General features: G+C 40.3%; 2 protein-coding genes and 2 long non-coding RNA genes across 5 annotated transcripts; 1 reads left to right on the top strand and 3 right to left on the bottom strand.

The window, feature by feature from the left end:
* Positions 1–17,054: 17,054 nt before the first annotated feature.
* Positions 17,055–53,235, bottom strand: aldh1a2 (aldehyde dehydrogenase 1 family, member A2). Its single transcript, XM_077518538.1, has 13 exons — positions 52,952–53,235; positions 34,952–35,056; positions 34,695–34,835; positions 34,175–34,304; positions 31,061–31,122; positions 28,745–28,873; positions 26,873–26,986; positions 23,692–23,794; positions 22,883–23,067; positions 22,625–22,789; positions 21,087–21,244; positions 19,994–20,068; positions 17,055–17,869 (listed from the first exon to the last, which is right to left on the bottom strand). Exons 1-13 carry the CDS (start codon positions 53,066–53,068, stop codon positions 17,797–17,799), a joined length of 1,557 nt encoding a protein of 518 aa, XP_077374664.1. The 5' UTR covers positions 53,069–53,235; the 3' UTR covers positions 17,055–17,796.
* A 4,072-nt stretch (positions 53,236–57,307) lies between these two features.
* On the top strand, positions 57,308–79,853 carry aqp9b (aquaporin 9b). The gene is made up of 6 exons (XM_077518539.1): positions 57,308–57,558; positions 58,045–58,171; positions 63,209–63,346; positions 63,880–63,998; positions 64,534–64,751; positions 77,900–79,853. The coding sequence occupies exons 1-6, from the start codon at positions 57,457–57,459 to the stop codon at positions 78,060–78,062; spliced, it is 867 nt and encodes a 288-aa protein (XP_077374665.1). The 5' UTR covers positions 57,308–57,456; the 3' UTR covers positions 78,063–79,853.
* On the bottom strand, positions 65,629–70,929 carry LOC144017215 (uncharacterized). 2 transcript variants are annotated; one of them, XR_013283136.1, is made up of 3 exons: positions 70,157–70,929; positions 69,849–70,055; positions 65,629–65,962 (listed from the first exon to the last, which is right to left on the bottom strand). It is a non-coding gene; the product is annotated as an uncharacterized LOC144017215 (long non-coding RNA). The 2 variants fall into 2 exon arrangements; XR_013283137.1 differs by having other exon boundaries at positions 65,629–65,959.
* LOC144017216 (uncharacterized) lies at positions 74,244–77,000 on the bottom strand. Its single transcript, XR_013283138.1, has 3 exons — positions 76,315–77,000; positions 74,909–75,084; positions 74,244–74,821 (listed from the first exon to the last, which is right to left on the bottom strand). It is a non-coding gene; the product is annotated as an uncharacterized LOC144017216 (long non-coding RNA).
* Positions 79,854–116,376: the final 36,523 nt, after the last annotated feature.

Here is a 116,376-nt window from a genome sequence, read left to right as displayed (position 1 = left end):
CCAGCTGATATAGCAAAACCCTTGTGAAATTATATTCATTGCATCAAAGTTCCGCCATGTACTACACACAATGTTGAGCAGTACGCGAGTGCTAGCCCAGCATAAGAGGTGTCCTGCCTGGTCCCAAGACAACTCTCAATCCTGGGTTACCATGGCAATGGCAGAGATGCCATTGTCCTTTTTAATGCAGTGTAGCAGCAACAGGATTTGAAGCTGTTAGTTTAAGACAAAATGAAAACACATTGTCTCTTAAATGGATTATTCACTGTTAGAGCAATAAACATGAAAGGGGAGTTTAACAAAGTTTAAGCCATTGTTATAAATCTGTATTATGGATTCATGCACGCTCTCAGTTAAAGGTGACATACGCTTTGATCTTGATGTTGCTGTCACTTCATGTTGAAACAGTTAGCATTTATTGTCTGACACATAAATAACATTCTAAAACAAGATCATATTGTGTCATCAGTAGTTAAACATTAACAGAAGATAATTCAGTTGTTTAGATTAATTGACACTTTAATCATCAAATGAAGTTGGTTTTGCTTGCTGTTGCTTTTTTTTTTTTTTTTTTTTTTTTTTTTTGCCCGTGAGTATAAAAACATGGGAACATTTGAAAAAGGGCCGTGACCAATGGAGAATGAATCACAGTGGAGCGAACATTTACAGGCTGCAGATGGTCCTGCTTCACTTTGTGTATACATCCCGCTCTCAGGCCCTTACAGGTGCTACGCCATCAGCTAATACAAAGCAGCGTGCGGATGCAGGAAGAGGTAGAGGAGCCAGCGGACGTGCCTCCCCTGCGACTTGTTTTGCAAGCTGCATCGCGGATGTGTGCTTCCACAAGCGGGCACTGCCACTCACATTTGTGCTTTTACAGTTACAATCCTATTTCTACAGCCACTTCGCTAAAAATAATAAATAATTATTTAAAAATAATTAATTTAATTCATTATTATGTTTATTATTTATTATTATTTAATTCGTATTATTAATACATTAATAAAAATGGTTACAAATAAATGATTTATTTATTGATAAAATGTGCAAAGAGTGTAGATATTATTTGAAAGTTTGCTATGTAAACTATTACGCTCTACTCAGTGACATTGTAGCTGGATTTCATGTTTCTTTGGATACACATTTTTCATATCATATCATATCATATCATATCATATCATATCATATCATATCATATCATATCATATCATATCATATCATATCAGTGTCTTGATTTCATTGAAGAGTTAGTTGAATGGCTCATAAAAGTAAGACTAAATGGTCAAAGCTGTGATGTTTTGTTGTAGAGCAGGTGTACCCATCTGCTGTTCGGCCGTGTTGCTCAGCTTGTACTTACTGCTTGTCTTGTAGACACATGCTGGAAATGGACACTAAACATGTCATGATTCATCTGGTAGATGAAGTTCAATCCCCTTTCATGTGGTTAGTTGTTAATTATCCTTCAATCTCTTCTACCTCACACACTGGTCATTAAACGACCTGCGAGTTCTTTCTTCAAAGTTGGAAAATAAAGTCTATTATCATGTCTGACTCAGACCAGTACAGTACATTCCCTTTAATATATACTGGCTTGATGCACTTTACTTTACTTGACTCATGTAATCCTGTTAGCAGGCATCTTGTAAACGACTGTGATTGTGTTCGGGCTTGGTCTGCTGCAGCATGGTCCACTTTATTATAACATAGATCAATTTTCATGGATTAAGAGGATTTTTTTTTTTTTTTTAAATATATAAATAAAACAGATGGGTCAAAAATTGGGTCAAGAATGGCCCGATGGAACTTTTTGACTTATTTGAGCCAATAGGTTGGGTCAAATCAAATTAATAACCCACAAAGCAATCCATTTTGGGGGGTTGTTTTACGGGTTATTCACTTGACCCAACGTTTTGGGCTAACTGAATAGCTCAATTGAATGGGGTCAAAAAAGAACAGAGTCTCTTAAACTCTTAAATATTACAAAAAGATTTAATTAACCCCAAAAGTTGGGTGAAATTAAAATTAATAACCCACAAAGCAACCCATTTTGGGGGGTTGTTTTTTTCGGGTGGTTACAACTTTTTGGGCTAACTGAATAGCCCAATTGAATTGGGTCAAAAAAAGTACAGACCGACTCTTAAATAACAAAAAGATTTAATTAACCCCAAAAGTTGGGTCAAATTAAATTAATAATTAATTAAAAATTAATTTGACCCAACTTTTTGGTTATTTGAATAACCCAATTGAATTTTGTCAAAAATGAAGTGACCCAACTTTTGAGTTGTTGAAGCCAAAAGTTTGGTCAAATTAAATTAATAACCCAAAAAGCAATCCATATTTGGGTTGTTTTGATGGTTATTCATTTGACCCAACTTTTTGCGTAAATTGAAGAAGCCAAAAAGTTGTAAGTTCCTTGTTTACCCAATTAGTTTTTTTGTTTGTTTTGACACAGTTTTTAGAGTGTACACTAAATGGTCAGAATATTGTATCAAAGGTCCATCTACAAGATTCAGGGTTTATTTGCCCAGGTCAAAGCAAGATCTCGATTGTTGATGGTAGTTACAAGTTTCTTGTCAGAGCGCTTCCATGTAATCCTCTTCAAACAACACAAACCTTCATACTTTGGAAATGACTAATAACTAATCTAACCCAGGATGACTGGTGGGGGTATCTGAGGTCAAACTGGCCAAAATCTCATTTAAACGGTTTCATCACCTTGCATCACTCTCACTGCTTGGACTTGTGTTGCAAGATGGTCATTCTTCCACAGCCAATTGTGATCAAACTGGGGCAGACCGTTTACGTCAAACTTGCACGTGCTGGTACGTGCTTGGAACTGATCTTGACTATCCACCCGTGATCTAAACAGCAGTTTGATATTGAAAGTTTCAGCTGTTTTTTTCTTTTCTTTTTTCTTCGTTCATCCAAATTCCCACAACGGATAATAGTAGTTTTCATTTTTATCCCTTGTGTGAGTGATTTTTGTTGAGGAAGCTTTCCATTAAGTCCATTCTTGTTTCTCACAGCAGTTTGTCTTGTCCAACACAGCAGTATTCTGCATTTCCTGGAGGCCTTGCCCAGTGCCAGAACTCTCCTTTGTGCATGCTGGCTCACTTGCGTCGTTTTCTGGGCCACCTAAATGGAACGCAGCCATCAGTAATGTTATTAGTTACACCTGACAAGTCCAACCGTCTGCTGGGAGAAAGATCTATATCAGCGGATGCGGTCATTTCCACTTTGAGCTGCTCGATGGCTGTTAAAGCGGGAGGAATTTGCCTCATTACAGACGAGTATGTACGGGTGTTTCCACGGCGACAGCTCCCATATGATCAATGGAGGCTTTACTTCTCTTTCAGCTTGTTCTACAGACAGCAAAAACACATTGTGGGAAAAAAAATGGGTTAGAGCTTTATTTTTTTAATGCGTCACTCCAAACTTCTTGTTGTCATTCATGTCACTTCTGGAATGCTTTGGTGGATTCTAATGATATTTTCAAGCTCTTATTGATGCCAGCCCGTAGATAAGGAAGCGTAACCACTTGAAGACAAAACTGTTCTGCTCTGTGACCGGTGTTTATTGGTTCCAGAAGTCTGGCCGGGACAAAAATTCTAGTTCTCACATGCAATGAAATATTAACTTGAATCTTGTATTGGTGCCTTGGATGGGGTTTTAATAGGGCGGATGGTTCCAGGGACTACAGTCAGCATCCATTTGAGAGCAGAGCCAGCAGTGGTACCTCAAGATGCTATCAGCCTAAACAAACAAACAAACAAAAAAACGGCAATAAAGACCTGGCAAAAGTAGAGAAGCAGCTGTGATTGTGTCTGTGTCCCACAGTCCTTTGAGAGTATTCTTTAATCCTGACACCTGCAAGCCATTTCATTATGATTTACAGTGGGGGAAATGCAGTCTGGGGGCAGGGAGGCCACCAGAGGAACTGTTTTCACAACAAATGATGGGGAACACGTTGTTGTTTCACGCCGGCCAAGCATTTGGAGTGCATTGCTCGCTAACATATGGATAACTTATTTGTCAATGAGAGTTCTCCCAGAAAATAAAAATAGGCTGCTGAAGAGAGCTTATGACTATTTATTGTATTCATATGTGCACATAGGGGCCTCCCTTAAAAAATAAAACTAAACATAAATAGACTGGAGGTTTGGGGACAGGATATGGACTTCACATGAACGCTCATTAAAAAAGATCTCCAAAGACCAGAGCAGCAAGGTTACATGTCTTAAAGTCACCCAGCTGCTCACCAATCATGTCTTGGTAATCTCTTTGTGCGGCCACTTTCCCATGTATATAAGTTAGCTGAGCCCTTCTCTGCATTGCGTGAAGTAATGGAGCGGCTGTAATTACGTCTGCCTAACGCCGCTCACATGTGGTGTAAAGATTTAGCTTACGTTTATCCAAACACATTTTAGAGTTGGTGTGTGACGGTTGTTAAAAAAATCATTTACCAAACCTCAATTTGCAGGATCTTGAATTTGGAAATGGAACAGCCTCCCTTGGGTTGCTGCAGATGTCTATCAGCATCGAATGGGGGTGAGGAAGTGAGAAAAAAAATAAATAAAAAGGATTTGGAATGACTTGTAGTTTGAATGTTTTAACTCTCTCTCAGTTCAACACAGTTTTATTTATAAGCAGTTTTAAACCACCACAGCTGAGACAAAGTGCTGTACATAATTAAAAACAGAACATTAAAAATAAGACAATTGAACATAATGTAATTTAAACCAATAAAACAAAAACAAAGTTGAAAACAAATAAGACACTAAAACAGAGTAAAAGCAGTCTCCTGAGAGTCTCATGCTGTTTTTTAAAGGAGAAGTAAAAAAAAAAGAAGGAAAAAAATATATTAATAATAATAATAATAATAATAATAATAATAATAATAATAATAATAATAATAATAATAATAATAAAAATCTTGACAATAATATGTTCCATGCAGCCCCACTAGTCTAAATACGGTAATGTGGTTAATATTGTGTTAATGCAGTGCTTCTCAATTATTTTCTGTCATGCCCCCCCAGTAAGAAGAAAACATTTCGCGCCCCCCTCCCCCTCCCCCCGTGACTATAAATAGTATCATTTGTCTATAAAATTGTTATAAGCACACCTCTGCTTAACACTGTATCCGTATTAACGTATAAGAGAATAGAATAGCTTTATTAACTTGGTAACTTTATTAACTGTAACAGAAAAGATTTAAAGTGCGTTTGAAATACAAAAATAAAATTAAATCCTTAATTAAACTATAAACATTTTTTGACTGACAATGTCAAACAATATGATACGGAAAAATAAAATTACATAAAATCAATAAAGAATAATGCATTCAAACTGATCACAAACATTAACTCAGGAGCACAATATTAAAAACAAAACAAAAAAACTTTAACCTGCAAAACAAAAATATCTAAAATAATTTGTGCTGATTTTTTATTTTTTTTACTGCGTGCATAGCGCGCATGCTCGGTGCAAACAAAACCCCTACACCACCGAGCGAATGCTCCCTGTTCACACTCTGCCAATAATGAGAGCACCACTCCCCCCTAATGTAGTGGAGGTGCAATTGCACTTTATTCTAGGACAGTAAAAAAAATCAAAATAAAACAATAAAAAAGCATGTTACCCGAGGTCAAACGCGTCCCGCTTGATGGAGTCTCGCACCCCCCTGGGGGGGCCCGCCCCACTATTTGAGAAGCACTGGGGGGGCCATTTTGCCACTTGTTGTCGAGTGAAAATGACATCACAGTTCCTCAGGTCGCAGGTAACAATCACAGCTCAGCTTCAGAAAACAGGTAAGCTGTGATTGGTCGTTGCCTGAGCAACTGTGATGTCATTGTCAGTCGACAACAAGTGGCAAAATGGCCACCCCCTGAGATGGATAAAAACGGCTGGAATTTGCTGCTAAACTCATATTCCAGAAATGTAATATTAATCAGAATGTTGTGTTTAGACTAGTGAGGTTACCTGTCAAGAAATGTTGAAGGTTGACTACCATTTTAAAGTGAAGGACTACAAATTTAAGAGATGCAACTCTCCATTATGAGACCTAATGGCATCAGCCGTGGCTAACGTTGTCTTATTTACAGTGCTAATGCTAGCTTAGTATTAGGCAGACGCGTATTTAAGCCCATTTTGGGGGGTGCTTCAGCAAAGTTGTACGTGCTCTAGTAGTTGCCTTTCGAGCACAGCTGTAAGTGAACCTTACCTTACTTGGTTCTTCTTTTGTTTATTTCCCCCACTTCCCATTTTTGTTCACATACTTCGCCCGCTCTCTATCACGTCTCCCTTCCCAGAGATGTCAACGTCATATTTCGAAACATCTCTCTCTCGTTTGGCATCGCTGTGCTTCCCTGTGTCTCCGAGTATTCCTCTTTTGTTGAGGACCACACAGAGGGATGACATGTTGGAGGCACATCCAGGCTGGGTGGCCCGGCTGCAGGAGAGATGTGGGTGACAGGATCAGCCTTCAACGGACTATGGCAGTAATGCGTGTAGACAGAGTAAAAAGTAGCCTTTTGGAGATGTGTAGAAAGAGCAATGCTGGCAATTCTGAATAAATGCACTTGCACAATAACAAGAAGAAGAAGAAAAAAAAAGTTCTTTGGGAGCCTTGTTTTAGTTGCTGGTCTCATCCACGGACTCCCATGCACTACTAATGTCCCTTAACTTCTAATAGTATATTCCCACCACTTCATTCACTTACTTAAAAATGGCTAACATACATATCAGACTATTACATTATAAAAGTCACCTCTGCTTTTTTTCCACAAGTATTTTTGTAAATCACGTTTACATAGAGTACAACAGTATGTACTTGTTTTGATCAGGTAATTGTACATAGACTCACAGATGGACACCTCAAATACATTATTCGTTTCAGAAGAAAATGGAAACAATCACGTTTTCCCTGATAATCACCTTGTAGCATTTAGCACCTACTTAACAAAACAAATGGCCTGTGTGTGTTTGAGCAAATGATGCTGGACTTTGTCAAGGCTGAGAGGTTGCCGAGTAAATAGATCACAAGTGTCATCACTAATCGTCTCCTGGATCCTGGTGCGCCGACATTCTCGGTCCACATGAAGAATGGCGCGAGGGGTGATTGTTTATTTGGTTTGGCTATCTTGTCTTAGTTTCCCCGTTCAATGAGAAGGAGCAGAGGTGCTCTGCCTCCTTGTTAGATGTGCTTTTATTCTTTTAAGCTTTGACAAAAATAAACTGGTCATTTGCTTAATGGAGAAATAGTAAACCATGATTCTTACACAGAAAAAAATGTTTACATTATTCAAAGTAGTTTAAGCTTCACAGTCATGACATTATATAAAATATTTTTCAAAAGGTAAATTACATTTTACTCTAAACAAAGTCTATTTGGTCCCACTCTAAACAGAGTAAAATTTACACTTGAAAGAGAAATATTCAGAGTAAAGTTTGCAAGGAGAAATTTTGACTGAATTTCACTCGTTTATTTTAAAATAAAATAATAATAATCAAATAAAGTCACTTAAGGGTTGCGGAACAAACCCACAACTTCCGGTTGGGAGACAGCCAATCTACCACCTGAGCCATGCCGCTCTTCCTGTGTGTTAGTATATCGCTCGTGTCAGCTGGATGGACATTAGCAAACAGTAAGAGTGGCATAGCTCAGGTGGTAGAGTGGCAAGCTGAAGGTCGTGAGTTCGGTCCTCATCCCCTGTGTTTTTTTTGTTTTGTTTTTTTATTAAATAAACTAGTAAAATGTACTCAAAACATTTCCTTCTAAAATTTACTTTGAATTTCTGAGTGAAAAAAACTTTGCTAGGTTTTTGACATGGAATAAGCCAATTCTCTCATACACAGTAAAAATACTTTGAGTAAAATTTACTCTCATAAGTGTAAATGTATTATACTTAAAAGTTCAATGTAACTGAACAGTAGTCCACAAACGTACTGTAGTGGATTAAAAAAAAAAAAAAAAAGTTCAAGACACGAATATTATGTAGTTTGGGCATTTAGTGATTCTTTCACGTAACACTAGAGGCGTTAGTCGTACGAGACTTTCCATTTCTCCCTGTCCAGTGAATAATATTTATTACGAATGATTTTGAATATTAATGTTCATCATCAACTAACAAGTGTGAATTTGGGGTAAATTGCCCTTTTTTCTTGAGATACGTAAAGTCTTTGAAGTCCTTTTTGGGGATTACCTAATAAGGAGCGATGTGCAAGTACCAATACCAGGTGTCGATACCAGCCTTATTTAAAGGTATTGGTGCCAATGTCATGAGGATCGGCTACCCTCTTGTGGGCGTTTTGCGATCAGTTACTAGAAATGAGAAGAATAGAAAATTGCTATTGATTTCATGCAATTTTAAGGGAAAAAAAACCCTACTGGGATATATATTTAAAATTCTCTGTCTTTTTTTTTTAAATTGTTGTTGGTATCAAACATCCTTAAGAATAAGTGAATCATTTCCAATCTTTTGTTGTAATTGATAAGATAATTAATCAGAATTGAATGTACAAGTAGGCGACCATTTTGGCATGTTCATGGCATCTTCATCTTACTCTCCACTTCTTTTGTAGTAGTCCAGCGGGAGCGACCGAAATGATCATGATAGATTAACCATTTTCAGCATGTGGAATAAGATTAAAATGATAAAACTTTCTCAAAAGGCCTTCCCGCTTGTGTTGTATTAAATCAAAAATCAGGATAACGGGCAGCAGCGAGAGCTGAAATCTAAAGAAAAAATGTGTACACGCTGGGCACCAGTAGGTGGTCAGGTGGTCCCCCCGCGATCTGGAATGGCGCGTCCCACCCCTCCGCCGAACCCCTCAATGCCATTGTGATCCACAGGGGCTGCATGACTGATGCCACAAAAGAGTAGACGTTGATCTTCCAAGGCGAGCTCTGCTCTCACTGCGCTGTGCTGTGTACTCAAGGAAATGAGCTGATCCTCTTGAGCAGACCATAACTAAGCTTTGCCTTTTTTATTTTCAACCATAGTAGGTCTTAATCCACAGCTTCAGGCAGAATAGAAAAAAAAAAAAACTGGAACCAAATAGGCATTGTACGTTTTCAGCATTTAAAGAGTAATAAATAAATCCAAAAGGAGTCACACATTTTCAAAGTTAAAATGTGATGTTTGGTCGCTGGACGATTTCTCGAACATACTTGGAGCTTGTTATTTTGCCTCACTTATCATGTGTTCATTCAATGGCTCCCATAAAACAATCCAGCTGCATAAACATGTTACCAAACGTGTGAAATCACAGAGCATCTTTAATGCTCCCCGGGTGACGCTGTCTGCTTCGGAGGCCAATAAATCATTTCACTCTGTAAGTCGCTGACTATTTGTCACATTGTCACGTGGCACCACGCTGGGCCGAGGTGTCGCCTTCTTACGTGTCCGTTATTGTGAAAGTTGGCTCTTCCAAATGGCAGAAGGGGAGGCCCCATTTGGGGCGGCCACTTGAAGCTGTGCTCAGGTCCCGTGTGTTTACACCTGTGTGTGACACAAGGATCAGCCAGCTGTGCTCTCTTGTGGTGGCTTCAGGGACAGGCTGGGAAATATCATTTCACAAAGGGGATATACGCCAATCACTCTGCTTTTTTTTTTTTTTTTTTTTTTTTTGGCGGAGGACACTGTTGCATTTTATTTCAGACTTTGCTTTGCTGCACATTACAGTCGCCAACCATTAACATGCCCAGATATTAATCTTGGAGAACCTCCTTTTTCTCTTTCATTGATGGCCAGTAGAGAATGTAGCATAACAATCAGCCAATAAACAACTTAACTTTGCTTTCTGTTCTCCATGCATACTACCACCTGCAATCTCCATTATTAATTCCCAAATTCTGCACTACTTTTAAATGATCTTTTCAAATTTCTGCCTAAATTATTTATTTCTAAATTTGAATAATCGAAAATTACCATTACTTTAATGCAATTTTAAGGAAAAATGCTATATTTGGATATAATGGTCTTTTTGTTAAAAGGAGAAGTCAACCCCCCCCCAAACATCCTTGACAATAATATGTTCTATGCAGCCCCACTAGTCTAATTTTTTTGGTTAATATTGCATTAGTGGACTATGAGTTAAGCAGCAAAATCCAGCAGTTTTTAATCATCAGAAGCCACTTGTTTCTCAGGTCTCAGGTAACAACCAATCACAGCTCAGCTTCAGAAAACAGGTGATCTGTGATTGGTCGTTGTCTGAGCCCTGAGCAACTGTGATGTCATCTTCAGTCGACAGCAAATGGAAAAATGGCTGCTCCCTGAGATGGATAGAAATTGCTGAATTTTATTGCATAACTCATATTTCATAAATGTAATATTAATTAGAATGTTAGGTTTACACCATTGAGGTCACATATAAAATATTATTGTCAAGAAATGTTTAAGTTGACTTCCACTTTAAAAGTATGTTTTTTGGGGATATATTGTATGTATCAAAAGTACTAGTGGTATCAATAACTGATATTGGTTACTACTTACTACTCAAGAGTTGAGTACTTGTACTAGTCCCATCACTTAGTGAGTTATTTTTAGAACAGGCTAGCAGGCTACGTATGTGGTGCTTGTGGGGCTAGCTGGTGACTGCGGGCACCATATTGGCGACTCCTGAATGGGGTTTGGCAACCAATCCAGCGTGTACCACGACTCTTAAACTGCTGGTGAACTGTCCCACTTACCCCTAATAAAAAAAAAAAAAAAAAAAAAAAAAAGTAAACTGGGAACTATTTACAGTGGTGTCTTTAAATGTTTGAGCAATTAAAAAAAGTGGCTTCAAGCTTTTTAATACCAGTTCAAATTTACTGTCAAAATATTTTGTCATGTCATTGTTTTTCAACATAATTTCAGCACTTGCGGTCAAGATGAGCATTCACGCGGGTGCCTTTTGGGGGCAAGGAGCCAGTCATTGCTTCTCCCAGTGCCGCTGAGTGTAATTGCTCCTTAAATAAGCACATCTCTCCGGGGTGGGCCTGCCTGCCATTCACAAAACGTCTGCACAGTGTCCTCTCCCGCTCTTAACACGTACAGTGGCTTTGCTTTGTGTCTCCGGGGCCGCTTCATCAAGTCTGATTGCCGCCGACATTCCTCGGGGCGGCCGTACATGCGCTCACCTGATGTGAAGCAGACGCGTCCGGTGTGTTTATGTGGCCGGCGGAACGTGAGGTGGAGAATCAAGTGTCCAATTTGTCAAAACGCAGAGGTAAAAGAAGCTTGAGAAATGGCAACAAAAGGCCTTTGCGTCACATTCTTGGGTTGACACTTACAGTACAATGAGACCCTTCCGTTTAGTGAATCCTCTCAGCCTCAACTCATTCAAACCCGATGAGGTAGAACGGCCGCAGTACACACCATTAAACGCAATAAAACAAGTTCTTTAACTAGTTGAGGTGATTCTCATGAAAAGATTTCACCCCAGAGAGAGGCCTCTCCTTTGTTTACATATTCCACCAAGTTAAGTGTGGCGAAATCATTTCATCAGAGAGGAAAATCTTTATTAATGACCCCGACAGTGACACAAGAGTTAGGTTCAAGCCCTCCTCCATCTGTTTGTAATCCTGGCGTAATGCTATCATCACCTGTTTCCACGGTCCTGCTCACATATGGCTTGCATTAAAAAAATAAAAAATAAATCACACAAGGTGCATTTCTTTTTCTTTACTCTTTGTGTGTGTTTTGTTTTTACTACATATTTACAAAATATGCCAGTTCTAAAAGATGAAGCAGAAAAAAAACAACTCAGTTTTCTTTACATTTTGTGGTCCTCTCAGATATGAAATGTAAAAAAAAAATCGTTTCTCAAAACTGAGCGTCTGTTTTTTCAGCCGTCCTTCAGAAAATGCACAGTAAGAGACTCTTACCCAGGAATATGTATTTCCTTGCCACATAGCGGCAGTCTGGAATTTGTGTCTGCATGTATCCTTCGAGTCTCCCATGGACACCATCTGTGCTGCTGCTGCTGCTGCTTGCTGGAAAGCTGCAGCTAGCTTGTATCCGGGAGGGCTTTTGAACACAACAATCCCGTGTGCATTCAAGGAAACGCTAATGTCATGAAATCGGGGCCGTGTTATCATTGTGTGGATCCCGGAGAGTGATGTCAGAGGAAAAGGGAAACTCGCTAACTCCCAAACTAGAATAGCAGAGGTTAGACGTCGCTTGGCAGAGACTCAGACTGGCTTTAAAGACTTTCCGTACTTGCTGTTCATTGCGTTTTCCTTAAAAGCATAAAAGAGCTTCATCCAAATGGCTTGCATGGCCAAGATGCTGCCTCTTTTTGACATATCTGATGATCAGCTTTGATTTATCTTAATGGAGAAGAGTTGCCATTTTGGGGTTAAAGATTTTTTTTAAATGGAACAGGCTATGAAATGGCCTCTCACTGATGGAAGACGCAGTTGTAAATGGACCAGACAAATGGATATTCCTGACAAACTCATTCATTGGCCACATTAAAGTCGAATCTTTATGACCTAGAATGAAAAATCAACACCACCTTATACTTTATGTGAAAGACTGCTTTCTGAGTTTTCTTTTAGATCACCTTTACCTTACACTATTGGAACTGGGCTTTTTTTCCCCACATGCATTTTCATGATAATTGAGCACATGCAACCATGCACTATAAAATTTGATGACAGGCTTTCAGGGTATATGATTAAAAAAAATGTTTACAGTAAACCATATACCAGCAATGCAGCTGATGGTCATCATTTTGTTGAACTTCATTGTGGTAATTTTCCTATTGTGTAAAAATATGACAAAAATGCTTGTTTTAAAGATGAGTGGAGCTGTGAAAAAGTTTGTGAACCACTGCTAGACACTTTGGTAGAAATACAGAACAAAATAAATAAATAAATAAATAAATAAAAATACAAATACTAAGCTCTCCAAGTACCGCCATGATGTCCATCATTAAAATACATACTGTAAAATGCCGTGAATATTTTTTTAAAAGGGTTGGTGTTATACAGGGGGCTTAATAAGCTGATTAAGCCAATAAGGGATTCTAAAATAAAATCGCTAATTTATACCGCCGTGCATGCACAACGTACCTTAATATGCTACATATGCTGTATTTAACAGTACAATATTTAACAGAGTTAAAGAGACTTATACACAGTCATTAAAAAAAAAATACTAAAAAAGCTTACTAAAATGATTAAAAGAGCGTACAGTGCAAGAACAAGATTCTCAAAAACAGGATTTTAAAAGAACCTAATCATCAGTTTGAAAAAAAGAGCACAGTTAACCTGGATTTAAAAGTTTTTTTTAATTAGCATGATGAATCTTTAATCATTCGTATTTTTAAGTCTTATAATAAAGTGTACCAGCAAATCGGGGACCATATGCACAAAGACAGGGGGAAAAAAAAACAACAGTTTTTTAAAGGTGTTTTTAAAAAAATTTTTTTTTTTAAATTCATTTTCTCCTCATAATCATTCCAATGCACCAGTATTAAAAGAAGTACCAGTATAATTATGTGTATTCTTGTCAAGAGTTTTGTTGGTTTTGAGATTTTTTTTCTCGTTTTCCTTCTCATTTTCTAATTTTCTGAAGTTTGCCTTGTCACTTGCAGTAAAAAAAGAAGAAAAGAAAAGGTTGATAGGTACAACCCATCCTACTGGCGGTTCCAGGTGGCCTGTAGTTCCAGTTCCATGTGAGCCTGTTCTGGATAAGTGGTATAGAAACAAGATGGATTTATTTCCTTTCAAAATGAGAGCGACAACTCAATTTGTGCAACTTACATCACACTTCCACCCCCTGTGACTCACTTGATGGACAGATGGAAACTATTTCAACATAATTACAGCAAGCATTACAATCATTAAAATGACATCATCTTTGGGAGAAGGCTTTGGTGATTATTTTTGGTAATGCTTCAGAAACGGGCAATCCTCTGAACTTTACAAAATTGCCAAGCCTATCGCGTGTGATCGCCTGTTTAAAGTTGCGTGGTACCGTGTAGCACTTGCGGCCTCCGCGCGGGTCACTTTGATGGCCGTCTTGGCAGTAGACGTGTCAAGATCCCATTTTATGACAACATTCATAGCGGCAATGTCACCATCTCATTGACGTCCCTGAGGTACGCAGCAGTCATTTCAGGAATGAATTTGGCACACCGCGGAGCACCAATAGATCACCCCGCAAGTCTTTTCCTCCCAAAGTTACATCTGAAGCCAAATCGAACCGTGGAGGCTCTTGAGCCGATTGGGGGATTAGCACAAAATGGCTGGCATCCATCATTTTTCTGACCATAGGCTAATGGCTGCTGAATGATACTTATCAAGCTCTGTAAGTGCTCCTTCCAATAAATACTTATTGTGGGTCATTTATATCGGGATTCAAGCACTTAACCTGGGAATCAATCCAAGATATGGCTTCAATCATTCAATAGATTGTCTATCCCATAACGGCGTGAGCAGTCTTTAAGGATAGCACTTCTTAATGCAAACGATGCTTTATGTGACAGCTTCAATTCGAGGTGTTAGTGACCTATCTATCACGTCGGCGCACTCATGACAAGACATCACTGTCCTTTACATGCCCAAAGGTTCTTACTGGATGTCTTTTATGTATCGCGACAATCTTATTACTCTCTTATCAGGGCAGCTCAGACGAGCGAAAGTAAAATGTCCAAAATCGGGCTTGTTTCTGTCTCTCCAAGCTTCAGCGCGCACTAACAAAGACTCAAGACGTTGATGTATGGAAGTTGATTATGATCATGTGGTTCTTAGTATGAGAGCGGCTCTTATTTCCCCACCAACACTTGACCCTGACCCTGCCTGACGCAATTATGTTTGAAGGCTTTCATAACAAAACACTGTACAACATGTTGGCGGAAATCATGTGCAGTGCCAGGAACAAAGCTCGTTTTTATTTGACCAGCAATGCCACTGTCAAGTAATGGCAACTGTTGACGTAAGTCAGCATGGACTGTTGAATCTTTGAGGCCAAATGATGAAGGCTTTTTAAGTCAACAAAATAGTTAAATTCAACCATTTTGTGTGTAATTTTTCATACTTTTCATTTTCATACATTTTTAGACCTTTCTCCCTTTCAGAAAAAGACATTTTTGACAATGTTATGGACATACACTATGGTAATTTTTTTGCCTCGCTTCCTTTTTTGGACATTTTATGGCTAATTTTGACATTTATTCTGCCTCTATTTTTCTATCAATTTCCTGACATTTTTGACAATTTGTAGACATTTTATGGTAATTTTCGGAATTTAATTTTTTTTGTTTTTGGACACTTTATGGTTACTCTGAGTGTTTTTTAATACTTTTCTTTATGCAATTCTCTGACATTTTTGGTAATTTCATAAACATTTTATGCAAATTTTTTGGACATTTCGATTTATTTATTTTTTTTAACTTTAAAGTGATACTTCACTTATTTAGCCCATTGTAGCAATAATAAGTTAATATTTTGTCTATAATTAATTTGTTACTTTAATTATTTTTCACATACAAATAGAACCTTTAAAAAAAACATTTTGCAACTTGCTGTTGACTGAAAATGACATCACAAGGGCTCAGGTAACCAATCACAGCTTACCTGTTTTCTAGGTTTAGTCATGTGACATTCACAAGCTGAGCTGTGATTGGTTACCGGAGCCCTTGTGATGTCAATTTCAGTTAACAGCAAGTTGCAAAATGTGTTTTTAAAGGTACTAATTGTACATGAAAAATCATGAAAATATCACATTTATTATAGGCAAAATCTAAATGTTTGACTGCCATTTTTGAATATTATTATTATTATTATTATTATTTTAATAAATTAATTTAAGCAATATTTAATCTAAAATAAATAAATATATGTATATATATATATATATATATATATATGTGGCCTTTACACGTTCACGGGCGTTCGACCACGTTTCCAAAACATGAAAAATCCTGCTTCTCAAAGATAGACGGAAATTGGAAATTGAAGCAAGTGTTTCTTGATAATTTTGGAGGCTTCATTGCCTCATTAGTGAGCCTGTTGAGACATATTACGCAAAGCGGTCTTGATGTGTGAGAAATCCGTAAGTGAGACGACAGATGTTGTCTCTTAAATGTAGCTTCCTTTTCTCGGAAGGTCTAGGCACTTCTTCTTCTGTCTCATCATTTACCACTTTCCCCTTTCTGAAGAAGCTCTGATTCATTTTGCTAGCTTATGGGTATACTTTTTACTACTGTATCACATGACCTAGACAGTTTGACATATACAGAGGCACAGGCGGATGCACCTGAGTTTCAAAATAAAAGTTGTTTTATTTTTATTTTTTTTTTTTTTTAAATTAACTGTTCAGTCTCTCTGAGGCCCGGTACCAAAACCACAAACCAGTGCTGAGTCACGGCCAGGTGTTCAGGGCTGAGCTAATGGACAAGGTGAATTAAAAAGGTTCCAGGACTGGTGACACAAAAGTAGTCACACATATGCAAAAATAGTACTGTACTTAAAAAGAAGAGAGAAGCTCTTATATTGATAAGCCATTTTTAGTCCTGGGCATTTCAAAAGAGCATGAACCTTGAACCCTTATTTTAGTATATTATAATTGATTTTGACTTTGTTAGTGCTTTATTGGGTTTAAATTATCGTATGTCACTTGTGACTGCTTCAGCTGCTGTAGTTTTTAAAGTGCTCTAAAAATAAAATTGAGTAGAGTTGAGAACTGTGTACATCATTGAGTCATTTTGAATCAGCAACAGCATGAATTAGCATTTTCAGTTTCTAGCGAAATAACTACTGGTAACTAAATATAAATTCAAATAGAATTAAATAACAAACTTTTATGGTCGATTTGGTACATAATGTTGCTTTACGCTAGTTTAATTTATCAGTATACTGAGTATGTTACAGCTTGGAAATATTTTATCATGATCAGCTGAAATGCTCAATTACCTGTCCCAATAATGTATCAGTTTGAATTGTAAAATTGTTTCAACCTCTTTGGTGTATATCTCAAATAATTGGATATACTAGAATTTGAGAAGCCAATTTATCATTTATAATCCAAGCCCCAAGTAATGACGCACAGACTAACAACAGGATTTTCTTTTTTGTTTTTTACTGAAAACAAAAACATATGGTAATTTTATAATTTTATAGCATATGGTTGTATAAACATAACATAAATGGACATCAATGACAATCAGTTACATAACATTTCAAATACATCTAGCCCTCTTTTAGCAGGTGAGAGTAAAAGTTTTTAAAGAGGTTCAAATCAAAATCAAAGGTGGTCATACAGTGTTAAGTCAAGTTAAAACAAAGACAATTAGAAATCAATTTGAAATTAACATGATTTCATCCATTCATAACCAAGGCTGATGACATCATCAGATGTCTTGAAACCAGGGGGGTGCACATGCTTGCATATGTTCTAGTGAAAACGCGTGAGGTTTGATGGCACTGCCTCCAACACAGGCATTATTCAAATGTTTGATTGCAAGTGCGGCGACGGAGTCTGGCAGCAGCTTCGACACACTCAAGTGGGAATAAGGATGTAACGGTTGGAGGTTATTGGCTTTTGCCCCATTGTCTTTTGTGAGTGCTTTAGTGGAGTTAGTGGAGGAGGTAAAAGGGGTGCTTCAGTGGTTGGTCCGGTGCACACACTCAGGTCAGCTGGAAGTCACCACTGGCCGACGGTTCGAGGGGTGCAAGTGAGTGAGGGCAGTCGAGGGGCGGAGAGCGGTCACAGTCTGTAGTCACCAAGGAGATTTTGAGGGGTTGTCACCCATCGTTACTGAGGAAGATGCTACCTCCTCTTCCAAAAACGAGAGGATGCTTTAAGAGTTCTTGGCGACCATCTTCATGGTGATGGTCTTCACCTCTGAGTACTCCCTCAAGCCACTCTCTCCCCTGAAATGCACAACAGCAAACATTAGCACTGAGATGCTAATCTGTCTTCCATTCTCAAGAGATTTTTGATAGGTTGTTAATCAAATAATACTACTTCAACAATCTGAAAAGTACAGTACATACTTCTCATGACGCGTCCCTACATGTTGGAGTCGCAAAGGTTGCCACCGGGCTTTCCACTTTTCCACTCTCGATGAGAGGCGCGATGCTATCCAACGACTAGCATGCGAGCTAGCTACTGTATGTGAATGGAGATTTTATGATTGTACTATTGTTTTGTCATGTTTTTGAGCCCTTGAGAATAAAATGCTCCTCTGTATGTTTCACACGTATTGCAGACCATGTACGTGGATTGAGTTGACATCATAGTGCCCAAACATCACGTGGCCAAACGCTGAAAACAGGTTAGCCATGTTGTCAGTCAACAGCAGGTTGAAACTGGTGGATTTTTCTGCTCAATTCATATTCCACAAACGTAATATTAATCAAAATACTGTATTTAGATTGGTTGGGGCACATATTGCAAAGAAATGTTTTTAACTTGACTTCCGAAATCTCAGCTTGGTGTAATCAATATAGCAAAAAGCTAATCTAAGCAAAACGTTTTTAGCTGTAGTGTGATATCAAGATTATTATTATTTTTAATTTAAATTGGTGTGATATTTTGTAGCATTCAACTTAAAAACATCCATCCATTTTCTTGACCGCTTATTTGTCACAAGGGTTGCGGGGGGTGCTGGAGCCTATCTCAGCTGGCTCTGGGCAGTAGGCGGGGGACACCCTGGACTAGTTGCCAGCCAATCGCAGGGCACACAGAGACGAACAACCATCCACACTCACAAGCACACCTAGGGACAATTCGGAGCGCCCAATTAACCTGCCATGCATGTCTTTGGAATGTGGGAGGAGACCGGAGTACCCGCAGAAGACCCACGCAGATACGGGGAGAACATGCAAACTCCACCCAGGAAGGCCGGAGCCTGGACTCAAACCCGAGTCCTCAGAACTGGGAGGCGGACGTGCTAACCACTTAGTCACCGTGCCGCCTAATTTAAAAACATTTTAAACAAAAATTGTGTAATGTCTTGTAATATTTACTCTGATATTTTAGTTTTAAAAATTTATGTACACAAAATATAGTGTGTTATCAACATTTCTATTTTAAATCAAGAAAAACTAGTGGGCTACCTTTCAATATTTTAACTTTTCATGTTTTGGAATTTGTGTGTACAGTGCAAGATGTTGGGCGGTTGTTTTGTTTTTTGTTGTCGACGGCTCGTAAGTCTGAAAACTTGTAATTTGGTGGTGCACTTGTGTGACAAGATGTCACTCTATTAGAATATTTGGTGGGCTACAAATGGTCCCCAAGCCGAACTTTGCACGTCACTGGTTTAAGCAGATCCCGGCATATGACACTCAGATCTTACAAATGGCTTGCGATGAACTAATTTGCTCAGTGACTCAAGAATATGTTATTGGCCTTCATTTGATTGCTTCATATTTATGACCTCAAGTATTTACTGTAATTATGACTCTACTACTGCGTTAACATAGATTAGTGATAGGGTTTGTTCCGAGGTCCAAATCAGCTTCTCATCATTTCGTAGTGTTTTGTAGAATTTTGTCAAATTAGATTTGAGCCTCTATGTGTTGACATCACAATGTAAATTGCCCAGGAGTTTCAAAATCAGTATTGCAGGTCAATGTAATTCAAAACTAAATCTAATTTGTTTGTGTTTTTGTCATGTTACTAGATTAATATTGATTCGGAACTGCTCCAGATTATACTTCATACTGTGTGTTTTGTTTTTTCACTCAATATTAATGGTTTCTATAGTTGGAACATGATGGTGGTTGTATTAAAAGGTGGAATTAAGTCCACACTGTAGGTCCAGGATCCAAATTCACCGCCCTCCACCATTATATGTTGATGTTAGGGCAGCGCATGATATGATTTATTTTTATTTTTTTTGCACATTTGCTCCGTGACTAACTGCAAGAGATTTTTGCCGCAGGAATATGGTCATATCCTCTCAAAAAATAAAAAATCCCTAAAGTCAATATTAGTGATGTCGTGGTTCATTGTGTACACTCAGTGGACAGTTCCTCACAAGTCATACTCACAATTCACGTCCATTGCCAGACATTTTATATCCTCCAAATGGACACTGTGTGCTGAGAGCGTTGAAGCAGTTTATCCTGAAAAGTACACAAAACATTCATTATTACTCTTATGCGTGGAATTTTTGGCCGAAGCAGAATATCAGAGCAGCGTTCATGAAGATGGATGTAGGAACATATCATCACCAGCGCCATTGCTATTTTAGCCACCCTCTGGATTTGATAACATAATCCCATTAGTTTTTAGCAAACACAGCTGAAAGCAGTCAGTTGCATATTTGGGAGTTGCTTAACTTCAGCCATCTGGGAAAGACAACGTGGAATTATTCAATGCAGGAGAAATTCAAAAGCAGAATAAAGACTTCATTTGGAGGATGTCACAATTTGGTGCTAGTTTATTAAAGACATTTTAATGCAGTTTTGCGGATGACGCTGAACCCATTGCAACCCATTGTGGGCAGCCACGGTTAAAATCGGACAATTTGATAGTAATGTTAGTTTACAACTTTAAAATAAATTTCGTACTGTCCAGATTAGCAGATTAGTTGCACGCATCCCATTTTGTTTCTCATCCGCACAGTCTCACCGGGCATCCACGGCAATCACGGCTTACCACGCCCAATCCTGTTTTTGTTCATGGTGGTCAAAACGGGGCTGCCGTGGCCGCCGGGAACATATTGTAAATGTAGCTTTAGCTATGACAGAATTGCAGTTAGTTATGATAAGTGGTGAAAAATATCCGGCACATGTTGAATGTTAGTTGAAACCTCCCCTGAGCTAGAGCCATCTGCAATTAATTATACAAGAAAACCTCAACAATTAGGGGCAAAATCAAGAAGCAACATTTTATAGCCATTTCATTACATATAATGAAACGATGGTGTCCATTTACATATACAATTGTGTTGTAGTTGTGTCGTTCTACTCTGTCTGCGTGTTTTATATATACAATATCTACACTGCGGGGTAGAAAATGAAAACAAAACAGGAAAGGAAACATTTCTTGTGTAATGATAGTGAAATGGCAAATGGCCAAGCGTACAGTTAGTGAAGGCCAAGTGTGCATCGAAGGAGTGGAACAGTAAATGAAACTGACCAGACAGTGCCAGTCTGCATGGCCATAGATATGGTCATGGCTTTGTTGATGTCACTTGTGAACACCGCCGCAGCCAAACCGTAGTCTGTGTTGTTGGCCCGCTCGATCACTTCCTCCATCGTTTTGAACTTCATGATCTGCTGAACTGGTCCAAAAATCTGCAAAGCATTTCAAAACATGCACATGGCTCACTCAGAGGTTTTAATGGTGATTGACTGAATTGTTACCTCTGCCAAGGCGGTTGTGTTTTCATCACAGTTTGGTTGTCTGGTAGTGAGAATAAGCAAGAAGTACTTTTCCATTGAACTTAGTGGAAGTTGGGGCATGGGCCAATGAAGAACCCATTCACCTTTTTTTATTTTTTTATTATTATTTTTTTTAATACATTTTTATTTTTTATTTGATTTATTTATTTAATTTTTTGTACATTTTTTTTTACATTTACATTCATTAAAACATTTGGAAATTACTCTTTAAAAATGTTTTGACTCTGTCTTTATTTGTTTTACTGTTTTGTATTTATTATTATTTTTTCATTTTATCATAATATTCCTTTGTTATAAGAAATAAATATGCTTTGTTGAATGGGACCAAAATGCATTCCACCACACATGCCAATTTTTGGTGCACATTATATGTAGCATTTTTTTATTTTTTTGTTTGTTTGTTTGTTTGTTTTATGTGGAATTTGTAATTCTTTTTTTTTTTTTTTTTTGGAACAAAAAATCAGGGTCTGGTGATCAGCTGAAATAATATTTAACTAATTTTGTCAAAATTAAAGACATTTTTGGCATGTGTTGACACTATTTGAATATGAACCAAATACAACTGTGAACTCTGTACTGCGGTTACTTTTCATTTTCTTCTTTATTTGCGTCTATGTTATTATTGTTGCACATTTAAAAAAAATATATAATTATTATTTTTTTTAAGAAAGTAGGTCACCTTTTTACATTAGTATAACCGCACTTCCTGTCCCTTCAACTAGGGTGCTGAGCTGTGTCGGCAGCAAAAATTTCACCTCACTGGTCAGGCTCCCCACCCAATCCCCCGACCCTACCCCGAGAATAGTTGTTGAAGGGGTCTGGAAAGTCACTAAACAAGTAAAACCGTTGCTTATACAAGCATTCACACTTGTATACATAAAATAATGAAAGCACAGCAAATTTTACGTTTTACTTTGACCTAATGGTCACTATGAGGCCGGCCAGAAACTGTGGTGGGCCGCATGTGGTCCCCAAGCTATACATAGCCCATATGTTGACTGAGTCATGTAATAGGTGGAAATTAATCTGTACAATTTTCAATTTAAAGAAAAAAAGGCTTACTCAAATGTGTCTAACTATTTTCACTCATTTCTAAAAAAATAAATAATTAAATCTTAAGGTGACATAATGCTGCACAGCTCCCGCAGAGGAAGGGAAGAAGTGTAGTTTTAACACTTCACAGATGGAGACAGACAATAATATCGATTTGCCCCCCCCCCCCCAAAAAAAAGAAATTGACCATCATTAGACATACAAGGTTTCTGTTTGTACCTCTTCTCTGGCAATGCGCATGTCGTCCCTCACGTTGGAGAACACAGTGGGCTCAATGAAGAAGCCCTTCACGCCCAGAGCTTTGCCTCCACACTCCAGTTTGGCGCCTTCACTGATGCCACTCTGAACGAACTCCAGCACGCGATTCTGATGTTCCCGACTGATCTGTTAAGAGAAGAGACACACAATCAAAGGTGAGTTAGTGTCATTTTCCAAAAAGATACAAGCCCCAATCAAAAAAAAAGTTTGCCCTCTCACCTGTGGACCCTGCTCCGCGGTGGGATCAAACGGGCTGCCTATCGTCCTCCTCTTGGCTCGCTCCACGCTCCTGCGCACAAACTCCTCATAGATGGGTTCCTCCACGAAGATGCGCGAGCCTGCGGTGCAACACTGGCCCGCGTTAAAGAACGCGCCCTGGTGGGCCTGTTCAACAGCCAGATCCACTGAGGAAGGAGCAGGTCATCAATTTAAAGGTCATCCGAAGCTTGATTAACATTCTTCACCTTAACAAGGCCCACAAAAATGGAAAAATTAATGTACCAGAAATCTTCACGTCTGCAAGGCGTACAAAATTCTTGTCCGCGAATGACACATGAGAGACAAGACCCTGCTGTTCCGCACAAAGGGTTAACAGACCTCCGTGATTTATGGGTCTCGGCCAAAGCACCCGACAGAGTCTGGGTCTACTTTCCTGATTTACAGACCTCGGGGAGTCCCTCTCGCGGCTGTTGAAAGCATTTTAACGCCTCGCCTCGCACAGTTTGGTGAGCCACTTCAAATCTATCTGAAAGTCATCCATCCAACACCAGCCCATGTTCGGGTTCTCACACCTTGCGCATATTTCGATGAATTGAGGGTCCAGGGAATACAACGCATGGGTTACGAAAGGTAGGGAATGGAGCATATTTTGGGTTGTTACTTTCTACAAGGACATAACATTTGATGTTGATTTTGACTCTACCATTCCCCATGTCTGAATTTTATCTGAAAATTCATTGAAGTAGCCACTGTCACTTCACACTCGCCCTACAATGCACAAATGAGGAAAACATCACTCGTAAACTTACAGTCGGCATCTGCAAATATGATGTTTGGATTCTTGCCTCCCAGCTCCAGCGTCACTCTTTTCAGGTTAGTCTTCCCAGCTGCTTCCTGGATCAGTTTTCCAACCTAAAGGGAAACACAATATATAAGTTTACTCATAGTGACGCAGGCCCAATGCCTGCTCACTAAATCAAGTGGAGTCCTTAAATTCCTTCAGTAGTGCAGTCTTGCAGCAACACTATAAGTTTTGGAGGTAGTAACGAAAATTTGTGAGGAGGGAGGAAGCGTGAAAACAATGTGTGGTGGCTGGTTGTCAGTTCACTAAAAGAGAGATGTGAGTGCTCATGTATCAGTTTACTTTGTAAGTATTTAGATATGGTGTACCTGCACAGTTGGATCTAATTCAAGTAAAGGAAAGTAAAGGAAAAGGGGGAAAAAAGATTTGTTTCTAAATATTATGTTTGATGATAATTGCTGAAAACATACATAAATACTTGAGAACAAAGTAGTACTGAATTGTTGAGATTGTGTTACTCTTTGCATTGCACAATAAGTACTAATAATTTGGCCCTTTTCTACGACTACAGTATTCAGTTAGCTAGCAAGCTATTCCTACAACCAACCAAAAAAAAAAAAAAGTATATTCTCTGAAATGTTATGTATTTTGTGTTATTCGGACCACAGTGTTTCTGTCGTATGGATCTATGCATGGCACACGGAGTGAAGCAGTGGGGACCGTTGGTCTACCAGCCGGTTAGCTTTCTAGCAGCCTAGCTAGCCTACAACTCAGAAAAAAATGCATCTCCCCGAAATTTGATGAGTTCTTTTTCATTTAAGCTACATTTTTCTCTAGCTAGCTTGCTAGCTAGCCAGCGCACTGTCAACTGGACCTTCCATTTCACCACTATCTCGTTATGTGTGCCACGAATGGGTCCACACAACAAAGGCGCTTTAGGAAAAGTTAATTGTTTATTACATTTGCAAGGTAGTGAACTAGCAAGCGGACAACGGGCTCGACCAATTTGTCACTTCCTCACTTGGTGTGTCGGTTTGTGATTCCACATAAAAGAGACGCTTGAGGGAAAGCGCATTATTGTCTTTGTAAAGGCAGATTTATTGTCCTTCGAACATGTCAGCGTGTATTTCCTCTGGCAAGTGAAATAAAAGCAAACAGATATTTTATCTAAGAAAACCACCTCTGTAAACAAAAGATTGATTGATTGATCTCAGTACAGTTCCTCAACAGTCAGGTGTGTGTTGTTGGCGCTGCACCACAAGTTTAATCAGACAGCACAAATTTGCCTTGGATTCATGTGTCTTTGATTAGCGTAGTGCCTGACTAAGGAGATGCTAGCGTGTCCGCAATGAGAGGTAAACACAGCATGCTGAGCTGCCAGACTCTCCCACATGGAGTCACAGCGTCACGTGAGTCGCCGCAGGGGAGTCCAACCCGAATCCACCTGCAGCCACACACGGCACAGCACCAAACTGCACTCGGCGAGGAGATGCTCCTCTCCCTGCGATATCCCGCTACTACTTTTGCGGTGACTCACTGTCTGGGCATGGGCAGCTTCTGACAGCACTGGCTCTTTTCTGCACTAATTGACTCCAGATCACACGAAACAACAGGAAAACTTGGAGGGGGGAAAAAAACACGCTGGCCACTCACAAGGGAAATGTTCAATCAAGATGAGATGATTAAAAAAGAAAAATCTGTTTGTCTTAGTACGTGTAGGTGCCTTGATGCAAGATTGCATGAGAGGGGAAACAACATCTTTTCATTAATGTCTCTTTCTGTAGAACTGTTGGACATGGATTTGGCCCTTAGTTTTCCCATCCATCCTGGCGGACTTTGGGCAAGAGGTGGGATACAAACAAGATTCACATGCACATTCACAAGTTCACAACTGTTGAGAGCTGCCTAACGAAACCCCACAGACAAAGGCTGGAGTCCAGAATTGAACCCCAAAGGCTTATATATGAATATGGGTTCCATCGATACACCCGTGTAGCTTGGGAAAAAACACCTAGCTTGAAGAACTCACCTTCGTTTTGTCAAAGTCGTCGATTAAGAGTCATGAAATAAAATCGATTTGCCTTCTCACCAAGGCATCTGTCACATTCCTAACAATCCTCGACACGCTGCTCTTATCAACCTACAGTATCTCCAGCAATCTGTACATTTGTGCCCTCTGTCGTTTCCTGCAGTTCACCTTCCAGTAGATTGCACAGGTAAACAATCGATGCCCTCCCGAAGGGGTTGTGGATGCGTAACTCATTCATCAAAATAATCACCAATGTCAAAGTCACGCACGTGATAGACTTTCTCTTTCCTGCGCTGAACTAGCATCATGAACGCAGCTCTTGAGCGTTAACCACACTTAAAAACTGATTGGTGGTCCTTAGGTGTACTAACTTTAACAATTGGTTAAAGATAATGGTCAGTTAAAAAATAATTGAGTTTTGAAATACTGGGCACTGAAGTATAGTGCTCGGTGAAGACAGGTTTTATTGAAGATTTAAGGTATGTTTCTGCTTTTGTAACTGCGGCTTTTTGCTCCTTGTGATCTTGATGTGGGGGCTTATCATAGGGCAGCTAACAGCGCATACCTGTGCGTACCCTTAGAGTCAAAACAGACCGTATAGACTGTATAATCCAAACAGGTCATGGCTCATTTGACAAAAAGGTCTTGTGTAATTCAGGCTGGCAACATTCAAACATTCACTCTGCTTTTGGTTTACCGTAAAGGCTTTTATCATCGAGGTTAGCACACAGTTGGAGATGTCAGATATGTATTAATGATCTGCAGGAGAGGAATCTGTTGAGTTGCCAAAGAATGCAGTTGGATCCATCCGCTAACTGGCATACTTGATCATTTAACTTGCTGTGAACAGTTTCCCTGTCATGTAAGCTACAATAGTGCGTGGATGTCATGTGGAGGGTTAACAGAGGAGGACCAGTGTTTAAGACAGATGTGTTTGTATACTCTTGACAGAGCAAATATGTGCACATGTGCAAGATAAAATCAGAGATGGCTGCCAAAAGGAATAATGACAGGGCTCGCCGTTTATATAAGACTCCATTTGTTTGTCATGTAGGCTCCAATGCAGGCACAATGTCTTCCAATTAGCCAGCATGCTCCCCTGCGTTGCACATGTTGGTCACTGTGTCACCATTAGCTGGATTTCCACATCCAAACGTACCTCTGTCGAGCCTGTGAACGCCACTTTGTCGATGCCCATGTGCGAAGCGATCGCCGCTCCCGCCGTTGGCCCGAATCCCGGCAAAATATTGACGACTCCCGGTGGAAAGCCGGCCTGTCAAAACAATATGAGAGGAAACAAGCCTTAGCGGAGATGACAGCAGAGCCAAGTAAAACCACAGGCAGTGCGGGAGAATCCGGACCAACCCAACCTCCCTACCAGCAGAAAACGTCAAACGAGAGGAAGGACACAGACAGACAGTCTCCAGATTTGCAGGATGAGATAAACCAGGATAATATTGTTCTAATCTCATCACCATACTTGTGATCTGTACACAAGTGAACACGCTAATCCTGATGTCAGGCACGTCATGGATGACATTTACTTGTTCCTTTTCCCACTTTGCTTGATTCTATTTCCGAGCTTTACCACTTTGTCTGTCGCTACCTTAGTTGGATCGCCACGCAAATTTGTTCACATCATCCATCCATCCATCCATCCATCCATCCATCCATTTTCTTGACAGCTTATTCCTCACCAGGGTTGCTGGAGCCTATCTCAGCTGGCTCTGGGCAGGAGGCAGGGTACACCCTGGACTGGTTGCCAGCCAATCACAAGATTTGTTCATATCAAAATTCCCAAATAAATTCCCAAATTGATAAGAATGGCCATTCTGGTTTTATGATGGATACTGCTTCTCAATCTGATTCCTTATCAATTCCCATTGGGTGAGGGAATGAAATAAAACCAATGATTTATGATATGATCAATGTCATTATCATTATGTATATCATTGTATGATATGAGAATGCTGCGATTGGCAACCAGTTCAGGGTGTACCCCGCTTACTGCCCAAAGCCAGCTGAGATTGGCTCCAGCATCCCCCGCGTCCCTTGTGAAGAATAAGCGGTCAAGAAGATGGATGGATGGATGGATGGATGGATGGATGGATGGATGGATGGATGGATGGATGGATATGAGAATGCAGATGTTTCTGCATTCTCATTCTGTATTCTCTGCTGTTACAATATAGACTCTATACCGGTAGGCAATTTTATGTCAAGATAATGTATATATATATGTATGTATAATGTATATATGCTGTATTTCGATATAATATGTTTCCTTAAAATTGCATGAAATTAATGACAATTTTGAATTTAATTTAATTTAATAATCGATTCTAAAATATTTAATACAGGCCAACATTCTAAAAACACTTGGGTCAAAAAGGGACCGACACAACATTTTGGGGTAAAACCTGGGTCAAAATGAATAATCCTCAAAACAACACCAAAAATTTGGTTGTTTTGTGGGTTACTTTTTATATTTAATCCACAAACCAACCCAATTTTTGTTATTGGGTTGTTTTGTGTGTTATTTCATTTAATTGTTTACCTACATTCTCTAAAACAAAAAAAAACAACAACAACAAAAAATTGGGCCAAAAATGGGCCAGCCCAACATTTTGGGTTAGTTCTGTAAGCCAAAAAGTTGGGGCAAAATGAAAAACCCACAAAAAAAGTTTGTTTGTTTATACTTTTTGTTTATACAGTTGGGTTAAACAAAAAAAATCGCAATTTTTTATTTTTGTATTTTTAATTTAATTTTATTTTTTTTACAAACAGACCCATTTTGGGTGGTTATTTCATGCAAAACAACCCAGTTTTGGGGTTGATTTGTAGCAACCCAATTTTGGGGGGTTGTTTTGTGCAAAATAACCCAGAAAAGTTTGACCAAAGTGATCCAAGTAGTTGATCGGTCCATTTTTTATGCAAATTGGGTTATTTTTTGACCCAACTGTTTTTTTTTAAGATTGTAGATTTTGAATTCCCTGCCATGGTCCGAATTGCGCTGAATCGGGCGTGTTACCTCCTTGACGAGAGCCGCCATGTAGAGGGAAGTGAGCGGCGTCTGCTCAGCAGGTTTGAGGACGACCGTGTTTCCACATGCCAGCGCCGGCCCCAGCTTCCATGCCGCCATCAACAGAGGGAAGTTCCACTATGCGTGACACACATGCAGAAAAAACGACATCATGCATTTGAAAGAGGCACTGGGTGCTCGCAAGTCAAGCACATAGTCTAAGTCATTTACTCTCACTTGCACTCTGTCGAAACATAGTCAAGTGCAAAAAAATGCTGCATTGTGGTGAACACGTGAAGACGCCTGACTCGAACTGAAAAGAAAAAAAATGCATTCTTGACAAATACTTGGTTACACTGGATCTTTTGTTTGAGTAGTATTCTTCTGGTTGTTTATTATAATGTGGAGAAGTATCAGGTTCAAGGTATCAAGTATCCATTCAACCACTGCTCATTTAGCCTCAAGAAATATTGTGCACACTTCGTTTTTTAAATATTTAATTTCAATGTTATTAAATTATTCTGTTAAAAAACAGCATCAGAAGTAGCAGGTACAGTTACTGTTATCCAACCGCAAATCCTGTTAGTTGCACTTTATTCAAATAAAGTCTGCATGCATTCGTCATTCATTGTTGTTTATTGTTTGTTCATTTGATGCATTGTTAATTTGAACTGATGCCCTTTGGAAATGTCACCTGCAGTGACGAGTAAAAGGTATTTTTTACACAGTCATATTTGGCTAAAATGCTATTGAAGTCCGATTTATAGCCACTGAATTGTTTCCCGGTCAGATTATTCTAAATGAACCGATATCGTCGAATCGGCAACCATGATTCAAGATACCAATCGAATCATTGTTAAAACAAACCATTACACCTCCATAATTAAATTGAAGGTAAATGATTCAATTCATTCTGCTGCTTTTTCAAACCTAAAGGCAGCATAATACAGTCTTTCACACAAAAATGACTTTTTCTTCTACTACAACTATATGTGACTCAGTAAGATACACTAATATGTCATTTTCCATAGAGGATAAAGAATATATTCCTGTCAGTATTGCTATATTATCTGTCTACAAATAGCCATTGTCTCTAAAACCATGACTATTGATTTCAAACGTTACGATTTGTATTGTTTGTTAGCCTTAGGCTAAGTGAGCTTGTTTTAATTTGACATCAAACAAAAAGCCTGAAGCCACTTTTTTGGTCAATATTTGCTAAACTGCTGCTTCTTCTGAAGCAAGTTGAATTAAGTCAAGTTTGGACTTGCAACTTGCAAGTCAAGGCAAATGAGCCTGCTCCTATCGCGAAAAACTCCCATATCGCGTCACTCGCATCTCAAGTCACCACTCTAAGGGGCATATTCACTAAGAATGCACTGCGTCCGGTAATAGCGCGAAATATTGCACCACAACTGCACCCGCAGTCTGCGCCCAGTTACCAACCTATTCACTAAGGATATTGCTCTAATCATATACCGGCGCAAACATGCCCACAAAACTGACAGCTTGGAGCAAATTTGCACCTGATTTACCACACATGGCAATGGATTTGCGCCAACAACATGGTTGTTATAGTAACAGTTGCGAGAAAGATGACATTATCAGAAAGCGAGGTTGGACCGAGAGTAAGTGTTTAGAGCGCCATTAAGCAGAGAGGACGACAACGACGTCATTCATTCATAAAGTACAAATTATTGCTGCGATCGTGTTTCAAAAATATTTTTTCAGAGGTTGGCATGGCCGTACAGTATGCATCTGGCACGTAAAAATGATCGTAAAATGCCTCCCCGCTATTGCCGATCAGCCCGGGTTACGCGATGTCTTAAACTAACACGGAAATATTTCCCCCTTGCTCTCTTTTTCTCTCTCTCTTTCTCTCCTCTCTGCGTGATCAGCCGCGCATGTTGTGCGGCAAATGGCATGCACTGCCGGAGATCGAGGTGCGTCAGGTTAATACATGCTTTCCAAAAACGTTATTTGCGTCACGCAAACGAGGTGTTGCTATTTGCGCCGGCGTTAGTGAATTAGACGCTGCATATCAATGAGTCTCATTTGCATTGGGGTGGGCATATTTTGCGTCAAATGTATGCAAATTACATCATTTACATACGCGCAAATAACACCGGCGCACCGTGACGCAATCTGTTCGGCAGAGCACTTAGTGACGGATTTCCCCATCTGCGCGTGTTTAATGAATTAGGTGCTCCCTAAATGCTCCATTTTTGCCGGTTAGCGCGGTGCAAAGGCGACGCAAACCTTTAGTGAATAGGCCCCTAACTTGCTTAAGAGTGCATTTGTCCATTTACACATTGTTATACTCACGGGGATAATTTGTCCACAAACTCCAATGGGCTCATATCTGGTGAACGTCAGATATTCTCCATCTGGGGAGGAACACGTGCACACACAAGGAGAAAACAAGTTGATTCAACTCTGGCTTTGTTTTCAATGAGTGCAACATGTGAAAACGGTCAGCCTGCGTTGCCCCCTTCACGCTCGTTCGTAAGCGAATCCACCCACCCACAGCACTCCCGCTTCCTCTTACCCCTGTGAGAGATTACAAGGCATGTGTGTAATTGTTTTAAGGTCACGGACATGGTGTCATGCTGGAAAGGGTTTCTCATTCCTCTTGCATGACTTGAGGGTGTGCCACTCTCGGAAAACAATTGATTTTGGGAAATGTGTGTATAAATGTTGTAAAACAGCCCTCAGCTGACACCTTGCCTCAATATACATTTGGACAGGAATGATCAATGCTGAGCATGGTTGAAATCATGGGAAAATAGCGGGAGACAACCCAAAACCTGCTGTTGTTGTTTGGGGAATAAGCAATTGGACGTGTGCTGGTTGCTTGACTTCATTTCGGAAGATTAGAGTGTAAACTGTACCGACAAATGTGTTGAATTTAAGGACGACGCCCATTCGTTTCACACTGTCCGTGTTGATCAAACGTAGCGTTAGTAAACGCCTCGGTACGCTTTGTTGATGGTTGCGTCCGGCTCCTCGTGCCGACAGATGTCCAAATACGAGCACTTGGATCATTTCGGCAGCAGGAATTGCCTCGTCTGTTTTCTCTGGAAGTCTACGAGAGGAATAAAGATTCAACTAAAGCCCTGGGAAAGCGCTCACTCTGGTTGGTTTGGCAGCCGAGTACAAGAGAAGCTTTGAGAGAGACAATACGGCGGTATCGGCAGGTTTCCCATGTCCTTTCTTATTCTTCCCCCCCCCATTTTACACCCCCGGACTCATCCCATTCATCGGCATGTGAGGGGCAACACTTACGGCAGCCTCCTCAGGACAATAAATGTTAGTCTTTGCATTGATTCCTACTTAAATAGCTTACTTTAAGGGCTGAATGATTTTGGAAAATAATCTCATTCATGCCAATACATATCACAGCAAAAAATTGAACAATGTTAAATTTGGGAGATTTTAATTCCTGAAGTGTAATTTTAATATTTTTAGTTAAAAGGGGAAGTCAACCCAAAAAAATATTTATTGACAATAATATATTCCATGCAGCCCCACTAGTCTAAATATGGTATTCTGGTTAGTATGCATGGAATATGTGGAATATGAGTTAGTAAAATCCCTCAGTATTTATCAGTATCAGAAGGTGGCCATTTTGCCACTTGCTGTCGAGTGAATCACAGTTGCTCAGGTCTCAGGTAACAACAAATCACAGCTCATCTTCAGAAAACAGGTGAGCTGTGATTGATCATTGCCTGAGCACTGAGCAACTGTGATGTCATCTTCAGTCGACAGCAAGTGGCAAAATGGCTGCCCCCCTGAGAAGGATAAAAACGGATGGATTTTGCTTCATAACTCACATTCCACAAATGTAATATTAATCACAATGTCACGTTTGGACTAAGTGAGGTCACATATATGTCAACAAATGTTTCACGTTGACTTCCCCTTTAAACTGAGTGTAAAGCAGGTGCTATTTTAAAGAGTTGATTAACACTGCAGAGATGTAATGAAGCTCCGCCTTCTCCAGTTTGAGAGAGACGAGTCGGCGCTATTTTCCTTCTCCTCGCTTCTCACAGGAAACATTAACTGACATTCGAACAAAAGGAATTTGGGCACAAATTAATTTTCACTCACAGAAGAGACTTCCCAACAAAAATTACGTTTGGGTCTGAAACATTATTTCTTGGTCTCCTGGGTTATAGCACTAAAACATAGATGCTAACTAGCATTAGCACTAAAGTAGTGGACTCAAGGCTAAGCTATGTGATTGCTTTAAATGCATAATGTGTACATTTCTTTGTTTTATATTTATTTTGACAGTAAACCTGAAATAGGTGTGGAAATAACTCTTTTACCGCCAAAAACGTTTAATAACGATCAATAAAATCACGATGTATGTCGTCATAAACGTTAAATGACATCCACTACGTTTTTTATTTTATTTTTTTTTCTCAGTGTAACATCTAAGTGCAGCGCTATCCGGTCAGTGGGTTGTAGAATCAAAAACACTCTAACTATGGCCAGCAGATGGAAGCAATGTATCTCTTTTTGTGAATGATCAAAGCCTTTGTCAGATCAAAGTTTTTTTTTTTTTTTTTTTTTAATATAACGTGTGGCAGTAAAAGAGTTAAAAAGCCAAGTTCAAAAGTCAAAGCAAAAAAATTGGCTGTATGATGGCTCGTATCACAAAACACTCATGAATGGCAATTAGTGGATACACAGGTTTAATGTCTATGTACCTTCTGCAATTCAGTAGAAGAGCATTAATTATCTGTCTGTCACCTGCTGCAGGCATAGATAACTGGACGATAGTTTTTCTAACTAATGAATAATAATTTTCAGGAAAAAAATAATTACAATTGGATAATTTCCAGCTGCAACCCTGTTGATCTTTCAATGGTTGGGAATTATTGCTCTCCCTACATAGTAGGGAACTTGGTCAATTATTAAATACAAGAAGTGTTAGAAAAAGTTCCGGGCCTGGTGTCACAGAAATTACATTTGAAAAACCAAAATACTTTGAAGGCGGAAAAAAGTTGAGTTTGTATTTGAAATATATCTTTTGGGACACTAGTCCCGGAACTGTTGTGACAAACCATGTATGTCATCAGCTCAAACAGAACAAGGTACAATTTTCTTCACCTGTTGACAATGTAAATGCTGTATAAACACAAGATTTGAGCACATTCCAAATGAAACTGTGAACTGTGTAATGTGTGTTATAAATCTCAAAGTTGTCCCAGTGGGATCGAATCAACTTTAAATGTAATTTTTCCTACTACTTTTACTGTTGTTAAATGCCAAAACACACCTAGATGGCACTTATATCTTGTTCTCATAGTAATCTCACACAGTTTGGGGACTCGGGATATGATAACTGATTAGTTTCATGGTGGTATCATCGTTTATGGTGCATTGAATCATTGAAAAAAAAAAAAAGTCATAGGTCCACTTTGTCCTTACCCATTGGAATGGAAGTGCCGTGGATCTTGTCTGCGTATCCAGCAAAGTATCGCAAGGTCTTAATGGTCCCTTGAAGGTCCACAAACAGAGTGGGCAGAAAAGGCTTCCCACTGTTGAGTGACTCAATAGTCTGAGGAGAGACGGAGGGAGGATGGGGCCATTTGAGAAATATGTTGCATAACCTTGTGCTCCTCACATATGTCCATACTGCTCCGGTCTTTGCACTCACGCCTGGCTGAAATGTGAAGCTAAGATAATACGACATTTCAAATACAGCCTCTAAGTTACAGTTATATGTTTCCCTACAGGGCCAAGACATTTTATTTGTTTTTGCTTGACACAGAAGTAAGTCAAAAATGCTTTTTAGCAGGCATGATAAAGTGCTTAATAACAAGAAAAACATCTTAAAGATAAACAGACAGTGGGCCAAGAATATTGAAACAACTGTAGTTTCATTTTGCCGTAGTATGCAGACCATAATTTATTTTTGATGAAATGGATCAATTAAAAGTTCCCTTACAGCCAGGTAGATGCTGTCCCTCTCCACCAGATCAGCCAGCTTGGCAAGCAGTCGTCCCCGCTCGGACGCGTCCATCCTTCGCCACATAGACCCCAATGAAAAGGCCAGACGAGCTGCCTGCACTGCTTTATCAACATCGGCCTGGGATTGGAATGGAGGGGGAAAAAATTTATGATTTCACTTTTGAATTATAAAAAACTCGCCACTGATGTGACTGGATTCAAATAACGAACAAAATTAATAAAAAAAAGAATAACCTTATCGGCTTCTTGGACATCGCAGATCTGCTCCCCAGTCGCTGGGTTGAAAGCTGGAAAAACCTTCCCGCTGACAGAGTCCTGCCACTCATTGTTGATAAAAATCTGGAAGAAAAAAAACAAACTTTAGGATGTGTGTCAAAGGAAGTCATATTTGAGTTTGTGATTTTAGGGAATAACTGCAGAATAACGGTGATCTAACATAGTTTTACAATCTAATCCAATCCAAATTTATTTTGTAAGCACATTTTAAAATAACAGGGTTGACCAATATAAAACACACCAGCTATAAAACTGGTTAATATCATATCATATCATATCATATCATATCATATCATATCATATCATATCATATCATATCATATCATATCATATCGCATCATATCATATCATATCATATCATATCTATCATATCATATCATATCATATCATATCATATCATATCATATCATATCATATCATATCATATCATATCATATCATATCATATCATATATATATATATATCCATCCATCCATCCATTTTCTTAGCCGCTTGTCCTCACAAGGGTCGCGAGGGTGTTGGAGCCTATCCCAGCCGGCTTCGGGCAGTAGGCGAGGTACACACTGAACGGGTTGCCAGCCAATCCAGGATAATATAATATAATATAATATAATATAATATAATATAATATAATATAATATAATATAATATAATATAATATAATATAATATAATATAATATAATATAGTCTCCGGTTCGAGTCCAGGCTCGGACCTTCCTGGGTGGAGTTTGCATGTTCTCCCCGTGCCCGCGTGGGTCTTCTCCGGGTACTCCGGTCTCCTCCCACATTCCAAAGACATGCATGGCAGGTTAATTGGGCGCTCCGAATTGTCCCTAGGTGTGCGTGTGAGTGTGGATGGTTGTTCGTCTCCGTGTGCCCTGCGATTGGTTGGCAACCAGTCCAGGGTGTCCCCCGCCTACTGCCCAGAGCCAGCTGAGATAGGCGCCAGCAGCCCCCGCGACCCTTGTGAGGAATAAGCGGTCAAGAAAATGGATGGATGGATAATATAATATAATATAATATAATATAGCAAGACCATTCAGCGCTTTACAACATTTTATAATGTATTGTAAAAATTGTATTACGGCCAACACCGTCAGGTCATAAAAATGCACAATGTACACAAGTACACGTTCGAAAAATACTTAACTCTTTCACTCCCAGCCATTTTCACAGAAACAATCCCATTCACTCCCGGCTGTTTTACTGGATTTTGACTGATTTTGCAAGGCCCACAGAATATTGTTCTATTGCTATAAAAGCATGGAACATATCAAAAGAAAGATTAAAGTCTCTTCTTTCATCAGGAAGAAAAGTATGTTTCTATCTGTTTCCGTTTTGCAGCAATTAGCATTAGAAGAGAGCCAAGTTTCATCAGTTTTCATAAATCTATTCAAAATTGTAAGTAATTTAGCTTTTTTTCTACATGGCTCTGGTTGATCTCATACTCTGCTGCCACCTGCTGGCCGTTTGTGTAATAACTACAATTTCTGCAACCGTTCTTTGCAGTTGAGAGGCTGCATCAAAGCCTTCTGTATGCTCTAGCATAAAAAAACAAAAACAAAAAAAAACGTATAAATACGTCTTTGGGAGACTTAAACATAAAAAAAGGTATTTACACGTTATTGGGAGCAAATGAGTTAACCATATTCACAATTTCATATGTATCAATGGACGTGTGCCATGCACCCCATCCGGGTTCTTTCATGTGAATGCACTGATCTGTATATATTACTGGACAGCCGATAGGCCAGGACTTCTGAAGCCGCGAGACCTGCCATATTCTTACTCCTAGGAAATGTTTCTCGGCATACGATCCGATACATTTTACAGCATCAAAATCGGAGAACGCTTGAGACAGTACTTAGTAGAAACAGCATGATTTATGTTGTTTTAAATGTGTTAAACATAAACAAGAGGACTTCAGACATTTTACAACTTGACTTAAATGTATAAATTATATGACTAATGATGTTTAGAGGAGGAAACTTGCGTGTATTTTTTATAATTAAAATATTATACCTGTAATTCAACAAAAGATGACTGCCAAATCTAATATTGGGGTTTCCGTTTTGCAGTAATTAGCATTAGAATATAGCTAAGTTTCATCATTATTCACAAATCTGTTTGGAATTATGGGGAAACTGCTTGTTTTCAACATGGCCCTGGTTGATCTCTTCTAATCTGCTGCCACCTGCTGGCCGTTTTTCTTTTTACTGGCATTTTTTTTCACCCCTTCACTGCCGTTGAGAGGCAGCATCAAAGCCTTCTGTATGCTCAAGCATTAAAAAAATGGATAAACATGTCTTTGGGACACTCAAAACGTACAATAGAACGCATTTATACATATTTTGGAGCAAATGAGTTAAGGAGCATGCAGGGTTACGATAGAAAGAGGATGTGGTCTACAATAAAGACAAAAATGTGAATTTATTTAAAGATGGGACTTGCAAGTCACTCAAGGAACATGCGCGCCACTTCTGATTTTTATTTTTTATTTTTTACCACAAGCATAAGTAACTTCCTCCACAGATGCATATGAAACTATAAAAATATAGTGAAGTAAAAAAATATAAAGGCCCCAGAATGGAACCTTGGGACACTCCATGTAGAGAATCAGATGACTGAAATTCACCAAGAGGAACATAAAAACGTATTCTGGACAATGTAAAACCGGAATCACTAGTCTTAGTTGTCATCATAATGTGTGAATGTTACACATTACAAGCAAAGTTTTTATGGCAGCATGTTGGCTGCAGATTTTGCACATCCAGACTCTTGCGTAAAAGATGTGGGAGAATCTCTGGAAATGTTGCCTGAGGATTCCTGTGTGTCCACCACGGCTCTCACGGGAGTACTCCACCATCCAGACAAAGGGGTGGGGGGGTTGTTGAGAATGGGGGATTGGTGGGGGCACAGATAAATCCCTATCACACACCAGACAGCCATCCACCATCCCCCTCAAGCACACGTTTCACAACATCACTGCTCGTTTACGAGATCATAAAAACACGTGCGTTAAAGCAAGCCTTGCGTTAAACAACCGCCTGGGATTCCGTACATGGTATATGATATGCAGCCTTTATGGGCATCACCGAAAACATGTACGAATCAAATCCCTGCTCATCGCTAAAGACTTAGATCAAATGAGTGCATGAATGCTGTGATAGGAACTACATGCCCAAGCCCCAAACTCTTGTTATGTTTCGATCCATTAGCAAGAGTGTTTTTAATGGTTGTCAGTCTCTGATAGATGGAGTGCAAGGAGCACATCTGCTGGCTCCAGTCTTTCTGTGTATACACTCTTCCTGCCTTTCTCCTTGTTTTCCTACAAGAACGAGATGATCCGGAGGGGCTTGGAGGTAAGGTTATTTGAATACTAAAAATACTTTGGAACGCCTTGATGGAACATTTAACCATCCCTTTAGCATAGGTTACTCCTGAACAACCTGTACAAAAGGAAATATGTTACCCATAACCCACTAACTTTACAACAGAGTTGCCACAGTTTCTAGGACTGGTTCAAACCATGAATGAATTATTTTAATATCTCATTTGTCATAAATACTTCAGAAAATAGAATTTTAAAGGCATTTTTTTGTGTGTATAGTATTGTTTTCTTGAAATTTACTGTTAACATGAATTTAAAAGAATTTTCTTACATTTATGAAAGACTTAATGATTTTTTTTTAAATTTATAGTCACAATTATTGAATTTGAATTATGAAAATATTTTAATCTTATTCTTGCTGTTGTGTTTGTGTATAACACATGTTACTTTAATTAATAAACTGAATCATTAAACCAGTTCCTGCCACCGCCGCAAAATTTAGTTTGGAATTGAGTATTTGTGGAGTTTTTAATCATGTCCTTGCCATTGAAGAAGAATTGATATTCCATCATGAATCGATATCGGATTGAAGTGAAATGAATCAAATCGAATTGTGGAAAATTGAAATTGAATTGAAGTGAACTCTTGTGAATCAAAATCGAATCGATTGAGGAAATTAGAATTGAAACCTAGGCCTAACAGTTATCTCCAAAAAGTAACTTTGTTACTTTTCTGATTATTTGCTATAAAAAGTACCTTAGTTACTAGGGATGTCACGATAAGGGCAATATCGTGATATTGTGATATTAAAACTGCCACAATATCGTCGTCGTCATGTTCACAATATTTAAAAGGAACACATCTGTTAAAAAAATCAGGTTGATTTCCATTTGTGCAGTTCTAGCGCCCTCTAGTGGCTAGTTTATTCCTGCAATTTAATTTTCATTAGGGATGTTTTGGCCTTCTATGTTTAAAATCTATGCTAATTGTCAGATGAAGGGAAACCAAATTTGCTTGTGAAGCGATCAATGTGTGCTTGCATTACCAAGTGCCTCAATATTGTTATTAGAGATTGTAGGTGGTTTATATGCATTGCTGTTATGTACAAAAGCACAAAATTGTGCTTTTTGTTTTTTGTTTCTTTTAGTATGAGCTCTTTTTTTTTTTTTACAATATTGTGATCTTTTGTAAATATCGCCAACACCCCCATAATATCGTGATAATTATCGTATTGTGACCCTCATATCGTGATCATATCGTATCGTGATGTTTGGATATCATTACATCCCTGTTAGTTACTTCACTGATTACTTGCTTAGACTACAAGATATTTTAATAGTTACATTTAGCAGATAGCGACAACCCTGCTTAACATAAAAATGGCACTTTGTTTTGCCACTTAATTGGAAGTGTGTTTTTAACAGTGAACAACTTGTTTTTATCAAACATAAAATAAAGAGAGCAACTTTTTCCCCTCCAATTATTTTAATTAATACCAAAAAAATGTCTTCCACATAACAAAAATACATAAAAAAAAATCTAAAATAAAGTCTATATCTTACTTGACATATTTAACTTAAACGTTTATTATGTACATTGTTTACAAATATATCAGTCACACAATGCGGTGTAACTATGAATGCATGCAATTTTTTTTTTCTTTTTTTTTGAGGGGGGGGGGGGGGGGGTGCTTAGTGTTATTTAAGATAACATAGTCTCTCTCGTTCCTCTTTTTGCTTATGGACACAAAAGTCTCAATGCGCTGAAAACGATGATGTCACTCCATCAGAGTGAATGTTAATTTGGATCATCCCACAATGCATTTCATATGTTCTATAGACTTGTTACTGTTATGTGCTTCATTTAGACTTAGAGTAACAGAGTTGAGACTTACGTCAGCAATACTTGTCATGGTATGATGACCTTGATTAGGAAAAAGCGGACAAATTCATTTTAAGCCATACTGTCTTTTGCTATGTTCAAAGGGAAATGCCTTTTCATCTTGCCTTGGCCCGATGGCAAGATGAGAAGATGAGAAAAGGTGATATAAAATTTTCCAGATCTGACTTTCTGAAGAAGCCCTATAGTCATTATAACAGTAAATATTTGTATAAGAAATAAGCACTATGCCATGAATGAAATGGAATTATTTTTTTTTTAAATAGTAAGTTCCATGCAACGTGCTTGAGAGTCTTAAAAGTTAGAAGTAACGCGTACTCTTTTTGTGTAAGGCAACGGTGTCATGCAGACCATGAAGGTGTTCAGTAACAGCGCGTACCACCTCACCGAATCGTACCTTACCGAACGAACCCTTCCTCTCAGGCTCCTTTGTTCCGTTGACCCTGGCGCACAGGCCAGTGAGGCTTGTCTCAACCAGTCAAGTATTCTCAGGCGCCTTCCATCAGAGGCCACCTTTAATCTGCCGCTCATTAAGAGCACTTCATAAAATTGTCAGGAACGATAAGTAGCAGCGGGGCCAGCTACAAAAACACAAAGTCCCGTAGAGCACTGAATTAGTTTTTTGAATTTATAGGCTCCACTGAAGTGGGGAGTCCTAAATCAGCCGAGCCCCCCTGACAGCCTGAACAGTCCCGGCAAGAATGCAGACGGTGGGTAGCTTTGTGCGTGGCGTAACCCCTCTCACAAGGCGCTGCGAAAAGGAGAAGCGCGAGAGGAGCGGAGCGGGCCGCCATCTAAATCACGCTAAGAAAAGGACACGTTTGGCTCGGCCCTTCTTCGGCCTCGGACTGGTGTTAAGACTTTTGTCTGGTTCCATTGAAGGGCTTGATTGAGATGACAGCGCCGCCGAGTAAATCAACTCTCGAGGTTTACGAAAATTGCTTTTAGGATCATTTGGAAGAAGGGCAAAGAGCGCAAGAGTGAGAAAACAAGAGCAAGGGTGCACATTTTCAAATGACAAATCGTGTTTTCTTTCCCATCCCCTGCCGGGTTGCCGCCATGCATTCACATGATGCCTTCATGTTCGGGAAAAACAATTCTCACACTCATGTTACCTTCATATATTCCCACTAAAATCTCTGGAAATATCACATACTACCAGTTGTCTCCGTTGTCTTAATTCAGTACTGTATGTTTCTTTAATCCAGACGTTAAGTATAGCGGATTTTGTGATTATAAGAGTGATCCTAAAATACTTTTGCTGACATTTATGTCGCTTGTAAACGTGTTGAAGCTGTTTTACCTTCTGTTTTACCTGTTTTTCTTCTTGTCTAAGGTTAATACTAGTTGAATAAGGGATAAACTAGTTTGTGTGGTTATGCAAGAATACTCACAGTATTTGACCTCCTTCCAATGAGCAAGTGATTTTAGAACTGTTTTTGTGGTGTCTTAAGGGATTTTAAGGCAACTTTACTTTAATAATTGTGACTTTACTGTTGTGTTAGCATAAGTTAGGGATAGAGGTCAAAGGAGGCTTCCCGCGTACGTTACAAAACTGAGTTGCAACATGTCTTAAGAATGAAACTTACACTTTGGTACGCCGTACATAAGGAAAATGTTAGCTTCTATGCTAGCAACTAACGATAAGCTAGTGAGCAGTGCTCAGAAAGCCAACATTTTTTTATCATACAAAAACAATATATAGTAACCTATTGAAAATTTTTTATTGTTTGGACACCCTTGTTCTAATGATTAGAAAGCAATGCTGAAGATTACAAATGAATTATTATGACAGCTATTACTATAAGTAAGCGGTTCACACTCCTAAAATGTGAATTACTGCATGGAAAAAAAGCAGTTTACAGAGGCCACAAGCCAACTACAAACAATCAAAAAAACTCCCTCACATCTCTCCAAAGGCTTTCAATCACCATGCGGACAGTGGGCGTCATAAAAGATAATATAAAAAAAAATGTACACAATCATGTTCAAAAGTATTTTTGGCACTGTGTGATTTAAATACTAATTCATTCACTTAAATGCTTTACACTGTTTAGTTTGGCACATCCCGCAGCGGCCAATAACGTCATTGATTTCGAAACACCACCTCTGAGCATGTTCATGTATTTAATATTAACAACTTGCGTCGTGTGTGCGTTGGTGGGGTAATTTGTTTTTACGAGTGGGTGGCGATGGGAAGAATTAAGAAAAGTGAAAATAAGCTGAAGCAGCCAGCGAAACATCTGTTTGGCTGCGAAAGCTGAGCAGCTCACAGCAGAAAAAAAAAATGCAGCGATCCACACTTTTTGTCAGATTTTTTTTAAATGAACACACCCAAAGTGGAGGTAATGCGTGCAAATGTGTGTGTTTATACACAACACGCCAAGATTCCACAGTCTTGTACTAACTACAAGTAGAGCACCTGCGAGACTGGTCTGTGCAGGAAGTTTCATATCCTCCTCGGTCACATGACCTCCATTTCCTCTCTGCTTTAGTGGCTCGTTTGCTCATAATTACTGCAGTTACAAGTGAGCGTGCTCTGCCGCCGCAGACGATGCCACCCGGCGCTGGCATCTTTGGCAAAGAACGGACCCGCTGTCACCGACTGGGCGTCTTTGTCTGGACTCTGTGTGTCTGTCTGTGTAGTTCCAGTTTGGTCGGAGAAAACACATTTGACGGTTGATACAAGTATAAAGTGGAAAGCTTGTATATCTGCTGATTTTGTCTGTAGATACTCATCCAGGTCATGATCGTGATAATTTGAGGCAACAAGATCACGTCCAATTGAAAGCAAAATGTCATGAAGCCAGCTGACTTGGCCACAAGGGGGCAGTATAATAGAGTCACACAGACACAAAAGCTATTCGTTACCCATTCTTTAGCATTTCCTATTATTTGTAAGAATTAGATACAATAAAGCAATAAATATATCACATGTAATTCTCTTTTTTTGGGGGGGCTAGTTTGAAAGTAAACTTAAATAACAACATCACTGCTCGGTTTGTTAGCCAGTCTATGGCATTTTCCATTGTATGTTAGCATTAAGCTAGCCGTCTTCTGTAAGACAAAGTTAATTTGCTTTGATTAAATACACATAAAAGTGTAATTATTTTTGTTTTATGTTTAGTTTTGAAGTAAACCTAAACTGAGAGGGGCAATAAACTGCTTCAAGCCTTTTTTTTTTTTAACTTTTTTTTATTTTATTTTATTTTAAGAATTTAACGGCCAAACAGTTGCTTGTTGTGAAGTGAGTTAGTAGCCACCATACAGCTTTCATATCTCGAATTTTGCTCTCAACTCAATATAAAAAAATTAAAAAGTAAATGATGCAAAGTTTGCTTTTCGGCTTTTTAATTGCGCCCCCCACCCTCAATATTACGACTGTGGTTTACAGTACATACATACAGTAAATCAGATTACAAAATAGCACAAACAAATCTGTGACTATCACTTCAACTTTCATGTTTCATGAAACAATATACAAATATATAATATATATATATATATATATATATATATATATATATATATATATATATATATATATATATATATATATATATATATATATATATATATATATATATATATATACACACACACACAAACATCTATTTAAATAACACTGAACGACCAAAATGAAGCAATTTTTCCCCCCCAAAATGGCAGCCTTTGCAATTTAAAAATTGCATTCTATTACATTACCATGTTGATTTGAATTTGATTAATTGGATTCTGGCTGATGTTTGTATTTTGCACGTGAGTTTTGATGGCTCTACATCATTCCTGAAAGCTCGGGTCAAAGAAATATTTAAAGCTGTTGTTCTACACATGGGATCAGTGGGTGGGGTGGGGTGGGGGGGGAAGCAATCATTTCATGTTGAAGACATGTGATGCTTTTCTACAGACAAATAAACATCTTGAAAAGCGCTTGTGTCTCGTGCTCGCCGGGGGGAAGGAACCGATTCCAGCAGATTTATGAAGCCCAGTGTTTTTCCTAAACACACCTCGAGGATTTACACGTTGGCTGCCAGGAGGCCTGCAGAAGCGGGGTCTTATAGGAAGTGAACGGAGCGGCCTCCCTGTCACTGGCCTTCCCCTCAGACGTGATTAAGAGACCGGGGACGTCATGTTGACATGTGCGCGCTACGACCAAAATTTACACTGGCTGCACAAGTGGGCATTTCACACCAATGGACATCTAAATGACGCTGAGCACTTAAACCGTCACAATCAAGGAAACATGCTTTAGACTTGAGATGTGCTCGTGTGTGTGCGTGAGCATGGAGATTGTGTAAGGCAAGCGGGAGGGAGGGGAGACTGGGGGGGGGGTATTGTATTCTCGCTGAGCTGCTTGTGATAAATCATTGAGTTGCACAGTATCCCCTAACTTGCTCTGTGTTTGATCTTGATGGCAGTAAGATGGTGGTTTTGAAGTGAAAAAGTCCAGAACTACAGGTCAGGCTCTGGCGAAGCAGGGCCACGCACCCACACGGTGAAGCGGCCTCATAATTTACACCCCGGCGGACAGCGCCGAGCATCATGGAGCCCCTCCCGAACCCCCGTCTGTACTATCTCAATCAGTGACAGATTGATGGAGGCCCTTCTTCATCCCGAGTGAGTGCGTGTCTGTGTACAAACGCACACCCTGCATGGGCAGCCAGGTTGCGCAGCGCAGGTTCCTATGGTGAAAAGTGCTCTTGCTGTTTATCACTGTTGAACAGATGAACAGATCTGGAACATAATGGAACGCTATTCTCTAGCCCACATTACAGCCACATTGAAAGTACACATTAAATTGCCCATTTGTCAACCGTGGGCAGTTTAATTGCTCATCACATGCTCATTACTATACAAATCCTAATTTGGATCAGCACAAAACCTCGTGCATATTCTTAGATTTCTTCTTATCATGATGTATGCTATGAGAAATTAAGGACAATATCATATCAACATCAATCATCATGACCCATTAATCTGTCCACAAACTTTCTGTTCATTATATTTTTTTATGTGAGTAAGTACGAGTCACTAACAAAGTGATTAAAAATAACTGCAATTCTTAGTAGTTACACAATAATCAGTAAATGATGATTATGTGCAGACTAATTGATGACAATGTTAAAATGGGTTATGTACTCAGAAATGAGGTTGAGGTTTTATTCCTAAGAAGCATTTATTATTAACCTATGCTTAAATCAATGGTGTCCAAACTGCGGCCCGGGCGTCATTTGTGGCCCGCCGTCCATTTTTCAGTGGCCCGCGACATATACTAAAAATGGCATTTGACTCAGTTCAAATAAAATAAACAAAACAAAAATGTTCGGAGATGGTCAAAGTAAGAAGGAAGGGTATCGAAAAAACAGGTGCCATTAAAGGTGTTTTTAGTTAACTAAAACTAATGAAAAAATTAAAACTAAAATTCAAAAAACAATATTTTTACCGAAATAAAAACTAAAATGCTTTTTAAAAATTGAAAACTAACTGAAACTACATTTTATGTTTACAAAACTAACTAAAACTAACTAGAATTATAGCAAACGTCCTTCTTTGGTAATTAATTTAATTCATGAGCCTTTGGGGATGATTTTAAATGTGATTTTTAGTAGATTTATTTTGATATAAACTGTAATAATGACGTTTGAAAGTATGTCACACAGAAGTGACATCTAGCAGCAGCCAATCGAAAAGCACCTTCAGATGACGTTGCGCCCATGGAGTTTTTTAAATATTACGCACAAGTAATACACATTAAAAAACAAAAAAAATAAAAAACTCATACTGAAACTAACAATCAGCATTTTTGAAAGAACTAAACTAATAAAAACTAACAGAACCACCCTGACAACTAATAAAAACTAACTAAAATGAAAAATTCTAAAACTATAACCTACTGCCTTATTACCAATAAATTGGTTTATATACTGCAGCATTTTTCTAAATATGCAAAAGCACAAATAAATTAGTGTACAATTTTTAGGACTAAACACAATTTCTCTTCATAACATTATGTGGCCCTTGCGTCCTTCTGATTTTCTGGATGTGGCCCTCAAATGAAAAAGTTGGGACACCCCTGGCTTAAATGCATAAAAAGAACAAAAGTGTTTTTAAAGTGGTATTTTCTTTCACTTTCTTTGCAGATAAACTATATAAACTGGTGTCTACTAATGAGGTCTACATGTCCTGGTCATTATTTTTGACATTTTCGTGCATGTTTGTTAAACGCTTGAAGTTGCCGTCTGTGTGGCACCATCTTCAGGTTAACCAATGGGAAAAACACAATTTGGCTGTTTGTGCTCTCATTGGACGAACACTGACTATCTGTGTCACTTGACTTGACTTGACTTCCGTTAAACTGAAGTCGTACACACCTCCTTTAGCGAGTTGGAATAGTGGCGTATTACGAATATCTTTATATCGATTTTCAGGTTAGTGATTTATTAGCATAGTATTTGGTTAGTTTATTTAGCATAGCTTGTCTAGCTAGAAATTATTTTTATTTATTTTTTTATTTTTTTTTACTGCTGCTGTCAATCACAGCCAGACCACGCCCATCCCTATCTCCTTGCCTGCAAGCCCACGGTCCTCAAGGCAACACCCACTTTGAACGTCGTTTTTCAAATATTAGTGATAATATTAATTCTCATAGTGTAGTATGAGGGCTCCTTCTAGTGATACAGGAAAGAATCACTGAATTAAATGTCTATTTTTGTAATTGAAACTTTAAAACATGAAATCAAATGAAACACTAAAATACATTCCAGAACTCTTTTGAATGCATTTTTAAAGCCCAATTTTAAAGCTCAGACAATAAATTTGCAATTAATTATCAGCTGTTTTCATTTTTTGAATTTAATAACAAAATATTATTATTCAATCATGTACACTAAAATTATAATTTTAATAATTGAAGTTATTTTATTTATATTTATATGTATCTTGCATTATTTTCTTACATTTAAATTGCAGTGTTAATAATCAAACCTTTCATAAAGTTGTTGTATCTTACTATGATACATATAATTTTTAGGAATAAAAATTCTTTGTTGTTTTTGTTGACCACTTCCGGTATTATAATCGGATTTAATGTTGGTCATTTATGTTAATATATAACAAAATAGACTACTTAGCGTAAAAGGTTTTGAGAAACACTAGCCTAAGCCACTTTTAACTTACTGTGTAGGTTCTCAGTCATCCAGGTCATTGTAATCTACTAAGGTAGAATTGAGGTAACTGGACTCTGGACTCTCTTGTTTGTGATGGCTTTGTGTTTGTTTATTTATGTATGTATGTATGTATGTATGTATGTATGTATGTATGTATGTATGTATGTATGTATGTATGTATGTATGTATTTATTTATTTATTCATCCATCCATCCATCCATTTTCGCGACCGTTCATTGCTCACAAGGGTCGCGGGGGTGGGGGTGGCGCTGGAGCCTATCCCAGCTGGCTTTGGGCAGTAGGCGGGGTACACCCTGAACTGGTTGCCTGTCGCATTGTTTATTTATTTATTTATTTATTCAAAAAAGTAAAAAAAATATTTATGCAATTATGATATTAGGCTGACCGACCATGTATTTTATAAGAGGGGGGATTACTTACAGTACATAATTTAAAATAAACAGTACTTAAATATTAGATGTCAACTTAAAAGTGAAATACAACTGAACTGTGCTGAAAGAAAACATTCTTGAAAAATTACAAAAATGTACAGTACTGAATTTTTTTATATATATATTTTTTTATTTTTAATTTATGCATACAAATTTAAAAAAAATTGTATGTATTACTAACGTGAATTTTACACATTTTATTCGTATTTACCATAATTCAGTGATTATTTCCACTAGAGAATATCCCACGGACAACTTGTACCATACATTGACAAACACTGATATTAACTAAAAGCATTATGTTTCTATTTTTATAGCTCTGAATTTTATCCCATTGACAACCCCCCCAAAATTGCCCAAAGACAATAAACAGTCCCTCTGCATTCCTTAATTATTCCCTCAACGAGGGTCTCCTCCCCTCCTTTGCCAGCAAAAAGCATCAGTATCATCTATCACGGCTGACTTTATTTATGGCTTCCGTCGTGGTCCCGGCAACCTTTAAAGTGTTTGTGTCTTGTAAGCCAGCTGTTGAAGCCTTCATGCTATGGAAATGTGGTGACAGGAGACGGGGGAACACGGTGACAAAAAAAAGTACGCCTCCTTTTAATATCTTTCTGGTAGTCAGTCAAAAAGACGATCATTGAATGTTTTTTTTTTTTTTTTTTTTTTTTTTTTTTCCATAAAGACTTCAATCAGGTATTACAAGTGCATTTCTGAGAGCACAGTTCGCGACTGGGTGAAAAGGACAAGGAGCAAAACCTCAATGGCCTTAAGCCGCCTTTATCATTACTAATGATACTGTATCAGCTCGAAGTGAGACGTTTCCAGGGTCACTCAGATGTCACTATTGCATTGCGTTGAGGTTTGTGCAACGGCTGGGCGAGGCAATGACTGTGACATTGAACGTATCATCTGCATGGTGTGTGGGTTATTGCGGATTTAAAGGACATTTTGTGAAAATTAAAATCATCCGCCCACAAAATGCCAGAAACTTGCATGTTGAAATCGTAGATAAAATGTAACGAGCTGTATTAAAAGTGATGCTTAAATATGATTTCAATTACAAAATAATTCTAGAGCACCCCTTAAAACTGTTTTTTTTCCTATTGTCCCTCCCTCTTAATGACCTGCTTCCATGTAAAATATAACATACAATAATTTTGTAGATATGACTTTCTTCTGTTTTTTTTTGTTATGTTTTGTTTTGTTTTTAGTATATTCATTTCAAGTAGTTGTAACTCTGCTCTCAACTTGTGCCTTGAAACCCTTTTACGAAAACCTTTTCAGCCATTTAGGGGAAGACAAAAAAAAGACTCAGCATAAATCACATCATCAAGCTAATTGTAATGACCATGTGTCGCAAGTAAGTCCTTGCTTCTATTCTTCATATTTTGTCATTGTTGTGAACCATAAACCAAGTCAACATTGTTAGTCATATTAGAAAAAGACATTATCCTAAAACTGTCTTTTAATTATATAGCTACATTTTGCTTTGATTAGTTAGCATAGTAGCTTAGACAGCTAGCATGTACGAGCATTAGCATATATGCCACTGTAAATGTCATTGGAGCACTAGTCAAAATTACTTTATTTAATTGTAAAGGATTTATTTAGCAAAACTTTTATAGTCACTCTTGTGCCAAACACAACAAAATGATATGACAAAAAATATCTTGTGAAAAAGTGTACTGTTACTGCTGAGCAGGACAAATCAATTTATATGATAATTTATCATTCGTTTTTCTTAAAATATGACCACAGTGATCAAATAAATGGCACATTTTTCAATGAGGTTGGTGCCAAAATTGTCCTCCAATTCTGGAATGAGCCATAAACTTTGGGCTGTATTTAAAAAAAAAAAATAAATCTGAGGGAGACGTGTTTTTCCATCACGGACCGGTGAGCCATAACGCTCCCTCCCAGTCAACAGGGTGGACAACAGGAGAACCCACGCCAGGGGTGCCCATAAATCAGGACCCTTGTGCCCCCCGTGTCCACCAAACCATCCGGGACTGGATGATCCAAATTCCTTGGGGTTAATTCACCAAGTCGCTCCCAAACATTTCCTCCTGTACAAGGGAATGGAAGAGCAACCCCGGTGCCGAAACACACACATGCACACGCACAACATCCTCTCTGCAGTGCAGCGGCGGCGTGACCTTTGCACTTGTGGCACCAAGGTATGTGTTAAGACAGTAATTATGGAGCTGAATGGACTTACACCACACTATCATCCAACGCTTTAACGTTTAATCTTGCAATCATTTAAAAAAACAACAACAACAACACTTGTTACCAACTGTGGTGGGAAGTAACTAAGTAGAAAAGTAGAAAAGTACAAATACTTCATTACTGTTCTTAGTAGATTTTTGGATACTTTAACTCCATAGATAATTCATACTCCATACTTTGGCAAAATAGGCTGCAAGTAGTTACGTTTTTCAACCTTCACAGATGAAGATACGCCATAAAAAAATTAAAAAAAATTATAAAATGTACATATAATTGTCAGTTATTGCCACAATATCAATAAAAATTGCAATGAGTTTGGTAAAAGTACACTACACTTTCTTGTTTTCAGAAAACGTTTGAAAATGTCTTAGGCTAACGATATAACATCTTAAAGTTTACATGACTGCACATGTGAAGCGTTGTCTCTAGGAGTGTCGAACTTTTTGAAGCAAATTCCAAGCTGAATTTGTATTTTTTGCAGGGGAGCAATAGTGGTAATTCAATTTGTTCTTTCTTTCACGGAATATTATGCTCTTACAATAATGATATGGTAAATATGGTATGTTTTGTTTTTGTTTGTTTTTTCAATTAATGTAATTAGCTAATTTAGCATTTTTATTACTCATTCCACAATGACAGAAAAACAGTTTTGTTCGCACAAAAGTCGAATCACCGCTAGCTAGCGCGCTCAACAACGTGGCGTGTAGCACGTTTTTTTTAATCAGATAATTTTTTTTCAAGATTGCAAAAGGGTTTTGTATATAATTGACAGTAAAATTTCATTTCTGCTCTTCTAATGTAGTACATTTTAGAGTCTGTTCTTTTCTTAACTCGGGGGAACTATGCTGAATAAGTACTTTTTTCTTACTTGTTCACGTACTTTTGCCACGCCTGGTTCCCGAAATGGTCAGTTTGGTAGTCTCATCTTGTATGCAAACTTTAACGGCAAACAAAAACTCATTTACTAAAGTATGTTGGACAAAATGATGATATTTGAAGCATGTAAATAGCATAATTGCCTACAATTATGCCAATTTTTAACATCACAATATAACAAAAAATACTGTTGGGTGAAATTTGTGTTTTTTTGTTGTTTTATATCTATTCACAGTCATGGTAATCCACAAACGCGGAATCGAGGCAACTAAATTCTCCTTCTTTGTTAAATCTGCTGTGTTTTTTTATTTTCTGAAAACATTCAAAACAAATTTACACAATTATGCTATTAAGCTAACAATATACTGTCACCCTAATAGTATAATTCCCAAACACATTTTTAACTTCGTGTCACAATAGCAAAAAAAAATAAAAATAAAAAAAATAAAAATTCCAACATAAGTGCCAAAGAAATGTTTCTCATGTTTGTGTAGTCGGTCGTCCATGTCACGGTATTCCACAACGGCCAAATTGAGGAAACTGGGAACTTGTTTGTAATTTTTTTTTTTTTTCTTGTTTTCCAAAAACTTTCAAAAATGACTTTGGCAATTATACTGCTATGCTCATGATATATATACTTGAGGCCGGAATACCTTCTTTAGCCGCTAGCCACGGCGTTGACAAAATATTGAATCACTCAGCGCAAATATGCAATACTTTTTAAGCGAACATTCTTTTGGCGGTGGTGGAGCCCAAGTTGCTTCACAACTCAAATCAACATCTTTGCGTGACTCCTTTCTCCAGCTGTTTCTGCATCTCTGTCCTCCTCCCACGTCCAGAAACATTTGCGATATCACCCTGCGCTCCAGCTCAACTTTTGTCGCTCTATCATTAGCATTTCACTGTCAGCTTTCTTGTGAGCGGAAAGACCACACATGCAAAGGCTTCACTTTCACCTTTCCCCACTAATGTTTCAAATGATTGACAGCAATCTTAGTTACCTGAAATGAACATGTTCCGAGCCAGTGATCAGCATAAACACAAGCACTGCTTCCAGTGCGGGGAAACTCTATCATCATTGTGGACTTTTGTTGCTAGTAATTTAAAATCTGACACTTTAATGGTGCTTTTGGATTATCCACTCACTAAGGCTTTCCAAAGCTTTTGTTTTTAGCTGAAGTGTTCTTTATGAGCATGTAATGCGGAAAATAGGAATAAAATGAAGGTTTGCACTCCAAATACAAGATGTTACAATTTTACTTTTGTTGAAAGGTTTTAGTTCAACAATATGTTTATTTTTGTCAGTCTATTTTCTAATATTAAAAGACATTGTTATAAGTTTTTCATAATTCTTAAGTTACTGTATTTTGCACGGTAAAACTACATTTTATTTCTTTTCTCAATTTTAAGCTAATTTTTTTCACTTTAAAATAAACAATTGGATTAAATAGCTACAGCAAAATACTTAGAACTGTTTTTAATATTTTATAGAAAAATTAGTTCACAAAAATATTTGAGGCAGCTCGCAGTTCAATCCAACAGCATATACTAAGCAAAATAAAATGATAAATTAATAGGTCCAAACTTAACAGTAATGGTTGTTAAATATTTAATACTTTGAATCTCTGCATTGTAGAGTGTAAAAATATGGATTTGTTTGTTGATATGCAAACACATTTTAGCGCTTAGTGAATTAAAATATTTGAAAAAGCAAAATCAGGTCATTTTTAACATGATTTTAGTTTTCCACATCGAGTGTAGGCTGTTGCTTTTTTGGTTTGTTTGTTTTGTTTGAATTGATGTGTTTGGCTTTTATACCATAAACTTTCCCACTCATCCAATTTGCACTTCAAATATAAAACCTTTTAAAGCGTTTACTCGTCAAAATGTGAACTGATTACTGTATAACTTTTGCCCCTTTTTAAGTGCGCTAGCCAGGCTGCAGCGCACTGGAGTGAGTGGAAGAGTCGTGAGTGGGCGACGCAAGGTGGACCGACTGACCTTGGTGTACTTGATCTCCGGGTTGGGCACCGGCGTGGGCATGAGGTGCAGGGATGCCATGAGGGCTGCCGGGTCGCTCTTCACGTCCCCGGGCATGTGGATCTCACTAGAAGTCATCGCGACGTCGCTTCTCGCGTGTCTTTTGCGTCCCCCCACGGCCGAGCGAGCGAGTAAGTAAGTGAGCGAACGCTGCTGTGGACTTTGGGCTTTTCCTTTCGTGGGTTTATAGCCAGGTGTCAGCCGAGGCTCGCTTTCATTGGGCCGACAACAGAAGGGCTGTCCTTTCTTTTCCTCCACTTTTTTTTTTTTTTTGCAAGCTAACTCTCCACTCCACACTAGTCCACACATTTACATAAAGTTAAGGAGGAGGAAGACACGCACCACACCCACTCGTCGGTGATTCACTTCTCATCACTTCACTTTCCATATCGTTTGCTTTAAACTTCCACGGAATTTGCGTTTTTCTTCTTCTTTCTTTCGCTCTCCTCCGTGCGTGCATTTTTAATCTCCCACTTCCACGCGCACTTCTTCGACACCTTCATTGTGTGCTACTATTTCCTTAGTGACACGGGGGTGCCAAACGACCACCGACCTCCCTAAAATGTCATGTAAATGACCACTACACTACTACTACTATAGTATTTACTCCTGCAGGTGATAATCTCCCACACGTAGCGCCTCCATACAGCCTCGGAATAAACATGTACAAATAGCCAATCTAAAAAAATAAAAAATAAAAATAAAAAAAAACACCAGCACCACCGCAACTTCTACTAATACATTACTTAATTTAACCACCGCTTATATTACTCTGTGGGTGGAGTAGCCCGTAAGAGTACTGTTACTTTACAATAATATGGCTCAAGTAAAAAGAAGGAGGAGAAAAAAGGCTTCGAAATAATTACTTGAATACAGTAACTAAGAATTCAGTGAAAAACTACCATTAAGTTACTGGTTTTTAATCAATATGAATTTCAAATGGACAAAATGTCAAACATAGGAATTAAAAGTCATAAAATAACAAATTAAGCCAAATTCAACCACCTTACATTAATTTTCTTTGTTTACACTTGTGAAACTCACAATAGACTCACGTAGCTTCATGGTAAAAAGACACTGTGTTGAAATTATAGATTTGTCATTGTTCCTTTGTTTTAAACCCCATTATTAATTTCAATAATATGGAAAAAAATAAATAATAATAATCACATTTTTAATTATAATCGTAGGACTAGTAATCGCTAATTATATTACACTGGTTGTGCCTCACCTTACGGAAGGCTGACATGTTTTGCCGCCATCTTTCTGCTGCCAATACCTGAAGGAGACAAACATAGCGTGCATAGTAACTGGTGGTAGGCTTGTGAAGTGTCAGCTCTCTGAGGCACCGTAGTGCACGTGCATCTAGGTGGTTGCATTCTGTTAGTTCACCACTAGATGGCAAAATATTCTACACACTGTCCCTTTAATATAGCAATCATAGCAATGGGATATCTCAAATTCAAAGTGGACTTCTTATAGCAGGCAATAAAATGACAGGCAATATAACTACCATTATTTGTGACACCATTTTCATTTTCAGCTCCTCTGACAAAAATGTGCCTTTCTTCTTCCATATTTATATATAAAGTACAGTGGAATTTCCTCTGCTGCCTTGATTTTGATTTGATGATTTTCATGCAATATTTCTTCCCAAAATGGGTTGAAAGTAGGCTTGCTTCTTTATATCAACGTATATTAACTAATTTTGAGGTATTTGAGGACGTACTGACGAAGTTACATCCAATTTCTATGATGTCAACGAGAATAGTACAACTCCCAAATTTTTGATCACATTGTATTTATTGTTGATAATACCTTCTTCTTAAGATGGTGTCTTTGTTATGCGCATACATTTCCTGCTCCATTTCGTGACAGTTCTCGCAAGACCCAGAGGAGATGTCGCTTGAGAGCTGTAGTTGCCATCATATAAGCCTATAGGGGTCATTTTTGCCCACTTGTGAACTCTTTAAAATGTCATAACTTCATTAATTCTTTACATATTGACATTTTTGTTACACCATTTTTGTTTCAGTGTGATATTGCTGGTGTAAAAAATAATAATAATAATCTTGTCACATACCTACCTACTAGTAGTATAGCCTGCTTTAGCTACAATTATTACTTCTGCCACCATGCCACCACCGCTACTTTTACTGTCACTGCACCACTACTAGCCTACTACTACCATTACTCCCAGGAGTGTCACTGAGAGAAGACACACGCCTGTGTCACCTTTCATAAGTTATAACAGATGACGAAAGTCTGATGATGATGATGATGATGATGATGATGATGATGTTGGAATGTCCCGACGGACGCTTGTTGTCCATCAGCACATCAGACCTTGTTTGTTCTTCATCACACCATAAGCAACAGTGTGTATATGCGCGCGTGCGCGTGGAAAACTTCAAAGAAGAGCGCGCATCCACTCAGTGACAATGATGAATGCATTGCAAACACAAGCGTCCTCAAACCTGTCGCCTGAGCGCTTCACAAAGCCAAGTGAACGGAAGATAACGTGGCGGCAGGCGGACGGGGGTGACAAAACGCAGCCGGCACTGGCAAACGTATTCATGGAGCTCCCTCTGTTGGATGGACGCGGCCTCCTACTATAGGAAAGTCCACTTCTCTTCACCTTTTTTTTTTTTTTTCTTTTTTTTTTTTTTTTTTAACCTCCATGGACTACCAAGGAGGCGTCATCACTAACGTAATGGATGCCTACGCTAAATGAGCAAAAACAATTCTGACAAATATAATGAAAATAAAATACAATTAGTTATGCATATAATATTTAAAAAAAAAATACAGTTGAAATATATACATTCTTTCCATCCATCCATCCATCCATCCATCCATCCATCCATTTTCCATTTAACCTCATTAGGGTCATATAGGTGAGCTGGTACTGCTACTAATACTACCTACTGATACAACTTACTACTTAGTACTTCTGCTACTATATAGCTACTACGAATGGTATTTCTACCACCCCGAATGAAATGGTTTGACTCCCACTATAGTAGACAAGCACACTATTCATCATCCATTCTCAATCCATGATTATCAATCTCAAAATATGTGCACGTATCACTTCGTTTGGGAATTTTACTGTGAAAAAATGATAATGTGGGCAATGTGATTAATAGTTCCCAAGATGTCCTTAATGAAGTGAATATTATGAAATTTGAACCAGTAGAGAAATGTGGGAGGAGGTTAATATGTAAAATATCCATTAAATCTGGGAATTTTATTCAGGGCGAAAGTGCAGAATTTGGGAAATATGATAAATAGTTAGCAAGATGTCGTGAAGAGCTGAAAATTTTGAACTTAGATTGGTTTGAATCTGTCAACAAGGAGGAGTTAAATGTGTAAAATATCACTTCATTTGAGATTTTTTTTTTCCTGCGGGAATTTGAGAATTTGTGGCATGTGATAAATAATTCCCAATATATCATGAATGAATTGAATATTTTGAAGTTGGAATTGTTTGAATCATTTAAAAAAAAAAAAAAACGTGTGGGTATCATTTTAACCAATTATTGACCAATCTAAAGTTTTGAAAACGGCTTTCTGTCTTTGATAATGCAACGTTAATGACAAACAAAAATGTCATTTTGGAGGTCTCCTGAAAAGTGACAATTTTAGAGGCATAAGATTTTGGCTTGACGCCAGCGATATGTAAAATAACAATTTTACCATGAAAATTTGGAAATTGCTGGCATGTGATAAATAGTTCCCAAGATGTCCTGAATGACCTGAAAAGATTGAAGTTGGAATCAGTTAAGAAATGTGGATGAAGGCAGTAAATATGTCAAATGTCTCCTAAATTTGGGAATGTTGTAAGTCTGGAATGTTGGAAATACAGCAAATATTGGAATGTGGAAAATAGTTTTGCCTTGTGGAAAAGGTTCTAAATAAGCTAAACCGTGTGATAATATTTGATAACTTTCTTATATCTTTGATAGCTCCAGCCTTAGCAGGCGCTTCCAGTTCAATTGTGGTAAACTATTAGGTTAAATGTCTTTCTTTTAATCGTTCTTTATTTTTAACTCTTTATTGAGGGTCAATTTCTAACTTCTTATGTGCAGTACTTTCTAATTAACATTTACTCGAAGTATTTTTTTTAATTCCTATATTTAGACACAGTGCTCATGTTTAAAGTAGGCATAATGTTACATTAGCTTACATTAATATTAAATACACATAACAGTATATGGTTTTTTTTAATACCCACTTAGGCTGCCGTTGTTGGTCCTGATGGTGGTGTTTGGCATTTTGTTTTTTTGAGGTGGTACTTGGCGTCAAAAGGAGCCCCACTAGTGGTGGCAAAGGGAGGTGCATCCCGCCGGGCCTCTGGCATGGAGTGGGAGGCGGCAACCTGCAACGAGCATCGCCGCTTCTCGGATCTCCTTCTCGTTATGTGTTTATCGTGTGGAAGGAGCACATAACGGGACAGAGGGGAAATGGAGAGTGAGTGGCGGAGGAAGTGGAAGGCGAGATTTGCCCTGAGGCGAGACATCTTGAAGGAGTTCCTGGCGGAGTTTCTGGGGATATTTGTCCTGATAGTGAGTAACTGTCCCGTCTGCCTGCGTGCACCTGTCATTCAGCTTAAACCGCCGCTTTAAGGCTGCTAATTAGGTGACTCTTCCTCTCCTGGGACTCTGCTGTCTGTCACATACATGTCTCTATTAAGACACATAGCGCACTTTGATGTGGAAGTTCTTCAGCATCACACTGTTTGCCTTTTTCAAATGTCCTTATATTTCATATATGTGAGAGCTTTTCCCCCACTTCTTTTCACCTCCACCTGTCTGTCAGCACCTAAGTTCAATGACTGTGACCCATTAGTGCAGCCTTTTTATGTGTGGATGACTGCTCTCCTTTTGTTTTGTCCCAACTAAGTGGGGGGATTCTTTATTTTGTTTGAACAAATTGTGGCTGGCAGTTGGAGGCTGTTGTTAGACAAGGGGCTAGTGTTAAGACTGCCTATAATTGGAATGGTGGAGAAAAGAAAAACAATGAGCGGCTTCTCGTCCCTGTGTGTCTCGCAGCTCTTTGGATGCGGTTCAGTGGCCCAGGCTGTCTTGAGCAAAGGGGCTCTGGGGGAGCCCCTGTCCATCCACCTTGGCTTCACTCTGGGACTTATGATGGCCGCCTACATTGCAGGCGGGGTTTCAGGTAAAAGCACCTGGATATGAAGTTTGCATTCATGGCCTGAAAAGGTGATGAAGGAAGCAAATGGCTGCTGTTAACGCAGATGAAAATTTGTGTCCGCGACATAAATAAGACAATTTGAAATATGAATACATGTCCTGAGTAACCTCCCTGGCCGTCTGAAACATCTTCAGTCCTGTGTAGCCAACTATTGATATGCAGGGTCTTCAAATGTGACGCAAAGTTCAAGTTATTCTGAGCCTTTTTCCAACCACTATGCTGCGGCACACAATGAAATCATCCCATTTCAATTAATTGGTCTAAAAGATATTCTTTATTTGCTATTTAAAAAAAAAAGTATCTGTTCACCTCTCTATGCCAGTGAGGGGCGGTAACAAGCAATAAATAATCTTTCATCTGATGGCTGAAGGCACAATTAACCCGTGTATCTGTCTTTATTGAAGCAGAGTGTCCCAAAAGTCACTTTTTTATTTTACTGAAAACTCTCATGCCAAATGTCAAATGAGGATGGCCTCACGTCTGTCTGAATGATACATATAGGGGGGGAAAAACAAAACAAAAAAAACCCCAGGAAAAAACAAAAAACAAAAAACAATTGTATCAAGACCTTTGGGATACCCGGACATTTTTGTTTGGTAGTGTGTGGTGAGATTAAAATATGTGCTGTGGGAAACTCTGTCCTAAGCAAGCAAATCTAAAGTTTTGTGTTGTAAAATAATAATTTTTATGTATTTATGTATTTATTTGTTTATTCATTTATTTATTTCACTCTTTAAAAATATTAATTATTAAATTAAAATGTACTTTGTTCTTGAACTATGAAATATTGCAATAATAATAATAAGAAGAAGAAGAAGAAGAAGAAGAAGAAGAATAAAATAGAACAATCACTGTATTCTCTGGTCTAGTATTGTTACGCACCAACTCCCCTAAAAAAAAATAAAAAAAAAAAAATAAACCTGATCCATTCCACAACTGGATGATTTCTGAATGTATTCAGATATCTTATTAAAATGAAAAAGCAAAGTAGCCCTCCTTCACAATGATATCAAAATATTATGAAATCTGAGATCTTAGAGCTCCCTGTGGGTTTGCAGAACATCAATAAAGAGTGTCATTAAATTTTAAACTGTAGCTAGATTGAATGTGAAAGTTTTTATTGTGATGGATTGATCAATGCTTGTCATTTCCTTAACTCGGAGGCACTAAAGCTTAAATTGAAGCAAGGAGAAGACGTTACAGCTTGCAGTACATGTTTGGATTGCAACTTTAAAAGTTAGCCACACATCAAAAATGTCATGAAGGTCTGCCTAATCATTTGTTCCTCATAGCTAAAAACACCAAATGGGATATTTGAAATTAGTAACATGCTGACAGTTGATAGATAGAAGGTGCAAAGGCAGACTACATTTTGGACCCGTCACCAGTCAATCACAGGGCACATGAAGCGACAGACGACCGACCATTCAATCACACTCACATTCGCACCATCATTGACTGGAAGTGAGTGAACCATGCTAAATCCGTGCATTTTTAAAACTAATACAAAATGGGTAATGCAAATTAGCATGTGACAACCAATAAAACAGTGTTTTTGTTATAGTTCTTGTAGATCTAATAGATAGATAGATAGATAGATAGATAGATAGATAGATAGATAGATAGATAGATAGATAGATAGATAGATTGATAGATAGATAGATAGAGAGCCTTCTTTCTTCCTACATTATTTAAACAGTTAATATTTCATTGTGACACCATTTGCCTACTTTGCACATCTCTTTCTTGCTATTATTACTATGTTCATCTTTGCAGTTTACATCATTTGATCATTTGTTGTTGATCATCATTACCTTACTATTGGACATTTCATTTATCTAATAACTCGCTAAACTTTGTACATTTGTGTTCATGTCTTTTTTTTGTGTGGCTACTGGCGTGACTCCAACTGTGGGAGACAAATTCCTCGTTTTGCCCTGTAAGGAATGATTCTGATTGGGATTGTGATGCACCCACACCCAACACCTGGAGTTGACTGAAAGATGCTTTTGCTGTCTAGTTGCTCACTCTGTGGTTAATGAGAGTCCTAGTGGTAAGGCTCGAGAGGACAAGGAGGTTAATATATGGAGAGATTCTGCTGCATGACTGGGCCATTGGGCCCCGGGGTCCACAGCACAGTGGGATGCTTCTGTGGGACGACATGTCTGAAGATGATCGTAGGTATTGGACTAATGAGCTTTACTGGGGCATGGGTCTCCAGAGAGGAAGGTAGGGGTGGTGGGTCAGGTGTGACGAGGTTGCCTTTCAAGGCGTCCATGGCGGGGAGGCCCCAGTCGCCGAAGAAAACACAATTGTCTGCTCTTTGTAGTCCCCCATTTTGGACGACGGCGGAGCGCAAGTGTGACACATCCTGGTCACTGTAATGACCCGCGCTCTACGTGTGCCTTAAGCCGCTTCAGCCAGATTATGTCACATGCAATTGGGCCCGCCGCTTCTGGACGCTTTGTCGCGCCCGGTGTTTGTGAACAGGATGGTGAGACGAACAATGGCCGCATAGTTGATACCCCCAGCGGTGTCACCACAGCGAGGTCAAAACGGAGATCCCAGAGTGTTAAATAAATGAGCCCACACTGTCAGCGCGGGCCCACAACTTTTGGATGGAATGTCGTTCACTCTGCCCCTCAGCAAGCTGTTTGGCCATACTGTTCTCTTCGGTTCTTTGGTATTTTGAATGCTTGAAGTATCACTCAGCTTACCTCGACTTTGGCCGTGTTAGCAAAATGTTTCCACATCTCACTCTGTGCCTCTGTTTTCTTAACAAGCCGCAGACGAGCAAAGGTGCTGTCCACGGAGGCACACTTTGGCTTTGCCCCGCAGATGCACAGATTGTTGCATGAAACCGATCCACTTCTTGGGTCAATTTGACCCAATTTTCTGGGTGGTTTCATACAAACCAAACCTTTTTTGGACAAAATGACCAACAAATTTGTAGGGATGTAACAATACCCAAACATCACTATACGATATTATCACGATATGAAGGTCACAATACGATAATTATCACGACATTGAGGTGAGGTTGGCGATACAAAAGGTCACAATATTATAAAACACACAATATTGTTTTTGTACATTACAGCAATGAAAAATATAAAAATATTATAAATATATCAAAAATTAAGAGTGTGACGGACGATATATCGATATCACGATAAATCGTGACACCGATTATCGATACGCCTAAGCAAGTATCGTGATTATTGTCATTAATATACAGCCATTGTTGATTACTTATTGAGCAATTACTTGGCGGGCCACTAGGGGGAGTGCTTCATAAGAGTGGCGGGGAAATGGATGGAAGTCTTCAGGTGAAGAAGACTCATGAGCTTAGTTTTCTTATTATTATATATTATTTATTTTAATGTATATATATATATATATATATATATATATATATATATATATATATATATATATATATATATATAATATATATATTTATATTTATTTATATTATATTATGAATGTTTTTTTTTTACTTTTTATCCATTCATCCATCCATCCATTTTCTTGACCGCTTATTCCTCACAAGGGTCGCGGGGAGTGCTGGCGCCTATCTCAGCTGGCTGTGGGCAGTAGGCGGGGGACACCCTGGACTGGTTGCCGGCCAATCGCAGGACACAGAGACCAACAACCATCCACACGCACACGCACACCTAGGGACAACTTGGAGCGCCCAATTAACCTGCCATGCATGTCTTTGAAATGTGGGAGGACACCGGAGTACGCGAAGAAGACCCACGCAGGCACGGGGAGAACATGCAAACTCCACCCAGGAAGGCCGGAGCCTGGACTCGAACCCGAGTCCTCAGAACTGGGAGGCGGGCGTGCTAACCAGTCATTCACCGTGCCGCATTTACTTTTTATTTATTAATTATTTATTAATTATTTATTGATTATTTATTTATTTTATTTTATATTTATTAATTATTTATATTAAATTATTATTATTATTATTATTATTATTATTATTGTTATTATTATTATTATTTTATGATTAGTTTTATCATAGCTTATCGTGGATTTATTACCTGACCAATATATCGATAATCACGGTATCGTCATATCGTGAGATAATCATTATTGTGAGCCTTGTATCCCAGATAGTATCGTATCGCGAGGTACCCAGAGGTTCTCACCCCTAATAAAAATATATAAATTGAGGTACTAATACAAGAATTGCAATAAATTGATACAATTTGTATTAATAAAAATAATAAATTAATAATTATTTAAATTAAATAAGAAATTAATAAATACAATAAATTGAGATTCCGCCACATATTGACTCTGTTCACAAGTATATTGTGTTCCCTTTCATCTGACCATTATCGTGGATTTGAAACATAGAAGGACCAAAACATGCTTTATTAAAATTAAACTGCACTAAAAAACTCACCACCAGATGGTGCTAGAACTCCACAAGTGGAAATCAACCCAACCTTTTTTTTAACAGATGTGCTGCTTTTAAATATCGTGACATGACGTCGACTATATATTGTGGCAGTTTTAATATCACAATATCACAATATCGCCGTCATCGTTACATCCCTACAAATTTGTGTTGTTTTGTACAAAACCACCCAGAAAATTGGGTCAATTTGACCCAAGTCGTGGGTCGAACCATTTTTTACCTATGTTGGGTTATTTTTGACCCAGCAGTTTTAAAGGTGAAGTCAACCACCCAAAATTTTTTCAACAATAATATGTTCTACGCAGCCCAAACAATGGGTAATGCAAATTAGCATGTAACAACCAATAAACCTAACAGAAGAATGGACACTGTAATTAATTCTCTTCTGGCAGAATGACTCACTGTTGCCTCGTTGAATGTTGAACAGTGAGAGGCGCTTTGTGCATTTTTACCTGGTAAAAATGTTTTACTGATGATTTACACACCCAAGCAGTTTTTCAAGTCACAGAAGTACACACTTTTTAGTCAGAGCAATGATTGTGTGCTTTGCGGTCGTGTTGCTGCAGGAGCCCATGTGAACCCTGCCGTCACCCTGGCCATGGTGATGCTGGGCAAGACATCCTGGAAGAAGTTTCCCGTCTATGTGGCCGCACAGTTTTTGGGGGCCTTTGCCGGGGCCTGCTGCGTCTATTTGTTGAATTATGGTGAGTGAAAGTGTCCCATCACCCACAAAGGAACTTCTTCAGGACCACATCTGGTGTGTTCATATTTGGAAACAATTCTTACTGCAAAAATATTCAAATAAGAAATATGGAAGCAATCAAGACACTTTTTAAGACATTTAAAGCTACTGTGCTGCCCTAAAAATAAGTTAAATTGTCTACTCAACCGTGATAACCACAACACAGTTTATTTTATATTTATCATCACAATAATATTAGTCTAATAGAATAATTGCCTTTTAAATTTACAAGATCAGTTTTTAAAAAATAAATACCAATGTGCTTGCTTAAAAAATGTGTTATTTTTTTCCGTCAAGAAAGATGACAGGTAATTGGGCTCTTTTTGTTTGTTGGTAATGTTTACTAAAAATCTTTACTTGGGCAATTATACTATTAGAATATTGATTTCTTTCTGGAATTATTATATTTTCTAATTCCTATGTGTGATTCCCTTCCTGTATTTTTATTTTGCTGTTTCAAGCAGCTCTTTTTCTGCATGTGTTGTTCTCGTATAGATGCTTTAATGGAATACAGCAATGGAGAATTTATCATTACCGGAGAGAACGCCACAGCCGGCATATTTGCATCTTATCCTGCAAAACATCTCTCGACGCTCAATGGTTTCCTGGACCAGGTAATAACTTCACAACATGCTATGTCCAATTTGTTATGTTTTATATTATTATTATCATTATTATTATTATGATTTATTTTTTGCACCTGTGCTAAAACATTGGCCTATGGTCTCTGAGTACTCTTGCTCCATTTGGAATTATTGATGATGACAAGTGGTGCAAACAATGTTACGCAATACTGACTGTACTGTATGTAGAAGCTACTAGAGCATGCAAAGATGCTTGAGTTGAGAGCACACAGTGTGCTCATGGGTATAAATGTTAACGCTAATGCGACTAGTTTGCTGATGAGTGAACAATTCCGCACAATGCGGAAAATAGACATTACGTGTCCTGGATGTGTACAGTGTATGTGGAGTGCAACATTAAAGACCATAAAGGATGATTTTTCACCATCAAGTCACTCTGTTTTCTGATTTTAATGTTTAATTTTTATCTTTAGTTTTATTTAAAAATCATCCTAAAAGCGACATCTTAGTTTTAGTAGTTGTGGTGTGGCGTTATGACGGGTTGAGCGCCTGTGTGCTTTGTCAGGTGGCAGGAAGTGCTGCGTTGATCCTGTGCATCCTGGCCATAACGGACTCGAGGAACATCGGTGCCCCCAAAGGTATGGAGCCTCTGTGCATCGGCCTGATCATCCTGGCCATCGCCGTGTCCATGGGCTTGAACTGCGGCTATCCCATCAACCCTGCACGAGACCTCAGCCCGCGACTCTTCACCGCCGTGGCCGGATGGGGATGGGATGTCTTCAGGTCATTTGATTTCACTTATGGATCGCATCAATGAAAAGGGATTTTTTTGTTTATGTGTTTGCCATAAGTAATCTGATGCTATTAGCACAGGTGTGGTGCATTCTTGTGCTTGATGACACTCCCACAATGCATTATTGCACATCGCTTCATGAATAGCAAAATTCACAGCCGCATCGCTTCCTCTCAGACTCTCTTTGTTATTAATATTTCAAAAAGCACTCGTGTATTTTGTGCATTTGGAAACCTTACGGTGGCTGTCGGGAGAACAGGGAGCATTTGCCTTCCCGTGATATGAAATATTCAATGATTTTATCTCTGAAATGATGCCATAGAGTCTTGACCCGGCAGTCAGATCTGACTTCAAACTACCGCAAGCATTTTGACCTCACTTGACCCCTCTCCACTACACAGTTTTGAGAAAATTGTCCCAGGTTCTCAAGGGAATCTAGCAGGAATTCATGACAATATAATGCACTGTAACTAAACAGTAACATTTATATAAAATGCTAAAATCCAACATTTCTTATGATCCTCTCTCTCTCTCTCTCTCTCTCTCTCTCTCTCTCAAGTGAAGTGATTATATTGATCAGATAGAAAATAATAAATAAAGAATCAGATAACGAAGTCTCCTGGCCACACAGTTAAGCTTGAATTCCAGCTCAGACAAAGTCCCGGAAAGTTGGAGCGCATTCGACATGTTGGTGTGTCCGTTGCACCAGACTTTCTAAAACCCTGTTGGCAACTTGCCACTTAGGTGCTTTGAAGGGCCAATAATAACGTATAGCGTAAACACTCTCCAGGTCATGTTGTGTCTTCATCTAAAATAAATTCTGTAATGTTATGATTAACAAATGAGAAATATTGACACCAATTTTTATTCTGCCAATGTAAAAATCACATCACTTTGAGATTTTTGACCACAAATTCAGCAGGGCTTCAACTCAATCACAACCTTTATGAGGAAAAGCACTTTAGAAAAAAAAAAAAAAAGAGCAGATGGATGGATGGTGTGAAGGCCATGACGCCAGGCTGATTTCCATGTTAATCACCATATGGCTTCAAAAAAATATGCTCACACACATGCACATGTAAGCTCTTACTTCTACCTCCTGTTGAACATCTGCACATTTAATCTTAATCCATCCATTTTCTGCCATTTCGCCGGGGTTGGATCACGGGGGCAGCAGCTTACGCAAGGAAGGCCAGAGCTGCTGAGAGAGAGAGAGCTCAGTATTATTCATTCGGTCTCCATAAATTTCTGTCACAGGCGTGACAGTGGCAAGACTATCGTTAACAAAAACTAAGGAAATGACAAACTAAAATTGCAAAATAAATGAAAAATTAATTATTTAACTCATTCAAACCCAAAAACGTATACATACATTTTTTAATAGTTTGTCCTGCACTCCCGAAAACGTTTTTATACGTTATGTTATTTTTTTTTTATTCTAGAGTATACAGAAGACTTTGATACCGCTTCCGACATGAAGAAGTGTCTTAAAGAAATGGTAGTTATTACAAAAAAATTTGATTTGATTTGATTTATTTGTTCATTTTTCCTTTCGGACAGCATTGTGACAATCAGACATTTCCTCATACAATTATGACATATAATGACCGAAAAGAAAAAGGGATGGCAAGAAGAAGCATAAAGCTTATAAATTCCCGCCCCCATACTATACTAGGACGCATAAAATCAAGCAGTAATAGTTAGAAATCAGCAGAGATGATAAAATTTCACTAGTTCATCAAGTCCATGAAGTTAGTTATCCAGTTGATTACATTCGGAGACATTTGATTCAGGCAAATGGATTATTGAGAGTTCAATCAGTTTATCTTTACCAGTGATTTGATCGCATGTAGTTCATGATAGAAGATTCGATCCAATAGTTTGTTGATTAATACCATGTGGATTATCACAGTCCAGCAGCTTTAGATAACTGGGCATAGTGAAAACCATGTGTCCGACACCTCCTTCACTCAGATCCGTCTTCATCACGATTTTGGTTCATCGTGATCTCCAGTCCGACTTTTTTCTCCAGTTCAAGCATCCTTGTGGCCATGTCTCTCCTCATTCTGTTCATGGCAAGGTTGAGTGCTGCAAGGTCGTTTTTCACCAGAGAAGTGTCATCACAGGCCTTAGTTCGGCCGGCTTGCACGCCAGTGATGGCTCTCAGGGTGGCCGCAGCCATTTCCTCTGCATTCTTCTGGCGATCAGACATTTTTCGTAGCGTATGAAACAGCCAGTGGAATCCAATCCCAAGCAGCATCAGCATAACCACCAGCACAGCAAGCAGGTACAAATCCTCCACGTCCTCCAAATCCAGACTGGTCAGACACAATGGTCTCCACTTAGCCCAGGAATCTTCAGCATATCCAGACATGTGAGTTCCACTTGGACATGAACGCTGAGTAGGTCCAGGTCTCATCGTAGAAAAGATTTTGTCAAACGCACTGCTAATTAAGACCAGCTAATTAAATCCATACTGGTTTGTCGAAAGTTTTTGGAGCAGAGTGTCCTTTTCTCAGCACTCAGCACAGATGCTGTTTTCAAATGATTCAAGATTAAATGTCCTGCACTTCAACAACATAGTCAGACGTGTTTACATTTCTGTGTTGAAGCTCCCTCCTTGTTGATAACACAAAAGTTATTGCTCTCCCACATACAAGTTAAACAAAAGACAGGTTAAACATTTTCTTCACTATAACTAGTTAATACAAATTATTAATATTTTTTCTTAAATCCAGCTAGTGTCAATGTTCCAGTTAGTACCCCATCTAGTGAATTCCATAATTTTACACCGGTACAGGAGATCGAAAATGACTTCAGTGTAGTTCTAACACATCTCTGAACAAACACAAGTTTCTCTCTGAAATCATATTTCGATTCCTTGGCCTGAAAGCATATTTGCAAGTTATAAGGGAGACAGTGTCTGGCCGCCTTATACATTATCTGAATAGTTCTATAGTTTATTAAATCATATAATTTCAATAGTTTAGCTTCAATAAACAATTTGTGTGTATGTGCATTATATGGAGCACTATGGATAATTCTTACTGCTCTTTTCTGTAATACCATCAACGGCTGCAATCGACTTTTGTAAGTGTTTCCCCAAATTTCAACACAATAAGTCAAATAAGGCAGGATCAATGCATTATAGATTATTTGGAGTGCCTTTTGACTCAATATTTTTTGGGTTCTGTAGAGGATGGATATACTTCTTGCCAGTTTTTTTTTTAACTGTGTTATGTGAGGAATCCATGTAAGCATCTCGTCAATAATTATTCCCAACACATTGTGTTGGCTTACCCGTTCAATATTTACATTAGAAATTTGTATGCTGATATTTTCTTTAGTTCCTTTTTTTACCAAATAACATAAACTTAGTCTTGTTAAGATTAATAGACAATTTATTGGCATTAAGCCATTGTTGTAGTTTATATAATTCCTCATTTATTATTTGCACTAGCTTCTGTATATCCTCACCTGTACAGAAAATGTTTGTATCATCAGCGAAGAGTACCATCTTTAACACAGTAGAGACTTTACATATATCGTTTATATACAGTATAAACAATTTAGGGCCCAAAACCGAGCCCTGAGGTACACCACATAAAACTTCCATTTTATTAGAAGTACTCCCTCCAAATGTCACATACTGATATCTTTTGGTTGGATAGCTTCGTAACCAATCTAATACAGTGCCCCTAATCCCCATTCTCTCTAATATATTCAATAATATTTTGTGATTTACAGTGTCAAACGCTTTTTTTAGATCAAGAAATATTCCAATAGTATATAATTTTCGGTCAATAGCATCTGTGATTATTTCCATGGATTCAGTCAGGGCTTGGGCCGTAGAATGTTCTTTTCTAAAACCATATTGACTATCATCTAACAATTTATGTTTGGTTATAAATTTATCAAGTCTATTATTGAAAAGTTTTTCTAATATTTTTGACAACTGTGGCAAAATTGAGATAGGTCTATAGTTACCATAATCATGAACATCACCAGTTTTGTATATAGGAATGATTTTTGCTATTTTCATTTCATCTGGGAATATCCCAGTCTGAAATGATAAATTACATATATAAGTTAGTGGATATAGAATTTCATTTATTATACTCTTAATTAACTTCATATCAAAACCGTTTGTGTCACAGGAGTTTTTTGCTGTGCATTTGGCAACCAAGTGTCTTATCTCGGTGTCCATGACTGGCTCCAAAAACATGGAGTGTAAGTTTCCTGTATAACTGTTCTCATAGTGAGAGGAGGATTCTGGAATTTTCTTGGCGAGATCAGCTCCTACAGTTACGAAAAACTCATTAAAATCGTTTGCAATAATTTCTGTATTCACTACTTTTTTATTATTGACATTAAAATATTCAGGATAAGATAGTTTATCCTTTTTATTCTTTCTTATAACTTCATTCATAATATCCCATAATTTACAAGTAAAGTTTTTGTTTTCATCTAATAATTTAGTATAATGCTGTTTTTTTACAGACCCTTAAAATAGAATTTAGCTTATTTCTATATCTTTTTTATCTGTCCTCTGCCTGTTTAGTTCTTTGGTTAATATCTTGTATAAGTTATTCTTTTTTCTACAAGCATTTATTAAAGACTTACTCATCCATGGTTTAGATTGTAAATGTTGTTTCAAACAAACCTTCTTTACTGGACAGTGTTTATCATACAATTGTTGAAGTTTGTTTATAAAGTAGCCATAAGCCATATTCACGTTATTTGCATCATAAACACAACTCCAGTTTTGAGTCAACAGTTCATTTCTTAATGCAATAATATTCTCCTCTGTCCTAAATCTTTTATATATAGCTTGTACTTGTCTAGTACCATTTTGATACCATGAATAATTAGCAAATATTGGAAGATGATCCGTTATATCATTAATCAGTATACCACTATTGATTTCATTTAACAAAATATTTGTATAGATATTATCTATTAGAGTAGCACTATGGGTCGTAATTCTTGTAGGACATGTAATTAATGGATGCAGACCTAGTGAATACATTGTATCAGTGAAGTCTTCAATATGTATGTTTTTGTTGGGGAAAATGATGATAGAGTACCCAAAAGCGAAACGGAGGGGAGCTTGGAAGTGGTTTGAGGAGTGTTTATTCGAGGTGGTGAACAAGATGATCCGAGTGTGGGCGAGTGGAAGTCCAACGTGCCGAGGAGCAGGTGGAGACTGGAGGAATGGGTCCAATGGAGCCAGAGGTGGAGGGAGGAGAGCAGTCCATCCTGGGAAGTGTCGAGCGAGGCTGGGCAGGGAGGTACTGGCAAGGCAAGACCCAAAAAAAAAAAAAAAAAAAAAGGGGTTAATAGTGGCAAAGCGGTCACTGCAGTCTAAAACTAACACAGCACAAGCCAGACATACCACGTCAGTAGTCTAATCATCTGGCACCTGCTTGCAGATCAGCAGAGGTGTTGATTGCTGATCAGCTGCAGGTGCACTCCGGGAGCCCTGCCCAGCCTGAAAGGTAAAGCCAGCCACAGGAAATTGAGGCTCACAAAAATAAAAGCAGAGGTGCAGGGCCAGTGCGCAGCCATCACAGTACCCCACCTGGCATCCGCCCAGGCTTGCCAGGGTTAGCTGCGTAGAAGTCCCGGAGCAGGGATGGGTCCAAGATGAGGCCGCAAGAGATCCATGACCACTCCTCAGGGCCATAACCCTCCCAGTCAACTAGGTACTGCAACCCACGACCCCTGGGCCTGACGTCCAATATCCTAGAAACTGTGAAGGCCGGGTGGCCATCAATGAGGCGAGGAGGTGGCGGTGGAGCGGCCGGAGGGCTGAGGACAGAGGCTTGAGGAGGGAAACATGGAAGGTGGGATGGACATTCGAGGCAGGGAGGTCCAAGCGAACAGAGCACGGGTTAACGATCTTCGAGATAGTGAATGGCCCCACAAACTGGGGGGCAAGCTTACGAGAATCTGTCTGGAGAGGGAGGTCCCGTGATGATAGCCAAACCTTCTGTCCGGCCTGGTACTCTGGTGCAGGGGAGCGGTGTAGGTCGGCCAGCCGCTTATTTCTCTTTGCGGAACGATTGAGGGCCGCCTTGACGGTCTTCCAGACCTCATTGATCCAGCGGAGATCAACCTTAACAGCAGGGACTGCCACATCCCTCTCCTGGTCAGGAGAAAAGGAAAAAAAAAAAAAAAAAAAAAAAAAAAAAAAAAAAAAAAAAAAAAGAGGTTGGAAGCCATCAAAGGTGACATACCTGTTCCGGAACAGGTGAGGGAATTGTGGGCATATTCAACCCAGGGAAGGAAAGAGCTCCAAGAAACTGGATGCTGTGCAGCCACACAGCGGAGGGCAGCCTCCAAATCCTGGTTAGCTCGTTCTGTTTGGCCATTGGTTTGCGGATGGTACCCCGAGGATAGGCTGGGAGCTGCACCAACCGCCTTGCAAAATTCCTTCCAAACAACTGAGGAGAACTGGGGGCCACGATCAGAAACAATGTCCACTGGGATACCGTGAAGTTTGAAAACATGATTAATGAGAAGGTTAGCAGTTTCAAAAGCTGAAGGTAATTTAGAAAGGGGAACAATGTACACATTTGGAAAAGCAATCCACAATGGTTAGAATAACTGTATTACCTTCGGATGAGGGAAGTCCAGAAACAAAATCTACAGCAATGTGAGACCATGGGTGGCTGGGTATGGGTAGGGGTCTCAGTAAACCAGCAGGTGGAAGGTATGAGGCCTTTCCTCAGGCACAAACAGAACAGGCTGCGACAAAGTCCCTGGTATCACGGGCCATGCCAGGCCACCAGAATTGCTGATGAAGAAAATGGAGGGTTCTGTGAACACCAGGATGGCAAGTTAGCTTGGAGGAGTGCCCCCATTGGAGGACCTGGGAACGAGATGCAACGGGAACAAACAAACGATTGGGGGGACCATTTCCTGGGTCAGGGTCATTCTTCTGAGCCTCTGACAACTGATTCAATCTCCCAGGTTGCAGTACTCAACACACATGTGTGTGTGTGTGTGGGGGGGGGGGGGGGGGGGGGAATAAGGTCCGGGTCCTCTGTTACAGAGGGAGGAGAGTGAGCTCTGGAGAGAGCATCGGGCTTGGCGTTCCGGCTTCCTGGGCGGTAGGACAAGGAGAAATTGAATCTGCTCAGGAACAAAGCCCAGCGGGCTTGAGTTGACTGGATATAGGAGAGGTTCTTGTGGTCACTCCAAATGAGAAAGGGGAGTTGCGAGCCCTCCAACCAGTGCCTCCATTCTTCGAGTGCCAGGATCACAGCCAGCAATTCCCGATTTCCCACGTCATAGTTTCTCTGCGCTAGGATAAAGCGGCGGGAATAAAAAGGCACAAGGGTGTAGCTTTTGGGTCTCAGGAACTCATTGGGATAGGACGGCCCCTACACCAACATCCGAAGCATCCACCTCCACTACAAACTGGAGAGAAGGGTCTGGGTGTTTGAGAACGGGGGCCTTTGTGAAGAGTGTCTTGAGCTTCGTGAATGCCTCATCTGCTTCTGACGTCCAACAGAAATGGGTTTTGGTGGAGGTGAGACGAGTCAAGGGAACTGCCACCTTACTGTAGTCACGGATGAAACTGCGATAGAAGTTGGCGAAGGCCAGAAAACGTAGCTCCTTGCGGCTGTTTGGGATTGGCCAGTTCGTAATTGTCTGTATTTTGGCTGGGTCCGGTTTAAGCTGGCTCCCAGCAATAATGTAGCCTAGAAAGCTGACAAAGGGGACATGGAACTCACACTTTTCTGGCTTGACAAAAAGTCTGTTTTCCAAGAGTCTTTGTAGGACCATTCTCACATGCTGGTGATGCTCTACGAGAGAACGGGAAAAGATCAATATGTCATCCAAGAAAATGAAAATGAAGCGGTTGAGCATGTCGCGAAAGACATCATTCATGAGGTGTTGAAAAACTGCAGCGGCATTAGTGAGTCCAAAGGGCATAAAGATATTCAAAATGGCCAAGCGGAGTGCTGAAACCGGTTTTACATTTGTCTCCCCTCGCAAATGCGGACGAGGTGGTATGCATTACGGAGATCCAACTTAGTGAAGATCTGGGCATGACAAAGGGGCTCAAAAGAGGGGTCGATGAGGGGCAGCGGGTACTTATTTTTAACAGTTATAGTATTGAGGCCCCGAAAATCTACACAGGGACGAAGGGTAGAGTCTTTCTTCTCGACAAAGGAAGGAGGTCGATTGCACAATCGTAAGGGGGGGGGGGGTGGGGGGGGGGGGGGGGCAAGGTGAGCGCTTGCTCCTTGCTGAACACGATTGCCAGGTCATGATACTCCGGGGGCACAGAGGAAAGGTCTGGGGAATCAAGAGAAAGAGGGGTGCCCTGAAGCGACACCAGTTTGTGGAATGGCAGAGCCCAGGCACCGTGCGTGACACCTAGTGCTCCAACCCAGGATCTTGCCAAGTGACCAATCAATATGTGGGTTGTGGGCCTTCAGCCAGGGTAGGCCAAGGATAGCAGGGGACATGGGCGAGGGAATGACAAATAGCTGGATGAGTTCATGATGATTGCCCGAAATGGTCAATGAAAGGGGAGCAGTGCGGTGGGTTACTCTGTGAATGAGTCTACTGTCTACAGCCTTTACATCTTTTACACATCAAGGGATTGGAGGGTGATGTTGGCATGAGTCACAAAGCCTTGGTCGATGAAATTGTCATCCGCACCGGAGTCTACAAGGACCTGAAGAGGCATGGTATTAGAATGGCAAGTTAGTTTTGCGGAAAGAGTGAACCGGGTTGGGGAGCAGGAGGATGTTTGGCTCACCAGAGTGCTCCCCTTTACTAATGAGCCCGGTCTTTTGGTTGTTGAGGACAAGTTGCAGCGAAGTGTCCAGCCTGACAACAATATAGGCACAAGTTAGCCGACAAACGCCTCTGACGTTCGGCGGGGGTCAGATTGGTCCGATTGAGCTGCATGGGTTCTTCCTGGGCTAGTTGTGGCGCTGGAGGCTTGGCCATGCTATGAGGCAGCGGTATGTGATATCTGGGGGGTTTGGAGGTTTGAGCCTGCCTTGGCATCCTGGCAGTCCTCTCTCTCCTTCGTTCCCTAAGGCAGTTATCTAGTTTGATGGAGACCGAAATCAACTCTTCCAGTGATGATGGCTCCTCACGAGTTGCTAAATCGTTCTTTAACTCATCTGACAAATTGCGGAGAAACAAGTTGATCAATGCTGCCTCATCCCATCCACACTCCGCGGCCAGAATCCTAAATTCAATAGAGTAAGAAGCAACTGACTGTGAGCCTTGACGCAGTGAAAAAAAAAGGCGGTTTCTAGCCTCATGTCCTCGAACAGGTTGATCAAAAACTTTGCTGCGTTCTGATGAAAAAGCATCAAACGATCTCAGAACAGGAGATCCCTTCTCCCAAAGAGCTGTGGCCCACAGTCCCGCCTTGCCTCGTAAAAGGTTAACACAGAAAGCTATCTTAGCTGCGTCCGTGGAATAACTTGTGGGTTGTAAGTCAAATACCAAATTACAGTTTAACAAAAAACGACTACAAGAGCCCAACTCTCCCGAGTAGGACTCGGGCGTGGGAATAAATGTTTCTCGTTGTGGGACAGTCAAAGTTGGGGCTGGCGCTGTAGGAATAGGGGGGTTACTCACGGAAGAGACTGCATTGAGCTTGGTTGATATTTGGGTAAACTGGTCCTTGATTTCTTTAATCTCGAGGGACATCGCTTGCAGGGATTCCATAACCCCTTGGAGAAGCTGTTCATGCTGTCCAACCATCCTTCCATGAGTACGGAGGGCTTCCTGAATTCCACTCAGGGTCGCTGGGTCCATCGCAGTGGCCAGATGATTCTGTTAAGGTTCACACAAGAAAATGATAATAGAGGACCCAAAAGCGAAATGGAGAGGAGTTTGAAAGTGGTTTGAGGAGTGTTTATTCGAGGTGGTGAACAAGATGATCCTAGTGTGGGCGAGTGGAAGTCCAACGCGCCGAGGAGCAGGTGGAGACGGGAGGAATGGGTCCAATGGAGCCAGAGGTGGAGGGAGGAGAGCAGTCCGTCCTGGGAAGTGTCGAGCGAGGCTGGGCAGGGAGGTACTGGCAAGGCAAGACAAAAAAAAAAGGGTTAATAGTGGCAAAGTGGTCACTGCAGTCTAAAACTAACACAGTACAAGCCAGAAATACCACGTCAGTAGTCCTAATCATCTGGCACCTGCTTGCAGATCAGCAGAGGTCTTATAGCCAGGTGTTGATTGCTGATCAGCTGCAGGTGCACTCCGGGAGCCCTGCCCAGCCTGAAAGGTAAAGCCAGCCACCAGCACCGCCACAGGAAATTGAGGCTCACAAAAATAAAAGCAGAGCTGCAGGGCCAGTGCGCAGCCACCCCAAAATGAATAGATCAGAAGTTACTCAATACTTGAGTTTTTATTCCCCACTAAATATGTACTTCCTCTTCCTCTAGTTATAGCACGACTTTTTACTTTTACTTGAATCATGTTGTGATGGACACCCTAAATATTTCACGCAGAAAAATGTCTCCACCACATATTTGTGTAAATTGTGTGACTGCTGACCAGTGTTGCCACAGTTACCTTGAAAAAGTAACTTAGTTACTTTACTGATTACTTGGTTTTAAAAGTAACTAAATTGCGTTACTGATTACTTGATTTTAAAAGTAACTAAATTAGATTAAAAGTTACTTTTTTAGTTAGTTTCAGCAGCTGCCGATAACACCATCTCAACATAAAAATAATGCAGTAGAAACGGAGTTCCAAATACTTTATTGAAAGTGCAATTTTAACATGAAAATAAAGTTTTTTTTTAATGAAAAACAAAATAGGCAGTCTCTCTTGACTTCTTGTAACGTAAATACTTTTTATAAAACAAAAAATAAAAATCTATCCAGGTTGAAAATGAAAATCCCCTAAATTCCTCTATTGTTTGTTTGTTCCGCTATTCCAGTGTGTACATATGTATCAGTTTAAATATTTATTAGTAGTTATTGACAGTTATAATTGTTTTTTGGTTTGTTTGTTTTTTCTCTTCAAAATAAGGATCAGGAAAACAAAAGGTTGATAATTTAATGTTAAATATAAATATTTAACCTTTAGACAGACACCAACACAATTAAACAGAATATTTGCACATTGTGAAGTATTTCAGAAACATAAATTTAAGACATGAAATAAACCTACCGTCCAGCCAAAAGAAATATGAAGCCACCTTATGGAACAATAAATCTATCAAACACATTTTAACCACTTAATATATGCAAAAATATTTCCAAAAGTTCATTTCCCTTTTTAATCAACAATTTTTGTATTTAACAATTGTTTTTTCTTTTGTCATCACTTTCATTTTTGGTTAATGTATGACATCTTTTTTTGTTTTTTTAATCTGAGACACGATGATGACCACAGAATCACTACTGTTTATATTTTGTTTTTTGGGCTGTCTAATCGCGGGCACGTCTCAGTTCTCCTATCTGCTGCTCATGCTAGTTGTAGACATTGACAGGGAGCCACAAACTGAGAAATGAGATACTTGCAGTGTGCTTTTAGCTTAGCTGGTGTGTTGGCTGTGGGACATACCTGTGTCGTTTGAATTCATGCATTGGATCGTCACGGGAGTTATTCTTTTTGGCTCGCGCGCAGTACCAACGCCGGCCCGGGACATACAAGTGCACCGAGAGGACTCGATAGCCATGGGAAATACCGAGATGTACGGCACCGGCTTCTGCTAACTGTCTCCATTTGTATGTTGTCACTCGTTGCGCGCGCGCGCGCGCCGTGTCGCGAGCACGGAAACACGGAAGTAGCTTGAATGGTGATGCTACTGAAATGTAAACAAAACAAGTAGAGCACGGCGCAGAACTCTTGCTATTGTTATGAAAACCATAAAGCCTCACTCGCAACCGATACGGTCGTTTAGCTCCCCTTGACGAACGATGGTTCGGTCGAATCGTTTTTTTGTTCCACCCCTACTGAAAACGTAACTTGTCTGACGTCACTCCCCCTGGCGAGAGGGCGGAGACGACCTCATCCCATAATGCTTCACGGACCAGTTGAGGATGGAAATAAATTATTTTTTTTACCACTTTTATGGTCCATAATGCACACTTTTTTTGTTGTGTTGTGTGCCTGTTGGTTAATAAAACTAGTAGTAAAAGTATCATCACTTTTGTTTTGAATGTGCAAACCATTCATGACCAGACCATGGCTGAATTCAGTGTGGTGATCAATGACTTCTGCCTCATCTTCGTAGTTAAGTAGTTGTTTGTGACTGTTACAACAGTTAGATAGTTTACCTTCTTAATGAAAATGTGGAGTAACGCATTGATTCTCTGGACAGTAACTTTAATCAGACTACTTTGTAGAATAAAGTAACGCGTTAGACTATTAGTTACTTTAGAAAGCAACTTTTTCGAGTAACCGGCAACACTGCTGCTGACTGTGACAAAATGAGTCAGCGTCCTGGACAGATCACCTTAAATGAGGTGTCACATAAGTGGATAATCCAGTGGCATGCCGCCTGCCTACAGTTTTTGGACTAGCTGGGAGTCACCAGAAGAGACAAGACAATTCACTTTTTTTCCTTTTTTCTTTTCTTAAATTAACCTGCGTCAGCTTTCACCTGCTGCGCTACAATGCTCAAGACTAATCGCTTACTTCAAAAAGTCAGCCAGAGTGACAATGAGGACACGTGCAGCGGCAGACACAGAGCTGCTTATTTGAAGACTTTACTTTAATCAGGGATAAAGACGGGGACGCTTACCTGAGCCAGTCCATACTGACATCAACATCAACACAATGGAAGAGTGCTTATTTTTTTTTTTTTTTTTTTTTTTTTTTTTTTTTTAAATCAAATGTAGAGGGGGTCCATAATGTCGCTTTGCAATTTGATACATTTATTACCAATTAAATGAAAATCTGTGAAAGTTATTTATTCATTTATTTTTATTTCTTTTGTTTAACCTATCCGCCATTGTTTGCTGAAATCTCACCTACTGGTTGCCCATGGTGTGCTCTGTCCTTACAGTCTGTGCTACTTGCTATTATACGATTTTGATATTGGACACTACCTTGGCCTGAGCACAAAAACAATGAATAACAAAAAAAAAAAAAAAAAAAAAAATCAAAAAAAAAATCGATCATAATTGTGTTTTCTTTCTGTCAGGGCTGGAGGTTGCTGGTGGTGGATCCCTGCGTTCGGACCCATGGTCGGCGGCGCAGTAGGAGCCGCTATTTACTTCCTTTTCATTGAGCTGCACCATGCCGAGCCGAAACCGCAGGAAGAAAACAACGGCCAGCAAAAGTATGAAATCATAACTTTGTCTTAGAAACATGAAAGAAACGCCTCCTAAAGTAAAAGAAATGTCGGAGTTCTCCCAGCCAATCAATGAAAAAAGGCAATTAGGATTAAGAAAACAGCATTATTTTATACAAATAATTTACTGTACTGTTGTATTGTTTTTCTTTTTTTTTTTTAAATTATTATTACTGTATTTAAAAAGCTGAAAAGTCTTTTCAATTAGTATGCTGTGGTTGAATTGTTAAACTACCATTTATATCACTTCAAGGCATTTACTACAACGCAAAATGTTCATTTATAACAACATAAAATGTATTAAATATTTGTTTTTTGTTTTTTTATCACTGCAGTTATTAGTAAATCTAGATAACTGTGTTAACAAAACTGAACATAGATAGCTATTATTTTAACATTGTACTTGCACATGATCCATGTAGGTATATATAAAGGGTGTATTCAAACTATGTATTCTTTGGAGTATTTATGAGACCGATCCATTTTCTTTTAAGCAGCATGATCATTAAATATATTGTACTTAAAGTATTAACATGAACTAAAGCATTAACTAACAGATTAATCACACTACTCATTTTGACCGCAGAGGATCCTTTAGCTGACAGTGGATGGTTACGTTAAAGGTAGCACAGGTTGTGTTTCAGCAATTAACATAAACACATTCATTAAAGTAAAGCATTTAATAAATGTGTGCATGACATTCAGAATATTTGTTCATGTCAAACCATTGGGGCAATTTCCCCTCCTCCATTTTAAATGATGAAGTAATTAACTGATTAGAAAAAGGGGAGGATGAGCGTGTGCAGTGATAAAAAATGTACCGGCAAAGTTTTTAAGTACAATTGTTGCCTACTAATTCTAAGTTTCAAACGAGCAACATACATGCACATAGATGAAAACAAAATGGAGCTAACCTTTTATTTTCTTCTATATTACGGTATTTTAAGCCTTTCCACAGTTCACTATAAGCATGGAGCTCGGAATCAAACGCGCAGTCGCTGAATTGTGAGGAAGACATATTAACCAGTAGGCCACCGTGCCGCACAGTAAAGCTAATTACTGTAAAATAAAACTCTAATAAAGTAAAAGTATGAACCCTGTGTTGCATTTTATAGTCATTGCTGGAACTGCTTAAGCCTTGTGATAATTAATTGTTGTTGTTGAAAATTTTGTATTAATGTGGGATAAAACCCTTGAGATGCAAATTCTCGTTTCGGTCCCACACAAAAAATACAAGGCAATCTATAATGACACACCAAACAAAAATGACAAAAAAAGAATATAAAATAATAAAAAAAGAAAAAAAAGAAAAAGAAAAGGAAAAACAAATAAACAAAATAGAATACAACAACACTTAATTAATTAATTGTATTGATCATGTTGCACTGAGTAGCCCGAGAAATTTCCTGTTTGTGTTATGGAAGTTCCACTGTATATAAATGCATTATAGTAATTATGGGTTCAGCAGTATTCACTTTTTTCCCCATTTTTTCAGCTTTATTATTATTATTATTATATTGTTTTTTTGCATATGTTCAAAGCTGTGCCAGTAGCTGGAATTGTTTTTCTTTCATTATGATGATGATGATGATTATTATTATTATTATTAGAAACTCCCGCCTTAAACGATTCTATACATGTCCCTTCTTTTTGTACTCAAGCATCCTCAAGCTATAAAGTTAAGCTGACACCTAAATGTTATGTGATATATTATATTGTTACCGTGTAATTAATAGGCCTGTCACGCTGTAATTGTTTACGTGTACGTAAGAAGTATTAAACACATGTATATGTATTGACTTGACAGTGTATTGTGATACTTTTATGATATATTTTTATTTGCTGAGGAGAGTTGACATGTGCAGTACGTATAAAAGTTATTTTATGTGTGCGTTGGTGATTGCCAACAAAACGGAAGCGGAAGCAAACAAAAATAGACCAACTTGCCATTAAAGCTCTTCTGCTGATCCCTGCTGACAATAATAACGTGATAGTCCTAATGTGGATCGAAACAATCTCACTGATGTGGAGCAAATGGTGGAAGTGAAGCATTATTTATTAACTTGTGCACTTAATGGATATTTAAATAAAGAATCAAATTTTAAAGTTCATATTTAATGACAATCATACAGTAATGGTGTTGTAGTGATTTTCAACAGGAGGTTAAAAGCTTGTTTGGAAACCCTCCTGCCTTTTCCTTTTGGCATACCACAAATATTGATATATTTTGATATAATGTTGCGATTGGCTGGCAACCAGTCCAGGCTGTCCCCCGCCTACTGCCCAGAGCCAGCTGAGATAGGTACCAGCTGCCCCCCCTTGTGAGGAAAAAGTGGTCAAGAAAATGGATGGATGGATGGATGGATGGATGGATGGATGGATGGATGGATGGATGGATGGATGGATGGATGGACGGACGGACGGACACTGTGTCGACTGTGTCATCAAAGTACCCTTGGGCTCGCATTGCAAATGAAAATTGGTGACCCATGACTTTGCCTCCTAAATTCACTTGACATTAATTTCAGTCAATATGTAACAAATGCATCTTTGTTCATGTAATATTAAAAGTTATGTATTTTTATGTTGATACAACACTTTATTCTTGTAAAATTTTAATGCTTATTTATTGTTGTAAAATTATTCTCCTAACAGACAAATGGTTTCCCCTTAATAATTATGTATTCTCATGAAATTCTGTTTTTTGTTGTTGTTTTTTTAATAAGAATAAAATATTGTCCTTCATCGTTATGAGTTTCTCACTAATAAAACACAACTTTTATTATTATAATAATAAACTCATAATGTAAAATTTAATGTTATGAACATCTTTCACCATTTGTACTGTATGAAAAAGAGTCTCCACATCGTTCCACAGATGTATTGATGAATGCATTAAACAGCAGTGGTCCTAAGACGGAACCTTCAGGAACTCCTTTAAGAAAAGCCACAAAGTAGGTAACAGATACTTTGAAATGTGTCAAACAAAAATGCCTTGACAGCCTTTGGCACTATCAGTCCAACAAGGAAGGAAGCGAAGAAGTTTCCTGATGCACAGTTCATTTGTATATAGTGCTATGATATAAATCTTATATAAGATGGATGAAGAGTGCGCTTCAGTTGTCCCAAGAGTGCATCCTCAGCTCATCTAATATTAACGATCTCACACTATAACAGCTATTACAGTATGTATGAGCTCATCTTCACTATTCTTTCTTGATATTTGTTATCCTTTTTTATTTATATACTGCAAAGCCCTTACTGTTGTATTTATTTACTGAACATCATTTCAGGGGGCTCTTTGCGGCCACCGCCCTCGGCCTCTCGTCGGGCGGCCGCCACCTCGGCCCCAGTTCCGGCGGCGGGCTCTCTGTTGCCGCCGCCCCCGGCCGTAGTTCGGGCAGCGGGCTTTCTGTAGCCGCCACCCCGGCCCCAGTTTGGGTGGCGGGCTTTCTGCGGCTGCCGCCTCCGGCCTCAAATCCGGCGGTGGGCTCTCTGCGGCCGCCGGCCCCTCATCGGACGGCCGGCCCCCGGCCCCTCATCGGCCCTGCAGCCGCCGCCCCCGACCGCAGTTCCGGCGGCCGGCTCTCTGTGTGTAAAATGCCTTACACAAGGACTCAACAGCACAAATTGTAGAGAGCGGGATTTGAACAGCTGACCTTCCGGTTACTGCGCAAACATCTCTACCCTCTGAGCCACAGCCACCATTCACACACAGCCCGAAATAGGTTAACCCCCCAATTTTCAAAAGTGAATAAAACCAGGTTTACAACGGTAGGAAGAAAATATAGAGAGAGTATATTGCGTTTCTACACCATATATTTGTATTGTATTCTTAGGTTAAGTGTTGTACATCACAAATTGGAAATTTTCATCCAAAAAAGTTCTTCTGCAGACAAATGCCTCTTAAATCCCAGTCACAGTCGCATAGTGTACTGCCAAAAAAAGAAAGAGTGGGACTTGAACAGCAGACCTTCTGGTTACTAATCAACCAACTCTACCTCATAGGCCACAGCCACAAGCCTCACAAAAGCTGAAATAAAGACTTGAAAAACCTTAGAATTTTTGAGTGAATAGTACAATGATAGTTTTGAGTACATTTACCAGTTTATTAAAAAAAAAAAAAAAAAAAAAAAAAATGGCTATTCAAAGGGTGAGGTGCAAAACCACAACCTTCAGGTTCGGGGACAGCCAATGTACCAAATGAGCCATGCTCCTCCTGCTGTGTATATTGCTGATGTCAGGTGGAATCCTTAACTCCAAGTTTGCCTCATTTTGGACAGACTAGCAAAGCAGTACAGTGGTACCTCTACTTACAAAATTAATTGGTTCTGGAAGAAAGTTCTTAAGTAGAAAATTTTGTAAGTAGAGACGCATTTTCCATGTAAATGCCCTAATCCGTTCCAAGCCTCCCAAAATTCAGACATAAATGTTTTATAAAGCATCAAAATGCATCAAAACATGTAACAAATACATGTTACAATTAGATTATTGCACAATAAATGAGAGATGTGCATAATGTAAAAAAACAAAGAATCAAATAAAGAATAAAAATGATGGTCTTTTACCTTTTTAACTGCTGTCCTCATCGGTTTTTGCCCTCTTTGGTTCATGTTCCTCTTTCTCAGAAGTGTTTTTTTTTTTTTGCCTGGTGTTTTGTAAAGAACTGATCCATGGACGTTTGCTTTTTTTTTTTTTTTTTTTTTTTTTTTTTTTTTTTTAAACAATCCTTCGGAAATGTCCAAGGCAAACATCATCTTAGTGAGCAAACGCCCGACTGGCGAACACTTTTTCTGGCCGATTCTTTTCAACAAATTCTGAAACTTCATGGAAACTTCCGGTATGGCGAGGCATCTTTTTTTTTTTTTAAATAGGCCCGTCTCGTCGCAATTAAAAACTTACTGTGCCTTCATCAATCACCAATTGTTTTGCACAAATTCGTTGGCCGTTAGTTCATACATTTACGAAAAACGGAAAAATCGGAACACCTCATGGGCCGCGGGATGAATGATGAGGACGCTGCATAGACACCGAACTAGTATACGCTCATAGATACCTATGGTAGAGGTTCCTCTTAGCCAATGGGATGCCAGAAACATGCACAAACACCGATCTAGTATACGCTCATACCTATGGTCGAAGTGCCTCTTAGCCAATGGGATGCCAGAACGATGCACAAACACCGATCTAGTATTTACGCTGATAGGTACCTATGGTAGGAAAGAGCCATAGCCGAAGGTATGTTGCGTTCGGTAATGTATTTTTACCTTTCGTATCTAGAAATTTCTTTCGTAACAAGAGGCAATATTTTCCCGTTGAGGCGTTTCGTAACTCGAAAATTTCGTATGAAGAGACGTTCGTAAGTAGAGGTTCCACTGTATAAGAACAAACATGATTGGCATAGCTCAGGTCATACTGTGGTTGTCTAAGGTTTTTCAAGTCTTTATTTCAGAGTGAATAGTACACTGATAGTTTTGAGTACATTTATCAGTTTATAAAAAAAAAAAAAAAAAAAGGCTATTCAAAGGGTGAGGTGCAAAACCACAACCTTCAGCAGGCTCCTCCTGCTGTGTGTATATTGCTGAAGTCAGGTGGAATCCTTAATTCCAAGTTTGCCTCATTTTGGACACACGAGCAATCCAGTACAAGGACAAGCATGATTGACATAGCTCAGGTCATACTGTGGGGCCGGGGGGCGGCGGCCACAGAGAGCCCGCCGCCCAAACTGGGGCCGGGGGTGGCGGTCGCCAGATGAGGGGCCGGAAGCAGCGGGCTCTGGGCGCGCCACCCGACAAGGGGCCGGGGGCGGCAGCCGCAGAGAGCCCGCCGCTGGAACTCGGGCCGAGGTGGCGGCCGCCTGACGAGAGGCCGAGGGCGGTGGCGTGCCCTGAGCCCGCTGCTTCCGGCCCCTCGTCTGGCGACCGCCGCCCCCGGCCTCAGTTCCGGCGGCGGGCTCTTTGCGGCCACCGCCCTCGGCCTCTCGTCGGGCGGCCGCCACCTCGGCCCGAGTTCCGTTGGCGGGCTCTCTGCGGCCGCCGCCCTCGGCCTCTCGTCAGGCGGCCGCCACCCCGGCCCCAGTTCCGGCGGCGGGCTCTCTGCGGCCACCGCCCTCGGCCTCTCGTCAGGCGGCCGCCACCTTGGCCCCAGTTCCGGCGGCGGGCTCTCTGTGGCCCCGGCCCCTCGTCGGGCTCTGCACGCCCTGCGGCCGCCGCCCCCGGCCCCTCGTCGGGCACCGCGCGCCCTGCGGCCGCCACCCCCGGCCCCTCATCTTTGGCAACCATAGGTGTAGTTACCTTCTTCAACAAGTTTGATAATCCTCTTTGGTCTCAAGAGACATCTCCCTTGTTGGCGCCATGATTCTTACCAATCCACTTGGTCCAGCAGCCCTCCAAGGTGTGATAACTGCACTGTTTTTAACTGCTCACTAACAAGCAGATGGCATTTGAGGCATTTGCCCAATTAAGGAAAGGAAATTGACTGGGTGACTCTTCTTTTCTTCTAATTCTTTTCTTCTCAAAATGGAGTGATTCCATATTTTTTCACCAAAATGGAGCGATTCCATATTTATTTCCCTGCACATGTTCCATAAAGTAACATTTACTGACCAGCACAATGTTTTTTCTTCATTTCTTTTCATGTTTCTGAAAGCCAAGATGTTGCACTTTGGAATGATCTTACGACTGTTTCATGCTTTTTATCTGAGTTTGATCTACAGAATAAAACGTCTGTGTGAGTGCTCGTCCAAGACTGGTAATTCCATACTTTTTTGCTAGGGGTAGTATAAAGTGCTTTTGCAGTACTGAAATGCCATCCACTCATCGAATGTCTGTAATGTTTGTCCTCATTAGGGTTGTGAATTAGCTCACACCTAGCTAACTATTTGAGAGGCAGGTTTCACCCTGGGTTGGTCACCAATTAATCACAGGGCCACATAGACAAACAATCATTATCCCTCGTATATTTATGCATGGATTAAAGCAAAACATTCATTTGACTCAAATTTTTGTATACTTCAATTGACTTAAGTCAATTCACCCAAATTTTACAGTGCAGTATAATACTATTTCAAGTATTAATCTGGGATGCCGCATCCGTCGGCCTCCGGCAAGTAGCAAGCTAGCACAAAGCACATTGATCGGGACAGGAAGACTGACGCAGTTTCAAACTAAATTTCCGGTTACCTTCAGAATAAAACACTCGCCCGCTCCTATTTCGCAATTATATCAACAAAACGTCATAATGCTTAACGCTTAATTCACTGTTTAAACACCGGCGAACATGGACGAGGAGAGATTTATAATCAAGGTGGAAAGCAACAAAATTATATATGACACGGCACATCCTTTTTATTAAGGACACATTCAAAAGGAATGCTGCGGGACGTCATAGCAGAAGCTATGGGAATTGACGCTCAATTCAGTTCAATCAAAGAAAGTCCACCTCTCTTTCTGCTTCTCTGTTGAGCACAGACTTTCTGTGTGTTTGTCGTTGTTTATAATTTAATGCCACATTATCACGCGAGATACGGCGGGAAGTGGTCGGCGGCGGAGCTGCCGGACCGCAGCTGTGCGCAGCCGGTGTGAGTTGGCCAAAAAATTGATGCGTCCGGCGCGCGCAATCAAGACGCAATTGAGCGGAGACGTAACGCACACGCAACCGGTGTAATCCCGGGGTAAGGCAGCTGCCTTTATTTATTTATTTATTTATTTATTTATTTATTTTTAAACCCCTCTATAGTTACGGTGTTGAATGGCAGCATGTAGGCTATTTCGCCAGGTGAAAAGTTATTGCATTCGTGATTTGTCTTATCATCAGAGGTGGGTAGAGTAGCCAAAAATTGTACTCAAGTTAGAGTAGCGTTACTTCAAAATAATATTACTCAAGTAAAAGTAAAACGTAGTCATAAAAAAATTACTCAAGTAGAAGTAAAAAAGTATTCACTGAAAAGAATACTCAAGTACCGAGTAACTGCTTTAACATTGATTGATTTTTTTTAAAAACAATGTAATCAGACAAAAAGATTTTGTTGGGGTGAACCCTCTGTTGACACAAAAAACATCAGGCTATGAGTTTACAAGCGTGTAAGCCATTGAAATCACACATTTAGTTCAATTTGCAACTATACTAGAGTAGGATTTCTGATGATTAATGTATTAAATCGGATTGTAAATATTGTGGTCACTAAATTTCTAAAAATACCCATCCAGCAGAACAAGTAGAAACTTGTACCTTTTAACCTAAATCTTTTTTGTTTACATATGCTCTCAATGCTACATTGAATAAGAATGGCTTAACGTGGATATGTTTTCTTATCAGGTTCTGGCATTACATGGAGTCAAGTGTTTATCTGTTACCAAGACTATCTCTACCGTTAATAATTTGTGACACTTAGTGGCTACCACCAATTCATGCCTCCACATAACATGTTTCGTGATCTGTTTCGTTTATGGCAACAGTTAACAAAATGTTTGCAAAAGAGTCTATGTGAAAAGGTCCTTTTCAACAGTTAAGACAAATACCAGCCTAAATACAACAAAAGGGAATTTGGGCCAAACTTACTGCGACACGTTAACTCAAGTTCGATGTGGAATTTTTATATGCCGAAATGTTTGTTTCGGCAGACACATAAGACACTGCATTATAAAGCTGTTATTCCGGACGGTGTGTAAGGTAAACATGCACATTATATGAGGCCATGGGTGTTCGACTTTGTTCTCTTCTGAGCCAATTTCGGAAACGGTTGCCTCTGCCGCTGCCATGTTCCAAATGCCGCCAGTGTCATGTGACTGCATTGTTACGTCTGATTGGTAGAATGTTAAGGGAAGGAGTTGTCATGTGATTATTGTTGCTACGTCTGATTGGTGAAACACAGTCATGTGGCAGAACCACTGTTGGCGTCTCTGGTAAAGATAATAAATGAAAAAAGGAGAAAAAGTAACGACTTTAGTGTGGCCAAATAGAGCGGCGTAAGAGTAACGATACTTCTTCACACATCTACTCAAGTAAAAGTAAAAAGTATTGTGTGGTAAAACTACTCTGAGAAGTACATTTAAAAAAAAAAATACTCAAGTAAATGTTACGGAGTAAATGTAACTCGTTACTACCCACCTCTGCTTATCATAAGGCGTTGCTGGCTATGGAAAATGCGTCTCTAATTGTTTTTTGAGTAGATGAAGTTTCACCTCGTGTCCCAGTTCGAGTTTGAACTGGTCATACAGGAGCTTGTGATGGCGATTCAAATGGTCGTGTACTGTTTGTTGTATTACCTCGTATTGCGGCAACAACGGCGACTGTCGGCAGAGGATTTTTTTTTTTGTTCTGTATCTTCTTTTTATAGCCTAAATAGTTCCATATTACGGATTTTGACTTTGTTTTGGCGACTAAATTGACTGCCGCTTTTTGTGCATGTCGGCTGTTAGCGTTAGCAGGAGGACCAGCCTGTGAAGAGGGGGGGGGGCGCCGTTGACTGAGTGGCAGAAGTAAGGGAGGGGGTGAGCGCGAGACATGAAGTAAAACAAAAGTTTGCTTGCTCTAAAAAAAATAAATAAAAAAATCGCACGACTTGTGATGTGGCTATCGCGCATGCGCACATCGCGATGGCGATGTTCAAACGATATATCGGGCCCATACAATTTGATTCATTTTGAGAGAAAACACAAGCAGACTTAAAGACAGCATCAGTGTATAATCAGGTATCTATTAGGGGTGGAACAAAAAACCGATTCGACCGAACCATCGTTCGTCAAGGGGAGCTAAACGACCGTATCGGTAGCAGACTTGTCAACCGATACAAAATCCGCCGGGAATCCTTAGATACATTGCTTGTAAAGCTGTGGACCGGATATCGCGTGGCTGTGAATCGTTTGCGAGTGAGGCTTTATGGTTTTCATAACAATACCAAGAGTTCTGCGCCGTGCTCTACTTGTTTTGTTTACATTTCAGTAGCATCACTATTCAAGCTACTTCCGTGTTTACAGAGAGCTAGCAAAGTAGCGCTCAGAGACGCTTCATTCCCCGGATGTTGTAAACATAATGCAAAGACGTTACGCACCTTTTTTGGGGGGGAGCCTACCGTCAACGCCGTGCGCGCGCGCGCACAACGAGTTACAACATACAACTGGAGACAGTTAGCAGAAGCCGGTGCCGTACATCTCGGTATTTCCCGTGGCTATCGAGTCCTCTCGGTGCACTTGTATGTCCCGGGCCGGCGTTGGTACTGCGCGCGAGCCAAAAAGAATAACTCCCGTGACGATCCAATGCATGGATTCAAACGACACAGGTATGTCCCACAGCCAACACACCAGCTATGCTAAAAGCACACTGCAAGTATCTCATTTCTCAGTTTGTGGATCCCTGTCAATGTCTACAACTAGAATGAGCAGCAGATAGGAGAACTGAAACGCAAAATGAACGACAGCCCAAAAAACAAAATATAAACAGCAGTGATTCTGTGGTCATCATCGTGTCTCAGATTAAAAAAACAAAAAAGATGTCATACATTAACCAAAAATGAATGTGATGGCAAAAGAAAAACAAAAATTGTTAAAAACAAAAATTGTTGATTAAAAAGGGAAATGAACTTTTGGAAATATTTTTGCATATAAGTGGTTAAAATGTGTTTGATATATTTATTGTTCCATAAGGTGGCTTCATATTTCTTTTGGCTGGACGGTAGGTTTATTTCATGTCTTAAATTTATGTTTCGGAAATACTTCACAATGTGCACATATTCTGTTTAATTGTGTTGGTGTCTGTCTAAAGGTTAAATATTTATATTTAACATTAAATTATCAACCTATTGTTTTCCTGATCCTTATTTTGAAGAGAGAAAAAAAACAACAAAAAAACTATTCTAACTGTCAATAACTAATAATAAATATTAAAACTGATACATTTTTCAGTCATATCGCCCAGCCCTTTGTTGCGGTATATTTAAATAATTGATTCGAAATATAAAAATATAGAAGACATAGTTGTTGTTCTTTTTTTAACACATTTGTAGATACTGTAAAATTTGTGGTGTTTTAAGATTAATGTTTACAAGCAACAAATGTCACTATAAGTTTTGAATATTGAAATTAATCGTATCGAATTGAAAATTGTATCGTTCCCAAACTTAAATCGAACCGTTCTGTTTTGAAAGATAATCGTTTTTCAATCGAATCGCAACCTGGGTATCGAAATACATATCGAATCGGCCTCATTTCAGAGATTCCCACCGCTAGTATCTATGTATACAGGTTCACATTATGCTCAATAAGGAGGGTTGGGAGGGTTACTTATTTCCAATAGTCTATTATCTTCATTTTATAGTGTGTCTTGGCTGCCGGGCTTCCAGTCATTTCATGTTCATTTTTGTTTTGTGTTTTTTTTTTTTTTTTTCCCATTTCTGTTTTGTGTTTGTTTTTTTTCCATCAGATTCCAGCTTCTATGTAGCATGTATGTAAACAAACATCCCATGCCAGCCTTCAATGCCAGATTCTGATTTACCATTCTCGTCCTCCATGTAGGCTCAATGTGACATCGACATTTGATCTATGCTAACTAGTTTTGCAGCCTACCATATTGCAGCGGTGCATGTAAACACAGTGGGATTGATAAATATGTGTAGCTGCTGTCTCTGATGAACAACAAATATTTAAAAAAACAACAACAACAAAACAAAATACACACACAAAAAACTAACTCTGAGCAGCAAAAAGGGATGGATTTTGTCTAAAGATAATAAGCATCTCGGGTGAGTATAATGTATTTTACACTACTTCAAGTATTTATGTTTTTGCCATCTTATTAGTTATTGATTGTGAACTGCTTTATTGTAGTGTGCAGGTTTGGAGTTGTTTGTTGTATTGTACAGCATCTAAGAAATGTCTCGCTGTAAGACCACACATGGACAAAATGTGTTTTTGTATATCATTTTGCAATGTGATAGTGGCAGTATTAAATAAGAGGTGGATGAAATCATTTAAACCCCATTGGAGGCCCAGGTCTGGAATGCACAGCCTGCTACTGAATTATTCACAACAAATCCTACAATTATCATTATACATTTGGTTAATTTTACAGTTAATGTTTGAATCATCTTTTTTTTGTTTTGTTTGTCAATCTATAAAAAAATGTACCTCTACTATATATATATATATATATATGGGGGGGTGAGTGTATTTTTTTTGTGTGTGCTCTCTTTCAGAATGTATAAAGCAAGTCAAACGATGCTTAACCCCGGGTTTTCACTGGATGCGGTTGCGGTGCGGTTGCGGTGCGGTGCGTCTTGACTGCGTGCTCCGGACGGGTCAATTTTTTTGTCAATCCACACCGGCTCCGCACAGCTGCGGTCCGGCAGCTCCGTCGCCGCCCACTTCCCAACGTGTCTCGCGGGACCGCGCGCGCGCGATCATGTGGCATTTCACAACGAGAGGTGGACTTCTTTTGATTTAACTTTTTCTTCTTCTTCTGCTATGAGATTCCATGCAGCATCCTTTTTTTGGTTGTCCTTGTAAAGTATATTAATAACGAGAGTCGGGTCAGTGCGGGTCCACTCTTTATTTCTGTCTTCCCCGTCCGGCTGCCGCTCAGTACGGCAAGCGAGACGGGCACAACAAGCAATCGCGAACATCAAACTCACAATACATTACAGTCCTTATAAAAAGGATGTGCCGTGTCATATATTATTTTGTGGTTTTCCACCTCCAATATAAACCTCTCCTCGTCCATGTTCGCTGGTGTCTAAACCGTGAATGAGCACATGGCCCGGCGACGCCCACGTCACGTTTTGCTGAAAAACTTGCGAAATAGGAGCTGGCGAGTGTTTTATTCTGAAAGGTAACCGGAAATTTATTTTGAAACTGCCTCGGTCTTCCTGTCCCGCTCGATGTGTTTTGTGCTAGCTTGCCATTTGCCGGAGGCCTACCGCTGCGGCGTCCGGCAAAAATAGAAAATAGGTCTATCCTTGCGGAAGGCTTGCGGCACGCCGCAGGCCTTCCGCAGTCGACACGCAACGCACCCGCAAGCGGTGTAAACTGCACCATTCGAATGAATGGAATCTAATTTTACAACACATTACTTACTAACACATTTTGCAACTTGCTGTCGACTGAAAATGACATCACAAGGGCTCAGGTAACCAATCACAGCTCACCTGTTTTCTAGGTTTGGTCATATGACATTCACAAGCTGAGCTGTGATTGGTTACCTGAGCCCTTGTGATGTCATTTTCAGTCGACAGCGAGTTGCAAAATGTGTTTTAAAGGTATTAATTGTACATGAAAAATAATGAAAATATCAAGTTTATTATAGGCAAAATATTAATGTTTGACTGCCAAAAATGGCTAAATAAGTAAAGTATCCCTTTAAATTGTGACACTAAAAAAGGACAAGACAAAGTTATTTCACTTTAACACCCACATGCCACTGTTATTAATTAAGGAGAGCCCACAATGGTCTGTGTGAGACGGAGGCGTTTCTTCTGGGAGTCCACCTCCTGCTCCAACTCACCCCTCCCCTTGGACGTGAGGTGCATTAAAATTGGAGGGGAGTTGAAGGGTGAAGACGGTGTTTCCACCCTTCGGTGCTTCCATCTGGCTGGCTCCCCTTCGCTGGTCAAGCTCCTGGAGACGCTTACGCTCATTTTCCTTGTTCTGAATGAATGATATTTTTCATGTAACTCAGGATTAGCAGAAAAGGCAGAGCAGGCATATTGTTTGTTCAACTGTCAAAGGACAACCGTTTCCAAATGGGTGTGCATTGTGAGTGGTTCAAAATCAGTAAAATCACAATTATTGCAACTAGAAAAAAATCAATTGTGGAAGCGTGTAAATGACTTCTCCTGCTTTGAAAATGTTCCTGTACCAGTGCTTTTTCCATGGCTCGAATCCTGTCCTCGTAGAGGGCCTTCTGGTCAGACAGTTCTTTTTAGAGGGAAAATTATATCATATTCAACTTATAAAAAGAAACAGGATCAAAAATTAGAAAAATACCTGGAAGATAAAATTAAACAACTAACGGATGAATTTGTATTAAACCCAAATAATCAAATATGGATAGAACTACAGAATATAAAAATACAGTTAGATAACATGTTATCTAAAAAGACAGAGTTTATAATACAACAGTTGAGATATAATAATTTTGAACATAATAATAAATCAGGTAAATTCCTGGCAAATCAACTTCAACGGAATCGGGAAAAATCTCTTATAACGGCTATTAAAGACATAAATGGTGAATGCACACAATCACCAGAAGAAATTAACCATATTTTTTATAACTATTATCGAAATCTATACACAGAAATTAATAGACCTAACCCTGAATATATTGAGGAATTCCTAAACAGCTTAAATATACCTCAGTTATCTATTGAACATAAAGATATTCTCGATACCCCGCTTACTATAGATGAGTTGTATCGTGCTTTAGACAGTATGCCTAATGGCAGAGCACCTGGTCCAGACGGCTTTCCGGCTATATTTTTTAAACATTTCTGGTTAATGTTTGCTCCATTATTTCTAAGAGTAGTAACTGAAATTAAAAGTAAAGGTGATATACGTCAAGATATGAATATAGCAGCAATTAAACTTTTATTAAAGCCAGAAAAAGACCCTACCCTCCCGTCAAGTTACCGACCGATATCACTAATTAATACCGATATTAAAATTATCGCTAAGGCCTTGGCATCTCGGGTAGAGACGGTAATCTCGACAATTATTCATAGTGATCAAACAGGTTTTATTAAAGGTCGTCATTCTACTAATAATATTAGGAGACTCTTTAACTTGATTAGTATGTCACAGCGGTATGATAAAAAGGCAGTTGTTATTTCGCTGGACGCAGAAAAAGCATTCGATAAAGTTAACTGGTCCTTCCTCTTTGCTGTCTTAAATAAATTCGGCTTCGGGGAGTCATTCATTCAATGGGTCTCAATATTATATGATTCTCCTAAAGCTACAGTTACTACTAATGGGATTACATCACAGAGTTTTACTTTACAAAGGGGAACAAGACAAGGGTGCCCAATTTCTCCTTTATTATTTGCTATATTTATTGAGCCGCTTGCATTAGCTATACGTCAGGATAGACGGATCCAAGGAATCCACTCCGGGACAATAGAACATAAAATTAATCTATATGCCGATGATATATTACTCTATTTAGAAGAACCTGCTATCTCGCTAGGGGAAGCATTTAAATTAATAACTAAATTCTCTCACTTATCAGATTACTCTATTAACTGGACAAAATCAACATTATTACCTATTACAGAAAATTCATGGAATCCTACAAGTCAGGATCCACACTACTCCTTTCCTACAGGTAATTTAAAATACTTAGGTGTTAAAATTTCACCTAAGTTAACTGAATTAACTTCTTTAAATTTTTCACCATTATTGGATAGTATCCGTAGTGACCTGGAGCGCTGGAATAATCTTCCGATCTCTTTAATAGGACGGATAGCTACTATAAAAATGAAAGTTTTACCAAAGATTAATTATTTATTTTCAATGATTCCATTTAAACCTACGTCTAACTGGTTCCAATCGCTGGACTCTGCTATCATAAAATTCTATTGGAATAAAAAAAAAGCCAAAATTAGTCTATCTACTCTTCAGGAAAGTAAATCTAAAGGAGGTTTAGAGGCACCAAACTTTATGTACTATTATTTAGCTAATCAACTACAATATCTTGTGCTATGGACACAACCCAACAGAGATACTAACTGTTGGTTGGAATTGGAGCAGAAGGATTGTAATAATCTTAGACTGTCAGATTTACTCTTTATTACAAAATCAATAAGACGACATAATTGTTTTAAAAACCCAATGATAGCCGCCACCCTGACTGCCTGGTGGAAGGCATTAGAAATTACAAACTCCCAATTGGCGCCCTGTGGGCTCTCTCCCATTTGGCATAACCCCGACTTTCAACTTAATAATCAGTCGTTCCATTTAAGCCTATGGGAGCAGAAAGGAATTACACACCTTCATCATCTTTTCTCAGATAATAAGTTTATATCGTATACAAACTTGGTCCAGAAATATGAAATAAAAAAGGGAAATTTCTTACATTATCTGCAAGTTAAAAATATGGTTAAGAAACAAATCCCAACACTTCAGGATACGCTCCAACTGCCTGTCTTAGCTAAAGATATTATAAAGCTTTCTCCAACAACAATAAAGAAAATATCAAAAATATATAAGTTATTTTTATACACAAATAAAACGTATTTACCGACTTTAAAATGGGAAAAAGACTTGTCTATAGTTCCGGAACCAGACTTTTGGACCCAAATCTGTGAAAATGTATTTAAAATGACCAAACAGACAAATTTGCAACTTATCCAATATAAGTGTCAGGTCTCCTGACTCTGCCCCTTGAGCGTGTTAGTGTGGGTGTGTCCCTCAGCAGGATTGGAGCGGCGAGTGGAGCTGGGACCAGGTGCAAGCAATCATCTCCATCAAGTGCTGTGTATTTAAGCTGGTCCCCAACTCCACCTCGTCGCCAGATCAACACACTCCGTCAGAGTTCGTGCTTCTAGCTATCTAGTCATTTGTTGCGTGCCTATTGCATTTGACTTACCTGATCTTTGCTCTCCCCAGTTGTGTACCCTGCCGCTTGCCTGCCTAGACTCCCTCCGCTTCTGGCCTTGCTCGTCAATCAACAACTCGTTCCTTGGACTGCTACCTTCTACAGCGCTTTCTGTTTAATAAACCCTCATCACTCCATCCACCTGTTGTCTCTCTCTGCATTTGGGCCCTCCACCAACCGGACCCTGACAGCTTGATCTGGCCACATGGACCCAGCAGAGACCGATCCTGTCCACCGGAGGCTAGCTGGGCAAGGAGCCCTCCTGGACCAGCACGACCAGGCAATTACCTTATTAATGAGCCAGGTACGGGAGTTCTCACAAGCCTTTTCTGCCCTACAGAAACAACTGGCCTCCTTGCAGATCCGAGAACAGAACCAGCCCACGCCGCCACCACCCACACTCCCGACGCAAACGCTAAAGGAACCTTTCGTACCTGCACCTGGTCCCAGCTCCACTCGCCGCTCCAATCCTGCTGAGGGACACACCCACACTAACACGCTCAAGGGGCAGAGTCAGGAGACCTGACAGCATTCCCCCCCCGACCTGCACCGGCCCCGTATGATGGCGACCTGGGCGCCTGCCGTGATTTTCTGGTGCAATGCTCGTTAGTTTTTGGCCAGCAACCACTGTCTTATTCTACAGATCAAGCAAAAATATCTTACCTCATTGGCTGCCTTCGGGGTCCCGCGCTATCGTGGGCCACCGCAGAGTGGGAGCGACAGTCCCCAGTTTGCGCGTCATATTCCTCCTTTACACAGGAGATGAGGAAGGTGTTCGATCACCCGGTCCGGGGAAGGGAGGCTGCTCGGCGGCTTATGTCAGTGCGGCAAGGATCTCGCAGCGTGGCAGAATTTTCAGTTACCTTTAGAACGCTTGCAGCCGAAAGCCACTTCAATGACGAGGCGCTCCAAGAGGTCTTCAGGGGTGCGCTAAACGAAACACTAAAAGACGAACTGGCCTCTAGAGATGAGCCCACGAGCCTCGATCAACTTATTAGCCTTGCCATCAGACTGGATTGCCGGCTTCGTGAACGCCAGAGGGAACGTTCGCGATATCGGTCCTCGCCTGCTGAACTTCCCCTCCCACGTCAACGCACGTCCTCCGCTTCCTCGTTTGACACACCGGTTCCAGCCCCCATATCGCCCCCGGCGGTTGACGGCGAGCCGATGCAGTTGGGGCGTGCTCGACTCACTGAAGAGGAGCGAATGCGTAGACGCGCTGCCAATTTATGCCTCTACTGTGGAGGAGACGGGCACTTTGTCGCAAAATGCAGCGCGCTACCCGCGAGACGGTATGGTCCATCCACCAACAAGGAACGGAGGGTGAGTCTGACGTCTTCTGACTCCCCGTCCCCAGGTCGTTTCCAGCTCTCTGCTGCCCTCTGTTGGAAAAATCTCTCAATGCCTCTCTCTGCTCTTATTGATTCCGGTGCAGATGACAACCTAATAGACCGCAGTCTAGTGCAGCAGATGGGCATCGACCTCCTGCCACTATCGGCCCCCATCAAAGCCCGGGCCCTCAACGGACAGCTACTCTTTAACATAAACCAAGAGACAGTTCCAGTCTCCCTCACACTGTCAGGTAACCACCTCGAGGTCACCAGTTTTTATGTATTTGATAATTTACAAGTTCCCTTAGTGCTTGGTATGCCTTGGCTAAAGCTCCACAACCCCGACATTGATTGGCCAAGAGGCAAGATCACTTCCTGGAGTGACTTCTGCCACCAGAACTGTTTGGGGTCAGCTGCTGGAACCTCCAGTAGCCCAAATCAACAAGTGCAATCAGACCTAACTCGCGTTCCTACTTGTTATCATGACCTAGCGCCTGTGTTCAGTAAACATCGTGCCACTTCTTTGCCCCCACACAGACCATATGATTGCACCATTAACCTCAAGCCCGGTGCACCACTCCCCAGTGGTCGACTGTTCAATATCTCTCGGCAGGAACGACAAGTTATGGAGGACTACATATCCGAATCATTGGCTGCAGGAATCATCCGACCATCTTCTTCGCCTGTTGGCGCAGGCTTCTTTTTTGTAGACAAGAAGGACAAGACACTGCGTCCCTGTGTGGACTACAGAGGACTTAACAGTATTACAATAAAGAACCGATATCCGTTACCCCTTATTGACTCTGCTTTTACTCCACTCCATGGTGCTACTTTCTTCACTAAGCTGGACCTTCGCCAAGCCTACCACCTGGTCCGCATCAAGGAGGGGGACGAGTGGAAGACCGCCTTCAACACCCATCGCGGCCACTATGAGTATCTAGTCATGCCGTTTGGTCTCACAAATGCCCCTGCAGTCTTCCAGGCATTTGTTAATGATGTCCTGAGGGACATGATAGGTGTGTTTGTGTTCGTGTATCTAGATGACATTCTTGTATTTTCCAGTTCCCGGGCTGAACATGAGCAACATGTGCGACGAGTTCTTCAGAGGCTTCTTGAGAACAAACTATATGTCAAACCTGAGAAGTGTGAGTTCCACGTCCCCAAGACAACCTTTCTGGGGTACGTCATAGCCAAGGGGGAGCTTCAAATGGACCCAGCCAAGGTGACCGCAGTAGCCAATTGGCCCACACCCTGCTCCCGTAAGCAGTTGCAGCGTTTTCTTGGCTTTGCAAACTTTTATCGTAGATTCATAAGGAACTACAGCCGTGTGGCCGCCCCTCTCACGGCCCTCACATCCTCCCTAAAGTCCTTCCGGTGGTCCAGCGATGCTGACATGGCCTTCAAAGAACTGAAGAAGCGTTTTGTTTCGGCTCCCATCCTGGTCCACCCCGATCCCACCCGGCAATTCATTGTTGAGGTGGACGCCTCAGACGTGGGTGTGGGCGCTGTGTTATCGCAGCGAGCGGAATTGGACAGTAAGCTGCATCCCTGCGCGTTCTTTTCTCGGAGGCTATCCCCGGCCGAACGCAATTACAGCATTGGAGACAAGGAACTCTTGGCGGTCAAGCTTGCCCTTGGGGAATGGCGACACCTTCTGGAGGGGGCGGACCAGCCATTCATTGTTTGGACGGACCATCGAAACCTTGAATACATCCGATCAGCTAAACGCCTGAACTCAAGGCAGGCAAGGTGGGCATTATTCTTCGACCGATTTACATTTACATTGTCCTATCGCCCAGGTTCCCAAAATGTCAAGCCTGATGCACTGTCCCGCCAATTCACACCGGATAGCGGGGAGTCTGAGTCAGAACCCATCTTGTCTCCTACTTGCTTTGTGGCGTCACTCACCTGGGAGATTGAGTCGGTGGTGAAGAAGGCCCAACAGGGACAACCTGACCAAGATGGGGGGCCCAGTGACCGCATGTTTGTTCCTGCCTCTGTCCGTGCCCAGGTCCTTGAGTGGGGACATTCATCACGCCTAACCTGTCACCCTGGAATCCGCCGGACATTGGCATTCCTCCGACAGCGCTTCTGGTGGCCCTCAATGGATGAAGACACAAGAGCTTTTGTCTCGGCCTGTACGGTGTGTGCTCGGAGTAAGACTTCCTCGAAACCGACTTCCGGTTTACTCCATCCACTCCCCATCCCCAGCCGCCCTTGGTCGCACATCGCGGTAGACTTTGTCACCGGCCTCCCTCCCTCAGAAGGTAATACCGTTATCCTTACCATTGTGGACCGATTTTCCAAAGCTGCTCACTTCCTTGCCCTGCCAAAGCTTCCGTCAGCAAAAGAGACTGCTGTGCTTCTGATAAACAACGTATTTCGTTTGCATGGAATCCCCTCTGATATTGTGTCCGACAGGGGCCCCCAATTTACCTCTCAAGTCTGGAGAGCCTTCTGCACAGGTCTGGGCATCGGTGTGAGCTTATCCTCTGGGTACCATCCACAGACGAATGGGCAAGCAGAACGGGCCAACCAGCAATTGGGGTCTGCCCTTCGTTGTATGACCCAGGCGAACCCGGCTACTTGGAGCGCTCAGCTTGCATGGGTCGAGTATGCGCACAACACTCTGCCTAATTCCTCCCTGGGCATGTCTCCATTTCAGTGCTCCTTGGGCTATCAACCCCCATTGTTTCCCTCTCAGGAGGCGGATTGCGCCGTCCCGTCCATCACGAGCCATCTGCGCAGGTGCGCAAGGTCCTGGAGGTTGGCTCGTGCTGCGCTGCTCCGTGCTACAGCAAGGTCGCAGGTCCAGGCCAATCGCCGTCGCACTCCTGCGCCGGTCTACAGTGTTGGCCAGAAGGTTTGGCTCAGCTCTCGTACCCTTCCACTCAAGGTGGAGTCTAAGAAACTGGCGCCCCGCTTCATTGGCCCCTTTGAGATCGTTGCCTTGGTGAACCCTTGTTCGGTCCGTCTCAACCTACCTGCCTCTCTTCGGGTTCACCCTACCTTCCATGTGTCCCAGGTCAAGCCCGTGTCTTCTTGTCCCCTGTCCCGCCCTATGCCGCCCCCTCCTCCACCCCTGGTGATCGACGGGCATCCCGCTTACTCTGTTCGGAGGCTTCTGGACGTGCGACGTCGGGGACGTGGCCTCCAGTACCTCGTGGACTGGGAGGGCTATGGGCCGGAGGAGCGGAGCTGGGTCCCCGCCCGGCAGGTGTTGTGCAAGTCGCTCATCCGCGACTTTCATCGTCGGCATCCTGGTCGCCTGGGTCGGGCGCCAGGGGGCGCCCGTCGGGGGGGGAATGCTGTCAGGTCTCCTGACTCTGCCCCTTGAGCGTGTTAGTGTGGGTGTGTCCCTCAGCAGGATTGGAGCGGCGAGTGGAGCTGGGACCAGGTGCAAGCAATCATCTCCATCAAGTGCTGTGTATTTAAGCTGGTCCCCAACTCCACCTCGTCGCCAGATCAACACACTCCGTCAGAGTTCGTGCTTCTAGCTATCTAGTCATTTGTTGCGTGCCTATTGCATTTGACTTACCTGATCTTTGCTCTCCCCAGTTGTGTACCCTGCCGCTTGCCTGCCTAGACTCCCTCCGCTTCTGGCCTTGCTCGTCAATCAACAACTCGTTCCTTGGACTGCTACCTTCTACAGCGCTTTCTGTTTAATAAACCCTCATCACTCCATCCACCTGTTGTCTCTCTCTGCATTTGGGCCCTCCACCAACCGGACCCTGACAATAAGATACTTCATAGAACATATATTACACAATATATGATGAAAAAAATGGGACTCTCTGACTCCGACATTTGTCTCCAGTGCTCACAAAACACTGCCGATACTTATCTTCATGCTTTATGGTCATGTACTCCAGTGCTGCATTTCTGGACTAAAATCTTGGGAAAGCTCGCTGATATATTAAACTGTAGGCTTCCTTTATCTCCAAGATTGTGTTTACTAGGTGACTTAACAATAACTGAGCTACCATGTAAACAATCTCAATCTATATTTATAGCCCTTACTATTGCTAAAAAAATAATCCTTGTCAATTGGAAAAATAAACAATCTCTAAATATCGACCACTGGTTAAACTTACTAATAAATTATATCTCAATGGAAAAAATCTCTGCCTTAAATAAAAATCAAGTATCAAGATTTAAACAAATATGGTCTATGTACATAGAATATTTTAATCTCAATTTGGCAACTTAATCCTGCCAAGATTCTGCCTGTTAACGAGAGCCACCACATCGTTACAACTTCTGTTTTCGCTGCTCCTGTATTTGGTATTTTGTATCTGATTATTTTTATTTTTATATAGTCAGGAACCTAGTTGCTGCTAGTGGGCTCGAGCATACCACACTATACGACACTATACTCAATAACTCCTTAAGATCTATTTCTAGTGGGCACTAAGCATCAACACTTGGTGTTACTGCATGCTAATTAGTCAATTTTCTTGACGCCGTCCCCTGTGGTCGGGCGGGGGTGGTTCTGCCCCCCCGTTGTCTGCTCGGTGGCGGTTGCGTCTTGGCCGCTCCCTGGGCCCCCTGTGGGGTGCGGTGTTGGGGTGCTTCCCCTGGTGCCCGGGGCGGTGCCGTCCCGGCGCGGTCCGCTGCTCCGTGCCCGGCGGCGCGGTTCGGGGTGGGTGGGCCTCCGGTGTGCCCCGTGGTTCCCTCTCCCCTCCCCCTTCCTCCCCCCCGTCGCCTCTCCCTCCTCGCCTCCTCCCGCCCATCCTCCTCTGCCTCCCGGTCCCTTTTCCCTTGTCGCCCTCCCTCCTCCTCTCCCCCCCCCGCCTCCTGCCCTGCAGCCGCCCTTTCGCCTTCTTGTCGTCTTCTCCCCGCTTCCCCCGCCCCCCCCCCCCCCCTTCCCTGTCTGCCCTGCGGCCCCTCCCCCTCCCTCTCCCTGGGCCTGGGGCTCCCTCCCCGGCCCGGGCGTCGGGCTCCGGGGGCCGGGCGAGGGTTTGGGGCCTGCCCCACTCCGGTATAACTCCTGGCGCCCCGGGCGGGCTCCGGTGGCCGGTGGGCTGTCCGGTAGCCCTGCTGCGCTGGCTGTCCGCCCATTGTGGTGCCGGGTGGATGAGGTGGGGGGCGGGTGGGGGTGGGGGTGCTGGGGGGCGGGCGTGCCACCTACACCCGCCGGGTTGGGTGAGGCCCCGCTGGTCGCTCCTCTTACTCACTTCACTAGCTTGCACTATACACTTTGTAAATATACACATAGGGCACACAACACATTTCTTGGTGGGGTGGGGAAGGGTGGAAACACCGTCTTCACCCTTCAACTCCCCTCCAATTTTAATGCACCTCACGTCCAAGGGGAGGGGTGAGTTGGGGCGGGGAGCCATCAGAGGGGATGGACTGCAGTGCCTGGCAGCGCTGTGGTCCCCCCCATTTGTGTCCCTGCCCCACCACTTTGTCCCTCCATTCCCTTTTTTAATGCACCACACATATACATATTCATTTTTTTGGGGGGGATACGGGTGTGTCGGAGTAGGGGAAATTTTTTCCCTCTGCTCCGACTCACCTGCTCCCAATTTTAATGCACCACACGCACACACTTGTATATACACTGGGTGGGGCCACATTCACGGTGTAAGGGTAGAGCTCGCCAGTCGGCGAGCTGGCGGACTCAGTAACAGGGTTAGGTGTCACTAGTACTCTGGCGTGACGACCGGGGCCTCTCCCCACCGGGCTCGGTGTTCTGGTGTTCCGCCTTCTCCCCTGGTGCTTCCTCCTCTGCTTCCCCCCTCCCGCCGCTGTGCAAATCTCGCGCGGGTGGGGGTGGGGTGGGGTGGGGTGGGGTGGGGTGGGCACATCTTCCCTCTCTGCGCTGCTGCCCGGTGCCGGTTTCCGGGGGGGGGGGGGGGGGGGTTCTCGCGGGGGGCCGGGTTCGCGGGGGGGGGGTGGCGGCCGTCGGGGGGGGGGGGGGGGGCGGCTTGTTTGGGGGGGGGGTGGAGGTATGGGTGGGTGGGGGGTTGGGTGCTGGGGGTCGGGGTGTGTTCGGGGGTTTGGGGGTCGGGGGTGGTGGGGCCTGGGTCGTGGTGGATGGCGGGTTTGGGTGGGGTGCGGGGGGGTCGTGGGGGGATGGGGGCTGGGGACCGGTGGGGCGCTGTGGGGGCCCGCTGGGCCTCGTTCTGCGGCCTTGGGCTCGGGGGTGTGGGCCGGGGCTGGGGCGGGGGTGTTCCGGGTGTCTGGGTCGGCTTGCCGACCGGTGTCCGCTCGGGTGGCTTGGGGGTGGCCTTGGTGCTGCCGCGGCCTGGGGATTCCGGGGGGGGGGGGGGGGGGTGCTCGCTTTGCTGGACCGCGGTTGACGGCTTCTTTCTTTGGTGGTGGTCCTTATGCATGCCAGATCCGTCGCACCAGCATCTACTGAAACTCAACAGAAGTACCCTCTCCCTCCCACAGCCCCTTGAATCAGTTGGTGCTGGTGTCTGTGGTTCTCACTTTGCTTTATCTATCCTTCCCTCCTTCCTCTCTTTAGTTTTTCCTCTGGTCACTTGAGATCTTAATTTATTAGAAGTATGAGGTTTCTGGGGTTGGCATAAGACTCCGGTTTTGTAACCACGCAGGAGGGGTCTTGTTGGTGCTGGACTTCACTTTGATGGATTGGATGTACTGGCTTCTATTGATCTCACTCTGCCTTATCGATCCTTCCCTCCTTCCTCTCTTTAGTTTTTCCTCTGGGCTCTTGAGATCTCGCTAAATTTGCTGGAATTTAGAGGCTTCCGGGGTTGGCGTAAGACTTTGATTTTGTAATCATGGGGAAGGCAGGAAGTGTTTGGTCGGTGCTGGATGTCACTTTGATTTACCTTTCTTTTCTCTTTATTTCTTTTTTTTTCTGACCTTTTCTCTGGTCTCCTGACCATTTAAATCTCACGACTCTGGCAAGATTCTGAAGTACCTGGTTAAGGCGAAGGGTAATGGGATATTTATAAGGTTTTAGGTGAATGAATGAGTATAAATTTATACGTATTTGCACGCACGCACACGCACGCACGCAAACGCACGCAAACGCACACACGCAAACGCATGCACGCACGCAAACGCACGCACGCAAACGCACGCAAACGCACGCACACATACACACAAAAAAAACAACAAAAAAAGAGCAATGATGACGAGACGTTGAATCGGTAAGACTACCGAATGAACAATTCTGAGCTCTTCAAAAAGAAAAGAAAAAAAAAAAAAAAAAAAAAAAAAAAAAAAAAGAATGGAATCTAATTGCTTGCGTCGCCGGACCGCACCGCAACCGCACCGCAACCGCAACCGGTGAAAACCCGGGGTAAGGCCAAGGTGGTGGCCTTAAAAAACCGGTTCAAGGCCAACCAATGGGCCCTGGAAAGGGGAGGAGCACACGGGTAAAGAAAATACCCTGGTGGCATTAAGTGACGGCAGTCACATTTATCAAATGACTCTCTTCCCTCCACTCTCGGCCAAAGTGGCTGTGGGTAAGAGCTACATCTTCCAGCACTTTGCCGAAGGGCGTGAGACAAGGTCCTAACGCGGCCAAAAAAACACATTTTTAAAGGGACTCAGGTATGATAAGCTCTTGCCACTTTGCAGCGAGACTAAACGTGTTTTGAAAATACAACATCTGGGAGTCACTTTGACCTACTCCAAAGAACATTCGTCATAATCCCTAACTACTCTTTTCTTGTATCCACAATTTGTCATTCAAATATCTGCAACCACGTCTTGCCTATGGCAAACTGCCTCACTTTTGCCAACCATGCTTGTTAAGTTAATTTTAGTGTCACAACTACCAAAGTGGGGTGAAATTAAGTTAAATGTCTGATTCAGCTGAAATAAAAGGGATACTTTGATCATTGAGCAATTTTCAGCAATAAAATGAGTTTATCTAGAATATGATGATTTATTTTTTAGTGTGCAATTAATACATTTTTTTTGTTTTGTTTAATCATGTTTGTAATTTTTGTCAATTGAAGATGTCACCTGTGCAGAGAATGGTTAATGACCAATCACGACTCACCTGTTTTCTGGGTTTAATAAGCAAACTGGGTCATGATAGGTCTTTGCCCAATTCCTTTGCTATCTATAAATGTTCAAATTCACTTGCTCTGCTTACCATGAATAGGTTCACGTCCCAGAAAAACTGGTGGGAAAGGCCAAGGAATTGCTTTTTCCACCCTCAAGCTTCCTAACCTTGCCACAATTGTCAAAAGGTTGCTCAAAGGATTATATCACAATTGAGGGACGCCTCAGTGAGGTAAGTTTCACATGTGCACATTCTCACATAGTTAACTCATTTTAATGTTTTTTTGGGGTTATATTAGGCTGTTCAAATCCCCTATCAGAAACATCTTTATCAAACAAGTATGATTTCTCAGTTTGTCCTATTGCCAATCTTTGTAATGCCATGAACTAACAAGGGTTTTTTTTTTTTTTTTTTTTTTTTTTTTCCATTTTAATTGAATTCTCACAGAACCAAGAAATGGTTAAAGTGTCTCTGTGGAGAGAATCAGCCACAGAAAATGTAAAAGTGGGCTGTATATACAGACTGACACACTTAAAGGGCAATAAAAACAGTTCTGCGGTTGCTCTTAACACGTCAAGCCATACCGAAATGAAAGTGAGTTAAAGCTAGCAGTTTGGTTTAACACAACATATTTTGGCAAACTGGTTTATTTATTTATTTTTTGTTTGTCTATTCAACAGGGATGCTGTACAACAGAAGAAGTCCTCTTCTTGGGGATTTATGAGGAGGGGACAAAAAAAATATGACATGGCTGGGGACCAGTCCACATCCCTATTAGGATCTGGTAGGTGGCTTTCCCTGACGATCCCAGCATTCCAAGTGAGGGGCTCTTGGCTGAACTTAGCCAAAAAAATGGGTTCATGGTTGCAATAAAAATAAAATAAAAAAAACTTTCTTGCCTTGAACTTGTGTTGTACTCATTATTTTAGTATTATTTTAATTTATTCTTATCATTTATTTTAATTAATTTTTTTACGGCTTCACGTTTCTTCAACAAGTTAACACCAACCTGGAAAAATATTGTCCTAGAGCTTTTTTTTTTTTTTTTTTTTTTGCAAAAACTCCCACATACTTCCGATTTACAACGTTCATATCACTTTCTCAAAAAAAAAAAAAAAAAAAAAAACTTACTGGAAAATATAGTCTGATTCCACATTACTTGCAGTACTAGCGCAATTTAAACTTAAATATCAACTTTCCCCATTTACTTTCAATGGGACTGATGTTGAACTTGTCCATATTCCACGCCCACTTCCATACATACAACTGATCATTACCAGCTCTCTGATACTGCTCAGTGGGTCACTTGGTATATAGTGCATTGTTCAGTAACCAGGAGGTCACACGTTTGAATCTGACCTCTGATTGCACATTGCAAATATATCCAGGGCCATTATGCTAAGCGATCTACATGTATCCCAACTGAATATATCTAATTTCATTGAAATGATTAAACACGTCTCCAGGTTTCAGCATCAGCTGACACAAATACAAATACGCCATTAGCCATGCTGGGGGTCAAGTTGCTTAGCTTGCTGGTAAAGCATCCACCTTGCATTACCCAGGTCTACCAATGTGGGTTCAAACTCAGCTTGGAGCACTTTTTTTTTTCTCCTCCAAATTCAGAATAGTCATACAAGTTAACATCCATTTCATTAAATGTCATTTGACATGAACTTTTTTCCATTTTTATTCATATTTTTACTCAAATGATTAAAAGCATGTGCCTCCATTCAGCAAAACCTTTCAGCAGCAGATGACACTTTTAAATACAAATATGCCATTAGCCATGACTGTGAATATGTTGCTTAGCTAACTGAAACATCCGCCTTGCATTTCCCAGTCCAGCCAATGCGGGGGTTCAAACCTTACTTGGCTCAATCGTTTTTTTATGTCAAACAACTCCCACCTAATACTTCCGATTTTCACCATTCAAATTTCAATTTGCTGAGAAAATACACGTCTTCCGGGGTACACATAGTCTGATTCCACATTACTTACACTCGCACAATTTAACGTTAAAGATCAACAATTCCTCATCCATTTTCAATGTGCACAGTAAAGTAAAGTGCACAGTACATGTACAGGCAACAATAAAAGCAATAAAAGCACACAGTAATTTAAAAACCATCATTTAAAATTAAAGTTTAAAAAAAGAAGTAGTGCTGTAAAACGATTACAAATTTTAATCTGATTAATCCCGATTAATCAGCTAAATTACTTGCGTATTTGCGTAATATAAAATAAACAAAATACCGTAATATTTTGACATTAACGCATTTTTTTTTATCTGAATGTCATTTGCAAACATTGATTAAATGCATGTACGCAATTGCATGCATGCGTGTATTGCTCAAAACGTAACAGCATCATAACAATTGGGTGCAATTCAGCAATTATTAATTAAACGCAAATTACTTTTGTTTTATCTAAAGTCCCGTCGAGGTGTTTTTTAAAGCGAAATTTACCACCGAGCACACCAACTGGATCACTCCGCTTATTTTGGAACAACAGGCGTAGGAAATACCGTGTATTGACCTAATCACTGACCTGCACAGCCTTCAATGGAACCATCCGCAGTCAAGTGCAGTCCAAAAAATAGTGCGATTAATCTGCGTTAATATGTGATTAATGCGACATTTTTCTGTGATTAATTAATCTATTAACGCTTTAACTTTGACAGCCCTAAAAAGAAGTCAATGCTAAAAATCAAAACTCAACAAGGGAAGAAATGAATCGTGATGCTGAATTTTCATGGCCTACATTCTTTTGTAGAGTTTCTGAGAGATAAAAATAGTTGTAAAGGTGTCATTTTACAGAGAATTCTGTTGAAATTCTGAACTGCATGACATCTAGTTTAGTATTAACATTAAATCGCATAAGAAAATGGATGGATGGATGTGACTTACTGGCCTTACAAAGAGATCATCAAATAAAAACAATGCAGAAGCTTGGTCAACATTTCTCACCTACCTAAAGCCTGGTTCACACAAAGAGAATCGGGCTCTTTTTGTCCCGATATTGCCCCTTCCCGACCAAGGATGTCAAACGCCCGACAATCGTTTGTCTTTATAAGATTATCTTACAAGATTATCTTTATACAGTATGTGAGATGTGTTAAGAGTGGATTTGTCCCGATAATTGGGTCCAAAACCAGTCGGGGCCGACAATCTTAAATAATGAACATGTTCAATATTTACAACAAAAATCTTAATGTCGGCGGGCACACCGAGGTGCACCTGTGCCACCAACTATGACGTCAAACGGAATGTAGCCAATCAACTGAAAAAAAACGGAAGTGCGCGTATACAAAAACAACAACAATGGAGCGCCGATTTGATGATACACCATGGCAACGGGGAAGCAGAGGGTGGCGTACTTCACCCTAATGCAGTCGTATAATGCTTACGAACATGTTTTTCGGAGAAAATGCAACACTGCAGCAGCTGCAAAAGAGAGACAGGCTGTATGGGAGGAAATTTCTGCACGGGTCAATGCGCAAGTTTAAATGTAGTCCTTTGCAATCACAATAACATTTCAGGTTGGGGAAAAAAAATGCTTGAATGGTAGTTCATTAATTCATTTCATTTATATAAGGATAAGTGCTCCTGGCAGCAACAGAAGACGAAATATAAAAACATTGTTCAAACAGGTAAGACCTCCACATGATCTCACAGGTTTACCTCATTTCAACCATGCTTTATTTCTGTTACCTCCCTTTCTGAAACCGAAGACGCAAAGTTTCCCCACATTTCAGGGTTTCTTGAACCAGGGTTGTCAATTAACCTGCTTTGTGAAATAGACCCCAGTCAGACATGACATGGAGGCAGCAATACCAGACACACATTTATACAATTTCTTAATTTAAAAAAAAAAAAAAAAAAAAAAAAAAAAAAAGTTTATTTGGCATTGATTATCCCTTCAAACATTTCTGGGACAAACAGATTGAGCTGAATAAATGACATCATCATTTCGCAGCTGCCCAAGCCTGGAAATATCACAATAAATGATGCAATAGATGAAGATGAGTATAGGGGAGTCAAGGTAATGGCATGTGACTTTTGGTTTGTCCTGTCAGGGGTCACGACAGTAAGTCACTCACATGATTTGTTTGGCACGAGTTTTATCCATCCATCTTCTTCCGCTTATCCAAGGATCGGGTCGCGGGGGCAGCAGCTTTAGGAGGGAAACCCAGACCTCCCTCTCCCCAGCCACTTCAACCAGCTCCGCCGGCGGGATCCCAAGGCGTTCCTAGGCCAGCCGGGAGACATAGTCTCTCCAGCGTGTCCTGGGTCGTCCCCGGCCTCCCGCCGGTGGGACATGCCCAGAACACCTCTCCAGGGAGGCGTCCATGAGGCATCCGAACCAGATGCCCGAGCCACCTCAGATGGTTCCTCTCAACGCGGAGGAGCAGCGGCTCAACTCTGAGTCCCTCCCGGATGACCGAGCTTCTCACCCTATCTCTAAGGGAGAGCCCGGACACCCTGCGGAGGTAACTCATTTCGGCCGCTTGTATCCGGGATCTCGTTCTTTCGGTCACGACCCACAGCTCGTGACCATAGGTGAGGGTCGGAACTTAGATCGACCGGTAAATCGAGAGCTCTTTCTTCACCACAACAAACCGATACAGAGTCCGCATCACTGCAGACGCTGCACCGATCCGCCTGTCAATCTCCCGCTCCATCCTGCCCTCACTCGTGAACAAGACATCAAGATACCTGAACTCCTCCACTTGGGGCAGGATCTCATCCCCGACCCAGAGAAGACACGCCACCCTTTTCCGACTGAGGACCATGGTCTCGGATTTGGAGGTGCTGATCCTCATCCTAAACGCTTCACACTCGGCTGCGAACCGCTCCAGTTTTATCTGACCCTTTTTTAAATCCATCCCAGCAGGAGCATGTACCACAAGTGGACTCAAAGGTAATTAACAACTTGAATGGGGCTACGTGTCTGCTTAGTGTGAAACATGTTAGGCTGCGGGCGGCACATTTGCACGTCCGCCTCTCAGTGCTGAAAGATGGAGTCCAGGTTCCGGCCTTCCTGGGTGGAGTTTGCATGTTCCCCCCGTGCCTGCGTGGGTCTCCTCCCACATTCCAAAGACATGCATGGCAGGTTAATTGGCCGCTCTGAATTGTCCCTAGGTGTGCGTGTGTGTTTGGATGGTCGTTCGTCTCTGTGTGCCCTGCGATTGGCTGGTAACCAGTTCAGGGTGTACCCCGCCTACTGCCTGAAACTGGCTGGGATAGGCTCCAGCACCCCGCGACCCTTGTGAGGAGTAAGCAGTTAAGAAGATGGATGGATGTTAGGCTGCAGCTCTATGGTCTCTGCAAGTAACTTAAATAGCGCAATCACTGCTTTGTGGGATGCATTTCAAGTGAATGGTGCAGAATGGCAAAATTGGGCAAAATGAATAATTATTTTCATTCTTTTATTTTTTGCTCTTACCATTTTCTTTTCCTTTTGTATATGTTTTAGATTTCTATTTACCCATTCAAATAAGAGAAATCATGTTACTATAGCAACAACATAAAAACTAAATCATTCTTCAAGCACAGCACTTTTATCCTAGTGTCCCTCTGATGAACACAAGAAAGTAGCATACTGGGAAACAAAGCTCACAGAGGAAAGCAATTGTACATTTGGAAGGTTGCGCTGGACCTTATAACAAAACGAGGGCAGGAGGTTGGGAGACTTTGCGATTGACTAGGAAAAACACACAAAGAAAGAAAATCAAGTTGTGTTTGATTGGTTTTCATTTAGGTTTTTCACTGTCACAATTTTCTTGCCTTCATACATAAATTAGGCAAGCATAAGACAGTTACAAATTAAGGTGTAGCGCCGGACACAGATGCAGGGAAACAGGGAGTGGAGGCAGAGGTTAAGGGAATTTAATCAAACTAAAGCGAAATTCAAAAGGTAAGCAAAAAAAGGCATTTGGGGAAACACAGCAAACAGCAGCATGATGGGGTGAAAATGAACCGAAAAGAACTGAAGGGAAAACAGGTGACTAAATACACAAACTAATTACACTACAAGGGACACCTGGAAAAGACACAAGTGGCAGAGGGTGCTGATTGGTTGACACATGAGGAAGGGCAGGCAAACACAGGTGGACAAGACAAGGCTTGACGATCCTAGGGGAGACACAGGGAAAGCAGAACATAACAGAAAACGTAAAGGAACATGATGAAAAACTCAAAACTAGAACCCAGACAAAAGCAAAAAACAAACCAAAACCCAGCCCAAACCATGAGTCTCTTGTTGTTTTCCTTCACCCTTTTGCTGATCAAGTTGAGATACCTGACAGTGAACCAACAATGAGAAGGATGGTATCACTTAACCTCTTCAGCTTTTTTTTTTTTGGGGACAAATTCAATGCTGTCGGCAATGAAAATACAAATGAGTTCACTCACAACACTGACTTAATTGGCTTCTGTCACTTCATAAGGCCACGGTTACAGTGGAAGAGGGAAATGAGAATACATAAATAAATAGAGAGCTGGCTCACATAAGCGGGTTGGACCCCATATATATATATATATATATATATATATATATATATATATATATATATATATATATATAAAATCTGTGTGTGTATTAGCGGCGCGAAGATACGGGTAAACCACGATTCGATACTGTGACGATATTTGACTCACGATATTGATAATATCACGATAAACGATACCTACGATTTTTGATATATTGTCAAAAAAGATTTAGCAATATATCACGATATGTGACTGGAAAAATGCAAACAAATTCCCATAAAAAGGAAAATGTCCAATTATGCATTTATTTAATGCCAAAACATGTATAATGTACATAGTTCTGCATTGTGCCTCACTGCCTCTTAGCCTTTTAACTAGAAACATTGTAAAGTGAGACAAATTAAAGTGCATAAACATTTATTGAAAATCCTGGTAAAGATGGAGGTGAGCTGGAAGGCACACATTCTAAGCACCTTACCAGGGATTTAATCGGAGCCTGCTAACGTGCTTTAAATATTCATTGCTTATACCGTTCTAAAGCCATGCCTATTGATGCTAACTGTTAGCATTATTTAAATTATTTTATTTAGCATTTTTTAAATGCATTTTTATATTTTCTTTGTATTTAATGGTAAAGGACATGTTGAATATGCATTAGGGTTAGGGTTAGGGTTAGGGGGTTTCACATTATGCCCCACGCTATAGAGATAAAAGTTCCTCATTTCAAGTTAACTTTACCAGCTATGGTTGCAAATTTTGCATTTTCTTTTTAATATGTCAAAATCATGATTAGATGAATTCATCCCCGACTAAAAAAAAAAAAAAAAAAGTAACTTAAAAGTAACTTAAACTTGAGTAATATTTCATTACTTTACGCAGATGGTAATATTGTAAAGAAACATTACTTTCAAATGCAAGTAACTAGTAATATAAAATATATTACATTTTGGAAGTAACTTGCCCAACACTGATCGTAACATACATTTCAATTAGGCAACTAACACAATGACTATAACGTGACGTGTTATAATCACAGTGATTTTAAATGTTTGGCTCAGAGGGTTAGGGTTCCCTAACCCTAACCCTAACCCTAAATGCCATATTCCTCTTTACCTTAACAGGAACACAATGTATTTTTTTACGTAGTAAAGTCAACTTAATCATTGGTCTAACAAATAATAGTGATGGATTAAGTATAATTGATAACTAAATTGAAACATGAAGTATTAGGTATAGGTGTTAGTCCTCACCCTTGGGGACCATGTCAAAGTGTCCTTGAACAAGACACGACCCCGATTTGCTTCCAGTGGACCTGACAGCTGTGTAGCAGCAGCCGACCACAGGTGTTTGAATGTGTGTGCGGTTTTTGCACTTTGTATCTGTGAAAAGCGCTGTACAAATAATCTTTACTTACAATTAAGTTGACATTTGTGGCAATGTAAATTCAGCCCTGGAGGCGCTTCATTTATGATGCACGGCAATGACGTGACGTCAGTATAAGGAGATCCTCCAACTCTCCATACTCGCCTCATTGCCCAAAACATTTCTACCTCCTCCCGACTCTGGCAATATGAGATTGATAAGGCACGGATTTACATAATATCCACGCGGGACCACATCTACTTCCAAACAATTTTCTTGGTTCAAGCCGAATGCAACTATAAAATCACGTCTGGACTTCTGATTAGTAACAATCACAATGCATAATCCAGCTATAAGGAGCGAAATATTCCCGGCCCCACTAACTGATGATTGCTGTATAGACTTAATAATTTCACAATGACTGGAGCCAAATAAGAAGAAAAGATATTGGAAATTTAATTCCAGCCTTTTGAAATATGATGACTATTGTAAAAAAATTGAAGACATGACTCAAAATATTTTACAGGACAACTCCTTATCCTCATACACCAAAACATGGGAGTTCTTAAAATATCAAATTTGCAAATACTCAATATCTTTTAGTAAATATAAGAAAAAACACAACAGCTCAATGAAGGAAAAACTATTAAAAGAAATACTGTTGATTTCCAGCTGCACAACTCTCGCAGAAAAATGATCAAATTAATTTGGTTTTATTACAATCCCAATTGGATCAATTTTATGTACACAGAGCTTGTGGAGCATACATTCGGTCAAGGGCCAAATGGACAGAGAAGGAGAAAGAAATTCAGCATATTTTTGTAGGTTAGAAAAGAAACGTCAAGAATATAACTCTATTAAATGTCTAATGATTAATGGGCGAGAATGCACTGATCCAACACTAATAGCCAAGGAAATTAGCACTTTTTACCATAATTTATATAATACATCTTATTCTGAAGAAGATGCTAATACCTTTCTGAGTGAAATCAGAGATTTCACCCATCAAATTGATTGTGCCATGAGAGATATATGTGAGGGAGACTTTACGATCGAGGATCTAGACCAGGGGTGGCAAACTGCAGTCCTCGAGGGCCGGAGTCCTGCAGGTTTTATAGATTTCCCTATTCGAAGTGCAGCTGATATCAATTAACAGGCTCGTTATCAGGCTTCTGCAGAGTTTACTGATGAGCAGATCATGAATCAGCTGTGTTGAAGAAGGGGAATATCCAAAACCTGCAGGACTGCGGCCCTCGCGGACCGGATCTCGCCACCCCTGATCTAGACGTAGCAGCCTCACACCTAAAACTAGACAAATACCCAAGCCCAGATTGGCTAACTTCAAATTTTTACAAACACTTCTGGTCATCACTCAGGGAAATTCTTTTTGAGGTATTTAAAGAAACAATCTCGAACTTGTTGCTGCCGGCTACCATGAAGCAAGGCATTATCATACTTATCCCAAAGCCTGGCAAAGATAAAAAAAAAATAAAAATCTAGATAATTATCGGCCAATCACACTTCTGAACAATGATTACAAAATGCTCACACATATGTATATATATATATATATATATATATATATATATATATATATATATATATAGTCACAGATTGAAAGGAGTCCTGGATCAATCTGGCTTTATGAACAACAGATCCATACAAAATAACATCAGGTTAGTACAAGATTTGTTGGATTACAACCATCTAATTGTGGATGATGGGTTCATGATGTTCCTGGACTTCTACAAGGCATTTGACTCATTAGAACACCAGTTTATGTTGAAAGTCTTACAACTGTTTGGTTTTGGCCCGAAATTCTGTGACATTATCAAATGCTTCTATGATAACACAACCAGTTGTGTAGCATTATCTCATGGCACATCTCCTCGCTTCACTATCAAGAAAGGAGTTAAACAAGGTTGCAATATCTCTCCCTTTTTGTTCATTCTTGCAGTCGAAACCTTGGCAATATATGTTAAAAATTCTAATATAGACAAGTTAAATATTTTTGATAAACACCAATTGGCTGATGACACTACAATTTTTTTTTTGAAAAATAAAGAAGCAATCCCTCAGGCTCTAGAACTCATCAAGACCTTTTCGAAAGCATCAGGTTCAAATTTTAATTACAGTAAGTGTGAATTAATGGCTATACACGATTGCAGTCTAACCGATGCTTTTAACATTCCAATTAAATCCACTACAAAATATCTAGGTATACATATTACCAAAAATACACTGATTAGTGAAAACCTGAACATTGAAAACAAAATTTATGAATGTAAATCCAAATTAAATATGTGGCTCCAAAGAGACCTGACAATCTTTGGTAGAATTTACTTAACCAAGATGGAGTCCTTAGCTCGTTATATTTCCTCTGCATACTCACTGGCAATTCCTAATCGGTTCCTAAAAGCCATAAATCAAATGAACTTCAATTTCATCTGGAGAAATCGGACCCATTACATCAGAAAAGCCGAGATAATTAAAGACCTCCAAGACGGAGGCCTTCAAGCCATCGATTTTGAATGCTTAAATGCAGTGTTAAAATTGAAATGGCTTCAATCTTTTCTGTTAAATAGTAATAGCATTTGGTATTGTCTCCCCAGGGGTCTGTTTAAAAAAAATAGGAGGAATAGATTTAGTCCTGGCATGTTATTTTAAATTGAACGGCTGCCAATTAAGCTGTCAGCATTCCATAAACAAGTTCCGTTGTGCTGGAAATTAATGCACACTCACAACTTCAGTCCACATCGTACCCCCATATGGAACAATAGATATGTGCTTTGCAATGGGAAATCTCTTTACTTGCAACATTGGATGGATAAAAATATCTGGTCTATCAGCATCTTCTTGATGATCATGGTAACTGGCATTCTCATGCAATTTTTTGTTCAAGATATGATATAACTTGTACACAAGCTCAATTTAGCAAAGTGATGAGAGCAATTCCAGCATGCTCAGAGACAGTTCAAGATTCTGGTCCGAACGCGCCAACATTTTTTCCTTTTACAGAAAAATAGGGGCAACAGTCATTGTGACACAGTAGTGTCCATAATACAATTCTTAAAACATGTGCGGGTGAAAAATATGGTTATTTTAACACTCAAATTTGAGTCTAATCTTGCATCGTGCATCTTTAAAACTGAAACTGAATTTAAAATTATGAAATGAATTTCATTTTCTCTGCGCCTGGAAACCAAAAAGTCCTATAGTATAAAGGTTGAGAGTTGCTTAGGAAATTTCATTTTTTTTCTAGAGAGCAACCAGTGTCACATGCTCAAAAATGAAGTTGCTGATTTGATGAAGACGATATCTGTGTACCTGCAATCGATTTGCAATTCCTAAAGCACAGAGCAAACTTGAATCCAAAATTAAAGAACCAAATTTGATTTGAATACCTGAATGATTGATTTAATATAAACTATAGGTATCAGTTGATTAAAATTTTTCATTGTAATTAATCGCATGACTTCAATAATCAACTGCTGATTAATCGCACATTAATCGCATGTTTTATACTTCAATTTATATCTAAATTTACAATAAAATGTACAATTATTCCTCCTAATTTAAATATGGTTTTATTTTTTAGTCATTGATAGAGTAATTTCATAACAATTCAATAAAAAAAAAGTTTAAAAAATAAAAATAAAATATGTACTGTACTGTAAAACCAAACCAAAGTGTGACTGATTTGTTTTGGTCATTTTTCTGTCACTACAACATGGCATAATTGCATTTGTAAGACAATAGTGACAGCTCAGTGCATTTTCTTTTCATATTAGGAACTGCCTAATTTTTAACATGAAATAACTTGTGAAATTACGCACATTTTTAAAACTGTAAAATACAACACAGTCCCCACAAATACATGCATTTGCTGAAGTCTTTTATTTTAAATAGGATGTCCATTGTAAAATGACAAATATTTACTGCATAGGAACCAGAAACGATCGCTGTGTTCTTTTCATATTAATAGGTCTGTAATTTTAAACAATAAGTAACTTGCGAGTTTCTGCACATTTTAAAATTGTAAAATACAACTTGACGCCAATCCCAACTCATATATGCAGTATCATTTAATTTATTACTGCTAAATTGTGTTATAGTGACTCCTTTTCATGACATCTGACGCTTTTATTTTGTTTAGTTCTCGACTGCGCTATGACGCAGCTGCCAACACATCGACGCTTTCGCTTTCACCCTGATGAGATATTTTGTGGAGATGCTGAATGAATAAAATATGCCTCACATCTAAGTAGTGATGGGCATTACAGTTCTTTTAGGTGAACAGAATCACTAGAATCAGTTCATTTAAAAGAACCGTTCAAAAGATTCGTTCACCGAATCGTTCAACAACCCCGTCTGACGATAGCTTCTGATTGGTCGTTCGCGAAGACTGACAGCATGAGCGTGGCTGCTCTCAAATGAACTGAGAAGAGAACGAATCACTTCAAGAACTGACCTGTTCACTCACGTTCACTGAAAAGATTCGTTCTAAAGAACGAATTGGTCGTGACCGACACAACACTACATCTAAAGATAAATAGGCTT

The sequence above is a fragment of the Festucalex cinctus genome, chromosome 4 (genome assembly GCF_051991245.1).
Source record: "Festucalex cinctus isolate MCC-2025b chromosome 4, RoL_Fcin_1.0, whole genome shotgun sequence".
Taxonomy (NCBI): Eukaryota; Metazoa; Chordata; class Actinopteri; order Syngnathiformes; family Syngnathidae; genus Festucalex; species Festucalex cinctus.
The sequence above is the reverse complement of the archived record's forward strand: the minus strand, read 5'-3'. Positions and strand labels throughout refer to the sequence as shown.

What these genes read in the sequence shown, in the direction of transcription:
- aldh1a2 (XM_077518538.1), bottom strand. Translation starts at nt 53,068, where the DNA reads ATGACTTCTAGTGAGATCCACATGCCCGGGGACGTGAAGAGCGACCCG. An exon ending in ATGTCCAAGAAGCCGATAAG is followed by an intron (nt 34,836 to 34,951) that starts GTTATTCTTTTT and finishes TTCCAATCCCAG; the next exon opens with GCCGATGTTGATAAAGCAGT. An exon ending in ATGCAGACTGGCACTGTCTG is followed by an intron (nt 20,069 to 21,086) that starts GTCAGTTTCATT and finishes TGTACTTTTCAG; the next exon opens with GATAAACTGCTTCAACGCTC.
- aqp9b (XM_077518539.1), top strand. Translation starts at nt 57,457, where the DNA reads ATGGAGAGTGAGTGGCGGAGGAAGTGGAAGGCGAGATTTGCCCTGAGG. An exon ending in TGGGGATATTTGTCCTGATA is followed by an intron (nt 57,559 to 58,044) that starts GTGAGTAACTGT and finishes TGTGTCTCGCAG; the next exon opens with CTCTTTGGATGCGGTTCAGT. An exon ending in CATTGCAGGCGGGGTTTCAG is followed by an intron (nt 58,172 to 63,208) that starts GTAAAAGCACCT and finishes GTGTTGCTGCAG; the next exon opens with GAGCCCATGTGAACCCTGCC.